Source organism: Ptychodera flava, chromosome 1 (assembly GCF_041260155.1).
Source record: "Ptychodera flava strain L36383 chromosome 1, AS_Pfla_20210202, whole genome shotgun sequence".
Lineage (NCBI taxonomy): Eukaryota > Metazoa > Hemichordata > Enteropneusta > Ptychoderidae > Ptychodera > Ptychodera flava.
Window position 1 is genome coordinate 6,045,565 of NC_091928.1, and position 122,663 is coordinate 6,168,227.

Genomic DNA, 122,663 nt, shown 5'->3' on the forward strand with positions numbered 1-122,663 from the left:
TTAATCTTTACCCTGCTTTTACTTAATGTTTTCAAAGCAGGAGCTGTAAACTCAGTGGCAATACTGTGTACAAATAGTGCTTTATGGAAGCAGCAGTTGCTATAAACGTAATGGTAATTTTTTCGAGAGTGCACGTAGAGGGCGTACATCATTGCAATACAGCCACTATGCTTGTCCCTTGTAAATATCAGCCATTAAACACACTGGGTAGACAGAAATGCGCAGTGTACATAGCTACCATTTTAAAACTAGAGAATTAGAATGTTAAAATAACAGGCATTTAATAGCTCATTATGATAACTATCTAAAGTTTGCGTGAGCGTCCACCACCGTGCGCTGCCAACGCTAAATATGAAGACAGTTGTGGAGCAAGCACACGAGCTTCATTTGCAGATGTACATATCTTCTCTGATGCTTGAAAATACTTCTGAAGAGAACAATAAAAATGGAATAAATTTACATAATCTTGTGAAGTTTGCCTTATGTCCGAGGGAGAGGACTCTTATCACCTCTTTGCCTCAATTTATAGCAGATACAAAGCCTCATCGTTGAAGAAAAAATGCATTGTTAGGGCCTACTGCTCTAGCGAGGACAGTGCATTTGAACGGTGATATCAGTTAATGATAGATTGTTTTTCAGAAACTACAATTGAAGAATGCTGTTCTGGCCACTCATTTCGCCGCTTGTTGCCCTGCATTTAATGCTTTCCTAATTACTTTTATTAAATCACCCCGGAGGTCAGAAAAAGGTAGGAAGTTCCCGGGCCTATAACCTTCTTGAAACTGCAGCCCATCATGCTTCAGAGACGCTTAATGACAAAGGTTTATATATATATATATATATATATATATATATATATAATATATATATATATATATATATATATATATATATATATATATATATATATATATATATATATAGATATAGGGGAAAGTGGGGCAAGTGGGACACTTAAACATTTTTTGCTTAATATTTTATCGATAACTGTTCAAAGTGATTTGAAATATAATTATTATGTACGTGTATTGTCTACTGCTCAAATCTGTGAAATAAGAAAAAAAATAAATTTCACCATATTAATATAACAACGATTTTGATGAAACAGGAAAAACGTCCCATTTACCCCAACATGTTGGGGGTAAGTGGGACAGTTTTATTTGAAGTTTCAAAGGCAGTAAAATGCCTTTTTCTTCATGTGTAATAAGTAAAAAATACACTTATAATAGAAACATGAACTCAAACTCTATTGAAACTTTATTGGCAACAAGACAAAAGTGACATGGATATGCGTAAACGTTTTTCATTTTTTCCCCGTGAAACGACTGGGATTTCATATTTTAGGCCTACTCTATAATGATATCAATATTTGCAATCAAAATTTAACATAGAATTTAATTTTGCAAGCGGCTCAATCTGTCATTTGCCAACATTCCAAAGATATATCAGCATGAAAGTTTGGAGGGTTCAATTGCACTGAATTACTGAATTGAACATAAACAAACTATTTTAATAGGAAGCTATTAATATTCCAAGGAGCTAGCTACAAAATCTGACAAAATCTGCTGTTTGAAATTCTTTTCCACATTTTGACCCGGAATCACTGGTCTATAGGTTTAATCATTTCGAGAAATTACACCCTCACAAAACTATACATAAAACACAAACATAGTATATGTATTGTTACTCATGCAAAGGAGCGTTTGCCATCACCTAATAATTTTAATTTTTTCTGTGTTCACTCGTCACTGCTATCGCTATGATCAGTGCAGCAGAACTGTTCCAGCTTGTATTCCCTGAATACTCCGGTACAAGTTTCATGAAATCATTAGGGACATTTTCTACTACATCGCCACCAGTCTTCATCATCACTAGCATCATCTTTATAACACTCTTGGCAGTGTCCACAATACATTTATTTGTACTGAGTCTAGATTTGATTCTAGACTGGATTTTGTAGAGGTTTGGTCTTTTTAGTCCCCACGGGTGTCCGTGGGGACTTATAGGTTTGGTCATGTCCGTGCGTCCGTCCGTGCGTCCGTGTGTGTGTGCGTGCGTGCGTCTGTGCGTCCGTCCGTTCACGCAGATATCTCATGGACGCCTGGAGCGATTTTGTTCAAACTTGCTTCAAGGATAGTACCCTACCTCATACAGATGCACGTCGATTTGTTTCACAATGCGATCAAATTTGGCCATGTTAGAGGACTTTTTAGTTTTCACCTCCATAGACCCCCATGTATAAGGCAGTCCATAGACTCCCATGTATAAGCACAGGCGACCCATAAAGTATTACTGAGATTTTCACACTAGTTTTCACCTCCATAGACCCCCATGCATAAGGCAGTCCATAGATTCCCATGTATAAGCACAGGCGACCCATAAAGTATTACTGAGATTTTCACACTGTTTTCTCTCTCTCCTTTCTTCATGCTCTTACTGATCAGAGTAAATAAAATAAATGGTTTATTAGTCCCCACGGACACCGTCCGGGGGGACTTATAGGTTTGGTCATGTCCATGCATCCGTCCGTGCGTCCGTCCGTTCACGCAGATATCTCAGAGACGCCTGGAGCGATTTCGTTCAAACTTGGTACAAGGATAGTACCATACCTCATACAGATGCACGTCGATTTGTTTCACAATGCGATCAAATTTGGCCGTGTTAGAGGACTTTTTAGTTTTCACCTCCATAGACTCCCATGTATAAGGCAGTCCATAGACTCCCATGTATAAGGCAGACCATAGACTCCTATGTATAAGGCAGTCCATAGACTCCCATGTATAAGGCAGTCCATAGACTCCCATGTATAAGGCAGTCCATAGACTCCCATGTATAAGGAAGTCCATAGACTCCCATGTATAAGGCAGTCCATAGACTCCCATGTATAAGGCAGTACATAGGCTCCCATGTATAAGGCCAAGATAAATAAAAATTTAGTTTCTCATCGTATTCATATTGCAAAAAGGATGCAGTGACACAGTTTTTAGTCCCCACAGATAAAGTCCAGGGGGCTCATAGATTGGGTCATGTCAGTCCGTGAGTCCATCCGTTCACGCAGATATCTCAGACACTTTGACAAAATGTCATGTGACCTTGGTGACCTTTGACCTCGAATATACATATTTGTCCATAACTCAGTAACCACAAGTGGTAAACCTTTCATATATGGTATGATGGGACACCCTATGACGCCACATATTGTACCTCATTAATTATGTGCATATCTAATTTTGAGCGAGCCAATAGAGCTAGAGGTCTGATTTTTGGTATATATGGATAACTTAGCAATACAATTTTTTTGACAAAATGTCAAGTGATCTCAATGACCTTTGACCTCAAATATACATATTTGTGCATAACTCAGTAACCACAAGTGCTACACTCTTCATATTTGGTATGATGGGACACCTTATGACGCCACATATTGTACCTCGTTAATTATGCGCATATGTAATTTTGAGCGAGCCAAAAGAGCTAGAGGTCTGATTTTTGGTATATAGGGATAACTTAGCAATACAATTATTTTGAAAAAATGTAATGTGACCTCAATGACCTTTGACCTCAAATATACATATTTGTCCATAACTCAGTAACCACAAGTGCTACACCCTTCATATATGGTATGATGGGACACCTTATGACGCCACATATTATTGATATGTGCATATCTAATTTTGAGCGAGCCAATAGAGCTAGAGGTCTGATTTTTGGTATGTAGGGATAACTTAGCAATACAATTTTTTGACAAAATGTCACGTGACCTCGGTGACCTTTGACCCCAAATATACATATTTGTCCATAACTCAGGAACCACAAGTGCTACACCCTTCATATTTGGTATGATGGGACACCTTATGACGCCACATATTGTACCTGATTCATTATGTGCATATCTAATTTTGAACAAGCCAATAGAGGTAAATGTATGATTTTTAGTATATAGGGATAGACTATAGGATAGAAATTTTTTGACAAAATGTCATGTGACCTCGATAACCTTTAACCTAAAATACACGATTATGTCAATAAATAAGTAACCACAAGTGCTATGTCCTTTATATTTAGTAGGATGGGAGACCTTATGACAACACATGCTTTACCTCGTTAATTATGCCCATATATAATTGTGGGCAAGCCAATATATAGAGCTAGAGGTCTGAATTTTGGCATATATGGATTAATTAGCAATACAATGTTTTTTTTCAAAATGTCACGTGACCTTGATGACCTTAGACCTTGAATATGCATATATATGCATAACTCAGTAATCACAAGTTCTTTACGCTTCAATTTTGATAGGATAATAGACCTTAAGATGTCACATCTTGTACCTCATTTATTATGCACATATGTATTTCTTGGCTGGCCAATACAGCTGGAGGTTTGATCTTTTTTCCCGATTTAGAACCATAACTTAGACATGCCTCTTGTTTCAAATTGGGAACAATGACATAGACCTATGTGTCCATAGATCTGAACATATACACTTTAGTGATACTTCTTAATGACCTCATTTCCCTGCCCCCTCAAGACTAATACTCCTATTACAAGTGGGGACTATGTCATTGTCAATGACTTGTTCACTAGTGTTTTTCCCTTTGTCCTGTTGTTGCCTTTACCAGCACATTCAGTCGACTGTGACTTTGTGACGGATAAGTTCACTTTTATTTTTTAGTTTCTCCATTTTAAGTAGTCTTTTCTTTGGCATCTTTTCCTCTGTTCCCTTCTTCTGTTTCTGCTGTTTTTTCTTCTCTCTCCCCTTTTCTGAATTCTTTCTGCCTGATCTCCATTTCCTTTCTTTCTTCCCTTTATCCAGCTCCACAACGAACTTCTACCATGGTTAATTGAGGGAGGCACTGAAAAGGAAATATATAGAAATGATTATTGCTACGTGTTCGTAAAAAATGTTCAAGCTACTTAGGGTCCATACAATAATCTGATAAATTAGAGATATATGAACGAGTAAAATCAGCAACTTATACAACCAACTCATTGTTACAGACTGTCCCACTTTACCCTGCATAGTTGGGGTAAGTGGGACACCACTACTTTTTAGCCCATATAAAGATATTTTACCAATGAAATGAAAAAAGTTCTACAATTTTTTTATATTCATCGCAAATACAATTAATATCCTGGGCATCAGGATATTGATTTCTAAAAATCAAAATACTGACATAGAAATGTAAATATTATCACTATTCATACATGTAAGGTCATTTAAAAATGGCCGACATTAAGTATCGAATACACCACAAAATGCTCCTTTTTTGTCAAAAAGCAATGACAATTGATATTTATTGGTATACATACGACTTCGGTGAGATTAGCTAAGAGTAAAACATTGAAATCTTGATAAATAGCTATAACGATAAACCATGGAGTTGTCACTTCACATAAATAAACAAAATCGATCAATTGTCGGCCATATTGGAAATTGATGACGTCATTAAACAGAAAAACTCATCACATTCTGTGCATTTTGCAATTTTTATGCATCGGTCACTGTGTACAAACTCCATATCAGTGATTCTTTCATTTCCGTATTTTTTTCACAGAAAATGTCTGGAAAATTTTAAAATCGCGCTTATTGAAGTTACTATGTAGTTTTACACGTACTAACAGACAAATTCTGACCGTTACCGTATTCAAATATACATAAAATATTGAATTTTTACCTGTAATCGCAGAGACTTTGTCGACCGGCTGCTTCACAATATGGCGTCTGCTGGTCACTGGAGAACGTGAGGGTACTGTCGCAAAAGGGTAATCACCCTATCGAACACAAATTGTCGTAAACTGAAAAATGTCCCACTTGCCCCAGTGTCCCACTTGCCCCACTTTCCCCTATATGTATGTATGCTGTGCTCTCGCTGTCTCTCGTATAAATGTTCGTAAATTACGAGCAAAAATGAAAATTTACGAAAAAACTAAATGCCCGGTCGGCCATTTACGAACAATTTTGTTATTCTTGAAGCCTGATTTTCGGTCAAGATTATGAATTCCGGGGAAATACTGTCATATCTCGTCTTTCAAAAAACTACTCTGCCCCTATCATAGGCGCATATAGACACATGGTGATATTAAAGCCATGGTGATAGCCAGCTTTGGACTTTGATCTGTGATAACATGAGCATGCGCGAAAAGGTTTCAAGATCCCCGGGTCGTGTCATGCATTACGGTAGTTTCGAGACACCCAAACACTCACATGCTGTCAACTTTCCGAATGGACAGTTGAAGCGGATCGAGAGAAGCGGGCAGTTACAAATGCTTTAGACAGATAGAACCCTCAGCTGCTCAGCTGGGAAAGAAAGTCGGGCATAAAAACGGCAACTGATATGAAAAAAATACGAAACAACGAATCCGCCGAGAAGAGATCAAGAACAGTCAGCCCGAAAGACAGTCGAACTACAGTCCGGACCGTGCATGGTTGAACGTCCATGGTTGAACGATGTAACGCAAAGTGTTTGATCGATTAATTGAATAACATTCATTGGCCGGTTGACCAAAATGAGACAAGGAAGAAATTTTTAGTGTAACAAGCATTCATGAGCAATGATGTACTGCGTTATTCAATGGTTCTTTTGAAAATGCGTATCAAAATATGAGTGTTCATTGTCAAAAAAACCTAAAAACTAGGAATTTTTCATTTTCCTTTGTCTATAATGAAATTATTCATCATTTCTATCCCCTTAAAATAATTTATTGTGTACCAGAAGAGCTTGTTGAAAATTACTAATATTTTTTGAACCGAATTCGTAAATTTACTAACAATTTCGAAAGGCCATGGAGAGCACTGTGTATGTATGTATGTATGTATGTATGTATGTATGTATGTATGTATGTATTTGTGTGTATATATATATATATATATATATATATATATATATATATGTATGTATTTGTGTGTATATATATATATATATATATATATATATATATACAAAACAAATGTAACGAGCATTGGTATACTTATGTGTTAAATAAAAAAGCCAAAATTACGTACGTTTGCTAAATTCAAGACGGAGTTTTGCGAGGAAAAATATCTGTCACTGGACATGTCAAGGTCTGAAAGATCCTATTTTGTTCAGCTACGTTTTGGAATTCTTCCTTTACGAATTGAAACGGGGCGATATCGAAATGAGATTATAGAAAGACGTATATCTGTAGATTGTGTGATTAAATGCAATCGAGGATGAGCTGCATTTTTGTTTCACTGTCCTATGTATAATGATCATCGTCAACACTTGTATCACGAGGTTGAGTTAACAAATCAGGGTTTTTCCTCTTTTGATGATATGCAAAAATTATGTTATCTTATGCTGAATAATGCCAGATTAACGGCAAAATATATCAAGAAAGCGTTTCAGAAAAGACGCAACACTTTATTCAATTAGTTGACGCAGTGTATGCTGCAAATATTTCTTTCCTAAGTTTGTCACGAATGAGATGTTGATTTACATTATTTATTAGTTTTAACTCTAGTTCATTATTGTCTTCGTCCTGAGACCCTCTATAGTCCTTAATTTTGTTTTATAGTGACTTGTAAGCCCGTTGGGCTGGATGACCTCTCATAATGTATGACTTATAATCAGTTCTTTGTATTAGTGATGTCATAAGTCACTATAATAAATATAACTACTACTACTATATACATATATATGTACATACATACATACATGCATATATGATATATATATATATATATATATATAATATATATATATATATATTAATAGTACGTTTACAGGGGGCTTCGCGATCACTGGTTGATTTGAGCACACAGGCGCTCGTTAGCTGGTTAGTCTGCTAAGTAAATCGATTTTCGGATCGATCTATCGATCCCGTGGTCGATATGCTCGCCACTGCAACCTAATGTGGCGGGCATATCGACCACGGGATCGATACATCGATCCTAAAATCGATCTACTAATGGCAGCTAACGAGCGCCTGTGTTTGGGCACCTGTGGTACTGGTAGTACTGCGGTGGTGCCTGTGGTTTTGTCCAGGGTACTTTGGTGGGACCCAACAACCTAGGCAAAATCTCGAGCTACAGTACTGCAGCTATGCCTTGGATAGCTATAAAATGTTTCACGAGCCTGTGCACTGAACCAAACTCCCGTGCCCGTGAACGTCGCGTTCGTGGACCCCTAGCCATCGAGCGTATGACCTTTACACTCCTTTTAGTACTTCCGTTTAGTCATGCGCACAACCTTGCCTCGGAAAGAAAACAGATCAACACCATCGGCGTATACAGGTGCAGGCATGGACAGAAAATACGGAGAGGTGAGCTACTAGTATACTGAGCTAAGCGTTTGTAAGCTCGGCTTTCACAACAACATGACATCTACCTGATATTTACCCTTTGAACGTCGACTGCGTGTGGATGGTTAAATGGTTTAAATGACAACGTCATGTTTTTACCACGTGTCTGCAAGTGTATAGGTCATCCGTAGTAATCTTTAGGCCAGGATAGCACAAGCTTTGTGACAAGGCCGGGGAGCTAAGTCGCAAGACGAAGGATTCAACCCTGGGAGAGGCCGTTCGTCGTGTAACTTAGATCAAAAAGATACATGTATGTACCGTGGCCGTGAGAAAAAATGGGTAACTGGTCGTTTCGGCATCCCGACCAAAATACCAGGTGGCAAAACCTTGAGCTACTGTGCTTCAGCTATGCACTGTACTATATGCAGGGACAACAAAATCTCAAGAAATTACAGTGTGATTTTCCGCATGTTCTGAAAATTTAATGTACCCTTGCACATACCAAAGCGTACTTAGACTCATTCAATTTTCATTAATTTGTGAGTTTTATTGTTAATGCCAAAATTGAGGGATTTCTACCCAAAATATGTTCCCCTTCATTCTCTGTTGCTAACAATACTGAACTTAGACTCTCTGCTTTCTGAAAATACCGGTATACAGAATGAGGGGGTTTTCATGTTACCTTTGATAAGAAATATTGCTTTGAAAAAGGTGTTTACTATAGAACAATTTGATGTAAAAGATAACAATTTGTAATATTTCCAAAATAAGTGAATATGACTTCAAAATGATATGCTCCTACTTTTGCAAAAGTTATTGACCCTGGAGCCTTGCCATTTAGAATGCTCTCATTTATGGATATGCCCAATGTTTACATGTGATGATTGTCCAGGGATGGCTGTAGTGGTAAACAATTGTAAAAGGCGAAAGGAAAGATCTTGTTTATTTCAATTACAACATGGTTTTGACTGTGATCTATTTTAAGATTCCAAGAGCTGTTAATCATGAGGTCAATTGGGAAATCAAAATTTCACTGCCATTCAGTCTACACACTTGAAACAGCATCTGACCTTACAAATCATAGACCGTAACTATGATGTAATAATTAATGTGTAAATTGACAACTGAGTTAAAATTCCGACTTCACACGTTTTTAGATGTTATACAGTGTATTATGGTGCAAGTAAAATATATATGAGTAAAGTTGTAGGGATTCATGCAAGACATCCAAAAATTCTATGACAAATTGGTATTCACATAACATACTACAAGATAGATCAATAAAAAGATGGGCAGACAAGTCAGTTATGTTGCATATTAATTCCCCTGGGTGAAACATCTTTCACCACTATGGCTGTTTCCAGCAAGGTTTACATGGCACACATACTGTAATACCATAAAAGTCAGGATGGTTAAAATCCTCAGTAAAGTGTAAACAGCTCTTCTCTATATTATATTTAATGGGACCCAACCATTTAAAGACTCCAAAGACATTGGAGCATGAATTCTTAAGTCTTTATCTCACAGCGAGACAAACATAATCATGATTTCAACCTACTTGATGTGCAGGGATAAGAATCACTTTGGCACGTGGACCTTGCGGCATATTTTTGTGCCAATTATATATGCATAGCCCAGACCTGAGAGTCTAGGATTGATGAGGTACAATATAAGTATACTCTGAATTCCAGTAGTCAATTATAAAAATGTTTAAGTATATGTTTACATATGATGAATTGTGGTTCAATCATAAATTTAATAAAAAACAGAACAGTTCTCTCAGATTTTGTGTATTTGGTGCCCTCTCCAGGCCTCTACCTGTCAGCTGTAATGAAAGGATAACAGCTGTGTTCCATCTATTAACTTTCACATTTATAATATTCAATAGCCTTATCATTTACTGGAAGACTTCAAAAGGCAAGAAATTTCCTGTAGAAATATTCAGCATATTTTCACATCTTCACCAGTGTTTGCTGCAGACAAAAGTGGAAATAAATCCGCCTTTTTGACTATTGCTCATAATCAGACTCAATAGCTTTCATACCCCATCAGAAGAGATATACCCTATCTTATGGTGCAGTAGTAAAATACAGTGCATAAATATTTGTCATGCTTAAAATTTCAGATACAACGTCCGTATCGAGTTGCAGTTACTTTAGATATCAGCAAAAAACTAAGTGAAACCTGAATATCTATTGCTTTTTTTTTCCCAAGGCACCATGAGTGCAAAAGAGACACTCCTACATCTAAGAAAATTCAAAATGTGAAGGAGAAAGGAATTACAATGTGTAACAGATATCTTTATCACTTCCCACTTCAAAAATAGGTGGTGCATGACATCATTTATACAAAATGTTCATTTATGTAAATGTTATGCAAATCTAAATAAAGATGGTGTAGCACTCACACCTCCATGACCATAAATAACCTTCACGACTGAAAATATATAAAAACAGTGTTTTTCTCAATGTCATGACTTCAACAGAGCAAGCAACAGAAAGTCAACAATCCCTCATGCCCATTTTGTTTGTTGTTATCACTACCATTCATGTTGTACCTGACTGCTGTGAGTACCTTACATTGTATTTTGCAAAACAGAGTGCTATAGAAGCAATTGGATCAAATTCAACACCACTTCTGCAAAGTCAGAATTCCTAAAGAATACAATGAGTGTAACTGAGGTCACTGACACCCTTTCAAATGGTATTACCTCCAGGAACACCCGCGGAACCTCATACCAGAGTTGTGCCGGCAGTTTTACAGGCTAGGATGGGTTACTGGTACCGGTGGCGGAGTCAGCATAAAACATGGGTAAATACTCTCTATCATTATCTGTGTTTCTGATGAAGGCAATATGGCCTGGAGATTTATATTAAGTTCAGATGCATTACAAAACTACTGGTGTAGGCCAGAAACACCTATCAATGAAAATTTTGGTGGTTTTTCCTAGCATCTGTCTTAGCAATATGGAAATTTTTAGAGACATTTTACAAAATGTTCTGTAATTTCTTGAAATCCAGCAAAGAGAAACCCTGTTAAAGTGTCACACTGAAAGACTACTTTTTTAAAAAATATTTGAGAAAAGTATAAGACAAAGTTCAATGTAACTCTGATCAGTTGATTTGTGAAAGTTTGGCAAAGTGATCGCAATATGTGGGGTTAACTTTTGACAAAATTAGAAATCCTAGACCATCATTAAACCCTTTGACCTTAAAAGTCAGTTTTATCGCCTTTGTCAGATATATCCCAGTCAATTTTTTCAAATTTTTGCCAAACTTTTGATGAAAACTGTAGCCAATGAAATGTGGTGTCAATTTGGTCCAAAATAATCAAAAAAATGACAGAAAAATTCATAAAAATTGGTAAAATGTTGCACTAATATTTTGGTGGAAAAAATTATAGACCCAAAGGGTTAACAAAATAGGATCAGGCCCATCTTCTTGACACAGGTGTTTGAATAATACCCATTAATTTCTTTCATGTTTCTTTCAACTTTTACTATTGAAGCAAATGATTACATTTCAATTCACTGTTGATTTCTCATTCGACATTCAGGAATGAAATCTACATTGCTCCATCTGGCGTACAGAAAGAACGAATCAAACCAGAGGATCTCTTCGTCATGGACGCTGAACAGCATTCTGATGTGTCTGCTCCACCACCAAGCAAGAAACTCAAGAAGAGTGCATGTACTCCCTTGTTTATGAATGCATACACCATGCGAGGTTAGATATTTCAATGATTCTTAGTGCAGTCCGACAATTTTTGTATATTGATAAATAGTATCTTTATCCTTGAATGTTATTGGCCTTGTTCTGAATCAGATCTCTATCTATGATTTGACCTTTGAGATAAGGTTGCGTGACCATCTCTCAGAGTGTTAGGTACGGTGAATATCATTGTATGCTACCATTGTATGTGATATGCTAGTCAACCTGTGGAGAACACTCGATGGAAGGTCATGCACCAACATTGTGGGAACAGACTCTTACTAATTTCAAAAATAAAAACATTCAATTTAAGGTCACTTATCAAGATTGTAAAATTCCTGACTCTGAAAAGATGGAAAATAGTCGAGTATTATGAAATTCCTGACTCTTGATTTTCAAAATTGTTAGACAAAAGTTCTGAGAAAATTATAACCCTGTTCTCTTTTGTTATTACCTTATGTCTCTTTAATTTAATTAATAAGTAGGATTTCAATTTATTTCATCACACATGTTATTTTGGTTTGAAATGCTCTGAGTAACGTTTTGGTCAAATTTGAAGCCATGAATCTTCTTGTTTGGAATTTTTTTGTGACTGAAACTTTTTTCAGATTGATGAAGCATTCTCTCATGGACCTTTATTTTGGAAATAATGATTAAGTCATCACCACCAGGAAAAATAAAAAGTTTGTTTCTCATCCTCACGCGCGTCAATTCAGACCCGCAGCGTCAACCTTTTTTTTCTGCTCACAAGGAAATAAAATAAAAAAAATTACACAAAAATACGTGACAATAGTGCATAACAGTGCTGTATAAAAGAGAACCGTAAATAATTTGACACTAACATTCCATTCACAACTGTACCGTACACAGTTGTCACTGTTATATTACGCTGTCAAAACTGCATTGCTGCACTAAAAGTCAAACTGCAGAACTGTTGCTATACAAAAATACTAAAGCAACACTGCTATGCATTTATCTCTGTGTGCATTCCTATGCTGTTGTCATCTTTTTTCCACGTTCTTGTTGATTGAAGAATAAAAAAATTGAGATTAAAAAAAAAACCGTATGGACTGCATCATTTTTGAAATATGTCTAGGATGAGAAACAAACTTTTTTTTTCGTGGCCTTATTGGAGCAAATATGCAGGTTGATGGAAATCAAAGAATTGTCAGTTGCAATATTGTTGCAGTTCATATCTTATTTGACACTGATGTATTTGCACGCAGCAATGCTTAATATTGTATCCACTTGCTGGGTGAACATATCTTGCTTCTCCAACAGTTTTCAATTTCAAGCTTCTCAGTAAAATTAACCAGTGGTGTTTAATTTCATTCTCAGATGCTGGTGCTGTAATACATACACATTCAAAATATGCCAACTTAGTTACAATGTTATATCCTGGTCCTGAGTTCACCATCACAAATCAAGAAATGATAAAAGGCATTCGAAATGACGAAACTGGAACTTATTACAAGTATGTTTTTTTTCTCGAGAAAACAGAGACTTTCTCACAGCCTTTCATGCTAACTTTTCCTGCCACATTAGTGATCATGCTATTAGTGTGGCCGTGGTTTCTCTAACCATGGAGCTAGAAATGGATGCTCTAACCATAGCATGGCTGGTGTGGAGGGACTGTGGTTCTGCTCATCTCAATCAGCATATCATTATGCAGACCCGTTAACACTGTGGTCAATGTCTTCTTCAACCAGCTGTCTTGCTTGCTAAGATAATCCCGACACAACAAATACATGCATTGTTATGGTAATTTCTGTTACATTCAGTGTAAACTGGTAAATTTTGTACCACCAGTATTGTTCGCGTCACCAGCCCCTAGACTGAAAGATCCGTCGCTCAAGGACGCTCCCTACCCAAGGGCGACGGATCTTCCAGTCTAACCAACCCCAGTCCTGCAATCACGGTCCCTCCACAAAAGGGGGACAGTGCTGCAATGAAGGGACTGTGTGTGTCTGCATTGTCTAGGTGGACACAGTTCACAAACAAACTTCATTATAAAATACCTATCTTTGAAAGCCAGGTAATTCATAGTGAATTCTTTTAATTATGCCAGCTCACATATCTGGGCGACTAGTGTTTAGTTATGGAGTTTGAATAACAGGCTGGCCATTTGGATTTAGCAACATTTTGTAGCGGCACCATTTTACAAGTGGTATAGCCACAAACTGATGACGTCAAATCGCCGTAAACAATACACAGTGCCATAATTTCAAGGCGTCTGTGTTTTGTGTAGGCCGATTTGACGTCATCAGTTTGTGGCTACACCTTTTGTAAAATGGTGCCTTTGTAGCCAATGAAAGATGGGAGGGGTGTTGTAAATGGAAAGCATTATTTTCTAATGATTGGTATAATCAACTCCCAGCACCCACCCGGACTTTGGTCCAAGGTTAATTTATTCAGTGATGACTTCAGCAATAAATGAGGAAATAGTGACGTTTGCAAAATAATTATACGTGTGGGAAACTGATTTACGGTACAAAGCTTTTATTTGTAAAACTTGGACAAATATGTTACATCAGTAATTGATTGTAAGTGTGATTTAAAAGTTTAAAAATTTAACTGTACACCCTCTTTCTTAAACGTTTGAATTACTGGTTAATGTATATTAAATCATGTTATTTAGTTTCATATTTTGTGACATATGACGCACTGAAATTAAATCGAAACCAGGAACAGAAATATAAAACTGATTGCAAAGTATATCAGTCAGAAGGATGACATCCGTGTGACAGTGGTGACACAAATGTGAGCAAAGTCATTGTCCCTTTGAACTTGAAGTTGATGATAGTCGATGGAGAAGTGCTATTTTGAGCAGGGACACTCATAACATCAAAGATTGGGATGAGGAACATGACGATGATGATGGTGATAATGATGAGATGGTGAAATGATGATGGTGAAATGATGATGGTGAAATGTTGTTATGGATGATAGTGCTATGATGATTATGGTGGTTTTGAATGTGAGCTGATGATGATGATGATGGGTGGTTTTAATTGTGATGATTATGATGATGATGATGATGATGATGGCAATGGTGACAAAGGTGGCTGTAATGATAATGACATTGATAATGATGATGATGATAACAGTTGTGGTTTGCGTGATTTGGATAACATACATATTGCTTGTTATGTTCATGCACGTGATATTCATGGAGATGATGTTTTCAATTGAATTTTAAATCTATTGAAAGAATTTGCTTTCAGTTGTAACTTATGAAGCAAATCTTTATTTAAATTATAACATTTCTTTCAGAAACACTGATCTGCTTAAAATACCTATCATTGAAAACACAGAAGAGGAAATTGAACTGACGGTAAGAAGATATAGAAAAGTTAACAATTCTCATCTGAGACTATCTCCATTAGCAACTATTTTGTGAAGAAATTTGATGTAACCACAACAAGATCTGATTTCATACAATGATACAATTTGTGGATTATACTGGGTATAGTGTTTGAAAGGTGACATTAAGGCAGTAAATGCGTCAACATTTGCTGAAATTGCATCTAGTCTAAAAGTACCAGGTAATTACTGCTTTTAGAGTTTTGTACAAGTAATTATGCAATCAGATAATAATGAAACATGATAGATGATGAAAGGACTGTACTTTCCATCGTAGAGAGTTCTGTTCTGACTGCTTCCTCCATTTCCAGGATCGCATGAGACAGGCCATGGAAAATTACCCAGGGTCCCCAGCTGTGTTGGTGCGGCGTCATGGTGTCTACGTGTGGGGTCCATCTTGGGAAAAAGCAAAGTCCATGTGAGTGAGTCCCCATTGTTAACAGCAAAGAACAAAAATGCTCAAATAAGTTTAGAATGTCACTTAAACATCAGTTTGATGAAATCAGATGCAAATGCAATTGGATTAAAATCTGATGTTGAAATGGGTTGGTATTTTACATAATCTTGTTGACAGTGTAAAATACTGACCCATCTCTACACTTGATTTGAATGATTGAATTAGATGTAGAAGTATATTGACATTTTGACCATGCATATTCTTTGCTGTTCTTGTCACCTGTACTTTGCAGTGAGTGACATTGCGTCCTCATATCTGATTTGAATGGCATTGTCTGTATGTGAAACTCACTCAACCATTCCCATATTGCAGCTTTGATGGCAACATATATTCTTTACAAAATCTTGTTTTGGTGAAAAAAGTACCGAAAAAGTATTTTTTTTGTTTGTGTGAAAGGCAAATGAATTATTTCACTATGTGATCCATTCAACTGCTACAAGTAGAACTAACGTCACTTTGGGTGAAAACAGCTACATTTCATGTATTGTAGATAGGTACTGCTAATATCAACTCTTGTAACCCTTTCACCACCATGGTTTGGTCCAAACCCATTGTTATCAATGGTGAATGTGGACCTGTTTACAGGAAATTTGGGGGTGAACAGGTTCAGGTTACAGGAGATGGGTTATTTGACAATTCCTCAAAAGAAAGTGGGGTAACCTTGATTTCACTAATGTGAAATTTTTCTGATATGCTGATTGTGAGTTGAAAGCACTTATAACTATGTGTGTAAAGTAGTTGTTTTTGAACTGAAAAATTTAGAAATAGGCAACAGACAAGCTACTGTCTGGTTTACGCTGTAATTTCACATGCATTGCTGACCTTTCAATAATGTATATAATGTACTCAAAGACATTGAATTTTATACAATTTATGAATTTCTTTTTTTCAGGTGTGAATGTCTTGACTATTTATTTGATCTAACTGTGGAGATGGCAAGACTAGGATTGAAACATGAAAGTTCATCAACGGACGTTAATGGACTAGCCAAGAACTAGGGTCTTATACAAGATTACTAGGGTCTCATGCAAGGTTACGGACACAGTTAATGTGATATACTATAGATAGCATCGAAAGATGCTAATTATATTGAATCTTTTTAAAGGCGGAGCCTCCCTTTAAAAGGACGCCAAGCTATGGCGGCGTTCATTGTGTAAGTGGACACCAAACAGGCAACACGCGGGCACTCGCTCCAGAAAAGGCAACTTTTTAGTTTTCCTCGGCCGCAAATACACAGACAGACTGCTAAGCTGTCAGCGTGAAGTTGCTGCCCATTGAACTCTGTGGTGATATTTAAAGGTTAACGCGACTGGAAGACAATTTTTTAGGAATTCAAGCGTTTGTTGTGGGGAATCAATGACCGTTGGCGATTTGAACTGACCGTCAATCAAAAGCTTGCTAAACTCTGTTTGCAGGATTAGCAACATGTGACAAAAGGTTGAGATGAGTTTGTGTAATTAATGTTATAGAAATCAAACATCATACTGGCCATGTGTTTGACTGGGAGGAGAACTCCACTAATGCGAGAACCAGGGATTGAAAAGTGCCGCTTTAAAAGGTGACACAAGATAGCAGTGTCATATGCCAAACGTGACTGCTTGATTTTGACCAGTCAAATATGAGTTTCATTAGTGTGCAATTAAAATACCTCATCAGGGTCTCTTTGAAACAGCTACCTGTCTAGCACCTTACACAGCAATCATCCAAAACAAAAACCATGGTTAATGTTCATTTTTTTCTTTTCGCTCAGTGCATATTTGACATTTAAGCTTCTGTCATGAATATTTTGTCTGACATCGTCCTTGTTTTAAGATTTAGTCGTACAATTTTAGCTACATTTGGTTTTACCAATGTGAGTTTATCGTATAGGCTGAAGTCGATGGCGTCTGTATGTATGTGTGTATGTATGTATGTATGTATGTACAGTATGTCCATCAACATCAAAAACACGCAAACCGCTGCACGTTTCAGCTTTGTATTTGGTGTGTGGATGCATCCTGGGCTATAGATGGGACTTTGTTCAAATGAAGTCTGCATTGCCAAAATTATGCAAATGAGCTTACAAAATGTGAAAATGGTTAAGAATTAATAACTCAAGAACCGCTCTTTTGATTGCTTTGAAAATTTGTGTGCAAGTACCTTAGGTCAACCTTATACAGTTTTATGAATATTGTGAAGATATCCTTAATTTTGTATTTTTGCTGAATTTTTTTGTGATTTTTCTCATTTTCAGTAAAAATTCTTCTTCTCTGAAACCGCCGGCCCAATGGCTCTCAAATTTGGGTTGTCTCTTTGCAAGGGTGTTACTCTTCTAATTTGTTGAAATTATGACAAAATTGGGAAAATTACTATTTTTGTGCAATTTTGTCATTTTTGGTCAAAAAATCTCAGACAGTGGTTTCCTTTTTAAAACCCCTGGACAGACAGCTTTCATATTTCATAAAGACGTACAGAGATGACAATAGTTAGATATGTGGAAATTGTCCTGAAATATAAAAAAATCGTATTTTTAAGACAATATTGTCATTTTTGGTCAAGAAAACTTTATCTCAACATTACTTGTTTGATAGCTTCGTAATTTGGTATAAAGTCCCTTGTTTGATAGCTTTGTAATTTGGTATAAAGTCCCGAAAGATGTTATTAGATAATTTTCTGCTCAAAGTGTTGGGAAACCCCAAAATTTGTATATTTTAGGTACTTTTCTCAGTTTGTGACCTTAAATGACCTATACTAACCCAGGATATGTTGTGAGACAATTTTGAAGGCTGTGAACATAATTTTGTCATATTTGATACCAATTTGTAGGAAAATTTGATCCAAAAACAAAGCTGAGGTATTTTTTTTTTCATTTTGGACCAATCTTTGCAACTTTTCTATGTAAGACATACAAAAACTGACGAGAAATTTGGATCCAGGATAATTCCAGATGTTGTAATCACCGCCCACAGTGGAAGGCATTTCACTATCTGTAACTAACTTAAGTGCTGTTTACATTAGAATGATAACACTCATGGCATTAATTAAAAATCTCCAAGGTTGTAAATGTACTTCCTGTCATTTGGTCTTATGTAATACCAAGGGGTGGAACATTTGATATGCAGGAGGGGGTAGGGTTTAGAAGATCAATAATGTAGCATTACTTTTTTACCATATCCCTTGTGCATTTTTTGCCAACTCCCACCTTTTCTTTTTTTCAACTTCAAGCCTTCTCTGTTTTTTGTTCTTGACATTTGCTTATGTATTTAGGATCTGCTTCTCCCATTGCTATAGAAGTTGATATGCATGTTCCTAAAGATGACCTCCAGTACCTAAGTTGGAGACCTTATTTGCTTTTGTCATTCTTGTTTTCCTGGTTTAAATATTTCTCGAATGGACCAATTCAAACCGAATGTGAGCACATAGTGTCCTTGACGGTATTTTTCTATCTTTGCATGGTATACTGGTACATTTTGTTAAAATGTACAAGGGGTTACACAGAGTGAATGACTGGGAGAAAAAGAAAAGATAAACAGATACCAGTGTTTTTGTTAAGATTTTGAAAGATAGGTTAAATGATGTGGGAACTCAGGTACCATTTCTGTTGTCCTGGAATAAAATTGCATTGATAAAACAGAGGGAACCTTGGTAAAATTTACTGGGAGCTAGCCTTAACAAAACCATGCATGCTTTAATGATGGATGAATACAATACAGTGTCAAGCCATTCCATTGACTAAGTTGCATGAAGAAATGCAAAAACAATGCCATTTTTGATAGTATCATTTTCTCTTTTTTGGGTCGGGAGGAGCCATATTGATAAATGTATTTACAAAATGGGTGTGGAGATGAAATTGCTGTATTTTTCAATCTTTTTACAAACACCCAACACAAAAAAGCTGACTCAGCAGTTTTTCTCTTTGCTTTTCATAGGATATCACTGTGATGTGAAAGTCATTTGTTCAGGAATATTTTAGGAATCTACTCCAAAAGAAACTTCAAAATTTCAATATAAATTCCAATATAACCTTTCGATAACTTGGAGAGCTGATATATCATTAAATAATATGAGATGGGTCAGTTTTATTTACATGCAATAATCTTAAGTATTGTTAGGAAGGCAGTTCTCCTTGTCTTCATATTTCTTGTCTATTCACTGCCACGTACGTAACATACCATTTCACAGAAAATTGCAACTTTGAAATTTTCGTCATTGTGTTCACTATGAAATAGAAGGTTTTACTTTAGTTCATACCTTCCTGCCTTTACCTGCCAAGTTCATATTTCACCATCAGGTCAAGTTCATTAAAACTAGTAGAGCAAAACATGTCCCATATGGTGCATTTTAACAAAGACTTGAAGATTTGAAGGTCCCTGAAGACAGAGATACTGTAAACACGATTTTTACAGACGAAAGCTACTATAACATACCAAGCCAAATGGGTGAAAATACATATGGTTTTGGCTCAATGCCACTTTTTACTGACTTGGCAGATGGGGAAGTGATACTGTCTGGCAGGAAAAGGGTTAAGGAAACTTTCACTTTTATCTTCAGTAACCAGCAATGAATATCAGGGATCAGAGTGAAAAGTGAGGGAAATATGCTGATAATTGAAATTCCAAATAACGTTGCAATTTTCACAAAAACAAGACATTAAAAATACTAAAGTTCTCCTTTTAGGCTCCAAAATGAGTCCATACAAGATACAAAACAGAAAAGCATTGCATATATTTGAGTGACTGAAAAACAACTCTCTAGGTTTAACGTAAGTTGATTTAATCTGTAGCTCAACACTCGATGAAAAATCAACTTTAATTTTTTGAATGCAAATATTCTTTAACTTAATTTGATGTTCTACTTACCTTTTATGAATGGTCTCTTCTAAGAATATTAGAATAAAGAGATTATGAAAATGTTATTTATTTGACTGAAGTCTTAAGTTTTGGTGTTTTGGACATGCTTAAGGTTTATTTTAATACAAACGCCATCTGTTATTTCATCTGCACATGCAAAATGATATTGCCAGCACTCCCTTCAAATGCTTTCCATTGTATATTTAGAAGGAAATAAAATTTATGAAACAAGTACAGCATTAAACTTTCTGTTCCCATCTCCTGTGTAGAAGTCCAATGTTTGTCATGGAAAACGATAGGGCTGTACCATTATTAAGTTGTAACAGGGTGAACCTGTAGATCATACAGTAAATTTGCATTGTTGCCAAGTTGATGAAAAATAATGGCGCTTACGTCTATTTTGCCATCGTAAAACTGTCATCTTACCTTTTTCAGTTCCATATTGCAGTCACAAAATTATACTGATTTAACTGTGCCAAATATATGAGAAGTTCAGACTGACAGAGAAATTGTCAAGCCTCAGACTTTGTCTTTGTCTACATCTGATTCTGTGTATTCAATAAGTGATAACATCACGTAGTCTCTCACAGCTGATTGGCTTTAGAATTTGCTGCACATTATGCATACATATATATCCCAATAATGAGTGGTCCAAGACTCTAGCTAACCGTCGATGTCAGTTCTTTGTGTCTTTCCATATACTTTTCCATTGAGTGCAGTGTCAGATTTCACCAGCACTGTGAATCAGTTGCCTGTCAACAGTCTACAGCAACTATTTTATTGGCCTTTGAAATGTGAAAACCAGTGTTTGTGTTTCTATTCCACTGATTTCCCAAACATCCCTGTGTTATTGCTCAACTTTATAACAGAGTAAGGGACTGGTCAGTTTCTTCGGCCTGGGGGGGAGGGGGGGCGCAGTGGATTATTTTTTGCCGACGTCAAAAGTGACTGACCCCCCCCCTATTCCAATTTCGAAAACAGGGTGACCCCCCCCCCTCCGCGGGACAACGGTAAAACAAAAGGTGGATATAAATTATATATATATATATATATATAATATATATATATATATATATATATATATATATATATATATATAATTATATATAGATATAAATTATATATAGATATAAATTATATATATATATAAAAAATATATATATATATATATATATATATATATATATATATATATTATTTTATATATATTTATTTTCAACAGTCATTCTGTGTTTGAATGAAATTGTTGACATGTCAGTTGTAAGATAGGAATTTCAAAGAGTCAATTTTAAATTTTGACTACAAGTACATTTTGAATGAGCTGTGAATGTATTTCACACTTTCTATGCTAACCAGATGTCCTGAACTTTTGTACAGAAATGGATGTCAATCGTTGATATCTGAGAGGAAAGAGCAGTAAATCCAAAACTTTGATGGGTGACCCCCCTATCACCAAAGTCAAAAACAGGGTGACCCCCCTCCCATAAATCCAGCCATCCTATTAAATCTCCTGAGAAGCCATAGAGAGCTATTTTAGCCAAATCTGATGAGTGCAGTGTCTGAGAGGACCTTTTCTTGTAACATTGAAACCATAAAAGCACAGCTAATAATGACAAAAACTGCCTTTTTTTAACTGTTATTTTAGTCATTAAAAAGCATCTTTTTTAGAGAAAACCTGAGACGCAAAGGAAAATAGTTGCATCAATGAGAACGAAAGATATCTTGTCATTTTTCTATCTCTAAAATAAGTCACTGTATCAAATATATATTGTGAAATATTTGTGCATGAAGCTTTCTCATACTGAATTCTCATAGAGACTACAGAGAAGTATCAGGAATTTGTATCCTTTTCATATGAAATGCAGATTTCATAATGGTACACTTTCACTTAGCAAACATCAAGATATCTCTGACATAAATCTCTAATTTATTAAAGTATGGCGCCCGAAGGGCGCACCGAAAATATGAAACATCCTGATATCTCATATATATATGTCTTGCATATTAAAGTCATGCACCGAAGGGCGTACTGAAAAATGTCTGATATCTTAAAGTAATGAGCTTGAAGAGCACACTGAAAAATATTAAACATACAGATATCTCTGATATATGTATGCCTGATATGTTAAAGTCGGGTGTGCTGAAAAATATCTCTGATTATTAAAGTTACGGGCCCGAAGGGCGCGCCGAAAATGCAACTGAATGATGAAATTTGTGGCTGACACGATGCATTTTAGGCAATGATGAGCCTGTGTCAAAATTCAAAAACACACTGACCCCCCTATTGGGCATTTCAAAAACATGGTGACACCCCCCCCCCCCTATCACCAAAGTCAAAAACAGGGTGACCCCCCCTCTTTGAATCCACCGCGCCCCCCCCCCCAGGCCAAAGAAACTGACCAGTCCCTAAGAATGTTAAAATCCGTGATTGTGATTTCCTTAACTGCATGCTGACCATCATGAAAATACTTATCTCGTTATGAAAATGGTTATCTAGCTATATGCTACTGTTTGCTATGTCCAAATATTGTGTTCTCCTAGAAGAAGTTGGAGTTGCGAATGTGGTACAAAGAACCCCCAGAGAATGGCATACTCGATACCGAACACTCGCCAGTGGTCATTACAACGAATGCATTTTCAACATTTTCATGAAGTTGATGTCATGGAGAAAATTTAGTTTCTGCTAGTCAAGACGACTGAGAAGGTCAAAATTCCGAGGAATCATATAAGCTTTTCCATTCTAAATCTTTTACAGTCAATCACCTTGAAGTGTGATGAAGGTTGTATAAACCACTGACTGAGGGGGATTCCTTTGAACCACGCCCTCTATCGATAGGACGCAACTTTATTTCGTTAATCATTCTGTGACCTTGGTTGACCTCGATTGCTATCTTTGCTCATCGTCCTTGCCAAATGTTACTGTTTCAACTGACATCACTTTACTGTAAATGTGCGTGCTCCAAGAATGTTTGCATTCTTATGTGATTCCCGTCCCGATTTAAAAAAGCAGACGAGCGTAGGAAGAGTTTAGCAACCTTTGAACTGGGTAGTCGGTAATCTTGCCATCTAATCAGGAGCTCGTCCTCCCGGAAGGTTACGCTATCGGACTCTAAATAATATAGGAAGGACGCACAGTTAATACACATCCTCACCTTTATTTGAACATTTACTAATCGAAGTTATATATTACGATAATCTGACGGGAAACTTTGTGGTACATATATCACTATAAAAGCCTTATTCTTCGGATGGCTCTAACAGCAGAGGGAGGGCAAATAAGTCTTACACTTCCCGACTTCCGTCATCACATGATTTTGCACAACAACACGTGATTCTTTGTAATTCTCACGCCAACTTTCGCCACTGCACGGCTCGTGAGTAGGGAACACCCAGGCTGACCGTCACTCAAGTTATTCGTCACAGCGAGCTTAATCAGTAAAGTATGAGGGTCTTACTCTTAGCACTGTTGTTCGTCGGCCTCGCGTCTGGCGAGTTGCAAAGGTGAGTAACTGCACTTGTATCGATGGACGTGTGAGAAGGCCTATACATCGTCAGCATTATTCCGTCTGGCATACACAGTTATATGCGTAATTACAACTTGCCCCACATATGTATTTTTCAAGGTCTCCATCAACTTGATTTTCCTTAACAATGTTACTGAATGAATACTTCACCAATAAGTGACAGCAACACAGAAATGTGTTGTAATTCATACTAGAAGATACACAGTGCTACGATTTTCTACAAATTCTTGAGCGGTCCACATTACATGGGTCATGTGCGGGTCTTCCGAAGGTCTAGTCATTATGCTCTGGACAATAGATTTCAACTGACCGTGGGATGCATGCAAAATCCCATTGTATTAATCATCCTTCTGTTTCCGTTATTCCATGTGAATTTTCAAATCGCGAAGTAAAAATCATAATCGACAGAACTTGAAGGGTCAATAAGATTGTCATGTTGAAGGCCCGTTGGGATGGCCAGGACTTGGAAATCTAGGTAGAATTTATTCTTTTCACTTCACGTAGTCAAACCACCTGTCAGAGAAAAAAAGCCTTTGTGTTCAGTGAACCCTACCCGATCCCATGGCCACTGAAAACAGAATGGTAAATACTGATAATAGATGATAAAAAGTGATTGCCACTTGCAAATTGGTGTTTTCCCCTGAGCTGAAATGCGTGGTTTATAAGCTCTTTTTCTTTCCATGTGGAGGCCACAGAAAATTACTTTGTTTTGACATTCCTGTAAAATGACCATCATCTGAAGGACAACCATTTTGATTAGAAGCTCAGTGTTAAGTCCTCCCCCCTCCCCTTATCTCTCATAATGCAGTACAGTCCTACTTTGTGCCACTCTAATTCTGCCATTCAGGCGCATGGATCTGTTGGAGACTGAACGCTTAACCTGGCAAAAAATGGCCAACCATGTTGACAAGACAGACATATGGTGTACACATATTTTCAGTGTAACAGATGTTGAAATTTTAAAATTCAATGCAGCTACCATCACTGCATTTGCAAATGGCAAAAAACTTCACATATGCAATAAAGTCTGCACTGAAGTGACTTCTAGGGAGTTTGCTTGTCTCGAACAGCCGGTCAGTTTGAAAGGATAATCTAGCAGCTATGTCATCACTGAATTTCATAATTATGTATTGTAGAATATGACACTGAGGCAAAGTTTTGGGTGAGATGGGGTGGGGGTTTAGTTCTATTCAAAGCATTTCTCAAAATTTTAGTAGAGTTGTGTACTACCAATTCACTCCATTCTGATAGTCTAAGTGCTGTGCATGGTCAAAAATCTGATACACTTTGATGATAATCTTGTACTAACATATCCTTGGTATATGAAAAATTATTTCAAATCAACTGCACACTCAATGCATAACTCAGAAATACACATTGAATCCCAAATAAGTGAAAAAGTGAAAGTCGCATGGTGTAAAACGTTTGGAGAAAAAACAGAACCAGGAAATGACTCAGAAAAATAATTGAGCTGTAATAAAAGCTGTCAAATGACTTGTTTACGATGTATTGTTGTGTGGTTAGTTTTGTAGTACCCAGCCAGTACTTTGCAGTCCAGTCCAGTTTCGATTGTTGTATAGTATGTTTTATCTGTGACCATAATCAGGCCATGGCAGTAAAAAGTATATCATAACCAAAACAGCCCATTATACCATAATTACAAATTGTCATTGATAGAAGGCCAGGAAAGGAGGTGGGGGCTTTAACCCTTTCACCACGTTGGTTTGACCCAAACCCATTTTTAGCTCCCATAGCCATATGTATATATGGCAATGGAAGCTATTCTTATAGGCTAGGAAAATGTCTGTATGTCTGTATGTCTGTATGTCTGTATGTCTGTATGTCTGTCCGTCAACATCAAAACTCCAAAACCACTGCACATTTCATCTTGATATTTGGTGTGTACATGGATGATGGTCTGTAGATGAGATTTTGTTCAAATGAAGTTGTCATTGCCAAAAATATGCAAATTAGTGTCAAAAAAGGCGTTTTTGGTAAAAAATCTCCTTCTTCATAACCGCTGGTCAGACAGCTTTGATATTTGGTATACAGGTCCCTAGGGATAACCCAACTTGGATTTGTTCAAATTGTGATGAAATATGCAAATCTGTATTTTTAAGGAATTTTTTTCTCATTTTTGGTCAAAAATTTATTTCATCAAAACCGCTTGTCTGACAGCTTTGATATTTGGTATACAGGTCCCTAGGGATAGCCCAACTTGGATTTGTTCAAATTGTGATGAAATAAGCAAATCTGTATTTTTAAGGAATTTTTTTGTCATTTTTGGTCAAAAATTTATTTCATCAAAACCGCTCGTCTGACAGCTTTGATATTTGGTATACAGGTCCCTAGGGATAACCCAACTTGGATTTGTTCAAATTGTGATGAAATAAGCAAATCTGTATTTTTAAGGAATTTTTTTGTCATTTTTGGTCAAAAATTTATTTCATCAAAACCGCTCGTCTGACAGCTTTGATATTTGGTATACAGTTTCCTACAGATAAACTAAATATGATATACAGAATATATGATGAAATCTGCAATTTTGTATTTTTGGTGCAATTTTTGCCATTTTTGGTCAAAAATGTGTTTCTCAAAAACTACTTGTCTGATGCCTTTGATATTTGGTATACAGGTTCCTGGGGGTTCTCTTAGTGTGATATAGTGAAATTTGATGAAATCTTCAATTTTTGTATTTTTGGGTCAGTTTTTGCCGTTTTTGGTCAAAATATTTGTTTCTCAAAAGTTACTCATGTGATAGCTTTGATATTTGGTATACATTTTTATACATAATTATGATGAAATCATCAATTTTGTATTTTTGCAGCTAATTTTGCCATTTTAGGTCAGGCTATCCTGAAATGAGCTATCAAAGATCTCAACCTTCTTCATCAATACATATGTCACAAAACGTAACACAGCAGAGCTCTGTCGACCATTGGGTCGTTTGTTAGCTCCCATAGCCATATGTATATATGTTTACAAGTTTACATTTTATTGAAAATCTCAATAGCCACTGAGCAGATTAGATGAAAAATTAGCATGTAAGTACTTTGGGCTGACCTGAAATGATTGTGCACATCTTGGGTCAGTATCTTGGACTTGCTATTTTTCATGAATTTTTTTGTAATTTTCTCCCATTTTTGGTCAAAAAATCTTCTCTGAAACCACAAGTCTGATTGATTTGAAACTTGGTATGGAAGTGCATAGGAGTGACCTTTCTCAAATCTGGGCAAATCGTGGTGAAATTTGCATATTTGCATTTTTTGGCTATTTTTTTCATTTTTGATCAAAATTTTTTTTAACTCTGAAACCACACGTCCGATTGAGTTGAAACTTAGTGTAGAGGTTTTTACGGGTGACGTCAGTAAGATTTGATCACATTCTGGTGAAATTTGCATAATTTTATTTTATTGGGGGAATTGTTTCTATTTGTGATAAAAAAATCTTTTAGCTTGATTTTAGCTTGTTTTGATAACTATATGGGAGCGACCAGTGACATTGTCACTATTTTTCTCAATAGGATTTTGGATCCGTTCAAAAGGAATTTGGGTGAAAAGGTTTTAAAACATGTGCATCCCACTTTGTAGATGAGGCAAAACTTTTGCTTGGCAAAAGAGCCCAACAAAAATCAATGGTGGTGGTGGTCAATTTGTCTGATGTCCAGCTGAAAGTGTTCGGACTCTTAGTACTTAATAGTTCTTTGACCCTCTCACCCCCTATCTTTCTGTATAAAGGTTCATTCTGTCCTTTGTAAACAGTTGAGCTGCACCATGGATACCCCATTCATGTTCAATATGATTTTATTCACCATTTCAGGAACAAACTGTACAAGAAATACAGTTTAAATTTCCAGCAAAAGTAGTGACTTTGAAGACGGAGTTCGGATGTGTCGAGATAATCTAATTTGATCTTCACAATAATTCTTTTCATTTTACTCCTTTTTAGAATCAAGCTTTACAAGTTCCGCAGCATCAGACGTCAGCTGGCTGATGTAGGAGTCTCGGTGAAAGATCTTTTTCTGGATGGCGCCCTCAAGTACGTGAAGGGACCTTTCCCAGAGCCATTGAAGAACTACCTTGATGTGAGTACACTGTGTGGCACTGTCAGCATTTCCTTTGGCCCTCTGACCAAATCTGCCAAACAATATTTGAAACTCATCACTGCTGGCACCCTGGTGAATCAAGACGCCTCATTTCCATTGTCTTCTCTCATCTGCTTCAGGCTTAATGTAAAAGTATCATTTGTGCTAAAGCACATAGTTTTTGTTTTAGCTTTTGTTTTTGCATGCAATATACTGATAATAGTTCATTACAAATTATGAATATTCATATTAGTATAATAAGCATAGTGTTTTCATTTTACATCACTTGAAAGTATGATTTGGTAAAATAGAGACCTTGTTCATTTATGCATAATACATGGGCTGCTACCTGCATGTCTCTGATGTCATAGACAGAGTGGCTTAGATGACACTTTTTCAAATCCTTCCTGTGCCAGGAGAAAATCCCTTGGTGGAGGGACTGTGGCGTAAAACAGATTTCCTGTACTAGGCAGGCACCTCCAAAAACTTAGCATATCCACTTGTACATGACTTGTTCATAAAACTGATATTTCAACGATGGTCATCAACTCTCAGACCGTTGGACAGATGACATTTTCTAATCAGTGAAATAGAACAACAGCGGGATGATTTGCATTGTGAATTCATTGGATCAGTACTGCATTGGATATTTGTCCAGTCTCAGTTTCAACTTCAGTGAATCTGACAATAACAAGTCTGTAACCAAACAGGAGAAAGACAATTTAAGCACTTTACAGATGATCAACCTATCATTGCAGGCATCTTAATGAATCTTAAATGATCATGAATTTGATGTACAATCAGTATCACCTAATGAATTATTCATATTGAATATCTTTACATATGTGTGTATGTAGTATAATTTGTCGCTCACAAATTTGTGTTGAACTATATTTATCATTGTTTTATCCACAGGCCCAGTATTACGGTCAAATTGGACTTGGAACTCCACCACAGGATTTCATGGTTGTATTTGATACTGGATCTTCAAATCTTTGGGTACCCTCTAAGAAGTGTCCCCTGACTGACATTGCATGCTGTAAGTAAACATTATGATGCATTCTGGGATTAAAAACAACATTGTGCTCTTTGTGAACAGAAGCCTCTGCAGTAGCCCATTGCAGAATTACACCGTGTTTCACATCAAGGCCGTGATGACCACTGATTAACTCATTTCACCAAAGTGAATTTTGCTGAAGCTTTCTGTTGTGGCTGTGATATCTTCACAAATGTGAGGAATGCAAGTTACAAACAAGTCCCGTACGGGAGTGTAATTTTCATATTTCAAAAATAAACATCTGTATTCAGACCATTGACTAGCATTGAAGAAATCAAATGAATCTTGAAGAAGCCATTTCGACTTCCAAGTTCATCTAAAACGTAGTGTACATTCAAATGCATTCTGGCTGGTAATTGCAACTTTATGTAACTCCGTACCATATGGTCTATCAATGTCACTATGTGTTTTACACTGGGGGTGAAATTTCCATCTATATGGCTACATCAATGACACTCAGATGTAGTTGCTGTGGCAGGTGTTCACCGAGGCTGATGGAAGAGCGCCCTCAATAGTCGTATATATTTTTGTTGTGATCAAAGACTGTAGGAGAGTGTCTCACTTTTAATGTACATACGTTTTGATCCACACACATGTAAAACTGAATGCACCTGTCTGTAGATCAAGACACACTTTACTGACTCAAGCAATTTTACAAATATTCCCAAAGAAACTTCAAGCAAGAAATCTTTTCACTATTACTTTTTCGTATGCACATTTTGACTGTAATAGCCAGAGGTGGTTTTATCTGAAATATCATCACTGCATTGTAAACGTTCAGATGATAATAATGATAAAATTTGTGTTATCATTTAGAAGCATTAGAAACTCAACAACAAGGTTTTATTGTTTGCCATGATATGTGTAATTCACATTGTGTATACACTGAAAGACTGCCCAAGCACGTTTAACCATACACTGTGTTACAGCCTCCATTGGCTGTGCAGTGTGATCCACTCCTTGCTTGATTTTATGCATAGATATGCATGTGTCAGTGATGTGGTGCAGTCTACAATCCAGATCGGCCTTGGGACTAGCCCAGCCTGAAGGCATATAATGTAGGATACAGATTCAAAGCTGTGTGTGAACCAGAAACTGGCAGAGTCAAACTTTTTATCAGAGTGTTTCATATCATTGCATATCACATAAAGGTCTGATATAAATATTGCTGCTCTTTCCCCACAGTACTTCACAACAAGTATGACAGTACAAAGTCCAGTACATACAAGGCCAATGGAACCAAATTTGAAATCCAGTATGGATCTGGTAGCATGTCAGGCTTTCTCAGTGAAGACACCATTGTGGTAAGTCTTGTCAGATAGGAGCCAGCGTGCAGACTTACTCTAGGTTTCAAAAAAATTATCATGATGGACCTTAAAAATTATTATGTTGGGTTTCAAAAATTGGTATAAATACTGATACAAAATCACAGCATTGCTGAAAAAAGTTAGGCTGGTCTACTGTGAAAGAGTTTCACACAGTCCATGTTAGATTTTGAAAATTGATGAAAGATTTTTTGGCCTAACTGTTTAGTAGAATGATACAAAACTCAGAACAGTCTTTAATTCATTAGAATTCACTGGTAGTTTATCCCAAGACAAGCACTGAAGTCTGTGTACAAACTTCTGGAAAAGTTGTAGGGTATGTTTTAATGACACTTAAAATCACTACATATAAGGTCTTATTTGCATCATGGTAACAAATGATTGACTTTTTAAAACTCACACTTTATGTTGTTGAATTTTCAAGATACACAATTTTTTACTATTTTCAGGTTGGAGACAAGACTACCAAGAACCAGACATTTGCTGAAGCTACCAAGGAGCCAGGTCTTGCCTTTGTTGCTGCTAAGTTTGATGGAATTCTGGGAATGGGATATCCAACCATCGCAGTGGACGGAGTGACCCCGGTATTTGATAACATGATGGCACAGAAAGTGGTCGATCAGCCAGTGTTTTCATTCTACCTGGACAGGTGATAGCAATAATGTTAATCACTCACCATGATTTGCCCCATTAATAACAACATGCTGGGTACACTGATACAATGACTTGCCAAACAAAGCTAACTTGGTTTGCCAAAATACTGTAATGCCCTCTAATCTTACGTTATTACACTGTGATTGTTAAAAAACAATAAAACCAGGAAGTGACTCAGAGAAGGCTGATTGGTGCATGACAAATGCATGCCTTGTTTATACATGTTGAAAATATTAATTCAATGATCATAAATCTGCAACTGATCCTGTATATAAGAGTATAATTGATAATAACAGTGATACGTGAAAGTGCTCGTGTATTTATTGCATTTCAATGGCTGCTTCTCCAAATGTCCTCTCAAAGGGTAAAAGTTTTGGGAATTGACATTGTCTTCTTTATGAAGGAAGTAATTTACTGCGTCTCCAAACCTCAAGATTGGTGGGTGCCGATTGAACAGTGATTTGTTCATTTGTTTAAACTTTTATGTGTGAAGTTTCTGTGCATGCCAGTTTGGAAAATCTGCAGCGGCATGTGTGTGGTTAATGTACAGTCCATTGATACAAGGAAAGTTACTGTAAAGTACTCTGATAAATACTTTGGTTAGTCAGAGGATCTGTGCTTTGAGAGAATGGAGTAAAATACTTTATTTATCAATGTTTGTGAACTTTTGCAATTTTTGTTGGTTTCAGAAATGCCAACGACACACAGGGTGGAGAGTTGTTCCTTGGAGGTTCAGATCCTAAGTATTATACTGGAAACTTCACATATGTACCAGTCACTGAACAGGGATACTGGCAGTTCAAAATGGACGGGTGAGTATGCAAAAATATGGCATTGTGGGTAAAGGAAACCGGGTATAGTGTGGCATGATGGGTTGTAAGTTTGAATTTGGGAATGGGGTAAGATACTCGAGAGAGTATGAACAATGTTTTGGGTTTGAGATTTAAAGTAATCGGGAATAGGGTTGAGTTGAAAGGTGGGTAGTAAATGAGAAAGCCAGAATGAGGTAAGAATGCAGGCCTCAGAATATATCCATGGGATAAATGTTATTTTGTTATGCAAATTTGTTTCCCTCTGACTGGACTAACTTTTTGTACATATTTTTCAGTGTTCAGCTGAATGGCAAAGCATCAGCATTCTGCAAAGGAGGATGTAAAGCCATTGCTGACACTGGTACCTCCCTCATTGCTGGACCAACTCAGGAGATCAAGGCACTCAACGAGGCCATCGGTGCCAAACCTCTGGTTGCTGGAGAGGTAAGTGTGTATTCCGTCAGTAGAAGGGCATCGCATTTAAATACATGCTGTGTTTCACAAACCTCCATCATGCTGATTCAATGGTGTGGTTGCAGATGAAGTAAAAACAAAGATTGACTCAAAAATTACCGGGAAAGATCTCTTTACCTTGTGCTTAATGATTGAAATATATGAAGATTGCTGATGTGTGATGGTTGTTACACTAATCCAACAATGTACAAAGAAGCCACCCTATTTGCTGGCCCACAATACATGGTACTTGTATTGGCAAGGATACATTTGTTACATGATACAAGCATCTTAATACTCTACAAATTGCAAGTCTGTATTTTCCCTTGGATTTCCAATTCCTTGCATAAAGTTGCCATTTGGTTAATCTCATTCAGACTTACCTCTTGAAATGATGTATACCATAGTCACTGTACCTAATATTTGTTGTAAAAGACCCTAAACACAAGACTTGAGAATACTGGGCCAAGGTTAAGGTAGCTACATACCTTTTAGACACTTTCAGATTTTTATTTTTTTCTCAATTGAACACGTCCCAAACCCGATAAAGTATACATTTTCTGAAAGCCCTGATATAGAGCTATCCGACCAAGCACAGTACACGGTCATTATTTGCATAAGATCACGTGACAAGCGTTTTGCTGAACCTTCCAAAAACTGGTTTTTCCACCTTAAGCGAACACGCTGCAAGATTTCCGGTTTGAATTTCTTCATTGACAAGCCTTGACAATATCCTTCAAAACCGTGTCTGGGATTTTCTTTATATGCCTTTGTTTTTTTTAATGCGCTCTTAAAGGTGTTAGATGAAGGTGCATTTCAAGGAATTTTAATTATTACGCCATATAATTTGAATGGAGCCTTCGAGAAAAAATCCCAGACACGGTTTTGAAGGATATTGTCAAGGCTTGTCAATGAAGAAATTCAAACCGGAAATCTTGCAGCGTGTTCGCATAAGGCGGGAAAAACCGGTTTTTGGAAGGTTCAGCAAAACGCTTGTCACGTGACTCTTATGCAAATAATGACCGTGTACTGTGCTTGGTCGGATAGCTCTATATCAGGGCTTTCAGAAAATGTATACTTTATTGGGGTTTGGGACGTGTTCAATTGAGAAAAAAATAAAAATCTGAAAGTGGCTAAAAGGTATTTAGCTAGGTTAAGCTGCAGTACAATTCAACATCATCCTAGGGGGATCTTTGTATTTATGAAAAATGAAAGGCATCCTCAAGCAAGTGCTGATTGATACCATACACAAGGTTAGCCCTATGATCTTCAGACGTGATAAGCTGAATTTACCTTGCTGTCAAAATCAACATACACAGATCTGATTCCCAACAATGAAGTATGCAATTAACTTAGAAAAAAATGTTTTTAGCACATCAGATCAATTAAAAAAAATGTGTTTCTGGCAACGTGACTTACCGTAGAAAAACCCGCTGACCCTAGACATTTTCTTTTGCATTTTCAAAAATTTTCAAGTAAATTCTCTAAAAACAAAAAAATTTTCCTGCGTTTTATTGGTCTCCGCTAACAAGAAAAAGAAAATTTCCTCTGACCCACCTACCCTAATTTCCAGAGGCATGTTATGGGAAACGCATATTTTTTTTATTTGGCTTAAATAGTACATGCACAGATAGCTTTGGTATATTCTATGTACATACTGTTTTTTCTCTGTTCACAGTACATCGTGGACTGCAATCAAATTGACTCCCTTCCTCATCTTTCATTTGTATTGAATGGAAAGCCATTTACACTGGAAGGCAAAGATTACATTCTCAAGGTAAGTCACTGAACTACCCGCACATACATGGCACACATACCTGTACAAATCAATCCATTGTGAAGTTCTACCCTACAACTTTTGTATGTGAACTGAAGATAGTTCTCTGTGGTCAAACCCAAAGACAGATTGATCACAAACTTGTTTGATCAGACAACAAATCATGGATTTATTTAATTTTAAACTACCATATTTGGTAGCAGTTGATTACATTCAGTGCTGTTCAACTTTGTCATGGCAATTGTGTCATGTATACCGTAATTGACATGAGCTGTATATCTTTGTCAATTTAGAGAGACTTTCTTTACATCCAGCAACCATTACCCATGCTGAGGAAACAATTCAGCTTTTCAGTCTTATTCACATTGTTACAAATGTACACAACTTCCTTAATTTTGGAAAAGGAAAAGTAAATTGTTCACAATTCTTGGCATCAATTATGATATATGACTCAATGTAGCTAAAAACAGTCATTGTACAGGCTTTTTAGCATTGATATTACAATATTCATGGACAATACACTAAAACACAATGTGGTGAAGTCATGTTTGAAATGTTTAACCCTTTCACCACAATGGTTTGGCCCAAGCCCATTGTTATCAATGGTGAGAGTGGACTTATTGTACTGGTAATTAGGGGTGCACAGGTCAAGGACCTAATAACCTAATATGTGCAAAATACTGGTACACAGATAAAATTAAACAATCACATTTTCTGTTACAGGAAACCCAGGCTGGTGTGTCAGTATGCCTGAGTGGTTTCATGGGAATTGATATTCCACCTCCCCACGGTCCACTCTGGATCCTTGGTGATGTCTTCATCGGAAAATACTACACGGAATTTGACCGTGGTAACAACAGAGTTGGTTTTGCAACAGCCAAGTAAAAAAATACAGTAAAATCGTTTTCATGTCTTGTTGTACTATCTTATTTGCAACTGCAATCGGGCCTTACTTTTCTAGATGTAATATTTTTTTGTGAAATGTCTTTTTTTTTGTACTCCCTTTGAAGATGTAAAATTGCTTTGTAGTAGTGCTAGTCAGAGACTGAGGCAAGTTTTTCAAAATGATGAGAAAATCTGTTCTGCAGAATTTGAATATTCTGAATGTGTGGAGCTTTTGAAAATAAAACACCTGGAAGTCATCCATGTTCACTGCAGTGATAGATCACTCTATACGGTAGTGTTGTCATTAAGAGTCTGCGTCTTGGCACTTTTTGCGTACACTAATCTATAATGCAACACTGTTGATGTCTGAAAAATGCCGAAATTGAATTTGTCTTGTGGTACATTTTTTTCATGAATATCTCATTGGATTGTCAGTGATCTACAAAATTATGGTGGGTAACATTGAAAAGGCATGGCAAGTCCTCTACTTTGATCTTTTTTGCAACATATTACAGTGTTAAGGTCAATTTCAATGTCAACTGTGGTACTGGCATGTCTGTTGGCCATTAACCAAACAGTGTCTTCTGCATTTTGGATCTCCCAAGTTTTTGTACTTTGTAATGGTCGGAAATTAAAATCTGCGCATGTGTGTAAGTTAGGTCACAATTTTCTCCCTCCATAATTCCATTTTGTGTACACATGCCAATCCTTGCCATGTCAGAGAAGGTCATATGACTCCAAAAAATGAAAGTATGTGACAAGTATGCTCAAAAGGAATTGCCAATTGCATTATATGGTGTTTGAACTTGGTGTACAGATTGGTCTTACTAATGTAGTAATAACACCTTTGCCTTGCTATTGCAGTCCCTGTTATATATCTTTAAAATACGCAGCTGACATTTCAGACCCTCTCAATGTTTTGCAAACATAGATTTTCACCTCAATGATTGCACTGTGAGTCTATGTCAGTATTTCAAATGTATCAGTTCCTGTGAGTTTCAACTTCTGTTAATTACAGGTTCATGTTCTTGTTAATTTCCTATAAACAGCTCTTAAGTAAGCAATTTCTTGTATACTTGAGTATGATTTACAATGTTTTTTCATATCACTTTCTTAATAAAGTGTTGTCACAACATGTCATACTTCTCGGATGAATTTAATCTCAATTTTAGCAAGCAGTGGTAAAAGTTTTTCACAATTAAAAGATCAGGCAAAGGTTAAGTTGTCAGCTCTTGCAAATTTCTAATGAAATTCCAATATAGTCTGTAATTAACTATGCAAAGTTTAGTCCTAAATTACCATTTTCACCATTTAATATTCCAAATTTGGCCATATGCAAATTTATTTTCATGCATTGGATAATTTGTGATTCTCCTTACATGGAAAATAGTGCTTGCTCAAACATTCTGGATGGTGACTTTTTGAAACATAGAAACCTTTCATCCACATACAGTTATTTGTAATCAAGATGATGCAGTCTGCAATTTCCAACAAATGAAAAATTGAGCAACTGTACATGATAATTGAAGAATGTATTTTCTCTGGATGTTGCGATTGTTTATCTTCAATGAAATTGTGTCCTTCTCAGAAGCACATCACATGACCATCGAATAAACTTGACAATGTAACCTTGATGATATATAGTGTACTTTATTGTATCTATCTGTGTATTCTTTGCTGTTCTAAATCATTCTGCTCCCAAAGAAGGATAACGACCTTCAGAAAAAGTGTTTTGCCTTCAATGTGGACAAGTTTTAGTAAAATTCTATTTTATATAATGCAATTTGAACTCCTCAAATAACTTAGACGCTGGAAATTTCTGGCTTCATAATGAATTACCATATACCTTTAGTGCTTGAAAATTTTTTGGACATTTGATTTGTTTTCATGGTATGTATGTCAGGAGATGTGATGTTGATGATAGCAATGAATGTTCTCTTACGCAAGGACTTGCATTTTTCCAGTACAATCCAAGCAATTAATGGCCTATATTTGAATTTCACTCACTGTGTAGTTAATGCCTTACATGTAAATGGTGACAATATGTAAAAGTTTCCCCTCACTACAGTCAACATGAGGTATAACAGCAATTGTAACATTGAAATGTAAGTAAATATTAGGAAATGTTTTTCTCTAATTATTATCTTTACACAGTGATCCTTGCCAGCGCAATTACTCTTAGTTATGAAAGAGAAATGTGTAAAGATTTTGATGGAAGGAAGCTTTAAGGTGAAAACTTTCTGTTGAAAGGAATGTATTACATGTACCTTTATATAAGCCCCAGGACTATCAAGAAAACTATTGGACAAGTGAACCAGTCATATCTTGAGTAGTGCGCCACCAACGTATTGCAGGGTTCAAACTTTTGTCCGGGCTTGTTCATCAACTGCAGGACACTAGCACATTCATTCACTGCAATCCACTTTTCTTTCCAATCAAATCCCGCCTCCTCCCGTTTACTGGTTTGCCTCTTTCAGTTTATCAAGGGTGTCTCTTCCAAGGAGATTACCACTTTATTTATTTCATATTTAGGAAAACTCGTTTCAATGTTTTTCATCAGCTCAAGGGTACAAGTATTTCGTGTTCATCATATCTGACATTTCATACTTGTTTTGAGTCCTTTTAATAGAAAATTTGAACCTTAATCATCCTGTAAGACCATGCAGTTGCTACAAATATGACATTTTGATATTTTTTTAATCTACAATTTATTTATTCAGTCGCTTTGATCAGGCTTCATAATTTTGAAAAATCAAAAATTAAGATGATACAAGACAGTGGATTACATTATACGTACACAAGAGAACAATTCATGAACATTCTCTGGTTGATGACAAACTGTGTGATATGCATGATTTGCTTTGTATGTATTCGGTACACTATTGTAATTTCATGAAATCAAACCCCTTCTTTGCATAAAAAAGTAGACCAAATTTCTTGTGCACTGCATATCTCGTACAAATGACAAGCTGTTGAGGGCGTCCTCTCAGTGGTGCTATTTTAACAATCTTGGGCGCGCGCGGGGCCATGGTCACGCAACCGGATGGATGATGAAATCAATGGAATATTTACGAATGACCCTAATATATTAATCCGCTTGAAGAACGGATTAATAAAACCCCCAAATCTGCAAAGTTTATTCCTTTTTTTCGTACATATGTTTTTTTGAATCGTCTACTTTGGCGCATAAGAGTTATATTAGGTGTTATGATGACAATTTCTGTAACATATAAGTACTACTTTTTTTAGCTCATTGATAAATGACCCGCAATACAGAGTGATCATGAAGGTCAGTACAGGTGAATCACTCCTGGTTATGTATACCGCACCGTCCCAATGAGTCAAACGTTATTTTGAACCCATACAAGAATTGATCAACACGTACGGACAACACGATGGCTTCAATATATATGGATATGTATTTCGAAGATGTGTACAGCTCTAGTTTTGTGAAAATTATGTACGGAGATATCATCGCCGCTGCCGAAAATTGGCCTTGGAATTTTCATATTTGTCAGAACGTTTCTCATGGTGACACTCCTGTTCCTATTATTAAGCCTAAGGCTCAGCAAGAGACATTTGGTCAAGGTAAACACGTTGGACATTTCAGTATGAGACTGTTGGACACTCTCTCTGTCTGAATTCTTTGTTATCGCAGAAGCGATCGCAGTCAGCGATGGCGTTCACCAAGTCATTGGTTAACACTGACAGTCACGCGGGGCCTGGCATATGGCCGTTCAGCGGCATCAACGCTACCTGTCATTTTGCATTGGGAAAGATCGCCAAGGCATCGCCACTTCCAACGGCCTTTAGAGGCGAAGAAGTAAGTAACAGGCCGAAATTCTTACGATTAGACAGTACGGGGGAACGAAAAAACGAAATGGACTTCAACGAAGCCAGTTGCGGAAGTTACAAAGCCCCCGCCAAAGATCACAGCATGGCTTCTCATGCCAATGCAGGAGATACACTCCGCTCTATAGACCAACAGCTTTTCTCAGGTTTTAGACTTAGATACCAGCCCTACTCGAAAGATCAGAGTAGGCGTGCCTCAAGAGAGAAAAATCGCATTAGCCTGACTGAATTGTGTGAAGATTTTTTCACGAAGGTCAATCTCAACGGAACGAGTTGTTATACAAAAACCACGAAGTCGCGCAGTATCAAAATCTGTGTCAACGGCTTCCTAGCGAAACAGGTATATTCTGCCTGTTCCAGCAACTGTGAAGCTGTACCGAAATCCACAGCTTCAGCTGATGTAATGCCGGCGCAAGTTTACGTGGATCCGGAAACACCGAGTCAAGATGTGCAGGACAACCCCGTGAGTCAGCCATTGCATTATGCAAGCAATAAACCCACTCACGCAGTCTACCAGGAAATATCAGTGGACAGAAACGTCGATACAGAAAGCAAAGCAGACACCGACGTCAAAATACCAGAAATTGTTAAAGATACAGAGTTTTCAAATTATAATCACATCTCGTGTGAAAATTCAGACCCGAGTACAGGTGAGGGGGTCTGTGATAGTAACCATGGTGATGACAAAGTGTCTGACCCCGTGACAGACTCCAATCCTCAGGTTAGAGACAATCAGATAGGAAATAGTGTCGGTGAGATAAAATGTGTACTCCCAAACCAAGATATTTCAGCTGATGCAAGGGACAGTAACAATGGCCAAATTGAGAGACTGGTTGGAGTGGTTTGTGACAGTTCGGTATACTTTTCATGCCAAAATGAGGGTAGTTCAGCACCGGGCTGTCTGCAATCAAACTCACTGCCTTCTGTAGAAAGCACAGACACGAGCCTTGATGTTACCTGTTGTCTTAGTTTTGAATCAAGTACAGGTGATAGCACCGACTATGTAAATGCGAGTGAACATGTTGCCCAGTCATCATCTGACCAGAGCAGTATTTCAAGACCTGCAGAATGTGACACAACGGAATCACTGCTGTCAGAGGTTGCCAACAGACTGTCAGCTACTAGCCTGTCAAGTATTGGCAGCTTCAGTGGTTACCATGACTCCAGCTGTGATGGAGATGATGAAGAATACCAGAGTGGACCTGTCCAATTCAGACTGGGAAGTGAGGACGATGACTCGGATTCTGATTGGTCTCATGACAGTGACTTTGATGAGCTTGATGGGGAGGCTGCCCAAGAGAATGACAAGTTATGGAAATTGTTTGAAAAGAAAAATCCCTTTTGTGAAATACCTGTGTGTAACTCTTCTCCCAAAACACCAAAGCTTCTCAAAGTATCGTCCTCACCAGACATTCTCAGTGGGACAACATCACCGCACTACAGCACTCCAATAAGCACCTCACCTCCATTAGAATGTAGCTATTCCCCATCACAAACTTCTCGCAGGACTGATAAGCAAAATTATCAAAGGGACTATTGCAAACCTGAGCCAACAAATCCCAGAAAATTAGGGCGATCTACCAGCAATAATTATTCTGCTCCAAATCTGAACACAGTGGAAGAGTGTGAGGAATCTAGCCAGTCTTCAACGCCAAAGAAAAAGGTATGTCAAAGATATAGTGTATGATGTGTTCACAATAATCTTATTAGCTACTATAGACTATAGTCTATAGAAGCTATTGGGATGGGTATCCGTCCGGCGTCCGTCGTCAGTCTGTATGTATGTATGTATGTATGTATGTATGTATGTATGTATGTCCGTTTGTGAGGCGTCCGTCCACTCAAATATCTTGAGAACCGCAGTACTTACTGATTTGATATTTGTTGTGTAGATGAAAAATATGATTTTGAGAAACTATTTTTTTTTAATTTTTTGATATTGTTGAAAATAGGCAAATTAATGCCAAAAAAGGCGTTTTTGGTAAAAAATCTTCTTCTTCATAACCGCTGGTCAGACAGCTTTGTTATTCGGTATACAAGTCCCTAGGGGTAACCCAACTTAGATTTGTTCAAATTGTGATAAAATATGCAAATGTGTATTTTTAAGGAATTTTTTTGTCATTTTTGGTCAAAATTTGATTTACATTGTATGTAATTCTTGTACTATATAAACCCTATCAATTCACCCAGAAAAAAATAATCAATATGATTTTAAATAATTGAATTAATTAGGAAATCATCAAAGCCAAAATAATTTTAGTGTAGAATTATCAGAAAGTTCAACTTTTTTTGACAGTTCATAGTGAAATGCTTACCATCTTGGAGGATTGAAACATGTAAAGGCAACTTTCCTGAATCCCAACTTTGACATATTCTGAACCGTCATATATTGTGCTCTGTATGTTATCTAAAAGAAATTGCTCTAAATAGTCAATAGAGATAGAGAAAGTTCTAATTTCCATTTATGGTTGACTTGGTAAGGATAAAATAAAATTACTTTTTGAGGAAAAAATAGAGTGGTCAATTAAAAGAGTGGTCAAAGTGATAGGGTTTTTATGGTAAAGCTTGGCTGTAAGATTCCTCATGTGCTATTTATAGCAATTATGCAATCTGTGTAAACAGTGCAATGAAAGTTACATGATTCCTTATAATGCTTTTGATGACCTTGAACTTCTTAAGTTTCAAACATTTATCTCTTCAGTGTGCTTTCTCTGAGTATGTACAGTCTCAACTTATTCAACAGAACTTACCTGCAATGTTAATTTGAAAGTTAAAATGTGCTTGGTTAATAGGATGAAAATACTGATAAAGGTAACCAGCTTAAGATTCTTTATAACCTGACAGATATGCTGTTTTTTTATTTTTTTATGACGTAAATCTTGATTTAAGCAAGTCTTGTTTACTTTCATTAGAATGTAATTAACTCTCGTTTATTAGCTACTATAGACTATAGACTAATATAGTCTATAGAAGCTATTGGGATGGGTATCCATCCGGCGTGCACCGTCAGTCTGTATGTATGTATGTATGTATGTATGTATGTATGTATGTATGCAAATTAGCGCCAAAAAAGGCGTTTGTAGTAAAAAATCTTCTTCATAACCACTGTCAGACAGCTTTGTTATTTGGTATACAGGTCCCTAGGGATAACCCAACTTAGATTTGTTAAAATATGCAAATCTGAATTTTTACAGATTTTTTTTTCCATTTTTGGTCAGGCCATCCTGAAATGAGCTATCAAAGATATCCACCTTCTTCATCAATACATGTGTCATGAAAGGTTATTCTCTACATAACACAGCAGAGCTCTGTCAACTGTTGAGTTGCTTGTTTTTTCAAAACCGCTGGTCAGACAGCTTCAATATTTGGTTTACAAGTCCCTAGGATGACCTTAGTGAGATAATTTCATACAGTCAGGAAATACTATAGTAGCTTCAGGGACTTTGGCCCTATGTTTTTTACTTCACATCTGTTGACTTCACACAAATGAAGGACAAGAATGTCTATTTTAATTTATACAATTTTTCATCAAAAATAGGTTATCGTACTCTCACATGATACAATAGTTAAAGTATTCTTGTTAGCATATTTACAACAAATAATTAGATAGTCACCAACCAGGTTTTTATGTGAGTTGATTGATATCTATCCTTTTGAATTCTGCATTTCTCAATATTGGTAAAAATCGCCCATAATTTATTTCATCCTGAATCATACAATTCCAAGTGAGATTACATGTGTATGTTGACTTTAAGTATGCAAAGACTTATGTTGGAAATAGTTCCATACAGGGAAGGTTTTTTCGATGTTTGTTGGTAGCACAGTGCTGCATCTAAGCTGGAGATTTGCATGAAACAAGAAAGGCCTTGAGGTTTTGTTTGATCAGTTGAATATCACCGACACACCTTTTACTAATTACTCTGCTACGTACATCAGCTCAGTCCAAATGCTTGCACTGGAGAGGGACAAATTCACTGCAAAATTCGGTAAAATGGCCAATTTTAGGGCAAAACACTAGCTAGGTAATCTGTTGATTCTGTTCAATTGTTTAATTTGTCCTTGGCAGTGCTAACAATTGAAGTGAATGAGAGCAAGTTCAATGCACATGTTCCCCATTTTCAATAGCAGCCTCTTTTTTACTCTCTCAGTTTCCTATTAAAATCAGTTGGTCCAATTCCAAAACTTGTTGACAGTTCTCTATTGACTGTTCTATATTTGTCATTGTACTGTGGTCTTGCCACAAATATTAACTATAAATCATTTCTAATGGATTTAAATACAACCAACATTAGTTAGAACTGAAGTGGGACAAGTTTTATGATGTTCTTCAAATAGATGTTGACTTGTCAAAATTGACTTTGTGAAGGTAATGTCAAGGTCATTACCAATGTTAGCTAGGGATTAATTTTAATACCTGTTTAGCATTGATGGGTGTGAAAGATGGTTATTCCATGGTTATATTGTTATGGTCCGTATATAGAGGCCCCCTCTTGCCTTCAGGGTACGAATATCTCATCTGACAAGGATTTGCGGTTAGAAGAGGTTTTGACTCCTCAAAAGCTAAAAAAAAAATTTTTTCTCGAAAGTTACCAACCATACAGGTCTGTATCAGCATCAAGTAGGGTAGATTAGCTGTAAATATGAGTGAATGAAAGACAAAATGACTTGAAAAAGATAAAATAGGTGACCAATTTGACTTTTGGTGGTGTGATATTGTCTAAAAGATATGCAGCCATATATGATATCAGTTTGAAAGGCAGATAACTACATGTACTGGTAATAATTTTAACTTATTAACAGGCCTTATCAGAAGAACTTAAAGCTGTCTGGAAGTTACATGTAGCCTTTACCCGAATGAACATGCTCGAACTGGTGGTTTCAAGGGTGTCACCAGATGAGATATTTATACCCTGACTGCACAGAGGGAGTGTTAGGGTAAAGGTTTCTGACAGAGACTTGCAATATTCGTAGTAAAAGTGTGAGTTCAAAATGTAGCCTGTCATACTGTAGTAGCTTCTTGTCAAATTTCTGATACAGGGCCCTATTGCTTTAAATAAGGATTATATAAGTTATTATAAGTGTCATGCAAATAAGGTGTTTGTCATATTATAAGATAATTGGTAACTTTTGAAATTTTATATTATTTTTCCAGGTTCGTTTTGCCGATGAGGAGAGCCTTGTTGTAGTTCACACCATGGTTACGTGGAAATACGCTTACAAAGCCTGTAGAAAAGGACCCTGGGAACAATACGCTCTTGACCGTTGCCGTTTCAGTCGTAAAATTGATGAGGTCGGTAGCATCATCAGTCCGTGCCTTACCCCGGAACATAGACGCCATGTCTATCAGAATTTGAACTCTACATTTTAATTGAAATGACAGTGTTCTTTCAAAGTGCAGAACAGACGACTTTGAGCTTGAAAGCAAACAGCAGAATAGAAACCTAGATTAAGTGGGTGATAATGTGAAACATTTTATCTTGTGCTCACGAACCTCTCCATTACATGTAATAAAGACACGTATAGGTTAATATACAACCAGACTTCATAGGAACACTTTATCAATCCAAGTGTCCTTCTAATTCAATGTCATTATTACACAGATTACAATAGTATCAGCTATTGTGTAAACTGACATATCCTCTATTACAAAGGTGAGGTATGGCTTCAGATCAACTTTATCTTCAGGCTTTCTTTGCTTTGTTTATTCATAAACTTGAACTCCAAATATATAAGTAGTACTGTATACATACATGAACTTTCAAGATCGACATAACTTTTGTTATATTCTCTTGTTTTGCTTCTGGTATATGTTTGATCAGTACTTTCATAAAAGTCAAAATTTTAAAATTTACTAGCTTTGTTAAAAGTCTTGCAAAGAAATTTTAAATTTTGTAAAGCAGCTGAGAATTGAGGAAAGATGCATGAAAAAACACATCAAAATCATCTGCATTTCAAGATTGAATCATGAAACAGACTGCAGTCTGTGTGACATAGCCATATACCCTGGGGTGAGACAGCAGAGAATCTGATCATTGCTGTATTCAAAATGGCATTTATGGCCAGCTGTGTATGAAGTTATGTTTAACCAGGTAGAGAGATCACCTTTCTCCCTCACTTAGAAGAATTCCTATTACATAAATGTTTGGTAAATCATACATTTTACAATGTAGCTCCACTATATTAAGTCTCCCTGAACTCACATTGCTTTTAAATTCGAACATTTCAGCCTGCCATCGACATTTGTAAGTTCAGAAGTTCAGCAACAGATTATAATAAATAAACTAGTACCATCACAAATTTGTAATTTATGTGAAGTAGATTGATAAAACGTAAACAGAGGGACTGGTCAAAACACCTGAAATAGCAGACATGTTCAAGAAAGTGTTTATCATGTTGTTCTTTCACATTGCCAACTCACATTCCTTGTAATTCTATTGTTGAGTAGCCTTGCTTTGTTCTCAGTTTCCAGGTAAACATCTGTCAGCTTACTAGGAAGTGCCCAGCGCATGACAGTGGGTCAATAAACTTTTGTACTTGCCATGTCCAGCTAGCCAGAACATAGTTTGAATAATTTCTGTCATTCCTGAAAATAGCTCTAGCTTTTTCTCAGTCTCTTGCTTGCAATTGAATTCTTACTCCTTATTGTAGGATCAATAAAAAGAATACGGTAATATGTTTATGAGATATACTTTGCAGAAAATGGAAAAAAATGAAAGCGCAAGTATTTGACCGAATAGCACTACCAGTTTGTCATAATTCCCCAGAGTCTAATAACTCTAGGATGTTTGTAGCAGGGGAACACTGGGTGATTTCTCTTACATGTCATCCTCTTGGTCGTCATTTGACTACAAGTTTCTAAGCCTCTTCAAAATGAAAAATGAAAGTGAATGTTTTAAAGTGTAAGATACTACTTCATTCTACCTTGAAAGTGTCTTGGATATCAAAATTAAAGAATCATGGTGACGTGAAGGGATAAACAAATAAACATACATATTGTTTGTGTGTTTGCTGCTGATGTTAGTCAAGCTAATAGATAAGCCATATAAACAGCGTATTTTTACTGGCAGGATTTGACCTTGAATGTTGATTCAATGACCTCTTATGCAAATTTTCTCTTTCATAATTGTGCACCCTAGTCAAGTCAGAGCTCACCATTAGGACAGTATGACCTCTGGTCAATACTAGATTAATGAGTGTATAATCATTGACGTAATATATTTCTTAGTGAAATGTGCCAGATCAGATAAAATATAGCCATAAAGAAATGTTCATATTTCCCCAGTGTTGTAAAATATATGGACAGGATTGGAACTTCGTAATGACGCAGAGATATTCTGACCCAGGATTACAGGCATCCTGAAAACTTGGCAAACGTTACCACACTTTGCAGAACAGGTACAGAATAGAATAAAGAGTGTCCTGACTGAGCATGTTTTGAAAAGGTTAAATCAGCAGAGACGCACATAATAATTTTCCTGGCCTGGAGTAGCTATCTAATTCATAAATTATTATATTATTATCATCATCATCATTATACTATCATTGCTACCTCTCTTTATTGGCTCATTTCAGGGTATTCATCAGTTTTGAAAGCAAAACCAGTGTATTATTTTTCACTTCTGTTAATCTTACAAAGCAAGTCTCTAAACAAGGAAGGAAATTGGCATATCATGTTTCACTTTGAAGCAAACTGTTCATTTCATTTCCTATCACATGGCTAGTGTAAATGAGAAGCCAGGAAATTGAATTTACCGTGGCTTTCAATCTCTGCAGGACTTTCTATATCCATAAATTGTGTTTGGTATCATACTTGCTTTTATTTCAAACAAGACTCTGCTTGCTAGAGATTTCACATGTTTGTGTACTGAATATCAAGAGAAGGCAGGTTCACGATGATGTTTCCTTATTTGGCGTCAATGAACATTTTATGCAGCAAGACGTGCAATTCAAAATGGCTGCCTCACTGACATCGCTCAGTCTAGAAAAATGAAACCCTGTTAAATTCCTCACTAAAGCAGTACCAGCACTAACAATATATTTTTTATCACAGATAAAATGTCTATGTTAAGATTAATTTTACACAATGTAGGAAATATAATTATGAGTGAAGTAATTTTGAGAAAAATTTCAGAAGCAATTTCATGGTATTTAGTGCAAAGTTTTTGTAAACATTAGTCATGAAGCAGCTGAAGGGACGTAATATTCAGACTACAATCCAGGACATGTTTAAGGTCAGAGGTCAAATTAAGGTCAAGGGAGTAGCAATAGCTCTGGTTAACTTTTTCTTTTTGTAAATGATCTGTACAGTGTTTGAATTGTAAAGATATAGGTTTGTACATTTCAGCTGCCTTAATTTTTAAATCCTGTTAAATTTCATGATCTTCAATTTTTAATTGATTTTTAAGAAGATGAAATGTTATATTTATTGATATTTTTCTGTAATTTGAAATGTAAAGTTTTACAATGATTAGTGCCGTTTCAAATTGAAGGGAAAATTTTTGCACTTGTGTGTACTAAGTCTGGTGTATAGTCATTCCTTATTATTATGACTAAGGGGCAGTTGTAATGGTAGCCTCTTGTAATTTCAGAGACAATCAACTGGTCCTAAAGAAAACGCTTTCATAGACGTCATTGACCGCATAATCCCGTTGAAAGAACGAGAATCTCACTGCAGAAATGTGGTCTGCGTGCGCATTTTATTGCAACAGACATATTTGCCTTTCTTAGGAAGGCTAGGTTAATCTTTAACAATAAATGGGCGTCACCGCCCTAAACATTAGATTATTCTACTGGTGTATTTCATGAGAAAGTTATGCATGTCATGTGGTGTGTGGTTTGAATGTGACAAATTCCACTCCTCAATGCTGTTTCCTAATGAAGAGTATTCTTTATTTAGTCTAGTCAGCCTAGATCAGAGTGACCATTTGCCAATATATCTTGTGCAACCAATATTGTGAACCACAATGTTGTTGATCCCTTTGAAGGTAAATGGGGCAACGTATATATTGAAGTCTTGGTATTTCAGACTATGTGTCCATAGTAGTATTATATCAACAAATTGAAAAGTCTTATTTGGCTTATGACTCCAAAAGGGGGAAACACTTCTGGAAAAAATACTCAAAAAAATTTTAAATTGTGTACAGCTGGACTGGTTACAGCAATGACTGTCATAAAATTCTATACCAACGAACGTATGTGTTTGCAGTGGTATCCTAGGAGAAGATTAAGATTATATGTGGTAGTGATGTCTTTCTGTCTGTCTGTCTGTCTGTCTGTGTGTCTGTGTGCTCGATATCTCAAAAACGGCTGATTAGATCAGAACCAAATCTGGTACATAGATTCAGTTTGCAAATGGCAAGAACTGATTAGTTTTTTGGTTGGTGTGGCTTGCTTACTTTTTTCTCATTTGCATAATTAATAACTTTAGAAAAAATGGATAACCATTGAGAAGGACTGCGCAGAATTTGATGAGAATTGCTACAAATGTTGATCACACCAAGATATATCAGCTGTGAGAGGCATTAAGGGGTGACATGAAAGAAAGTTGCCAATTTACATAGTTAATGAACTTCCTAATTAGGGATATATCTGGTTTGACTTGATCAAAATTGACAAAACATGGTATGTATATTGAAAATACTATGATTTAACATTATTGAAAGTCATTAAGCATTTTTACTTCATCAAACTCATATTTGCATATTTAATGACTTTTGAAATTTGGGATATTTGTTTGTATTGACCAGACCAAAATTGATGAGACTTGCTATCTACATTGAAGATACTATGATATAACATTATTGAAAATCATTAAGCATTTTTACTTCAGCCAATTGCTTATTTACATATTTAATGAACTTCACTAATTAGGGATATATATCTGAATTGACTCGACCGAAGTTGATGAATCTTGCTACATATATTGAAGATACCATAAAACAACATTGTTTAAAGTCATTAAACTTTTTTACTTCAGCCAATTCCTAATTTGCATATTTTAATGAACTTTCCTGATTGGGGATATATACTTGGATTTAGAATTAATCTGTGGTGAATATTATTCATTATGTTGATCATATCACTTTCAATGAAGTTGCAAACATGTGGCAAAGGTTCAAATTTACACATAACTGCAACATATAATGAAACACGTGAGCATTTTCAGTTCATATCTGATTGTTTCTACTGCCAAAACCACTATACATTTGCACATCGCTAGGTACACATCCTCCACCGCACAGACCCAACCTACCGGTAGTTTCCTTGTAAACACAATCGTCGTTGATCCTTGACGACAATCCGTTGTTCTACTTGGACCATGCATTCCATTCACATCAAAATCAAACTATATTTTCAACAAAGGATAGTTCCTTCTTACCATTTGAAAGCACCTGGTATTGGGAGAGCAGGTGACGAAAGTAAACTATTCGAAGTCATTTTGTCTGTAAAAGAACCCCATCAACCGTGACTGTGTTGTGTGGTTGAGAAGGGTAGGCGGTTTAACGCATGGCCTATTTTAAACTTTTACATCATTTACTATGGTGGAGTTTTAATGTTGCTTGTCAGACGACTGTTTGGGAAATTTAAAACTATGTTGATGAGTTTATTCAACAGGGGATAAAGAGCACAACGCAGAGTTCTGAAAGTGATGCGAGCAATGAGCAGAAAACAATGCGGGGAAGGGGGGGGGGGTTAAGGCAGTGTTTTGTTGATGGTAAGTGTCAATTTTGTATCAGCTGTGCTCAAGGTTAGAAATTTCATTGTGCCAGCATTTTTGAGCAAATTTGTCGATTTATTGCATTCAATTTAAAAAAAATTCTTGATAGCCATACAGAAGATAGGGCTATATCCTCGTTCAGCTGAGGCAACCCTGAAGATGACTATAAAAAGGTGATGAAATGCATGACCCAGCTTACTTCAGCGTGCGATGATTCATGGTCCACATAACAACAATACCAAAGAAAGAACAATACTCCAGTCTTTAACAACAATAATATGTCACGTGTCCATGATATTTACTTCATGTTGGCTTCCGTCAGTTGACGTGCTGAAATTCAATTGCCGCGTGTGGGTGTGGGTTAGCTGGTATCGACATTTGACGCCGCATTGCAGGGCAACATATTATACCACAAAAATGAATGCAATCAATTTTTCTTATTCTAATTGCAGCAAATGCAGGGAAGAATTTAGGTATAAACTTGCGTTGCAATTAGTGAATGTCGCAATACAAATTGTTTGTCGCATGCAGTATGTGTCGTCATCTTTAAGGGATGGTCATTTCAGTTTTGGAAACTGGGGGAATTTAAAAATAACAGCTTTGGCTAATATATATATTTGTTGCAGTGCTCGATGGCGTTGCACTAAGTCATATGGTTTGGACGTACAACTATACGGCCCTTGGTAGTATAAAATAATATTTGTTTGGTGGCGACATAAGCTTATTTAAAGGCAAGGAAAAGCTAGATCTGTCCGAAGATTGCATGGTACATGAATTTATATAAGTAACATATACATTATTAATTTGTGCTTGAGGTAGTTTTTGTTTATGGCGGTCTGCTTCGGACTGATCTAGCTTTTTCTTGCCTTTCAAAATGTCTCCACCAAATATTATGTCGAATGTCTACTCTCTCTCTCTCTCTCCCTCTCTCTCTCTCTCTCTCTCTCTCTCTCTCTCTCTCTCTCTCTGCATAGCCTTTGATGCACCGTTTACATAAAGTTCGCGGTTTTATGTTGTAAACCAGTTTATGTTATCGGTGAAGTCGCTTGACAAAATCTTATATATGTTCAGTATATCTTACGTGGACCATGGAGATGCAGCGAGTGAACGGAATAGGGTATTGGTAATACACGCATCCAAGTAAGTATGTCTAATTATCAACCTGCTGCAGGTCAATTTACATACATACACTGAATGCATATCATTTAATTTGCCTAATATATGGCTGATTCTCACGTCAAAATGGTTCTGTAAACTTCAAGAGATTAAGCAAAAAGTTAGCACACTTTACTTACAAGAAAAACATCTGTAAAACAAATATATTTTTCTTCTTTTTCTCCCGGCCCCGATGTGTGCTCATGTGATAGCCGTGCAACCGTAATCATGGTGTGCAATGTGCAGTAACACTGTCAACAGATGTAATCTGGCCTGGAGAAATCTTCAAAAAAGTAACTTCAAACATGTACACATGCGTATGCTAAGGGAGCGTTCACTCATTGCACCAAAAATAGTGATGACCCCCCCCTTTCAAGATGATAAAAATTTCATGATCCCCCACCCCATTGCTTGAGTAAAGCTGCAAAACAAATACCTGGGGGATGGTACCCAAGAAAGATCCCCCCTCTGAGCTGTTTGAAAATACATGACCCCCTTCGCAGTTTTCAATTTTAAGATGACCCCCGGGATTTTGCAGGCCAACACCCGGCCGTAATAACTTAACGCTCCCTAAGAGGACACGTTGAAAAACAGGCAGAATGTGGCACGATTTCAGAAACTATTACAGAAGGATATCAGAGGAAAGTACATCATGGTGGTTTGGTGGCTTAGGGTGGGGGTCTAATGGAGTCGTGACGCCGCACTGCGATCGAATATGATATATGTTCTAAAGTATGCGCCCACCCCCTCCCTCGGATTGCAACTTTGTCACAGAACGACTCTGACTGTGAAAACAGGGGTTCCCATTGCTGCTTTGAGATGATACACAGTTGTGAAACTGTCTTACATTAAGCCATACTCTGACTGTCAAAAAGAGGTTGTCTTTATACTCGAGACAAACTGTGTCATACGACACTCAGTTCAATAGCTGCAGGATAACAGATTTAGAATTCGTTTTATAGATTTCACTAATAGACATCCAAATGATACTGTTTCTGGTCAATACATTATACGAAATTATTGAATATTGATTATTTGACAGAAGGCGCTATGTCCTTCTCAATTTCGCTTCTCGTGGGCCCTTTTTGGATGAAATCGCTGCTAGGCCAGTACGCAACTGGAAATTGAAGGCTGTAAAATTTGCTCGAACTTTCCGTGCGGAAATGTTGAAGTATTCCCTTTCGAAATCAATTGCAAGAATAAAAGTGCAGGGCCATGCATACGTTGGTACTACAGAAACAATCACCCAATAACTCCATGTTAACTCTCGGGGGATATCAAATTTTCGATTTTCACAGCAGAAGCAGTGGAAGTTTTAGCTATGAGCTACACAATGAGCCCCAAAAAGTGTATTGTAGACCAAAAGAGTATTGAAAAAAATTGAGTGTCCAAATATCTGCCCCCAAGGCGCATACTGAGTTAACTGTAGAGAAGGGGCTATATACGTGGCTGTGTTGCGAAGTATATAAAGTAATACAGCATGATGCAACCGTTCCGAAATCCGCGAACCTTACCTAAGTCAGTTGCTAAGTTATGTATAATCTCACCAGTCGGCGAGTTTCCCATGTACAAGTCCTATCTAACAAACAGTGAGAACTGACTGAATGATTGGTGTTTTCATAATGATTGTAATTCCTTATCGAAGAGATCGTTATAAATTCAAAAAACAAATGAAACAAATGGCTATCACGCTGTGTTCAACATAAAACGGCAAGAATAATAAAAATTGACTTTAAAAAATCATAAAAACGGTGAATAACATTTACAGATAGTCCAGGGCTTTGTCTCTACACGGCTTCACCATATCATTTGAATACAAAAGCAGTCTATTTATGTTTGATTGCTTGTAAGGCATTAAACTGTGCACACAAGTATGCTTAGATAAACTTCTCACTATCAAGATAGGATACTGATAAACTTGTTTAAAACGGAAACTGAGGGTTTAATCTCCTTGACTGGGAATATTAATTATTCGATGTCTTTATCACAAGTGGCAGGCTTCAACATGTTAAAAATTGCAGCCATTGCTAAATACCGGTGCAGTGTACGCGTGATACATGATAAAATGTATTGTTCGTAAGGTCAAAGGTCAGCTATAGATGTCGTCGTCAGTGTCGTGTTGTACAGTTGCCCCCAGTGAACAGACCTGGGTGAAGGTCACCTCAGTAGTGGCGTGACCATGACGCTTTTAAGGAGGTCAGATTTAGACACACGACTTATATATGATTGAATTTATGTTATCCAAAGTTAGATTAAAGTTAGAAAGTTACTCTGGTGAAATGTGATGAGCGCATGCCTTTTTGCCATGAAAATCTATCTCATTTCTAGTTGGTGATTGGACAATCTCTATATAATGCTATTCCAATGCTATTCAACCTCAGTTAAATACTTGGCCGTGTTAATACACAGTGGCCGTGTTCAATTCCGACATGTATGTAATGTGAAATTTTCAACAAATCATTAAATTTTAGAAAATATTTGAACACTTTTACAGTAGAGGCTCATGGTAAACTTTAGGGGTTGATTTATGTAAGCTGCTCAGACCTCAGAAGGTGATTGGCTGGACAACTGAATCTCGTGACGTTAGAGGGCGAACTTTCAAATCCTAACTTATTCCAAACCAAAGTGCATGTGAACGATATACTATTGGTTGTCCGATCTCAAGTTGTTCAAACATGCCAGGGTTCCTAGAAGAAGCCCGCTACAAGATGATGTAAGAGGGGTCACGCCGTCACTTTGCAATACTCAAGCGAACACGATGAAGTGTCTTCACCGACAACTTGAACTTAGAAGACACTGAGAATTGACCGCTAAGGACAAACAACATGACGGTGACATTGACCTCCACAGTCCGAGTAAGAATCGGAAATGTATAAGTTTGAAAACCTGAACTTGACTGAGAGGCACTTGAAGTCTAAGGTAACGGCGCCAAAGAAAAGGGTATGCTTGACTGTTAATATTTCATCCTTCCCATGTTTTGAGTCGACAGTGAAATCCATTTATTTATCACATTATGTTAAACATAAAACTACTTCAAACATAGAATAACGATGTCTGTATTGCAACTTATTGAAGTTGAAAGCGATTTTTAACTCTTAGCTGCGTAAAAAAACGCGCTGATATCATTCCTTAAAAATTAATTTCATTTTATGTTCACACCACTCAGTTCTTACTACTGCGTATTTCACTTCAATGAGAATACATGCACCTTGACGTTCTTGCTGCATGACACCTGTACATAAAATATAAATAACTTTTGATGCATGAACAGGCCTGTTGAGTCTAAAAGTGATTCGTTCGAAGAGTTGAAATGTCTGGACATCAAAGAAAATTCAGTATACGTTTTTTTCTTTCTTGATGTGGCCTTGCCCACCTGTCCACCCCTAAATAGCGGGTATGGAATATCATCGAATCCCAGGGCAATGAAAGGTTGAACTTTATAAAGATCTTAAATTTGCAGTGCATTGTTGGATATATTTTTATCTTGATTTGCTCTGAGACACCAACAGTTTACTTCGATTTCTTTTGCAACTGTGTTCATTTTACATTTTCAGGTGCGTTTTGCTGATGAAAATGTGTTGGTCACAGTACATCTTATGATCGTCTGGAGCCATGCTTACAGAAACTGCCGAAAGGGACCATGGGAAGAATATGCGCGAGACCGCTGCCGCTTCCGTCGCAAAATTGAGGAGATTGGTGACGTCATTAAACCGTGTCTACGTCCGGAACACAGACGCCAAGTTTACGAGGCTTTGATAAGTGCAACGGCATGAAGTCGAAACATTAGACACTCTCAAATGACATATTTGACGGAGACGAACGCCAATACTCGACCATTGACAAGTCGAAAACCTCAAAAAGTAGTTTTGGTATAAAGGAGATATAACAGTCGAAATTTCGACATTTACATAAACTACCTGACGATCTTCAAAACATTTATTATCATTTAGCATTACCACCTTTTTTTCAGTATACACGCATTTTGTTTGATATAGTTCCATTCCAAAGCTCAATTTGAATTCAATACAGTGATAGGGACATATGTAAGTCTGTAGACCTAAGCTACTAACAGATTCAATTCAAGTTTATCAAACCGTTTCACTTTCGTTTAAAGCTTGTTTAAAACAAGAAGATCCATGAACTTCAAGTTTTTGCAATATTTATATTATTTTACTTCCAAACTAAGATATCACTGATTCCTGTGCACAAACGTATTATTACAGTCTGTTGTTTTGATGTAGCTGACGAAACACCCACTGATTAAAGTTATCATTTCTTCTAAAGTTTCGAATCACCAGTGCTTTGTTCTCACAGTAGTTCCTAGTAAAATGCCCACTACTTATTCCACTTAACTCAGTGCCCTATGTACTGGGCAATTGCGTGTCGAGCGTGCACAGTACGTAGAACGATTTTTAGAAACCTAAATACGGCTTTACCGCAAAAATGATGCAATTCATCTGTATCTGGAAACAGATTAAAAAGTTTAAACCACGACAATTTAAAGATTACTATACGATTATAAAAACGATGAAAATCTTTATATTAAATGACAACAGTTTGCGAACTAAAATGACAGCTGGCAGCAGGATTCCTTTAAACAAAGAAATCAAAAATGCACTTGAGAAGTTAAAAAATGACAACATTCTTTGGACCGTGTTGCTAAAGTTGGCACTGATAAAATGTTCGTGTTTGTTATCTAGTGTTAAAAATACAATAACGGTACCACCTATTTAAACACTGTCTGGTGACAACAACAACAACAACGATATCACGTGACCATATTTACACTAATGTATTGTTTGGCTTTATTGCCTCATGCAAGAGTTTAAGTATGTAAGTGGGTGGATAGAGGCGGTTCGTAAAAGACCGAGTGTTTTTTCTGAGAATTCCGCTAAATTTCACATTTGATATATTTTCTCAATTTCTGGTCGTTTTTTACTGTACATTATTGTTGTAATTTTTATGGCATCCATAACATTGAAATTAGCGGCTTGTCGACGTAACCTGATTATAGTGAGGAATGTTGTTATTATTTTTAAATGCAGAAGTCAACAATAACAACACACCTCACACTCATACAAGGCTGATTCGGCAAATATCAACACGGTTTAGTGAGTTGACTATTGTTGGTAAATAGGACCAATAATGGTGTAATAGTTTCTTTTCCTCTAACTGATCGTATCGTATCTTGATTATTTTTTATGCGGCTTGAGATCAAGGTCAAATAAAATATATTTCCTGTAAGGTGACTGTCCTACTGTAAAGATAACTACATGTAACCTATATTTTTGTTATTTTCCTTTTTCAAGTATTAAAACAATTATGTGACACTCTTCGATTTTCTGTTTCCGAGATTTCACAGCTGATAACACACTTAGAAGAAGGTTAGAGTGATAGGCGTATCATAAAAAATGCAAGTCTTATACTTTTTTCGATGCTAAATAATTTTCCTATTCAACTTCTGTACAATCATCGTAATTGATATCATATTTACTTCAAACATATGTTTCTAAACCTTCTTTCATTTCCACTTTAGGTTCTTGTAAAGTCATTGTACATTCGTGATAGTCCTAATGACTCGAATAACTTTGTATCTATGTTTTCGATAACAGAGGTTCTGCAATGGAGCAATGCCTGTCAAAGTACACGTACCTTAACCCGTTATGTCGCTGATAAATAGGGTCGCTGACTCTGTCACAAAGGATGATGCAACCACCGTACAGTGAACCCTAGGTTGATATTTCTATGCAGCACAAGATATCTATATCTTGCTCAGACTTGGAAATCGTATTTGAAAACGCATCGCAATGATTTCTGGCGCAAATGGACTTATTAAGCCAAATCAATCGAAATATACAATACTTGCAGACATCAACGTGTGTGGTTCATATTGTTTATACTTCTACACCTGCTTATGGTGTGTACGTGTCACAACTTCTCAGACATTGTAGAGCTTGTGATTCCTACGCTGATTTTCAACTGAGACACAACTCATTAATATGAAAACTATAGTGAGACACGGATACACTGTGACACTAAAAAGATTAGTGAAGACTGGGGGACCAATCCTGACGGGTGTAGCATGCTAGCAGGGGTGCGCTTACCCATTCAGGACACCTGGTACCACCACTAACTATCAGTGGTTCAGGATGGTCCTACTTAACTTTGTAATTCACTAATGTCCCATGGACATGGTAATGTACTACCTTGAATGAAAATGATTATTGGACCAGTTTAATGTCATATTTTAATCAGTCATCCGTTAATCTATCGACAGAGTCTGATACAAGGGCATGTTTTGGCCTAAATATTTCAGGGATATTTCGGTTATTGTTGTTGTCGTTGTTGTTGTTGTTTTTCTGAGACCCATTAAAATTGTTCTTCCTAAAATGTTACCCTGATCGTTTTCAAGTTTATAAAACATAACCCTCTCCATGCTTCAAATCGAAAGTTGGACTATTTTCTAAAGATGTTCACTGATATTCAGACAGATTACGGTACCAACTTTTTATTTATTTAATGGATGCTTTATGCGTGGGAAACTTTCAAAATCACAGATATTCAAATTTAGTTTGATCAATATTGCTACCGTGATTCCAAGTTTTGCACGCTCTATCCTGATATTATATTGCTATCCCGATCGCTATCGTTGTTTCAATTACTCTTACTAATAGGTGCATTTAAAAAGGATAATTATCATCATCGCCATCACCACCGGCCAACAACCACCACCACCACCACCACCACCACCACCACCATCATCATCATCATCATCATCATCATCATCATCGCCATAATCATCATCATCATCATCATGAACACATTAAGGTATTAAGATTATTATTTACATGTAAGTACTCGCACAGAGCAGCTATTGCAGTGCTTATAGGATTGTTGTTAAAAGTTTTTAACACTGCAAACAACATTTTGAAAATTGTATTCATTGTATTAATTCATCATAAATTTGGCAAATGTAAAGTGTGACCCTTCCCCAGGCAGGCAGGTTTGTAACAATTGACCCCTCAACTTCAAATGAAAAATCCAAGCCAACACTGGATAGTTTTCTTCTAAATTAATTATTTAATGGCAAATGTTTATCTTAGATACTAGCATAATGTACATAGTAAAAGGTGAAATTCACAATACAATAAAACGGAAGCAGGTGTAAGATTAATCGATAATATATGTACGAGTCAAGGTTATCACAACTACTGATATATAAATACACAACAAAACAGAGCCAATAAGAAACGAAAAATGTTACCATTGCATTCAGAAAAGAGCAGATTGAAATTATGTGTTAGTAAATAACAGAAAGGTAAATTGACACGAAGAGACAACACAGTAACTATAGACTCTCTATCAGCCCTTCATTGGGTATAGTCAGTCGCTCAGCATCGCAAAGCTCTTCAACGCTGTGTACATGATGAGCCTCGTCCGACCGCGTCGTAGAGGGCGGCATACCAGCGATAGTCAGGCAGTACTGCATATTTTCCAAGTTCGGTTTGATTCTTTCATTGACGGTTACATTGGCATGGTTTTGAAATCTGATGCTGGTCATGCTATCTATCTTGGTTTTGTTTTGTGAATAATAATTACCTTTTCAGAGAAAAAGATACAAAAGGGTGAACTAGGAACTGTTAGAGAGTCTACGCAATCACGTTGCCATGGCACTACACTCGCTACCACATCGACAAAGCTTCTCTGATTAAAACTTGGAATATGAAACAGTGATTGTACTATTGAAAGAATTCTCGCAAAAAGTCAAATTACAACTGGTGTTATGGTTGATGATGAAGTGTCCCTATTTTGAAGAGTCAGTCTTATGAAGTGTCCCTACACTTAGACACAAACCACAGCCAGATCTCTCGTTTTTCTATATTGTGCATAATGATACATGGTAATGGTGTCATATGAAAAGGACAATAGCTGTTACTTTAACCATTGTTTCATTATTTTGTTACAGAACATGTTCATTTTCTTTGAGAAAAAACGATAATGGAATGTACGTCACAATCACAGCTCATGAAGGTTTCAAGGAAGAATACTTTGCCGAGCGGTGTTATGATAGAGATGATGAAACTCTTAGATTTTAGATGATTCCTCGTTATCGTTACTGACAATCCATCAAGAATTAGTGCGTGTATTGTAAACTGAATTGAGAAATGACGGCCCAGTACATGTGATACTGACCAATCCACGCACACATAGCCTTTACACAAGAGTAAATGTTAATTAAATCAGAAAACCGTATAAAAATTCAAAAACTTCAAAGGCAGGAAAATGCACAAAAAGCTGATAGAGAATATATATGTAAGAAGTAAAAAGTGTACGACTGGCTGAAAAAGTAGCTAGAAAACTCTACGAAAATATAGTAGTTGTACTTCTGTTTGTAATAATATCAAAAAGAATATGACAACCCTGAATAAACCATGACATGGTCACGGTAACATACATCTCAAAACACAAACTTTGCTCAAACTTTACTTGAAGAAACTTCAATCCACCCTCTTTCCTAATCAAATTGAGGGATTCAATGAAAGCCAAGGTAAAATATAAACGATATCACACGTTATGCAAAGTCTCGACCAATGTTGAATGATTTTCTTTCAAAGTTTGGGAAAATGCAAAATTTGTAGCAGAAGCCCCGTCTGAGGGGTTAAAGACAGCGTAATTTCTCATTTCTCTCTGATTATATTTTAATGCTTTCCATATATGTCTCGTTTATCTTATCTTACTTTCATTCTAATAACACTGATTATTTTAATAAGTATATCTTAATATTATACATAGGGGATTTTCATAACGTTTACATCAGGTGAAAATAAAATAGCAATGAAACTGTTGATAATCATTAGAGTTCAACGTGTGATAAAAGACTAATTGATTCTTCTGCTACGACTTTAACCCTCTGAAATCAATTTACTGCTGATCAAGGTTTTAATTATCGAAGGGTTTAGGATAAACTCAAACCTGACTCTAAATTAAACATATTTGCTTTTTCATCCGGCATTACCAGAAAGAAGATTGTGGTCATATGGTTTTCTGGCTCTGAACGCTGAGGGCGTGGTTGCGGCCATGCCTGCTGATCATTCCGGCTTGACTTGCTTTACGTCACAACCACCTGTTGGCGCACAACAGAAGAAATTAGTATATTTACGACTGTGGCGAGTATGAGGGAGTGTTTTTAGCTACCAGGGAGGTTAGTTGAAGATTTTAAAATTTCGAGATTATATGAAAAAAGAGGTAGGGAGTATCTCAAATTGTCGCATAAATTCATCACGGTCAAACGAAAATGATCAATTACTTTATACTTCAAAATGTGAATTGTTAATGCAAACTGTATCAAAACTAAGACAACACAGAAAATGATAGGTTAGAAAACTAAACAAATTACAAAATAAAGCATCACTTACATGAGGAGTGTCTTCGTGATATGTACAAAATGCAATTCGTATGCAGAATATGGACGTTATCATGTTGCAGACGATTACAACCACTGTTGTGAAAATCAGAAGTCCGTCCATAGCAACGGCGCCACCCTGCAAATGTCAAAAAGTAGCGTTTTAGACTCATATTTGTCGCTTGTTTCTCTTTCAGTGTTTGCGTTATTCCTGTACGCGGAATCGACTGAACACAAACCATTGTTTGTTAGCTATCTTCAGATAGCTTAGATGAATGACTATAAACAACCAAAGTCTAAGATGGTCGCTACAACTTGCCCGGTTTAGAACCAGACATTTTTCCTGAAAACAGGACCTAAGGTGCTATTTCAACTGCGCATTCTTTTTTTTTGCCAAATTTAAATTATTTGAGACAGATGTGTTGGTCTGGAATAAGAGCGGCCTATAGTATTATTAATAAGTACTTACTTCACTAAACTTTCACAAACAAACTTTCAAAAAGAGTGGCTTTGTCGCCTTGGCCCTCGCTCGTTTTGCTCAAGTGCTCTCTGTATTGTACTCGCAGTTGGTAAATTTGTTTTCTTGGCGGTAAAATTGTCTAGCCTTCAATAATATTTTAGTCGTGTGAAGGTCGGCTTGTTAAAGCTCCACAAGCTGTCTCTTTTGGCTATTTTTCAGAACTTTTATTTTGTGGTTTCCCTGCACTTTCTGCATTGAATACCTAAACTGTAATTTAATGCCAAGTATTTAACATATCAATACAACCTATGTGAGTATAATTTACCTTGTTATTGTTGAAAATTGTATTCAAGTCCGGACTAGAATTCATTTGTAAACAATAAACAATGAACAATACACACATGCAAGCTGTGTTGACAAAAACAATACTGATTTCAGCATGACAAACGGATTATGGTCTGACAGGGTAGTTGATATACAGAAACAGAATACTGAAAAGCTTGCCACAAGTTACAGCTTATGTCCCTTTAAGGAAGAGACGCTCTTCCTTTCCAAGAGATATCACCTCCACCATTGAAATACAACTAACAACTGCCATGGGCTCTTAGTCGAGGTACATGTACAGGTGCTATGAACTTAATAAAATGAGTGGGAAATCGAGGATTAGTGTTATCACTTACGCTTGACGCATTGTCACAGTCATTGCCCGGTAGGTCACCCGGCGTGCACTGCGAATTCCTGGTGAGTGCTCCAGCGGCAGAGTAGATCACCAGAAAGCCAACTACAAGTGCGTTAACTATCGATATAGAAGCCGTGAATATAAGCTGAGAGAGAGAGAGAGAGAGAGAGAGAGAGAGAGAGAGAGAGAGAGAGAGAGAGAGAGAGAGAGAGAGAGAGAGAGAGAGAGAGCAACAGGTGTACGTGTAAGAAATGATCTGTGACTAAATGAAGGGCTGAAATAGATATTGTAATACAGTTTAATACCAAAATGTTATGTCATTACAGATTTGTGAATTCGCGAGGAAATATTTATTTTAGACTGATGTGGCCAAGTTATGAAATCAGTTTGGTTGAATCTCTGTATGGCTAGTACTTAGACATGTACTTTTGGATTTTTATTCATTGACTTGCAAATAAAACAAGTGAAACAAAAGTTACTGTGGGTTAAATACTCTAGACAAGCCTTTCTAATTTATGGAGACGAGTTGCCACACATGGAAAACCATGTGCATTCTAGGCCTGAAATGACTATGTAACCTCTAGTCTATTTTCAGCCAGTTCTCAATTTTAAGTTTTTACATATCAATTGCTTGCAGCAACTCGGCTTTTACCATGCAGATGCCAAATCACTTGAAATAAGCTTCGTGTTTTGCCTGGTACAGTGTCAAACAATTGACCCGAACATTCTAGAACGACTACACCGATTGGCTTAATCAAACCAAAATAATCCCAATAGACCAATCAGCAGCGAGATAAAGCTTATGGTGGAAATACTTATACTTGATTTATGGCTAAACAAGCCATTGCCCTGAGTAAACACTTTCTCTTTTCTACCGTTTGGATACGTTGACGAATAATCATCCTAAACTGCTGAATTAAAAAACCGGTCCTTCTTTATGTCCTTGTCGCGAACAATCGCATCGATACATTTTTGTAATATTTGAGCTTCCAGACGCATTCATTTCACTTATTATATCAACTGAACGTAGGCATATTTTGTGTCGAGTCTGTCTGTCTGCAAATGGCGTCGTTCTTGTCGTTTTATCTGAACGAGATTCCTCGGTTACTAAGCATGCAATCATAGTGGTGAGCAGTCATGGATCTGGAATTCATCCGCTCTTTACTGTTTTGTTAGTATCAAGCGGATTTCACAGGAATCTTCAATGGCCTTGTGTCGGTATATCGACCTCAAAGCAGATTACTGCATTGCTGAGATACACATCAATAAATAGCCGAATACGTATATAACCAACGGATATTGATCAAAGTTATAAATCTCATTTTTTTCAGACTGTTTGATTTTAACAATTATGCATATTCATTATTTTGTCTGAATCAGCGCGGTATGGTCACACATTATTTAGAATAATATATTGATTAATTCCCAGCTATCTTTGTGTAAAAATAACATAATAGACACGACAAGAGACCGCAACAGAACTCTATAATGAGTGGAGATCTTTAACGTAAATGTCATTTATCTATGTTTATCGAGTGACCTAGCTCAGCCCGTAAATAGTGAGTCTGGGACTGGTCTTCATGTCAGACTAAATGCTGACATTTTCAAAGTATCCCGCTGGGTAGTATATGTTCAGTATATCTATGCATGAAGGTTCGACGATCGGTAATACTGTGAATTTATAAATGCAACAATTTGTGACTTATGTAAATATACGTATGGTATACAGAATGTAGATCAAATTGCCTAGTGTTTTACCACTACATTCCGATTAAAACCTACTAAGTATGCTCGAAAGAACAATTTTATTCTCTTGCAATTTTGCAAGGTTAAGGTAAAATCATCGGCGGATACTCACCATGTAGTTTTCCTTCCTGAAAGCCGAAAAGGTACAGATTATACCCACGAAGATCGTCTGCAGAGAAAGGAACACATTCATCATTTAAGGTAAACACTCCAATATCTCTCCTTATCAGATGAAACTTACACAACAAAGAAAGTGACATTCCGTGCCAACGATTTGAAACCGCAATCGTTAACGTTAGGGAGTGTACTGAGCGGGTGCGGATGTTCTTCAAAACACCTTATACGAAATTCAAAGCCTGATTTCGGTGACTATCATTGCCTTCAACTTCATAATCCTGAACTTGAAGACAGATATTTCTTGAGGCACATGTCTTGTAGAGTTCAGAAGCGCTGATATAAATGTAAAATGCATGTTAAATTTATCATTAGTACTTACTAACTAGTGTGTTTGTTTTGTTTATTTATCATTTGCGAGTTAATGTTATTTCGTTAAACTATCGTTTGTCGTGTTTCCACCAAGAAATTGTTATTGTTTCGCCGATCTAATCATAGACAGTACAGAGGAAGATCCGCTCTACTGTGTATCATCTAATCTGAATATGTGTTACGTCACCTGTTACCACGTGACGTTTGACTGTTTCTTCAAAGCCAGTTTAAGGCGTATACTGCAACTCATTGCGTCGGAATAAAGATATCAATTCTGATAAGCTATCAGACTGAGGCGATGACAAATTCAACTGAGTAAGTATAGCAATATCGATAAAGAACTTCCACGCCCTATGTCTTTCAAGTTGGTAAATATTTGCATAGAGCCTAAACATACATGAATATCGGCTTTATTTACTGTGTGAGTTGTCAAACGTGGCCGTGCTCAAAAATGAGTAGAATTAGAATTATTTTAAGATATTTTAAATCGAGTAAATACTCCATTTTTCAGAGTAACAAATAAATCTCCTGAAATCTAGATCAGGATCACGTGATTTTGATCAAAGGTAGATGACTTACACTTTTTTACAGATATCTCATATAAAGTTTATAAAAATACGTTTCATTTTTGTGTTAGAAATTTTTAAGACTTGCAACGTCACGGACTTTAATCTGCTGATGAATCCGATATCAACACTATTGCGCCTGGTAGAGCATGCCTCTGCCACTGCCACACAAATTGTAAACGAAGTGAGCAGGTTGACAGGTCAGTCAACTCGCTCCTGCAGATTCGGTGAATGTATCGGTACCCGGATGTAGGTGCCCTTATATGGCCACAGATCAACCACCAAGTCACATTTCTACACTTGCATTCCTTACATCACCCACGTGGAATGTCTCTTTTAATCTCGCGAAATAGCTTACTTCCGTGTTTCAGGCTAGTTTGAAATATGAAGAAAAATAATTATTCTACGTGTATTCAGCTATTTTTCAAATCATAATCTATGAAATTTAATGATAACCTTGACTTACACCTAGTCTAATTCGAATGCTTGTCATCATTTTTATTTCAAAAACGGGCGAGTCTACACTTCTCCTATCAGGTTCACCTGTCTTGTCAACTTGATAAAAATAGTTAATTATATCATATCAGTTTATTGATGGCAAAATTACAGCTCTGATTGGTCAATAGATGAAAACAATTGTACTTTATTCACGGTTGAACGCGAGCTCTCAACTAGAGAAGAATTCTTTTTAGGAGGCGTTGCACGCCGGAATTTCTATCTTTTGTTACGATGTAATAGCAATAAACCAGCTGGCGATAGTCGATAGTGTATGGGACAGAGGATTGTATCACAATGGTCTTCAGCTGATTTTAAATAAGTGAATTTGAGAGGGATTAAACATGAAATGTAGGAATATACCAGAAAAGATGAGTTCCGTGAAATAAAATAATTTTTTCCATGGCCAGCGCGATATCAGTAACACACGCATCACGACCACTGCGAGTTCGCTGACACGAACCATATACCCTCGAGAGTAGTTTTTTTTTTCTCGAGGGTCTGTGCACGAACTTAAACATGAATATTTGTTGATGTGTGAGTTCATGGCTGTGGTTGGCAGTTTATGGAAAATTATTAACTTTTGCATGTAACACCGCTGTGATAATAACTTTCGCATCACGATTGCTTGTCGTAAAATGTTACGTAAGTGAGTTATATATACTGACGCTCTGCAATAATTGTGTCTTGGTGTTGACTCTAACTGCATACCGTTATGCAAATTCATCGCTACACTACTAAAATCTCTGCTTGTCGTGTTCATTCTGCATGTTCTGGCGAGTTCATAAACTTCAAGGCGTTATCTGGCAATTCATGAAACATACCTATCGCACGACCTTGACCGCAGAAGTTCGATATAACCATAAACACCAACGGTTTTGCTCTCGATGTGAAGCAAAATGTTCAGAATATACATACATAAGTACTGTTCCTGCGCTTCTTTCACTGGCATCAGATATGTACGATATGTGGACCCATAGAATGCCATGAAATGCATTATATTCCGAACAGGCTTCCCCGCCTCTACGAGGGAAATGTTAATGCAAGGGTCTGGGCTTTCCTAATTTTATCACATCTGAATAGCTTATCGTGGTGAGCTAATGCTCTTGCGCTAAGCAAAAATAACAAAGTGACAGTACACAAATTGCGGCCACTTGAAAGAAGTGTAATAGGGAATGAACCAAGCAGGTAGTGTAAACCGCTAATCGGAATTTTGAGAGAAGAGTGATGCTATTGAGAAACTATATACTTTTACCAAATAAAAGGAGTATCGACGAACGTACGATTTTAGCTGTGATAATAATCGCGGCGGCTTCATGAAAAATATATCTTGCATTAAAGATCGCTATAAACTGCCTCTGCCTTTATGTGCGTCATTTATTATCGGTACACCTGACACCAAGACTTACCAGAAATCCACCGACGTACGGTGCCCATAGAAACTCCATTTTCGAGCCCAATGCACTTCCGCCAGCCCCGAAGCCAATCAGTAAAAAACCCATAACAATCTCGGTTATTCCCAGTCCTATTAGCAGTCTCTTTGCAAACTGTCTCTTTCCCCGATTTCTGGAGCCATCTCTGTACTCCGGCGTTGGCTCGTGGCTTTGTCGAGACGATCCAGCTCTCAATGTCGGTGCGTTGGACGGTGAATAAGCGTAGTCGAAATCCCTCTCGGCCATTTTGAAAATGGCGTCAACGTCTTATATCGTTCGCTTTGGATTGTCTTCCTCTGATATAGCACGACTGAAAAGGAAAAATATCACTTGTTTGTGCATCAAAATAAAAATATCTGGATTGTTTCAAGAAGATGTCTTTAAGAAAATATTTACCTGAGTGACAAAAATGTGTTCAGTTCACTTGGCGCTAAAATCATTCAAACCTTGGCGAGTACATTTCAAAGTATGGCGGACTAGATTTTATGAAGGTATACTTTCCTCGTGAAATGGACTTTGATCCCCTATCTCTATGACTATTATACGCTGTTTGCAATTGGTTCCACCCGATACAAACAACAAGTGGCATTTCATTTTTACGTGTCGGGTTAAAATAGAAGATCAAAAAACCTTTCTTCAACATTATTCCATGGGAATTGACGTCAAATTGTACCTTAAATCTTACCTTGAAAATGTATAAAAACTATTTCTTACGACGAAATACAGCACGGCGCACGACTTCTAAATAAATACTATTCGTACATAGTCACACAATTTTGTGTAATGACTCTGACATCGTAAAACAATATTATTGGAAGGGGGAAACTATGACGTCATATTTACCTGTGTGATACCATTGTTTGCCAGGGGTGTTCTGTTAGCTACAAATGCAAGGACACAACTGGTTTTCGTTCTTTCTGCCTTTCGTAATCGTCCAGACGTTACGGCGGGTAAATCAACGGCGAAGTGTCAGCCGTAGAGGCAGCAATGCTACTAAGGTTGTTCTGTAAATGATTCGAATCTTCCAACATGGGATTCCAACCCCTTGCTGACAACATAATCAGCGTCCAGGCGCGCCCGATTGCACGTATTCCTTTTTGTGCCGACTAAAATGATCCTTGAAGCCATGTGAAGTTTTACAAGCGTTTATTGTGGGAGGGTTATGATGACGTTAATCATACACGACATCACAACATTATGCACCAGAAATCACATTACGTAATTGTACTCGCGATAAGGGGTCGTTGACAGTCGATGAGCGACGAGGAGATGCCCAGATACCATTTTGAAAAAAATTCTGCAGCATTGAAAAGCGGCATGTTGTGTAGATATGGCGAAACAATGAAGTTCGAGTCAATCACTATGTGGAACGTCGATTTTGACATCAAAGTCAACCTGAACAAGGCAGACGACTCCCACTTCAGAAAATGCAAAGGAGAGTCGACACACGTGATGTTAGTTTGGGAACTGAATTTACAGAAGAGAGACAATGCAGGATGTATTGTACATCGGCTTACAGTATATGTCTGTTAGTCTGTCTGTCTGTAAGTCTGTCTGTCTGTCTGTCTCTCTGTCTGTCTATATGTATATGTCTGTCTGTCTGTCTGTCTGTCTGTCTGTCTGTCTGTCTATATGTATATGTCTGTCTGTCTGTCTGTCTGTCTGTACATGTATGTGTGTGAGAGAGGGAATGTGTGTGTATGCGGTATACCTCCACTGTCATTCATGCAGCAAGGACAGACAACTGACCGATATTGAAAACTGTGGCCAGAGATATTTTACACGCAAATAAACTCTTCTCATGTATTTTAATAATACCAAGATTTTGCGGATCTACGGAAGTGTCCGGCGGACTGTACCATTATTTTTAGGGGTGGCCGACTGTTGTAAGGGGCTGAATATAGCCCTTGAATATAGGCTTGTCACAAGAAACACAATTTTGAGAAGATGCCAATAGCCCATGCTCTTTCAGATGTCGTCTACACCCTTGGTCGGACTGCAATGACTTGCGCTTGCCGATAAAATGCAGCCATATTTAAACCCGATGGTGTGAAAGACATATTCACCTCCATGATTCACTCAATGCAAAGGTTACCCACTTACTATGTCTTTGTCAGGAATATTTACAAAAACTATCGGCATGTTACAGATTCTGGGACAAGTTTGTCGCTTTTGACACCCCACTTCGCACATTCTAACGAACACTTTTTTTAAAAAGCTGTCGGCATGTTGCGGGTACTTCGACAAGTTTGCCGTTTTGGATACCGTGTTATAGTCATGACAATCACCCGCCCTTTTGTCCCTCCCACAAAGCGCGCCAATGTATTCAGCCCTCACAATAGTCGGCCACCCCTAAAAAATAATGGTACAGTCCATCGGACACTTCCGTGGCAGCATACTTGAACATGTTCGATTTTGCGGAAAATTAAAAGCTGTTTGCAACTCCTACTCGCTCGCTGACCAGAGAAAGTTCTCTTGTCGCTTGCTAACATTGCAATTTCACCGTGACGAAATTCCTTATTGGCTGCCCCTGTCATCTAGGAAGTTTTAACTGCATAGAGCAAATGTTGCCCTGCAATGGAAATGCAGGAAACGATTTCGGTTGAGTGATGGGTTTAACATAACCTATATAAAGCGTAAAACAAGTTCGCTGCCCCCTCAACGTTTTGCAAATTAGTCTCTGTCTGTTTCTCTGCCGCTGTCTTTATCTTGCTGTCTGAATCTCTGTCTGATTGTCTCCCTAATATTTCACAAGTCTTCTAGAATTAATATTGGTTCTATTAATGAACACAAGTACACACATGCATGCGTCTTTCTGATCATTTCGCTTACACTGTGAATGTGTGTGATTTGCTTTGCCCACTCTGGTGTTCGATTGCTGATTTTCCTTCGTTTTAGAAGGCTCGATATGGCTGAACTGATCAAAGGTCGTTCAATATCAGTAATAAATTGTTTTCCGCATAATGTTCGGGGAATTCCAAAATTTACGTGCTAAAGCATTGCGTCAATTCAAAATGGCCAGCTCGTCTGAAAAGGGTGCGAGTGGTGGTTGGAAAGAAACAGCGGATTATGAAAATCTGCAGGAACAAGTTGCCCTTGATCGATTACGGTCTCAGTTCGTCAATGAAATTGTACCCTCCCGCTTACTACCTTATTTGGAAAAGTGTCTGACACCAGAGGACAGAGAACACATTCGTTCTGAAGAACAAAACAATGGCACTGTTGCAGGCGCCTTGTTGTTACTTGACCTATTGGTCGAAAAGGAGGGTTGGTATATGGTTTTGATTGAAGCTTTGAAGAACGAGAACGTTAACCTCGACTATTTGGCTGCAGCGCTGGAGAGTGGTGAGTATACACACAAATTGGCTGGCTTGGTGTGTCATTACAGACCGTAGAAACACATGTTATCACAACAAACCTTTGGTTGCTGAGGGCCAGTGAGTCGCTCTAAAAATAGTCTGTTTTACGAGGCCATAGACCGTTTGAGGCGACTTTATTATTATAACTGTATTTAAATAATATGGTAATCTGATTACATATAGTAATTGTAATTTCCACCAGAGACCTCCAAAAACTCAAGAGTACAAGCAAAGAAGCAAAAACACTATAGCGAAACATCAAATAAACAGATGTCAAGAATGACAATGACGAAGACAATAACATGCCAATCCAGACCAAAACCTTGATTACAGCATTTCATGAAAAGATAATTATGTAATTCTGATTTAAACGTCAACAAAGCTTCCAAGTTTCGTGTACATCGGGGAATGGAATTCCAAATTTTCGTAGCTCGATCATGATAAAGTAAGTGATCTTTGACCCATAGCTGTCATAGCAGGTGGGTAAAGGGGTCCGTTTTTAGGGTCTATGGTAAAGGTTACCATTACCAGTACTACCGTAAAATGTTGTCTGAAATATATAGTTAGTCAATGTATATTTTTAACATGCCAAAGTCATTCATTATCCACACGGAAAATTCTAGGTTGGTACCTTTGGCAAGTGTGACCCTAGGATGACCTTTCCTTTAACTCTGGTCCGATACCATAACGCCACTTCTTAAGAGTATAGCTATTATACATGGTATATGGTCGACTGCACAGGGTGCGCCATACACTACATGCATGCACTAGAGACTCGGCAATGACAATAGCGAAGTGCACACTGGGAACTCGGTTGCAAGGATAGTAATGAAACTGTCAGAAACTAATTATATTGAGAGACATTTTTTTAACGTCACTCTCATCATGTGACATTCTTAAACATTATCACGTTTTGACGGTCCTTTATCACATGTTGATACCAAATTTCCGGGCCCCAAATAATGTTCAATATCTTTGTGGTTTGCGGAGCGGAGGGGGGCTCAGAAATAAATGGACAGTTCCAATTGGATTAGGGCAACAAATGTGTGTGATATAAAGTAAACGCCTAATACCAAAGGAAAAAACCAAAAAAACAAAGGCAAAAACATTTCGAGTTCAATATTTTCGGCCAAAGTTTATGAAAATCACACCTCAATGACTTTGATCTGGCATCTTTCCTCTACGGCTATCATGATTATAATGATGTTCATTATGATTTTTATTTCTTCTTTTCAATTCTGATTAGGACTTAGTGATAAGTACATTTCAACTTTCTCTCCCATATTGATAGAGAGTGTACGTCGGGAGAGAGGAGCACAGGGTCAAATAATGATAGCATCCTTGTAGCGTTTCTTAAGACATCTACATACCGTCGTTTGAGATAACAACACAATAGTTATGCTCGTTGAATTTTATTGGTCAACAACAACATGACTAATATCAACATAAACAACAATACAAACGACGACGACAACAACAACAAGAAGAAGCTCCAAGCTCTGATTCACAGTAATCACATTGGGCGCTCACAAACCAAACGGCCCTTTTCAGCGCCACCAAATATTCCATTAAACGGGGATAGATATTCGAACTCTAAAATTTCTATATTTCTTTTCTGATCTACCACTTGTGGGGGCCTCATTTTGAAGCTCCTGGAGAAAGAAAAACTTTCGCTGTCCTAGTTTTTCGAAAATCGAAAATTTAATTTTCCCTTATAGAGTTAGCACAGGGATGGAGGCCATTTTGAATTTCAAATATCGCAAAACGTTGATTTGTTTCTCTGGTTCTAAACTTTGCACGGTGACCCCTGACTTTAATGTTCTTTTGGGAAGAGAATGGTTGAAAGTGTTAGTTAGGAAAGTCTGAGCAAAAATTTAGGTCTTTCACTTTCGAGGCGCATACTACCTTCAAAGATTACATCGAAGGCGTTCGTATAGTCGCGACGCATTCATGGGACCTGACGTCATGTTGAACGACTTTTTTCCTTTGGCCTGCTACAAAATGGTATGCTTACCCTGCCTGCTTCCTGACAAATGTCAAAATAGACAGCTAGACGCGACATCGTTTCTTGAGACTTTCACTATCTGACATTTTTGGCAAATTGCGATAGCTGACAGTGTTCAAAGTGAAACAAGTACTCCCAACTGTGTTACTACTTGACTAAATGCACAGTCCAAAAGTGCGCGCGCTTCTTTTTGCATTTTCCCGCAAGATGTGCATGTTTAATTATTCGTTCAAACCGCAAAAGAGCTTATTTAGCGCACTGTAAAAAAGTAACATTGTTTCAGTTAACCCAGCGTAAAATAAAACATAGCAACAATATCAACAATAGCGAAGGGTCAGTGTAAGTGCAGAGACGCTTGACGTTAGTAAACCATCAACTCAAAGCACGAGTGCTGGGAATCGTCCTGGAAATGTTAGTGATTTATCAGCATCTCTGTGTATTCGAAAATTTGCATTTTCCCCAAAATTTCCGGGGGCAACTGCTCCTCCTGCCCAACACCCTCAGGCTACGGCTATGATTGATAAACGGGGCTGTCCACCATCTATCCGTCATTTCATGTATCTGACCCCTGCACTTATACAGAATGTGTTAGGACTGTCGTACATGTTATTTTTATCAATCTGACAAAAGATCAATGGAATGACTGACTAGTTTTGACTACTAGGAAGGTAACAAGTGAAAGCTCCGTCTTTACCCATGCCACTGGGTGCATCATTTTAATCCCTAAGGAAAAAATGTAATCATGTTTGCGGTGAAATTCTTTGAAACCAGTCACCCCATCTTGCATTTTCTAAATCTACATGGCTGATGAAAGATCATACCGATTTTTAATGGATGTTTCAACCCTGATCTATGTAGAGCTTGAAAGTTGCAGACGTGGGAACGATGAGCAACACGAGGGACATACCTATAAGGACGCTTGGCGATCACCATCACCGATTGACTTATCGGAAGCGCTAGGATTAGTAGGTATTCGAATTTCAATAGACTCTGTAAGAACCTTCTTTTAGTATATCACACATGTAATTATGATGGCGACCCTTCGCTTCAATCGTGTGCATTTTCGTTGCCTAATGCTCGAAGACGTAAAGCTGCGCTATCTTTAACGGAGTAGCATGTAACAAACATGCTGAACAAACAATTTTGCTCTTAGTTTCTCACATTGCCATTGCATCTATTAAACGCTCTGGCCAAGCACATTTTATTATTCCTTGTTTCTCCGTTGTTTTGATATGAAGTCTCTCTATTGTTGTTCTCACGCATTTTCATTGTATACATTCTTATCACTGTTATCATTTAACAGATTGACTTTGTGAGTGCTTCTACTCGAGAAACTCTCAGAGAGAGAGAGAGAGAGAGAGAGAGAGAGAGAGAGAGAGAGAGAGAGAGAGACAGAGTGTGTATGTGTTCTAGTTTCATTTACGAGTATTTTCTCAAACACGCTATCAATTTTACGTTTAACCACAGCCCTTACACACTCAGTCCCTCCACACACAGTGGTTCACCAAATGATGCTCAACTTGAAAGGCTTCGTAACGGGAGCAAATGCTGTAGTGTGCTATGGCTGTAAGGACCTCCGATGTGTCTGATAACATCAAACAAAATCTGAAATTTCTCTTATTTTGCTAGATCTATATTTACCTTTAGGAATTATTGAACTGTCGCGCATATAGTGTTGAACTATCGGACAGATGATTTATTTAAAATAATTGACTTCTACATTTATCTTCGTCGTCATTGCAAGAAGCAAATGTTTAATACTTTTATTTAAAAAAAACCCCAGATTTATTTCAGTGCTGGTGCAATTTCGTGATAACGATCAGCCCATTTTGCATTTTCTAAATCAATATATCTGACGACAATTCCTATTGAGGATGACTTAATTGGATGATCTATTCCTTATCTATCTACAGAGCTGGAAAGTTGCAGACGTGAAAATGATGAAGATCAGAGTGAACGGATAATTGCGGATTCACATTCCAGTGCGATACAAGTATTGCCGATGCACATATCGGGATCATCAGAACCAAGACTACCTATATATGAATCAGGTTTGTATAAAACTTATTTGTTAGTACAATACATAATGATGTAGCTATTGACGTTTTGTGGCAGTCATGCATATTGTCAATACAAAGCTTTTCAAGACGTTTACTTGAACATGCTATCAATTTTAGGTTTAACCACAGCCCTTATACACACTCAGTCCCTCAACACACAGTGGTTCACCAAATAATAATGTTCAATTTGAAAGGCTTCGTAACGGGAGCAAATGCTGTAAGGTGCTATGGCTGTAAGGACCTCTGTCTGATAACATCAAACAAAATCTGAAATTTCTCTTATTTTGCTAGATCTATATTTACCTTTAGGAATTATTGAACTGTCGCACAGGTAGTGTTGAACTATCGGACAGATGATTTATTTGAAAGAGTTGATTTCTACATTTATCTTCGTCGTCATTGCAAGAAGCAAGCGTTTAATACTTTTATTTAAAAAACCAGATTTATTTCAGTGCTGCAGTGCAATTCCATGATAACGATCAGACCATCTTGCATTTTCTAAATTAATACATCTGATGACAATTCCTACTGAGGATGACTTAAATGGATGATCTATTCCTTTTCTATATACAGAGCTGGAAAGTTGCAGAGTTGAAAACGATGAAGATCACTTTGAACAGATAATTGGGAGTGCGATACAAGTAATGCCGATGCACATATCGGCATCATCAGAACTAAGACTACCTACATATGAATCAGGTATGTATAAAACTCACTTGTTAGTACAATACATAATGATGTAGCTATTGACGATTGCACATTGTCAATGCAAAGTTTTCCAAGAGGTTTACTTAAAATTGCAACGTCTCAAGCTGAATCGCAGTTTTCGGTGTGTTACATAAACCAGCCATACAGGGCAAATAATTTTGTTTTGGATGTCTCACGTTACCATTGTACCGATTCGATAGGATTAGGTAATAAACCGTTAATGAATCTTCGCATTTCTATTGGAAAAGCTACATTACATATATTTAAAATCAAGATGTAAGCGAAATTGGGACAATTCTTGTTTCATAGTTCTTTGTTTTTGAAATGACGCATTAAGAAATGGATCACACTTGCACCTTCTGTATTTTCGTTCTTACGACATTTCATTCCATTTCATAAATTTCATTGTTATTATCATTAGGTTGGGCATATCCAATCCCTCAAGCGTATATGGATGATAACAGTAAGGAATTTTTATCTTCTGTAACTGCTTTTTAAAGTTTCCGAAAGTATTTTCAAGGTGTCAAGAGAAACACAGGCAAGAAACGCGGCACGCTGTTTGATGTTATGGTCGTCTCGATAAAGTATGGCCTTTTCATATTAAAATGAACTTCACCGGTGTCATACTTCTGGGAGACTTCGTGCGTAATTCATAATTATATGAGATTATGCGAAAAGTAGGACGAGATGACATCGTGCTGCCTGTGGTACTTACTTTGTGTTCTCAGGGCAGAAACACCGCTTCACGCCAATCAAAACATATCACAGCAGATTCATAAACATTTCCTTCCATTATGAGCTTGTAGTAGACGATATTACTGATCGTAAACCATTGAGTAAAATCTGACAGTGTCTTTAAAACACTTTCAAATTTGGTTAAAACAAACTTATTATATATTCATAAAAATGTGAGAGGAATTTTTAAAACTCACCTCCCCGAAGCTCAAACCTTTATCGTTTTCGCCAGCACGCCAATGCATCGCAGCACTACACGACAACGACAACACGAACTTTGTTGAACATACTTTCCGTCAAAAATTGGCAAAAATGCGGAATCTACCGAAGGTTCCATGTTCGTCACTCTTCGGAAAGTGGAGTCTAGAGCTTCCTGAGGCAAGGCGTAGATGAAGGAATTACGCAACTGCTTCACACCCTGAACAACACCCGTTTCTAGTCTGTGTTTGTCTGTGTCTAAAATAACCAGGGATTACAAAGTGGAGAGAGAGAGAGAGAGAGAGAGAGAGAGAGAGAGAGAGAGAGAGAGAGAGAGGCAGACAGATGGATTTGCCTTCACCTTTGAACGCATGATGGAAGACTGCATAAATCACCGATTTTACAGTTGAACGTCATACAATCGATGTCACAACCTTGAATGAGTAGATATTACGGGTTCGATCGTACGAACGAAAGTTATGAAAAGTTGAAAGTGGAGTACTATAGGCGATTTGCCCTCTTTCTTCGTTTGCAGAAGTACTTGCAAAAAACTAGTAGGCTGCATGAACTCAACGTGCAATACCATGGATCTAAGGAGCTTTTTTTTAATAATAATGACTTTTTCTTTTAACTTTACATGTAACAGTCAGACCATCGATAATCCAAAAAGAGAGTGCAGGTACCGAAACTGTTTTTTCAGGTAAAATTTAACAGTCATATCGAATCACAAAATTATACCGATTTTAATTGATGAATCATATATATATATATATATATATATATATATATATATATATATATAATATGTATATCTATCTACGGCACATTATTTCAAATCTTATTATTGATATTCGCTCTTTTCGCTACTATTCTTATTGAATTTGAAGTAAAGACCAAATTAATTGCTTAATGCTTCAACGTTTATTATCATCGTATTAAATGAAGACGTGTTGCTATTTTTGCGTTGGTGCACTGCTATTTGCAGTATTATTCAGAAGTTATAATCGGAACTAATATGCAATATTTTAAATTTTTTATTTAATATGCAAATTTTCACGCCAGAGGTCTTATATCCACAACCAAATACCCGAGTGCACCGTTTATGACCTTATTATCATATGACAAAGTTAAATACAAGTGGACAATGTCGTTATTGTGACGCTAAGTAAGGACGAGGGTTCAGGAGCTTAGCCTCAACACAGCTCTAAAAGCAAGGTCGCAGAACGCGGGCGTAATACTATAACGAAACGCATCGATTACTCATCAAATGTGAAGAATATTACTTGAAAGCCACCAAAAAGGAACTTAAAATATTACATGTTGTTTCTCCATGATAAAAATCGTTTTATTTTTTCAACCGTGAAATTTTCGTCTAATATTGAAATAAAGCATACGATTGACATTTATATGTGAACCCAAAAATTTTGAATGAAAACTGTGTAAGAGAGGCATGTAATTAAAACACACCTTACCATTCTTCGTTTTTTACCTTTAGGCATCACATTTAAATCAATTAATTAACTAATGATGACTTCATGAAATAAATTTTGCCATACATACATACATACATACATACATACATACATACATACATACATACATACATACATACATACATACATACATACATACATACATACATACATACATACATACATACATACATACATACATACATACATACATACATACATACATACATACATACATACATACATACATACATACATGCATACATTTTCTACTGAAGCAGCTTGAGAAGTATACGCATACTATTAGAACAACACGAATTTTGTGTAATCGAGTGACTGGCTTATTTTGTGTTTACAGCGTGTTATTTATAGTTTTTCTCTTTTTATTGTGTTTGAAAGATGAAGAAGACGATCTTGTTAAGCCTTGGCGACCGAATGTATTTGAGCCCAAGCCTCCTGAAGAACAATGCAATGAAACAATTTGTGGTAAGATGTTATAGGATGCTATACATTATACCAGCTTGTCTGGGATTCATTACAGTTCTTCGTAATACATTTGTTACGATGTATAGCAAATGTATTACAAAGAACTGCAATGATACCCAGACAAGTTAGTCATTATTTGAAATAATTTTTTCTAAAAATTTTTAAACCACTAATGGCATTATAGGCCGAAGAAACTCAAATACGGAAACATCGGTCTATGGGCAAAAGGCACTTATTAAAAAGTCCTTTCGTCTCTCAAAACTCTCAACTCTTCGCCTGATAAGAATATTTAAATATCAATGGTACGATCAATATTTAAATGATTCTTTTTAACTTTGTCTGATTAAGTAAACATTGAGAATAGAGACTATTCAGCTGTCGAAAACTTGGGAAATATGGAGACACATGGACTGGAGAAAGATGGAGATATATCAAGGAAAAATGTTTTCCAAGTTATTGCGTCGAACGAGGTTAGTTCACACACTTTCGTCGAACGATTTCACATTTTGATTACAATCCAAGCAAAGTTTCATACGTAAGCGGGGACCACGCTCTTGATCTTAGGTTACATATCATGAAACTCTTTTGTCATTGTTTAGTGTATCACAAAAAGATAGATGAATAAACGCTGAAAGGTTTAATCATGACTTTTTTCACCATAGCAACATATTTTTTTCACAAATAACAATTAATACTGTAACAGTCCGCTGATGGTGCTTTAGTACCAACAACAGTGCTACTTGCACATAATTGAAAGGGGAAATACCGTTTTAGGAAGTCTTGTTGACTTAGACTTAAGGTAAAATGCGCCCAGGGGACAGATAATCAAACTCTTAAACTTTTAAAATTCTTTTCTATATGTACCGCTTGTGGCAGCTCATTTTAAAGATCTTTGAGCAAGGAAAGATTCACCGTCTTAGTTTCTCAAAAATAAAAAAAACTTGTTTTTCCACATAGAGGTAACACAGGTATGGCGGTCATTTTGAATTTCAAATATCGGTAAATCTTGGGTAATTTGTTTCTCTAGTTCCAAAATGTGCACAGTGACCCCATTTTTTATTCTTGATTTGGTAAGAGAATGGGTGAAAATTTCATTGAGGAAAGTTTGAGCAAAATTTTAGTCTTTCACTCATACTACCTTAAAGCCCTTTACAGTCTGAATACTCATTAGAGCTAAGTACCATATCTTTGACAATGAAGATGGCTCCAAATAATATCCGTCTTCATGAGTTCCATTTCTGTTGCAGCTGCTGAGACTTTTAAAATGTCTATGCAACTTACGATGTTAGTCACTATTCGATATTTAATGAGGCAATAACAGTTAATTTTCAATTGAACTTCATGGGTATTAAAAAGGTATTATCCATAGTTTAGCAGAAAATATAATTTAAATATAATTTAAAGTTTCTGTAGTCTGCAGTCTGCAGTCTTCAAAACTAGCATTGATAGGCCTTCTTTCCTTTCTTTATAGTGATCTGATACAAAACATTTTCAACGTGTTTGGTTACAAACGAAATGACCATAGCACCTCTATTTCGAGATTCAAATAATTGTGCTTACAGACATCGTAAATTTGATATTTATATCATAAATTATTGACGTAACATTTTCCTGAAATATATTATACTTTTTATTTCCCGTATACGGAACATTATACCCAGGAAAACAGCTCATACCCGCTACTTGATGGCTTTGAACTTGAAGTACCGCCAAAATCAATAGAGAAGAATATCGAGTTGGTTATCACTTCCAGGGAAGACATCGTGAAGCCGCCTCTAAACGACTATGAGTTTTATCAATCTGATGTGATCGCATGCGACTTCCGACCTATGACGTCAGTGAGACTGAAGAGGAAATGTCTTACAGCAGAGCCCTATGAAAGAGTATTAGCGATTTTACAAAGTGACAACGATGGTGTTTCATGGAAGGAGATGCTAACATATGTGGTAGGTCGTGCCTACATAGATGTTATTGTTTACCCTGAAGCAAACAATGTGATGACACAGAGTTAAGACCAGTCATATATTCCGAAAAAGTGTTCTGCATACACTCAAAAACTGCAGCGTACAGCGCTACTTACATATGCACTCTTTATCTGCATTTACACTGCCATACATTAAATACTGCAATTTTGGAAAATAGTATACAACGATAAATGTCACCACTTAAAATGCCTGTTCTGTAAAAATATGATTTAAGAATTTTCAGTCGATGACATTATTCCAGAAATTTTCAGCTTGACACGACCCTCACCACACTTGATCTCGATGTTTTCACTTAATCACTTAAAATCTATTTTTTCGTCTTTGTTTCACAGGAAAACGGCCATGTTGTTGTGGATGTTGACTGTTTATCACTATTCATCGCCGTATCGAAACCCTACAAGGATGAATTTGTTGTGGGCCAGAATGGTGGTACATTGATATCCAAAACCAACAGCAGCATCACATTAGTAATCCCAAAAGGCGCTGTAGAAGAAGACACTTTGATAGTAATGGAGGTATGCCTTTAACATTCCATCATATTTTACAAAACATCTATATATAAGCACAATAAATTTTGCTTTTAGAACATTTAGTATTGCTTTCATTTAAACAAGACAATGACCTACAGGCAGTCTGGACTTACAAGTATACGTCCGGTGTTTCGAAACTGCGTCGGAAAGATAGTTTGGCGTTGATTTGTCAACACATGTCAGACCACGTTCTCTGACATCGTAGAATTTTGCTTGTACGATTGTAGTTTATTCTTAGATAACGTCGACTATTATACAATGTTAAGGGGGCGACAAACAGTTGAGACAAGAGCTCGGCTGGGATATTTATTTTAGGAGATGTTGGGGAAATCTGTCTATTAATGTTCACTATCTTCTGTAATTGACCGGATTGTTACAGCTTTCTTTCGTGGAAAAAATTTGGGAGAGCTCTTCTTCAAGTAAGCAAACAGATACAATATAATCATGGGTGCCAAAAATTAATAATATATATTGACAAACTGCTTACAAACAAAATTTGCAATTGCAAACAGTATGAAAGCACAAAATAAGCGGAACTATAAAGTAAGGGTTCTGTTAGATACTGTTTTCGATTGTATATGGCACCATTTCTTGTTGATAAAAGATAATGAAATTTATTGGAATGAATGTAGGTTGCACTCCTCTTTATGAAATACGGATGATCGTTCAATGAAAAAGTCAATGACTTAAACGTTATATTACAAGACCTGTAACTTAATGATTAACCCAATAGTTATGTCCGCTATTAATAAAATACTTTCTCCATCAAAGAGTTACACGGTACGTTATTCTTCTGTGATCTTATGTGATACTCTTACTGCTACAAGTTGCAAGTTGATCCATTGCATGCTAGTCTGATATTTCGCTTCCTACCTACAGGTGCACGATGTGAAATCCACGTTGATGAAGGAAATCTGCGAGATAGATGATTTATTTCTAAATGCATCATGTTCCTCATTGGTTTACATCAATCAATTTGCCGAACGACGAAAATTGAGTTTTAAACATCCTGTTGTCCTGACCTTCCCGGTGCCACCTGATGTAAATGTTTCAGCTGTTGACAGTGACCTTCGTATTGTAAAAGACGAGCATGGAGATGGAAAATGGTGTGATGTCACTGATGACGTAAATTACCATGTGACCGATGGCAAAATCAACATATCAGTCGACAGCTTCAGTGGGTAGGTACTGTACTGTACTTTTACTCATTCGATTGGTTGAGATGCTGCTACAGTTTCTTTTTACAAGTTATTCAGTTATAACGTCGACGGTGATCTTGCAGTCTAATTAAAATACATTTTGCAGTTCATGTGTGCTGCACTTAGTGGCAAGTCTTTATAGAAGTTGCTAGAAGCCTCCAGCACAGCACATTTCCCATACATGTTGGCCTCTTGTATTACGTAAACATTATACTACTGAATATTAACTTGTTAAATTTTGTGGTTTGTAAGAGCATTATTGATTGTTGTCGTTTCTAGTTGTGATGACTATTTCATTACATAATATCTCACACTTGCTTTCTTGCTATGGAATACATCTGAAATCAGATATTCATCAGTGAAGTGCAGAAAGAGAAAAGATGGAAACGCATTTATCGAGAAAGTCACGAAGTTCCTGAAGTCTAGCAAGCATTCAGTACGGATCCTCTTTCTGCAGGACAAAAATAACCCCTACGCTTTTTTGTGCGACCTGATCGATGAAACATTTCTTTCATTTGATGAGCTCAAGAACAGTAACGCGAAGTACAGATCTTATGTCGGACACGGCACACCATATACAGCTAGCATTTCCATCATGAACGGCGATACAGTGTACAGCAAGTTAGGTTCATCAGCCTCTAAGAAATTACGCCTGGCGACAGATTTCAATAAACACACTTACCGCCCGAATGAAGACAATCACTGGACCATCTTGCTTGAACGAATAGCCAAAGGAACCGATGAAAGAATTACTGGATCCATTTGTTTCTACAAAGAAAAAAGAAAAGAACTAATCCCGCTGGAAGAGCTTCTATTTTGTATTGAAAAGGTGAGAAGGCATTATCGTCCAAAATTTAAGTTTTTGTAATGTTACTGAATGACCTAACGTGACTGACGCAACTTTGGCATGCAGTCCTCAAGATGCATGTCGTCAGTAGGTTTAGTTAACTTATATTTAGGATGAGAACATCTCAATATACCAAATTAATTAATTAATTAATGATAGGATGCGATGATGAGAAAGCAAACCTGATACATGAATAACCTTAATCTTTGAATTTATATCTTATAATGCAAACCCCATGATCTTCGTCTATAATCCCCATGCCATTAACTTGCCTGACAGGTGGTGTATGTATTTCATTTCAGGATGAAAGTCAGACGCCTGGGAACGAAGGTAGGTGTTTCTGACGAGAATGTGTTCTGATATCATACAAACAACTAAGATATTAGTAGATAATAAATTAAAAGTAAAACATCCATCCATCCATCAATCTGGAAATTACCTCACCTCCTTCTTGGAACATGTCTTGCGCGAGAAAAAAAACACTAACAAACTAGACGAAACACAGCCTTTAGGTAACCTTTCTGCATTAAGGAAATTTAAAAAGAAAGATGGATTAAACCCCTTACATATTTTTTTTTATCTCTTTTTTGTCGCAGATGACGAGGACGAACGAGATAATATCAAAGCAGAAGACAAGCGTCAACTTAAAGGTGTGTTGTCAGATTAAAAACAAAATAAGTTCAAAAATACTTTATAGCCACAATAAACCGATCTCAAAATATCCCCAGTCTTCCAAGAATTTTCTTCGAATAGGACCCATTAAAGTCTGAAAAAGTGTATAACACTGTCATAAGTGTCGAAAGTGGCATGTAAATTCAAACGTTTGAACATCATTTTAGATTTCCCACCATTTAAAAAAAATAATTATGTGACAAAGAAAATAAAGATAACAACAACAAAATGTTTGCCATCGTGTGTTGTACATTCAAGTAAACGGCATCGTGCTTGTTTCTTTTATGATCACAATTTGTATGTGTAGGAAATACTGCATTTTTTGAACTTTTCCTGTGGGTCGCCATTTTATGAGTGTTTATTATTTAACTTGTTAAAGCACGTAAGCAAGGTCTAAATCAGCGAGCAGTGATACTTCTATACATGTCCTTCAGTTGGCACATTTACATGAACCAACTTTGGTTTGAAAATAAAAATCATTAAAATAATGCATAAAGTTCGTAGCTATTGGGGCTTTAGGTATCCTCGTTTCACCTTCAGCGAATGAACTTGCATCACCAATGCGCCTCATAGGTATAATGAATAGAATAAATTAAGATAGACCCAGTTAGTAATCGGTATCAAAGACGACCTCACTCCGTAATCCGGATTTAAATTTGGAAATATGAGTGAAAAGTGGACATAAACAGGCAACCAGAGGAAACATTGGTCTTTAGTACACTTAAAATATTTTAATGTTAGAAGTCACGTTCACTTTTTTCGCTTTTTGCAGTGTTGCATCCAGGCACACAGTGTTAATGTTTTTTCTACGATGGTCGCTTGAGATATTTAAATGTGGCAATTGCTTATTCTTTTTGCAGTTCAATTAAATTTAAAGTTTTATCAGTCACTTTTATCTTTACGAAGGCTTTGATATCGCTGCTTAAAATAATTCGTTTTTAGACGTTTCTTACCCATGGCTCCTGCTTTTTATTAAAGATTGGTATCACTAATCTAGCCTAAAAATTAAAGGGACATGATCGCCGGAACTGTACACAAATGTAGTATGGGACCCATACGACCAAAGTTAACACTGTGTCCGTGACTGCGATTGATGGAAGTTAAAACGCGTTTGTCATCATGTACATCGTAAAATATAAATGTTGCAGCTAATGTTTACATGATGCATCAAGATATCGTAAATGGAAATATATTGTCGCATAGTTGCAGTTCCCAAGATCTCCCTTGCTTTATGTCACACGAACTTTCCACTGAGGTAATCTGAAGCTTGTAAAAGGGTACTCTTTGTAGGCAAGAAAATCTGCACGATCACTACAAACGATAGCGTGAAAGTATACAAATTAAAAAGTTTATGTTTTTATCCGATAAACACCAGTCTATAATCTTTCATCTCTACATTATCGAACGTATTGAAATACGAATTGAAATAATTTTTGCATGGTTACTTTTCATACATTTTCTTCGGCAGACTTAAGAAGTCTCTCAATACTCTACTTGGAACTGTCAAATCAACTCGGCGCAGACGACGAAAAGAAAATTAGGGACTTACTTATTGGCCAACAAATCCCTATACGTCAAGCCGAAAAGTTGGAAGATCCTGTCGATATATTCACGTATCTTGAGAGGAATGGTTACATATCAGAGAACGACCTTGAATTTCTGAGGAAAATATTGAAAGGAATAGGAAGAGTGGCTTTGCTTTCTGTAGTTGACAAAGCTCAAGAACAGTTAGCACAGTGGCAAGAGTGAACCGATAAAGTTGTGATGACTCCGAGGAGCACTTTATTGTTAGAATTTGGCCTCAAGATCTTTTAAACTTTAAACAAGGATTCGAATCTTCAAAATTGTCCTACTTAAGATCTACCTACATGTTCTGGTTGACCCCTTTTCAATTCTTTATCATACATTTAAATGAAATTACAGTCGTTGAACTTCGTACAACGATGCGAACTTCACAATAATCCTTTGTTTTCGTTTTCCTTGATTTGTCAAGTATGCAAATCAGAAATTAGCTGTAGTTAAATGCTTCACAACTTTCAATATTGTTATATCATAGTGTCTTAAGCGTACATAGCAAGTTTTGTAAACTTTGATCAATTCTATTCAGATATAGATCACTGATTAGGAAAGTTCGTTAAATATGCAAAATAGTAATTAGCTGATCTCAATATGCTGAAGAACTTTTATTATTGTTATATCATAGTATTTTCATTATAAATAGCAAGTTTCGTCAACTTTGATGAAGTCAATATAGATATATTTGTCCCGATAAGGAAAGTTCGTCAAATATAAAGTAATATCAGCTGATTTCAAAATGCCGAATAACTTTCGTGAAAATTAAGAAAGTTCGTTACATATGCAAATTAGTAATTAACTTTTGTAAAATTGCTAAATATCTGTACAAAATGTTATCTCATAGTATCGCCAATGTACATAGCAAATTAAGTCAAATGCGATCCAGTCTATTCAGATATATATCCCTTATTAGGAAAAATCATTTTACATGCAAATTAGCAATTTACTTACATGTCACCCTTTAGTATCTTTCACCGCTGATATATCCAAGTGTGATCGACATGTTAAGCGATTCTCATCAAATTTTGAGCACACTAGCCGTTGTTAATGTATATCCATTTTTCTTTAATCATTATTTATGCAAATAAGCATAAAAATATGTAAGCAACACCCTCCAAATACTAATCAATTCTTGCAATATGCAAACTGAATCTATTTACCGCATTTGATTCTGATCCGATAAATTGTTCTTGAGATATCAGCCAACAGACAGACAGACAGACAGACAGACATCACTGCGACATTAGCTCACGTGTGTGAACACGTGAGCTGAAAATCTTATCTCACTTATAAGTCATCGCGAATATTAGACTTTAAAGGCCCTAGCCCTTGGAAGAATTGTACATTTTGTTCAAACCAGCGTCTTGCAGTGTGAAAAAGAATACTGGTATTTGAAAGGAGTTTTATTTATTAATGAGTGACTAATAATGTGAATTGCAGGTATTGTCAGATGAAGAAATTTTTAACCTACAATGGAGAATTAGCTACGTTGTTTGAGATGTTACTTATCATACACCCTCTAAAATCATTGAAATGTGGTCTCAATAAAAGCTATTTCTGATCATCCTGCAAACTTCTGTTTTCATATATTAAACCAACAATGAATCAAACGTTAAACTGAAAAGGTGTTGTTATTCGCTTTTTCAGATATTCTTTTTTCTAAAAGTGATGATTTATTATGCCTCGGAGTCTTTTCTTTAGTAGTTTGCCATATTAATAATGTGTTTTTCATCATAATTATCATACTTTTTAATAGGAAAAGACGAGTGGATATTTATATGTAATGAAGGCGTATATTAGTTAATTTGTTGTGTAAGAGTTTCTATATGTTATCGTGCCAATTACCAAAATGATGTTCACAAACACATCCGTATTCGTCATATTCTTGCCCGATTAAAATTATTTGCACGTAACCCGACGGCAGGGGTTTGTACTATATCATCATGGGTAACGACCGCAGACATTCATTTCAGTCACTGCATTTAACATTACCATAAAATGACATGTATACTGTTAGTAACAAAGTGAATGTCTTTATCGTGTTTCTTTATGGTTCATGCTCCGTCCCCTACCCCCTACCCCCGCGGTTGAGCATCTGCGACTCCATCGCCTGTCCCCTCCCTCGTGTAGGTTGATTGTCTAATTTGCGTCCCCGGGCCCCTAAGCCATGTTGGCAGGAAAACATCCCTAGCTCCCTTGGCCCGTGTAGGACGTACGTTCAGATTGCTGGCAGGGACATTAACCACTACCATCAAGCCTCGTATAGACATTATTCACACCCCACCAATTTATCTCCTTTCTTCAATTCATGGAGGCACTTCAGTCGCGTCGACGGCACGACAGTTCTTCTGTTCTAGTGTCAGATAAATCGTGCCCCAACCATTTTGCTCATTTTCTTCCCTAAGGGGCGACCAGACGTTTCTTCCCGTCCCTCGAAGAAAGTTGCAAGCCAGACCTTATTTCCCTACATATATTTTGTATGTTGTATTCGAAAGTATTTTACTTAATGTATCAATAAATTATTTGAAGTTTCACTGCTTCGAGTATTGCGGTTTTTGTAAATGCGGTGTTTCTATCGGGCACGAACTCACAACATACGTCATCCAGTCACCTATAGCGGAGAAGCAAATGACAGAATCGCACGGTCAAATCCTCATTTTCAAAAAAAGGTGGTTTAGTAGCCGAGCTAAGTTGCAACATTTTCTGACTGCGACCGTCCACACGATGTAGAGTTCATGAAGCACTCATACTCGTACACTCACTATCACACATCGCACACAGAATTTATCGAAGCAATGGATGCCAATGTGTACTTGCGTTGAAACTGAACTAAGGCAACCTTGTGCATGTTAAAGAAAGAGAAATTCCACAATCAATACAGAATTTTGCTTATTGACATTATGCGCTTAAAAATGACTTGATTGCCAGGTAAGAGGGTCATACAGCCTAACTCTAAGCACGCATTTTCCTTAGAGGTTTGGGCGGCCGCTATTGTCTTACTGGAGTTCAACTTTCTTCTTAACCTTCTTCTTCCATGACATTCTTGTCCATCCAGAGTTCAAAAACCGCTTCACATAAACTTCTGAAACTTGAAGTGCAAATAGGGTGATATGACTACTCGTGCAGCTGACCCGTTGAACTTCAACTGGTCATAAGACCAGGCGGCAATTTTGGATATTATGAAAATCATTATGGGCTTTCTTTAAAATGACAAAGCAAATCTACTTCAAATGACTTGTGTAGAATTTTGGCATATTAATCCTTTATTTGCTAATACAATAGGGTGTGGTCATGTGAGCTAGGGTGCCATATTTGATTTATGACAAATATGGTAAAAACAGCTAACTTAAAATCTTTGAAATCTTCTTCTCCAGACAAGGATGGCCTATGACCTACTTTCGCACATCTTATTAAAAAAAAAAGGCAAAAGGTTCGACTTTCTTGATTTTGATAGCGTAGCAGCATCATTTTCTCCATTATTTCGGATGATCTTAAGTGAATTTTCACGTACTTTCTTGTCTTTCAACAACTGCAAGGGCTAGGAGTTTTTTTTTCTTTTTTATATAGACCAGATATGTAACAACGTCTACAAATGTTAAAAATCTAAAAATTTACAACTACAAATGCTAGAGTTTTGGTTTTTGCGGGATGGTGACAAGAACGTGAGCTATTTTAGCAACATCAAGCCATTTTAACAAAAATATGTGCAAGTATACTCGGCCCCCTGACGCTGCTTGCAGCTTTAATTAGAAAATTATTACCGTTTACCACCATGAGAATTGAGAATCACAACAGTGTACAAGGAACATTGTGACCTATCGTTCAATGTTTATAATACTACAACAGTTAGCTGTTTAACTGTTGATATGCTTGATCTAATTCGCATTTATCTCTTATCTAGAAAAAGTCGGTCGTCTGGTTAAGACACGTTTATTCATGTTGTGACCGTTTAGTTATTATGACCTGGTTGGGTTGGCAGATGGGTCATATGTCACTTGAAACTGCAAAGGGGTCATGCTTTTATCAAATAACACAGTTTGGGGAAGGAATTGGGGTTGATCGATTACAAAAATTCAACATTTCAAAAAGCCTTGTTTCAATGTGTAAAACATTCCAGGATATAACAGTGATTATCATACACCTGCGTCTGTAACCTTTTACAGCCACACATGTAATGTCGGCAAAGGTCGGCATTGGTCATAGAAAATCATGCCTCATCTGGAAATACGTCAAATGTGTTGTTGTACATACAGTCACGGTTGGATATTAGTTTGGTCTTTTCAACAATGTTATGAGTGATGATGCAATTTTTATTATATTCATATAATGAATAAATCAAACACAACTTAACAGCAACTTATTTTTAAACAACTTATTTTAAAACAACTTAAACTGAAGTGTAAGAAATAGTTGCGAATTATATGGTAGCGGATAACTGACGAATCGGGGACTAAAACAGAACAACTTGGCATATTTTACGAGGTGAGTAGGGTAATTTGTCGTAGTGCATTGAAATGTGTTTATTCATCACTTTGCAAATATATTTTGCTTGATACGCCGCTATGTCACTTTTGAATCGAGGACAACGGTCGTTGAACTTGATGAATAGCATACATCATTCTGCACTTTCATGGGGAAATCCGTGATTTAAGCTTATGCTCAAACGGCGCATTTGAGTACGTGCGTGGACGTCCATGGTGAACAATGGCGGTGTACGGAACGCTGACACAAACTTCTGCTCTTCAATTGAAATATGTTAAGCGCAAACTTTAATATGCCGTGTATAAACATTAATATGTTGCGGATAAACCTATACATTTTCAGCACAAACCTCAGTGTGTTGTGTATAAAACCTACGTTGTGGTAAATTCAGAGCAAACCTTAGCGCAATCCTTAGTGTGTTGTGTATAAAACGGAAGTTGTGGTTAAAGTTTAATATATTCAGCGCAAACGTTAATATGTTATGTATAAAAAACATGTTGTTGATAACCTTTACTATATTAAGCACAAAAGTTCATATGTCGTGTAGACAATATTTATATATTGTAGAATAACTTTAATGCATTAAGTACAAATAATAATATGTTGTGTATAAAACGTATGTTGTGGATGAATATTGATATATTTATTCAGCGCAAACCTATATGTTGTGCGTAATACGTGTATATCTGTTATATATAAACTTTGATATATAATTAGAAAATTTTAATATGTTATACCAAACTTAAATGTATATTTTTAAGACTTGAATGTCTGATGATGAGACTTTCATGTACTATTTTCACACCATTTAGAAATAATTTAATGTTTTTGAGCATGCCCAGTTTTCTCATGAAATTGGCCATCTTGCTTACAGAGGGCAATATATTTATGGAAATGAAACATGTCACTGACTTATCTGCTAAGTCTGATGTTCTTTTTGCTCTAAACGTAGAGTCATAAAAGAAGCATTTCATACAGAAGAAATAGTGTGCATGTTAAGCATTCCAGAATTGGAATATGTAGGCGTGTACAAAGGTATATGATGAATTTTAGGAAGTGTAAAAATGTGAAATAGGCTCCCTACCTTACTATCCAAAGTTTTTATGCAATAGTATTAATTTCGTTTCGGATATGTGAAGAGAAACCTTAATGCTTAATATCTGTACTTTTTTTGTGTTGGAAAGCTTATGGCGAGACTGGCCATGTGTCAAAAGTAAAGAGGCTGGTCCTTTGTCGCTTACGTTTCGAAATCCGAATGTGGTTTCTCATCAGTCGCAAAATATCTTCTTTCCTTAGTTTATGCTTGTGATAATTGTTTCTGTGATTTCACTGTTCCTTAAGTAAAGAAACCATTACATAAATGTTTGGATCGCGCTGAGACTGTGAATCTATTTAGCAATCTGGTTTGTTGTTTGTTTTTGTTCATTTACTCCGGTAAATTTTAGTTTTTGTCAATCATGTCTTTTAAATTCTTTTGTTCTTTTATGAAATTACTTGTGATTCTTGGGAAAAAATCCTGAGTATTATGTTTTTTTCCCAGCTCTGCCTAGTATTTCAAAATACTTCCCTTGAGATCTTTAGTTTCAATTTAGGGGCTATAACACAGTCACTCCACAAACTGTGGCTGCACGTTGTGCCGAACACAAGCTTGTTTGTATTTTTAGCTCACATTTGGTTTACCAATGTAAGGTTATCGTATAAGCTGAATCAGTTTATTTGCATCCGATTTGCATGTCTGTCTGTCTGTCTGTCTGTCTGTCTGTCTGTCTGTCTGTCTGTCTGTCTGTCTGTCTGTCTGTCTGTCTGTCTGTCTGTCTGTCTGTCTGTCTGTCTGTCTGTCTGTCTGTCTGTCTGTCTGTATGTATGTATGTATGAATGTATGTATGTATGTATGTATGTATGTATGTATGTATGTATGTATGTATGTATGTATGTATGTATGTATGTATGTATGTATGTACGTACGTACTGTGGCTGCATGTTGTGCCGAACACAAGCTTGTTTGTATTTTTAGCTCACATTTGGTTACCAATGTGAGGTTATCGTATAAGCTGAATCAGTTCATTTGCATCCCATTTGCATGTCTGTCTGTCTGTCTGTCTGTCTGTCTGTCTGTCTGTCTGTCTGTCTGTATGTCTGTATGTATGTATGTATGTATGTATGTATGTATGTATGTATGTATGTATGTATGTATGTATGTATGTATGTATGTATGTATGTATGTATGTATGTATGTATGTATGTATGTATGTATGTCCGTCCACATCAAAAACACCTAAACCGCAGCACCTACTGTTTTAGTATTTGGTGTACAGGTGCACCTAGGGATGGAGATGTGAATTTGTTCAAATGAACTTGTCAGTGTCAAAAATATGCAAATGAGGGGAAAAAGAAATAACATTGGAAATTGCTTAAACTCTGTAACCGTTGGTTAGATTGGGTTGAAACTTGGTGTGCAGGTTCCTTTAGGTATTCTAAATTAGGTCTTTAAAATTTGGATGAAATTTGCATGTTTCTATTTTTGGGGTAATTTTTTCAGTTTTTAGTCAAAAAATGTTTTTCTCTGAAACCACTCATCTGATTGCTTTGAAAGTTGGTATACATGTTCCTCAGGATGACCTCAGTCAAGTTTATACAAATTGAATTGAAATTTTTATATTTGTAATTTTGGGGCAATTTTCCGAATTTTTGGTCAAAAATTATTTTTATTCAAAAAAAAGTACTGATCTGATATTTGGTATCCAGGTTTCTCAGGTTGATCAAATTAGTTTTATGAATATTGTGAAGATATCTCGAATTTTGTATTTTTGCTGAAATTTTTGGTTATTTTTCTCATTTTAAGTAAAATTTATTCTTTTCTGAAACCGCTTGCCCAATGGCTCTCAAATTTGGATTGGATGTTTACAAGGGTGTTACCCTTTTTATTGTTGAAATTACGACAAAATTGGAAATATTACTGTTTTGAGGCAATTTTATCATTTTGGTCAAAAAATCTTAAAAACTATTTTCTTTTTAAAGCCCCTGGACAGACAGCTTTTATATTTGGTGTACAGATGTCCAGGGATGACAATAGTTAGATATGTGGAAATTGTCCTGAAATATACAAATTTGTATTTTTAAGACAATTTTGTCATTTTTGGTCAAGAAAACTTGTTCTCAAAATTACTTGTCTGATAGCTTTGTAATTTGGTACAAAAGTCCCGAGGGATGTTATTAGATAAATTTTCTGCTCAAAGTGTTGGGAAACCCCCAAATTTTTATATTTTAGGTAATTTTCTCAGTTTGTGACCTTAAATGACCTACACCAACCAGGATATGTTGTGAGAGAGTTTCGAAGGCTGTGAACATAATTTTGTCATATTTAATATCAATTTGTAGTAAAATTTGATCAAGAAAACAAACTTGAGGTAAATTTTTTCATTGCGAACCAATTTTTTCAACTTCTGCATGTAAGACACACAAGAACTGATGAGATATCAGGATCCATGATAATTCCAGATGATCTTGACATCTGCTTATGCATAAAGAGAGTTTGAATACATAGAGCTCATTCAAAATACTGTACTCAAACTTTAGAATTGACACTTTTAAGTTCCTATCTTACAACTGACATGACACCAATTTTATTAAAACACAGAATATATATATATATATATATATATATATATATATATATATATATATATATATATATATATATATATATATATAATTATTCAATTTATATTTCACCTTTTGTTTTACCTTTGTTTCACTCAGGGGGATCACCCTGTTTTCGAAAGTTGGAATGTGGGGTCACCCTGTTTTCTAAAGTTGGAATGGGGGATTCAGCCACTTTTTGACGTCGGTTAAAAATAATCCACCCCCAGGCCAAAGAAACTCACCAGTTTCTAATACAACGGTTGTATTTACGAGCAATTAGAAATGATCAGACACTCACAACACCAGTAAATCAGCGACGCTCAACCGACAGAGTATATGAGATTCATTGAAGACGGCATGGAGGTCGCAAGAGATCTCTTTCTACCTCCATGCCATGTTCAGTGAATCTCATATACACTATCGGCTGAGTGTCGTGATTGACTGGTGAATTGGAATGTCTGATCATTTCTAATTCTAATCGTAAACACATCCAAGCACCATGCTCTGTGTACCGCCATTCTCCTTGCGTCGAATGCCCCGAGGAAAGCCCAAGACCAAGAATTGCTGTCTTGTTACCCAAATTTGCCTTCATCCATCATATTGCAATGGTTTATTGCACCAAGAGTTCCGAATTAAAATTTTGTCTTTATTCTCTTAACTCTGTAGACCGCGAAATTTAGGTTGCACAGCTGACTGCAGTGACCTGCAGTGAACGAGCACTGTGTGGTCGACGCCTAGTGCATGTCCTTTCTTCTACGAGCAGCCCAGATCAGTGGTGATCTCTCCTGATAGCAATGCAACGATCATAGCTTACTAGATCAAAATAAACCGGAAAGTTCAAATGCACTTGAATGGCACAAGTGCCATCACTATGCGTGTATTAGCTTTCGTCTTGCCAGGGTCTAGCCGCGTACAATACCGGGCAGAGTTCAATCATGCTTTCTGAGCACAAGCATCACTAGGTATTACACTTAATCCAAGACGAGTCTGTATGTAAAAGATCCCCATCGAGTCTGTGTATAAAACCACAGAGAAACATAGACAGAGTGGCAACCCTTGCATGCCTTTTGTTCCATGGTCGTCTCGGTAGACTATTGGTTTTTCATATTAAAATGAGCTTCAAAGGTGTTAAACGTTTTAGAGGCTTTGTTTGTGGTTGATAATTACACAAGATTATGCGCAAAATACGAGATGGCATCGTACTGCCAGCCGCGTAGCAACCATAGTTACTTTGTGAGCTCTCAGGCAAGAAACACTGCTTCACGCCAATCAAAACATAACACGCCAGCAGTTTCATAAACATGTCCTTCCTTGACGCAGTGTAAAAGACAGTATGACTGACCGTAAACCATTGAGTTAAACCAGACAGTATCGATAAAGACTTTCAAACTTGGTTCAAACACACTCATAATATATTCATACAAATATGAGAGTAATTTTTAAAACGGTAAAACTCACTTTCCTGAAGCTCAAAACACTCCCGTTTTCGCCAGCACGTCAATTCCGCTCAGCACCACACGACAACAACAACACAAACTTTGCCGAACATACTTTCGCTTAACAATTGGCGAAAATCCGAAAATTACCAAAGGATGCATGGGCGGCACTCTTCAGAAAAGAGAGGCGAGAGCAACCTGAGGCGAGGCGAACATGGATGGGTTACGTAAATGCTTCACGCCTTAAGCAATACCCGTTGCCACTCTGTCCATGTTCCTCTGTGATAAAACTTCCCAGCTAGCTGTATGTAGAATTTTCCCATCGAGTCTGTGTATAAAACTTCCCAGCGTGCTGTGTCTTCAGAACGAGTTCTTCAGAACGAGTTTGTATGTAAAATTTTCCCATCGAGTCTTTTGTATAAAACTTTTCAGCTATAGCTCTCTTCAGAAGGAGTCTCTATGTGTAAAACTTTCCCACCGAGTCTGTGTATAAAACTTCCCAGCTATAGCTCTGCCCTCAGAACGAGACTGTATGTAAAATTTTGCTGTGTGTAGTTGTATAATCAGAACGAGGCCGACATATATAAACTTTTTGCAGCTGTGCTGAGCTGAGTAAGTTTCTTACATATAGAATCTCGTTCTGATACAGCGATACTTCATCAGAACGAGGCTGTATATATAAGATTTTGCAGCGCTGTCAGATACTGTAAACGTCAGCAGCTGCCTCGAAAACGAGGCTTAATGTAAAATCTTCGAGCTGTATCAAAGTCCGATGTATGTATGTATGTATGTATGTATGTATGTATGTATGTATGTATGTATGTATGTATGTATGTATGTATGTATGTATGTATGTGCGTATGTATGTATGTGCGTGTATGTATGTATGTATGTATGTATGTATGTATGTATGTATGTATGTATGTATGTATGTATGTATGTATGTATGTATGTATGTATGTATGTATGTATGTATGTATGTATGTATGTATGTATGTATGTATGTATGTATGTATGTATGTATGTATGTATGTATGTATGTATGTATGTATGTATGTATGTATGTATGTATGTATGTATGTGTGTATGTGTGTATGTATGTATTCTACATGTATGAATGAATACGCTATATGCGTGCGCGTATTTTTTCTATATGTATGTGTATGTATGCATAAGCAAACATATGTGTGGGGCAATGCATCTGTATGTATGTGTATACACACGCACACATATATATGTATATATTTATATATATATATATATATACGTATGTATGTATGTATGTATTGTTACGGCGAATTGCCCGTTCGATCAAGATTTTCTATGTAGGATAAGCAGACAGTCTGGGACGGAGCCAAGTAATGGGGAAAACAACAACAATTTAATGCTCACCAATCAATCGAACTGTACAGTCTCACTCGGAGAGATGCAGTGGATGCAGGGCTGTTGTCCGATTTGGCTAAAATGACTGTTTGAGGTAACTTTCGACCTGTTCTTTCCTCTACTGCTCATACGTGTACAGTATCGCCATGCTCGAGCCTACAGCAGACACAGGATTACCCATAATTCCAGAGTTCATGCCTACACTGGTGGAGCACTGTAGCGCCATCTATGGCAAAGTCTGAAAGTTCGCTTTTCTTTTTAATTGAAAATGAAGCAATCAGCAAATGATTTCTACGATTTGCATCACACTGCCCCCTCCTTAAAAAAAATTATCTGTCCTCAGATAACATTACAATGAACAACTACAGAAAAGATATAGAACAAGTAACAAGCATCAACTGCAAAAACTCCTTCGGGGTCCTACAATCACAGGTTACAAAATTACATGCATGTCCGTCACAGTTCCTCAATGAGACGTTTTGGGCGTTTCCGTGGTCTCCTACTTCTCTGCATGTCTGTCTCAGTGCTGACGATGCCCCCATCTAGTTCTGAAGCCTGAGCAGTTGTAACATCCACTGCGAGGGACAAGTCAATGCCTGAATCCACTGGGGTACTGTCTGTGTTATTTGCCTGCCCATCTTGCACAATCTCGGGATCATGGTAACTACCAGCAGCTCCCCCAGCTGGTGATTCATCCCTATCATCATCAAGCTCTCTCTCCCGCTTTGGCTGCAGCCAGTCAGCCTTCCACTCTCCATTATATTTCCACAGTCGGTCCCTGTGGACGATCTTGGGTTTTGTGCGAGGTCCCTTTTGGATCCTGTACACAAGATCATTAATGCAGTCGACAACACCATATGGACCTTCCCACGGCTTCGACAATTTTGGTGATACACCTTTCTTCCGTTGTGGATTATACAACCAGACACCTTCACCTGGCTGAAGCCTTGGTTGTCCTGCCCTGGTATCATAGCGCCGCTTCATGTTGTTGCTACTCCTCCCAATGTTCTCTCTGGCAAAAGAGTGAACATTGTGCATTCTGTCTTGTAGCTGTCCAACATACATGCCATGAGAAGTGATTTCTTCTTCTGGACGACCGTAGACAAGGTCAACTGGCAGTTTCATTTCCCTTCCTAGCATTACCATTGATGGGGTGAAGCCAGTAGTCTCATGGACTGCAGTCCTGTAGCTCATCAGGAGGAGAGGCAAGTGTTCATCCCAGGTTTCCTGGTTGTCCTCGACAAAGATGGCTAACTGATTCTCGATAGTCCTATTATAACGCTCAACCATCCCATCCGATTGAGGGTGCAGTGGGGTGGTCCTTGTCTTCTGTATACCAAGAAGCTCACACATTTCCTGGAACACAGCTGCCTCGAAATTCCGACCTTGATCAGAGTGTAATTCCAGAGGGACACCGAAACGACTTACAAACTCATCAACCACCTTCCTAGCTACCGTGACTGCTTCTTGATTTGGCACTGCAAAGGCTTCTGGCCACTTGCTGAAATAGTCCATAGCAATGATAATGTAGCGGTTCCCTCTTTGTGTCTCCGGCAGGGGACCAAGAACATCAATGGCCAACCTTTCCATCGGGGCACCCACATTGTATATGCCTAGTGGTGCATGCTTCTTATGGTATGGTCCTTTCCTTCTGGCACACAGCTCACACTTCTTACACCAGAGCTCAACAGATTGCCGGCACCCTACCCAATAGAATCTATCTCTCACACGAGACAACATTTTCTTTGCTGACCAGTGCCCTCCAGTAGGGGTATCGTGCAGCTGCTTCAGGACTTCTGACTGACAGGCCTTGGGTAGTATCAGTTGTCGCTGGGTGATGCCACCCTTTGGCTTTTCCCATCTGCGGTAGAGTACACCTCCATGTAGTTCAAGGGAATCCCACTGGGACCAATATGCTTTAGTTACTGGGCCATACGGGGAAACAACACTCCAACGGGGGCGATCTCTTGATTCACCAATCCACAACAGTACGGGTCTAATATCAGGATCCCGTAGTTGGGCTGCACGGAGGTCTGATACCTTCCCGTCATCAGACATAGCTGCTTCGTGTATAGAGTCAACTTTCCTAGCTTTAAGGGACCAATGTCCACACTGCTGTTCGCGTTCATCCTGCCTATTGCAGTGTTTGCACGAGTCTCCGCATGGCCTGCGTGAAAGGCTGTCAGCATTAAGATGGCTCCGTCCAGCACGATGACGGATGACAAAGTCATACTCCTGGAGCTTTTGGAGCCATCTGGCTGTCTGTCCCTCTGGGCTGCGAAACTTCATTAACCATTGCAGTGCTGAATGGTCTGTTCTAATAGTGAACTTTCTGCCGTATAAGTAGTGGTGGAACTGGTCAACTGCCCTAACCACAGCCAGTAGTTCTCTGCGAGTAACGCAATATCGGCGCTCAGGGCCACTCAGCACACTACTGTAATATGATAGCACATGTTCCTCTCCATCTTTCTGCTGCTGTGAGAGAACTGCACCTATCGCCCCTTCACTTGCATCTGCGTCAACAATTAGAGGTCCGTCCGGCTGAGGGAATCCAAGAACTGGAGCAGACGTCAACTTCTGCTTCAAGGCATTAAACGCAGCCTCACAATCAACAGTCCAAGAAAATCTGCGACCTTTCTGTGTGAGTTGATGCAGTGGTCTAGCTATTTCAGCGAATGATGCCACAAACCTTCTGTAATACGAGCAAAAACCAAGGAATGCGCGGACTTCCCTAACATTGGATGGAGTAGGCCACCTGGACACTGCTTCTGTCTTTTTTATGTCAGTCGCTACTCCAGCCTCGCTGACAACATGTCCAAGGAAGGCAACTTGGCGTCTGAATAACTCACACTTCCCTGGGCTGAGCTTTAGTCTAGCTGTACGCAAGCGATTCATGACTTGCCTCAAGTGGCTCAGTTCTTCGTCAAAGCTCTTCCCATGCACAATTATGTCATCGAGATAGACCAGCACCACGGTCCATGGCAGACCCCTCAGAACTTGTTCCATCAGCCTTTCAAAGGTGGCGGGTGCATTACATAATCCGAAGGGCATCACAACAAACTGCCACAAACCACTCCCAGCGGTGAAACTGGTCTTCTCTCGGTCTTCTTCTGCCACTTCGACCTGCCAGTACCCACTCTTGAGGTCCAGTGTTGAAAACCATGAAGAGCCCGCCAGAGAATCAAGGGTTGTGTCAATTCTGGGCAATGGGTAAGAGTCTTTCCGGGTCACCTCGTTCAACTTCCTGTAGTCTACACAGAATCTTGTTGATCCATCTTTCTTTTCACAAGCACAATAGGCGCTGCCCATGGGCTTTTTGATGGCTCTATAATTCCGTCTGTGTACATCTTGTTAATCTCCGTCAAGGCCTCGTCTTGTTTTGCGGGTGGTAGTCTCCTTGGTCTTTGTCTGATGGGTGCGGCGCTACCTGTATGTATTGTGTGCTTCACAATACCTGTTCTGCCCAAGTCCTTGTTGCCCCTGGAGAACACATCCTGAAATTCTATTAGGAACTTCCTTAAAGAATCACACTGTTCCTTGGAAAGTCCATCACAGCTGCGGAGATAAAGATCCTGCAAATAGTCTGGTATTTCAGACCGGTCTTTGTTAATTGCGGGGTCCTCTACAGGCGTACTCTCCATGTCTGGCTTCTTAACACTGCAGACAGACTCAACAGACCCAAGTGTATTGCCCTTTCTCAATCTTCTCCTTTGCCGAGTTACATTCATCAGCCGAACTGGAATGCAATTGCCACTAACATCAACCAGAGTCTTCCCGACGACAACACCGTTGCAGCTAAAGTTCCTTCCTGGTTCTACCAATCCCCAGCCACTGTTCTGCCTCGGTCCAGTTATTCGGCCTGGTATAACAGCCTCACTCAGAGGTGGAATTGTAACACTTCTATCAATCACCACTCTGCAGCAAGTGAGCTCCTGAGTTGTCGCTGCCCTAACTGACGTATCAAAGGGTACAACTTCTTCACCAATCCGCAGGCATTTATTTACCAGGTCTGGTGTACTATTGTGCTGAGCAAAGAAATCTGCACCAAGGAGAACATCGTCAGAAATGTCGGCTACCCAGACATTATGCTGTACAATGGTTTGGCCAAGTTGGATAGATAACAGTCCCCGTCCCTTGACAGGTGATGACTCGCCAAAGGCTGATTGTATGTACGAGTTCTCCACAAGTGTGATATTTTGTGGCAGCTGTCCTTTCTGTTGCATCAGTACATCAGTTTTGACAATAGTCGCATCAGACCCTGTGTCTAGAACAACTTTGCAGGGAATGTCTTCAACAAGTCCATGCACAGTGGGTGTGAAGTTCCGTCCTGACATGCGGCCTGTATGGATAACATTGTCAGGGGCACTGTTGTTACCAATAGCACCAGCTGAGTTCTGCCCCATGAACCCAGCTGCTACTCGTTTCCCGAAACATGCGTTGCTACCGTTGAATTAGCCTTTCCTCCAGGACAATCTCTAGCAAAGTGGCCAACTTGGTCACAATTCCAACATTTCTTGTCCCGTGATGGCTGGGCCCTTCGGCGCACTGGTCCATCGGGTCTAGCATCCAATTTGTCTATTATCTTTTGGAACATCTGGCCAAGTTGCCCGATGATCTCGCCTGTGTCACCATGATCCCCTGCTGCATTGGAATCACCTTGACTGTGCGTAGAGGTTCTCCGTATGAGGTCATCACTTCGAATATTGCGTCCCCTTGTCTTGCTTGCGATTGAAAAGGACTCCAACTCCAATGCTAACTCTAAAGCTCTCCTTAAAGTATTTGGTTTAGCTTGCTTCAGACGCAGTCGCATGTCATCATCATTCATAGCATCAATAAACTGATCACATGCCAGGTCATCCTGTAATTCGCTGGACATGGTTGGATATGCCAACCTCACCAATCGCTCAATGTCACCTGCTAACTCAGGTAGACGCTCATCCTTACGTCTCACTCTGTTTTTAAAACAGACACGGGAGAGGTCAGTCTGGTGTGCAGTACCATACCTTGCAGATAATGCTGCTACCAAGGCCTGATAATCTTGACGCTTTTGTCCTGGCAGATTACTTAAGACGGTCAGAGCAGGTCCTTTCAAACTAGACGCCAAGAACAGTGCCTGCTGCTGTTCATTCCAACCATTCATCTGTGCCACCAACTCAAACTGGGCTTGATATGCTTCCCATGTAGTTGAACCATCAAATACAGTTGGCCTCTGAAGTGGCTTGCTGGTGTTACTGAAGGAGCTGCCAAGTGCTGACTCGGGCTGGTAACTAGGAGTACTTCCTGGCTTTGGGGTGGAAATGTTCAAGGGAATTGGTTTTGAAGTGAACTTGAGACCACCACTAGAGGGCGGTACCACTAAAGGGGTAGGTTCATGCTGCAAGACACTTTCAAATTTCCCTTGGGCTGCCGGATTCCATGCATGCTGATGCCCCTTAGCATAACAAGTTTCCTCCATTTTCCTATGTTTCTCTGCAAACTCCCGTCTAAGTTGTAATTGTGCATTATCCAACTGCTCTATCCTGTCTCTTACCCCTTCTACCATTGCTGTCACTGCATGTACATTTCCCTCCATTTGATCAACTCTCACATTCATAGCCTCATTTTGCTGTCTTACTTCACCCACACTTCTACCCATTTCATTCTGTAATGTTAAAACTGTCTGGATGTGACCCATTATATCTTCCTGCATTCTGTCAATTTTATCACTAGTCTGGCGTTGACTTGCTTGTTGGGCAGTAGTAATATCATTTCCCATTTTCTCCACCATTTGTTTCTGATCGGAGTAAATTTTTAACAGGGTCTGCGCCATCGGAGCTTCGGGCGATTTAGGCGTAGATGTGTGGGCTGGCCTGATAGCTCCTACGTCAACTGGTTGTGTGTTTATACCCTCTGTCAATGTAACTTCCGGATTCAACAGTTGGGTGAGGTCACGTGTTTCCCCCATGCCTGAATCAACAATGGGCTGCTCAGCGCCACTGGCCTCTGCTTTGAATGCAATTTCCTGACTGTCCTCCATTATGTAAGTTATCCAAGATTTCAAGAAAATCCCACTTCTGACACCAATGTTACGGCGAATTGCCCGTTCGATCAAGATTTTCTATGTAGGATAAGCAGACAGTCTGGGACGGAGCCAAGTAATGGGGAAAACAACAACAATTTAATGCTCACCAATCAATCGAACTGTACAGTCTCACTCGGAGAGATGCAGTGGATGCAGGGCTGTTGTCCGATTTGGCTAAAATGACTGTTTGAGGTAACTTTCGGCCTGTTCTTTCCTCTACTGCTCATACGTGTACAGTATCGCCATGCTCGAGCCTACAGCAGACACAGGATTACCCATAATTCCAGAGTTTATGCCTACACTGGTGGAGCACTGTAGCGCCATCTATGGCAAAGTCTGAAAGTTCGCTTTTCTTTTTAATTGAAAATGAAGCAATCGGCCAATGATTTCTACGATTTGCATCACAATATATATATATATATATATATAATTCCTCTCTATATATACATTTTTCATCCTTTCTATCTCTAAAAAAGCTTGATTGTGTAAATTAACTTTTTTACATTTGGCGCCTGGTATACTTAGCGTGTTGGTGGTGTATTAACCTTGTTTACGTTCGTGTTTGCTTTTGATGATTCGACGAACTTGATAAAGAGGAGTCAAGCTTTTTCCTCTTGTTTGTGTTATAGCATGGAATTTACCAATCAAACTCTGTTGGATGATGGCTAAACCCTAACACGTAGACTCTCCCATGCAAAATGTGAATGTGAATAGCGATAGCACAAAAGTGCTGATGATGTAGCATTATGGGAGATGACGTCGCAGAAACAGCGCCACCGCACAACAACTACATAGTACTTGCGTAGTCTGGTTCCCTGACCCATTTCCCCGGTAGAGGGCGTGGGGAAATATAGTGTCAGGTACCCGGGTAACCATCTTGAACAGAATTTTGTTCAAGATGGCGGAGGTTAGTCACCTGACAGAACATGCTACAACAAATATGGCTGCTACCATGAAAACGCCGGTCAAAATTCGACTGGATCAGAATTATGTTCGAACACTGGTATCCGAACCAAAAACATTGGCACACGAGACAGGAAACATAAACTGAAATGATTAATCGGAAGTACGGGAAATAGAGGTGATTTGAAGGCTGGCTGTGATATCGCAGCAGTACTTGTGGCGTGTATCCAGTCGAACGCGCTAGGGTAATTGAGGTCATCGCCGACTGTAGCGTGACCCCAATGACCAGAGCACGTTCGATACACGCCACAGTTACTGCTGCGATATCACAGCTGATTGAAAGCAAACCTTGTTGGAACTGTGAACGACGATTGATTTCGATGGATAGAATGGTGTCAGAATTTCTTGAAAAATGCCAGGCATCATGTCGACGTTCTAAAAGTATCAAGAGGTGTAAAATCACAGTGGCTAAATCATGGAGCTAAAAGTCTTTCTTTCTACCTCCACGGCTTTGTGGTACAAACAAGAAGTTGGTGTCAAGTGAGCCTGAAAGTGCGAAACCCAAGAAACATGAGAACAAGTTACAAGTGTTACTTTAGAAGAGGGCGCTCTGAAGAAGCAACAGGTCTCTGCACAGGTCTCCGCTTGCCTCAGAAAAATTCACTAAAAGTTACTAAAATACAACGTAGACCAGTCATGAGATGTGAAGATTGTAACAGGAAGAAGAAAGTGACGCTATGTCAAGGAGATTTAATGCTCTGTGCAACGTGCAACACGAAAAGGTTTGGAAATCTTAGCCAAGAACCACGACGAGTCACTGCTAAAATGGCGGAGAGCGCACCAAACAAAGACTCGGACAATGACGACGAAGACTCTGATCACTTTCAAAGGCTTCTACAACCAATCTTATCACAGCTATCCCAAATAAGAAATGATGTAGCAGAGGTAAAGGAGCAACAGACACAATTAAACAACGCCATGAACTTCTTTAACACCAAATACGAAGAAATGACGACACGAATTGACGTAGTAACAAAGATCAACAGGCAACTACTACAAGACAACGAAAACCTCGGAAAGAGAGTATATACACTTGAAAACGAATTATCCAGCCTCAATGAGTACAATAGAAGAATTAAACTTGGAAGTAAGCTGCGTGCCCGAACAAGAAAATGAGGATGTCACCGCCAAAGTAATGACTATATTTAAGAAAATAAATTCTGAAATCAAAGAAAGTGACATCGACGTTGCCCACCGCATTGGTGCTCCCATGGATCAACGGAATTCGACTGTCGGAGATGTACAGCGTACGCGCCGAACAAGGTCAATCATCGTGCGATTCACCACAAGAAAAGCAAGAAACTCAATATACGATAATAGAAAGAAGCTAAAGAACATGAATGCGAGGGATTTTGGTTTCCCAGCTCTTCCAAGCTTTTCATCAATGAAAATCTGCCGCCTACTGCTCGCCAATTGCTATACAAGGTAAATACTCTGAGAAAACAGGCAAATTTATTATCAGTTTCTGTGGACATATAACGGAAAAATCTACGTGAAAGGACAGCCAGTCACAGTCGTTAATCATAAACGAGAATCTGATCTTCCTCGTATTGTGTGATGTCCCATCAAAGCAAAGATGTAATAACTGTAAGCTTTCAATATCACTAGAAGTACAGGAATTATTATTTTATGTAAGTAAGTGGCTGACAATATGAATGTAAACGTGTTTCTTTAAATACCAAATACCATTGCTGAAAACTGTCACGATTTGTTTAATGTAAGCAACTCAACTCTATCACCTACCAGTTTTGACGATGCTTACAATTCAGTATTTAATCGCTCTTTCTGCATAACCCATGTAAATATCAGATCTCTGAACAGAAATGTTGACGGTCTAAAACATGTGTTTGAAGATGATATTCAGTCCAAATTTTCTATAATAGGTGTCACTGAAGTATGGGATGTAAATAACTTAGACAGCTGCAACTTGCAAGGGTACAATCTTGAAATGAAGTCCCGTGATACTGGTCGAGGTGGTGGAGTGGCAGCATACATTCACTCCTCATTAGCATATAAAATACTGAATACAAAGATAGCTCATTCAGAGTCTCTTTTGCTGGAGGTGTCAATGAACAAGAGCAAAGTGTTAGTTGGTATTATCTATAGAAAGCCAAACTCTGACTTGTGTGAATTTCAAAATAGCTTGCTTGACACTTTGTACCAACACAATATCGATAGGACTGATTGTATTCTAATGGGAGATTTCAACATTGATGCAAATACTAGAAGTACTTCAGCAAAAGTAGATTCTTATTTCACTTCTATAGAATGTATTGGCTTACAACAGCTGATTTCAACCCCAACCAGAGTGACAAGTTCATCAGAGACTTTGATTGATCATATTTATAGCAATATTAATCGTTTTCCAATTAAGGTTGGAACATTACTTACCGATATTTCTGATCATTTCCCTGTATTTGCTCTTTTTGAAAACTTCAAAATCAAACCAAGTTTTAAAAATAAGATTACATATAGAAATTACAATTCTTACAATGCCCTCAACTTAAGTGAGGATCTTAGAAATTCAAATTTGGATTGTGTTTTTTTAGTGCAGTGATGTAAATTTAGCATACGAAAAGTTTCATTCCATTTTCAGTGAAATAAGTGACAGACATGCACCACTTATTACCAAAACAGTTAGCAATAATAAAATTCGAAAACGACATGGATTACAAAACCAATCAAAAAGTCTATCAATACCAAGCATAAAATGTATTGTAAGGTAATCAAATCAAATTTTACCTCTTCTGTTGTTAGCAAGTATAAAAAATATAGAAATACATTGTTAGCTGTTCTCAGGAACGCTAAAAATATATACTGCAGTAATACTTTTACTGAATACAAAAATGATAGCAATAAGATATGGAAAACTATCAACAGTGTACTTGGAAGTCAGAGTAAAAATGCAGTTAGATCTCTGCCAGAGAGTCTGTGCACATCCATAAATGGTGAAGAACACATGGTTTCAGGAGAAAATAATATTATTAAAGCGTTGAATAACTATTTTGTCAAAATAGGACCTGATCTAGCCAATAACATCACTAAAACAAGTAGCAGTTATACAGATTATCTTCAAGAACCCAGTTCAATGTCCTTTTTCATGACGCCTACAACCGAATCAGAGGTTAAAGCAACGATTAACACACTTGATCCAAGAAAAAGCTTGTGGTCATGATGGAATGCCAGCCAGACTTTTAATTGATGCATCAACTGTGATAGCCAAACCACTTTCTTATATTTTTAACCAGTCTTTTCTATCAGGTACTTTCCCTAACTTACTAAAAACAGCAAAAGTGATACCGGTCTTTAAAAAAGGGTCCACCGAAAATCCAAGTAATTACCGGCCTATTTCAGTTTTGCCTCTACTAAGTAAAGTGCTGGAAAAAATAGTCAACGCTCGCTTGATAAATTTTCTTGAAAAAAATAATGTTTTTTATGAACATCAGTATGCATTCCGCAAGAAATATAGCACAAAACTTTCTCTAATTAATCTCATAAATTATATAATCAAGCAAATGGATGAGGGCAGAGTAACTCTTGGCATTTTTCTCGACTTCTCCAAAGCCTTTGACACTATTAATCACGATATACTTCTTGAAAAATTAGCATACTATGGAATACGAGGAATTCCACTTCAGTGGTTTACAAACTATTTACAGCAAAGGTACCAATACGTGTCTGTCAATAATAACACTTCACCAAGTCTTAGAATCGAATGTGGAGTACCACAGGGGTCAGTTTTGGGCCCTACATTGTTTTTACTATTTATCAATGATATAGCCAGCTCATCCAACTTCTTCAATTTTCGTTTGTTCGCTGATGACACAAATATTTTCCACACATTCCCTGAAAACTACTTTAATATAAATCTACATGATGTCGAGTTGCAATTCAAAAAAGTTACAGATTGGTGTAATGTTAATAAACTTACCGTAAATCGTGCTAAGACTAAGTATATTTTCTTTAGAAGTAATAAGAGAAAAATAACTCAGCTAGGTTCAATCCATATCAATGGTGAGATTATCGAAGAAGTGGAAGCCACATCATTTGTGGGAGTTGATATTGACAGGCATCTGACATGGTCAAAACAGATTGAACAGGTAAAATCTACAGTCAGGAAAAAAGTAGGCATTCTATTCAAACTAAGAAAGTACCTTCCCAAACACATTCTTGTATTAATCTACAAAGCTTTCATTCAACCTCATATAACCTATGGGCTAGAGGTCTGGGGATCCACATACCAGTCTCATTTGACATGTATTCACCTAGCACAGAAAAAGGCAGTTAGAGCAATGACCTTTAGTCATTTCACAGCACATTCATCTGATTTATTTCTACAGTTACACATACTTGATATTTTCAAACTTCACAAATTACAAGTTTGTTCTTTTATGTACGAGTTAATTAACAATACCTTGCCTCATCATTTTTCAAATTACTGTTCCATTCCATCACACTGCTATAGTACTCGACATAAAGAGACAGGAAACCTTTTTGTACCAACTATCAACACAACTATGGGCAAACATGCAATATCTTACACAGGAAGTATTTTATGGAACACCCTACCACATGATATTAGATCAAAACCATCTCTTAGCTCCTTCCGACAATCCCTCAAAATAATGTTGACATACCCATAAAAAAGATGCGTCCATAGACATGACGAAGAATTATTTCATGTTGCACAAGAATTGATGTACTATCGCCCTCAAATATGTTTTATTAGATTAATCATAATTGTATTCATTGAGGAAATGGACTTTGACTAGCAGTTTTGCTATTTTTCCATTTCCTATTTACCCTGTAACTTATATATGAATTATATTGAAAAAACAGTTTATGTATATCTACATTGATAAAGGGTAAATAAATCATCATCACTTTCATCCAATCACAGCTTGTTTTATTTTAACCCAATAGCGTCCATGTTTACATTAGCCGGTACCTGACCCTATATTTCCCCACGCCCTCTACCGGGGAAATGGGTCAGGGAACCAGACTAAGTACTTGCGCATCAGTGTGTGTGGACGTCCGTGGTGAACAATGGCGGCGCTCTCAGTATCGTGTGATTGCTGCCACTAAGTCAGAGTGTGCAATATGGTATGCTGAATGAGTATCTAGAATGAGTATCTAAAGAAGGTTCCCCAAGTATTAAATATATGCTGCATAGCTGTTAAAGCTAAAGATTTTCAATCATTTGTTTTTAAAATAGTGTCCCATCCTTTTAAAGGTTGAACAATCGTTTGACACCTGCATTAAAGGTGTCCCTACTATTGTCGATTTCAATACTGAATATGTCAACATAGTGGTTAGGCTGAAGCCAATCCTAATGCCGGGTAGGGCTTTTGAATTTCAAGTTTGTACCACAAGTCCTCATAAACAATCAAACAGAGATTCATTGATAATGATGACAATGACGATGACGATGGCGATTCCTGATGTTGGTGGTGTTGATGATGTTGATGTTGTTGTTGTTGTTGTTGTTGGTGGTGGTGGTTGGGATACTATGTTGTTATGGTTGTTGTAGCTGTTGCCGTCGTTGTTTCTCATTTTGTTTAAGTATAATCGAAGGAAGAATACATCGTGAACCATAATAATATCAACAAGTTTTTGTTCTGTAGTTTTTACCCGTTTTAAAGTCATTGGCATGAAAGATAATTTAGCCTTTATTTGGTCCAAAATGAAAATTATTATTATTTAAGTATTGACGTATGATTTGCTGAGGAAGCCAATAACAATTACATGGGCAAGCGTTATGTTTCGAGTGTACTGAAAGAGCATATTTACTGCTGAACATCCAGCTTAACCTTCACGGGGCTTATTTTACCTAAAAAACGCCGACATAATATGTAACGAGCTTAGTTATCTACAGCCGTATAGTGACGAATATGAATAAACAGGAATATCGACCGTATAGTGATAATCACTGGGCCATTCTTCTCACACGGATGTCTTCTGGCTATTATCCACAGGTGAACATGGGAAACAAATACAGTAGTGGTCGTAAAGTCAAAGCCGGTGCTATACGTCGAGTCAAAGACATCAGTAAGTGCTTACAATTTGTATATTACCGAAACGTCTGTTATTCTATTTTTCCAAGAATCGTTTTGCTCAGCATTATCAATACAATACTCCAGTCATTCAAAAACTCCATTTGCATTTTGCATTTGACTTTGTCGAGTAGAGCTCGTTCTTCCTTTATCATAAAGCTATTGTTACGAGAGAAATAAGTGGTGAAGTCGGCGATTTTCTTTAAAACAAGTCATCGTTGATGACAGTCCCTACTTGGTAATGGGTATTTGATGACAAATCGTCTTCAAAAATGGAGTCTGTGGTTAAAGATACTAGGATATAGATGGGGTTTAATGGCCGAGAATCAGTTCCATGGTGCTGAAAACGTAAAAGCAATCTCCAAAGGTCATTAAATGAGTCAATTAATAATTATGACAGATTATCACCTGCACCATATTTCGAAAAAGTTGATGCAGTGCTTTTGGACATTCGCCCTGAAAACAAAAAACCATTGTGTGTATACAAATTAGTAATTAATTTAAATCATACCGCTAAGAGCAATTGAATTATCTTGCAACACTGTGAGATCAATATCTGTTCCAAGTTTAATCAAATTTGATGAAGTATTTCTGGACATATCATTCTAATTAGGAAAGTTCATTTATGACACAAATACGTTTCACAAAACAAATTGATGTGCACATGTATGACATTGGTCAATGTCCTTGTACCAACTTTGAAAGATATTGATTCAAATATGTCGTGGCTCAGGACATGAGAAGATCGTAACAAAATGGCCACCAGGTAGCCATATTGCATCTGATTGTCAAACCAATTTACAAGCGTATGTATGACATAGGTAAATGTCCTTGTACCAACTTTGACTAAAATCGGTTGACATGTGTCCGAGTTACGGCTACGGACATTTAAAAAATATAACAAAATGGACACCAGGCAAACACATTGGATTGTGAACTGAAACCGATTGACGTACATATATGACATTGGTCAATGTCCTCGTACCAAAATATGAATAAAATCGGTAGACACGTGTCTGAGGTATGGCTGAGGACATGAACAAATCGTAACAAAATAGCCGCCAAGCGGCCATATTAGATCGTATCGTGAAACAAACCGATGTGCATATGTATTGCACAAGTCATTGTCCTTGTACAAACTTAGAATAAAATCGGTTGAGACTTGCCTGAGTTATGGATATGGACAAGGAAAAATCGTAACAAAATGGCACCCGTGAAAGTTGAAAGTTTTAGACTTGACTTATTGAATTCCAGGTTATTGGGGAGAATGACCTTAAACACATAACCCTCGGAACGTTCTAGACTTAATTGGCTAATATATGAATTAATTAATAATTTAATTATTTTGTTTGTTTAATTTATAAATTAATCAACTAATTGTCGTTTAATTAATTGAATAATTGACGATCTCATTATGAACTTAATAAATAAATAAATAGATTTTCTACTGCAGCAACTTCGAAACTATACGCGTACTATTAGGAATTCGACGTAATTGTGTGAGTAGCATATTCGTGTATATACCGAATTTTAATTCTAGCTTTTCTCGTTTTCTTGTGTTCGAAAGGTGAAGACGACTATCCTGTTCAGCCAACGGGTCGGAATGTATTGGAGCCCCAGCCTCCTAAAGCAGAATTGAATGAAATAGTCAGTGGTAAGATGCTAGAGGATGCTATACGTTGATACCAAATTAATACTAAATATGACTTCAGCACATATATGTTGCATAACTGATAATGTTTTTGCCTGTCTGGAGTTATGAAGATAAATTTAGATAGCTTAATTTCTTATCGATAAGATAAGGACCAAAGTAACGGGCATAGAGTGGTTTGCCAGGAGCCGGACAAAGAACAAGAACCTTATGACCAGGTTCTATCTTTCGTTTTGAAGTGTTTTTATCGTTAGCTTCATTAAAGAGGCACTCCACTTGGTAACATTTTTAAAACACATTTTTTTAATGCCAACGGTCGATATTTGACATGGCGACTGCGCGCGGATCGCGAGATATCGATAAAAACATGTCCTCAAAAAGTTAAAGTTTGAATTCCGGTGGCCCACCTGAATTCAGCTTCCGAACATAGAACGTTCGGCACTGGGGCCATTGAACTAAGCTATGGATTACGAGTCTACGCTGACGCTGCTGTACGCCACAGCAGTACCACTCTCGTCGATGAGCGGTCATGTCCCATGGGAGAAAGCCGAATCCTACTGACTCGGCAAAAAAACCCCGAAAAACAAAGTTTGCTGATTCCACCAGAATTCGCATAGGTGACTAGCACAGATAGGTGCTGTTGATACATAGTATGCATAGTGGCCGCCGCGTGGTATGCGCGCATACCACACGCGGCGGCCGCTATGTATCGAACCACGCGTAACTGTGTGGCAGACGACAAAATGTAGTCATCAGAGGCAACTAATATTTTACACGTAAAAACTGATATCTATGTGGTATTGTTTAAAAATTTAATACAACTGATTGAGAATAATGAAAACGACAAAAACTAAGGAGAAGTTTTAAAAAAGAATTACCAGAGGTAAAGGCATTGATAATGATGTATACAAAGTCATCGCAGTAGGAGGTAAATTAATTGCGTCATTCGAACGTTTTTGGACTCCTTAGAATATCGTCAATCAGCACAACAACACACTTTCGGGGGATTTCGGGTCATAACCAGAAACGATCGTAAAACTTCGGGATGTGAAAAATACGCTCGGGAAATGACATGTTTTTATCGATATCTCGCGATCCGCGCGGAGTCGTCACGTCAAATATCGACCGTTGGCATTAAAAAAGTGTTTTAAAAATGTTACCAAGTGGGAGTGCCTCTTTAAGTGCTGCGATGACTCAAGGTTTTCCTTGGCTAATTCACATGCCTTTCAAAGTTTTGTAAGAAATTCTCATCGTCGCCTGATAGGAATTTCTCTTTAAAGAGCTTGAGTGGCCCACGGACTCTATCTTGATCTTGAAATCTGGATCTTGAAATGGGCTTTCTAACAGTAGAAACCTCAAAACGGTAGGTCTTCAAAATTGAAAGCGCTCGAAAGCATCTAGACTTTCTGGGTGGTAAGCGGAGGAGCTATATTGTGTAATGCCCAGTTGATCCATGATTTGTTGAAAAATTCCGGACATAAAGTTGGACCTTGGTGGGACTGGGCAGATTAAGGAAAGCCAAATAAAGTGAAAAATATGACTAAAGCTCTCACTATAATTTGTACTTTTATGTTTCTCAGTGGTATGGCTTCGGGGATCGAGTTGATGTACACATTATTGTCAAAATGAATTCATTTCCTGATCTAGTCTGAGGTAGGGGCCCAACACAGTCTATTAGTATCCAACTAAATGGTTCTTGAAATGCAGAATTGGCTGTAAAGGGGCCTTTCGAATGGTCTGATTTGGTTTCCCTACCATTTGATATGTGTGACAATTCCTGAGATTTGACCAACAAAATTGACTGTGAATTTTATGATAGGTCTTCCTGACTCCTAAATGAACAGCATGATAGGACTTTGAACCACTATTTGACGTTTTAAAGCTCAATCATCATCAATCAAGACATCTGGAGGTCTCCGTTTGTGCTTGAGAATACCAGACATTGTATAATAATAAACAGGACTCTCCAAAGTTTCAGCTTACTCAATACCATGTCAAACAGACATGAAATGTCCGGGTTAAACACAACAACACAACAACAATCCTGAATAGCTTAAACCATCCTTCTCCTTGACCATTCTTGGTCTTTTACCTCTAGGCATCACATTTGTTTTTCTATAAGGTAGCATTTAATTTTGGTTACTCATCAGTTAGTTACTCATGTTTTTACTTTTTATTAATGAATTAATTATTGATTTATTAATTTTCTATTTGATTTTATAAATCGATCAACTAAATATATTTTAACTAATTGAATATTTGACGACTCAATTATGAAATATGTAAATATTAGAACAAAACCAATATTTTACGTTTTTGAGCGACTAGCTTATTCATGTCTATACAGGATGTTAATTATAGTTTTTCTTGTGTTCGAAAGATGAAGACGACAATCTTGTTCAGCCATCACGTCCGAGAGTATATGAGTCCCAGCGTCCTGAAGAACAATTAAATGAAACAATAACTGGTAAGATGTTGTAGGTTGCTCTACGTTAACACCAAATGTATTACGAGGAACTATAATGATTCCCAGAGAAGCTGGTTATTATTTTGAATTATTATTTTTTCTGAAAAATTTAAACTACTAATGGCATTGAGTTTTACTGGAACTTCCGTCTATTGGCAGAAGGCACTTATTAAAACACAATTTCGCCTTTAAAGAACTCTCAATTCTTCGCCTTATAAGAACGTGCTAACACCAATATTTTAATGATTCTTTTTTACTTGTTCGAATGAAGTAAACATTGAGAATATAGACTATTCAGATGTCGAAAACTTGGGAAACTGGAGATACAAGAACTGGAGAACGATCGAGACACAACAATGAAAAAAGTTTTCCAAGTTATTGCGTCGAACGAGGTAGGTTTACACACTTTCGTTGAACGATTTCACATTTTGGTTACGATCTAAGCAAAGTTTCCTACGTAAGCGGGGGCCACGCTCTCGATCTAAGGTGACATATCATAAAACTCTTTTGTCATTGTTTAGTGCAGCATAAAAAGGTAGAGGAATAAACGCTTAAAGGATTAGTCATGAATAATGTTCACCATAACAACATCGTTTTTCTAACAAGTAATAATTAATACTGTAGCAGACCCATTGACTTTGTCCCTGGTACTGTAAAACCACAGAGCTACTCGCACATAATTGATAGGGAAACCCCGTTTTAGGAAGTCATATTGACTTAAACTTAAGGAAGAATACGCCGCAGAGACAGATAACCAAACTCCAAAACTCTTAAAATACTTTTCTTTGTCTAGCGCTTTCGGGAACTCATGTTAAAGGTTGTGGAGTAAGAATAAGATTTCAGCGTCTTTTTTCTCGAAAATAAAAAAAAACCTCTATTTTTCCACATAGAGTTAACACAGGGATCGGCGGTCATTTTGAATTTTAAATATCAGTAAATAGTAAGTGAAATGTTTCTCCGGTACCAAACTTTGAATTATTATTTTTGATTTTGTGAGAGAATGGCTGAAAGTTTCTTCAAGGAAAGTTTGAGCAAAAGTTGAAGTGTTTCACTCAACTTACCTCAAAGCCCTTTGCAGTCTGCACATCATGACAGCAAAGTTCTTTGCAATATATTTGACAATGAAGATGGCTTCAAATAATCTCCGTCTTCATGAGTTCCATTTTCGTTGCAACTGCTTAGACTTTTAAAATGTCGATGCAACCTACGACATGAGTCACTGTTGACTATTTAATGAGACAATAACCGTCAATTTTCAATGGAAGTTCATAGCTATTAAAATTCTTTAAGCAAATGTTTTATTTCTGCGATGAAATCAACAAGTTACAATATTTTGCTCTTTGCGAGATCTCGAGAGAGTCAGATAGTCGCATGCCATGTGCGTCAATGAGATCTTTTTAAAAAGTGTGGATTATCCAAGGTTTAGCAGAAAATATCATTTAAAGTTCTACAGCCTTCAAAACTTAGCACTGATTTGACTTGTTTGGTTATAAACGAAATGACCATAACACCTCTATTTTGAGATTCAAATTTATATGCTATAGATATCATAAATTTGATATTTATATGATTAATTATTAACGTCACATTTTCCTGAAATATATTATACGTTTTATTTCCCGCATTCTGAACATACCCAGGAAAACAGCTCATACCCGCTGCTCGATGGCTTTGAACTTGAGGTACCACCAAAATCAATAGAGAAGAATATCGAGTTGGTTATCACTTCCAGGGAAGATATCGTAAAACCACCCCTAAACAACTATGAGTTTTATCAATCTGATGTGATCGAATGCGACTTTCGACCTATGACGTCAGTGAGACTAAAGAGGAAATGTCTTACAGCAGGGCCATATGAAAGAGTATTAGCGATTTTACAAAGTGACGACGATGGTGTTTCATGGAAGGAGAAGCTCACACACGTGGTATGTCGTGCCCACATGTTGTTGATGTTATTTGCCCTGAAAACTTTGACGACACAGAGTTTAGACCACGAAATATATTCGAATAAGAGTTCAATACACTCAGAAACTGCATATTTGAAGGGCCATGCAGCGTACAGCACTAGTAATATATACTTTCATACATTAGGCTAAAATACTTTAATTGTGGAAAATAGTGAGCAATGATGAATTCACCCCTTGAAATGCCTAGTCCATAGAATATGATTAAAATTTTTCTTCGGTGAAATCGTTACAGATATTTTCAGCTTGATACGACCTCAAATCACTTATTTCTCCTGGTTTCACAGGAAAACGACCATGTTGTTGTGGATGTTGACCGTTTATCACTATTCATCGCCGTATCGAAACCCTACAAGGAGGAATTTGTTGTGGAAGAGAATGGTGGCACATTGGTATCCAAACCAAACAGCAACATAACATTAGAAATCCCGAATGGCGCTGTCGAAGAAGACATTTTCATAGTAATGGAGGTACATCTTTAATATTCATCATATTTTTCAAGGCATCTATGTATAAGCACAATATTTATCAAAACTGGTAAATTTTGTTTATCGAACATTTAATATTGCTTTCATTTAAACAAGGCAATGATCTCCATGCAATCTGGACTTACAAGTATACGTACGGGGTGTCGAAATTGTGTCGGAAAGATAGCTGGCGTTGATTTGTCAACACTGTCCGACTACCTTTCCTGACATCTCAGAATTTTCCTTGTACAGTTGACTATATAATGCTAGGGGGCGGTAAACTGTTGAAAGCTTAGCTTGCATCTTAAGTTACCAGATGCTGGTGAAATCTGACTTTTAACGTTCACTATCTTCTGTAATTGACCGGATTGTTACAGCTTTCTCTAGTGGATAGATTTTGGGAAAGCTCTCCTTCAAGTAAACGAAGATACGCAATTGTAATGATGTAATCATGGGTGCCAAAATTTAAGAACACGTGCTACAAAACTGCATACAAACTTTAAGAGTTGCACACAGTATGCAAGCACAAAAGAAGCGGAACTATAAAGTAACGATTCTGTTCGGTGCTGTTTTCGATCATATATGGCACCATTTTTTGTCAATAAAAGAGAAGGAAATTGTTTGAAATGAATGAAGGTTACACTCCAATGGATGAAATACATGATCGTTCTGTGGAAAAGTCAATGAGTTATATGTTTTATTACCTGTAACTTTATGATTAACTCAGTAATTATGTCTGCTATCAACATAATACTTTCTCCAGCTTCTGTGATCTTATGTGATACTCTTACTGCTACAAGTTGCAAGTTGATCCATTGCATGCTAGTCTGACATTTCGACTCCTGTCTACAGGTGCACGACGTCAAATCCACCTTGATGAAGGAAATCTGCGAGATAGACGATTTATTTCTAAATGCATCGTGTTCTTCATTGGTTTATATCTATCACTCTGCCGAAGGACGAAAGTTGAGTTTTAAACAACCTGTTGTTCTGACCTTTCCAATCCCTCCTGATATAGAGGATGTTTCAAGTATTGACAGTCACCTTCGTATTGTAAAAGACGAGCATGGAGACGGAAAATGGTGTGATGTCACTGATGACGTAAATTACCAGGTGACCGATGGCAAAATCATCATATCAGTCGACAGCTTCAGTGGGTAGGTACTGTACTGCCTTATAGGGGACTTTTAGTCATTTGATTCGTTGAGATGCTGCTACAGTTTTGCACAAGTTACCAGCTACAACGTCGACCGGTGATCCGTCATATCTACCTACTTGCAGTCTAACTAAAATATGTCTGTCGTTCATGTGTGCTGCATTTGGTGGCCAGTCTTTGTGGATGCTCGAAGCTTCCAGCATATAGCACATTTCACATTTGTTGTTCCCTTGTATTGATAAACTTGTTAAATTTGTGGTTTCTTAGAGCATAATGGATAGTTCTAGTTCTAGTTTTGTTTACTATTTCATGACATAATATCTCACATTTGTTTTCTTACTATAAACACACATCTCAAATCAGATATTCAGCAGTCTACTGCAGACAAAGAAAAGGTGGTCTCACATTCATCGAGGCAGTCACGAAGTTCCTGAAGTCTGGCAGGCATTCAGTACGGATCCTCTTTCTGCAGGACAAAAATAACCCCTATTGCTTTTTGTGCGACCTGATCGATGAAAGGTCTTTTTCGATTGATGAGCTCATCAACACCGACTCGAAGTACAGATCTTATGTCGGATACAGCATACCATATACAGCTAGCATTTCCATCATGAACGGCGATACAGTGTACAGCAAGTTAGGTTCCTCAGCCTCGGAGAAATTACGCCTGGCGACAGACTTTAATAAACACACTTACCGCCCAGATGAAGACAACCACTGGACCATCTTACTTGAACGGAAAGCCAAAGAAGCCTATGAATCAATAATTGGATCCATGTGTTTCTACAAAGAAAAAAAAGAAAAACTAATCCCGTTGGAAGAGCTTGTATTTTGTATTGAGGTGGTAAGAAGGCATTATCGTCCAAAATTTAAGTTTCGGTTCTGTTACTGATGATCTAACCTGAATGACGAAACTTTGTCTTTAAGTCTTCAAAATGCATGTCTTAAGGAGGATTAGTTGCTTTATATTTAGACTGAGAAAAATATCAATGTACGAGAGCTTATGACAGTAGTTCTGACATATTTGCTTTAGTATTTATGAGAACAATATCACTACGCAACATTTATATGTATTTTGTACGCTTTCATCGCCTGGATCAAATAGCGGTTGGTAGGATAGGCAAAGTCGTGTCAACCAGCGGAGAAGGAAACCTAACAAAAGAAAAAACATGCCCTTTATCTTTGAATATCTTAGCTCTATTACTTCAATCACATTGAAATGCTTGACAGATGGTTTATGTAATGTTTTTCAGGAAGAAAATCAGCCCCTCGGGAAGGAAGGTAAGCTTATATTTTCCCTTACGTAAAGTGTCCCAGCATCATAAAAACAAAAGGTATTTGCGGATAACAAACCAAAGTAAAGAAATCATCAATTCATCTGGAACTTACTTCGCGTCGTTTTTGGAACGTGTCTGGCGCAAGAATAAAAAACACTAACAAGACTAGATGAAACAGTTTCCGGGTAATCGTTTTTGCAATAAGGAAATTGTAAATGGAGGGGAGATAAGGAATGAGCTCGTTACATTTTTTATCTCTTTTTATCGCAGATGACGAAGACGAACGAGATAATATCAAAGCAGAAGGAAAGCGTCAACCTAAAGGTATGTGTTGTCAGATTAAAAACAAAATACTTGAAAAGAAACATCATAAATTTAAATATGGTCTCCTATTCATATTCAGCAAATGAACTTACCCATGTATATACCTTATACCAATAATGCACAGCATAAATTAAGAGAGACAAAGTCAGTAATTGATATCAAAGACGACGTCCTTACGCAATCCACATTTAAACTTGGAAATGTGAGCGAAAAGTGGATATATACAGGCAACGTGAGACGTTTGTCTTTTTTAATACACTTAAATTATGTTTGTGGTAGAAATCACATTCACTCTTCTCTTGTTGCAGTGTTGCATCCAAGTACTCACTGTTGTTGTTTTATTCTAGGATGGGTACTTGAGATATTCAAATGTGGTAATTGCTTATACTTCTGCAATGGGATGGAAATCAAAGTTTTATCGATAATTATTATCTTAGGAAGGCTTTTGATATCGACGCTTAAAGTAATTTTTGATCCTTCGTGCCTATGGCTCTTGCTTTTAATCGTAAATTGATATCACTAACCTAACGTGCAAAATTAAAGGGTGGGAGTCGCCGGAACTTTGCTTAAATGTAATATGGGACCCGCACGACCAATGCTAACACTGTATCTAAGATACTTTGGCGATTGTTAACATTTGAAATGTGTTGGCCATAATTTACATCGTAATGTTTACGTGTCGCATGAAATATCATTCATTAAATATATTGTAGCATAGTTGCAGTTTGCAATACCTTTCGAGTTATCGCACTGGTTAAAGCTTATTTGATATTTGGTATAGTTTGGACACTGATTGCGGTATCATCACAATTCTTTTGAGGTGATCAGAAGCTTCTCAAATTTAACTCTGTAGGCACGAAAATCCGCACAATCACTACAAATCGATAGCGCGAAAGCTAATGTTTTTATCAGACAAACGTGATAAAACATCAGCTTTAAGGAAAACAATCCGATCTGACTTGTTATGTGTCCCTGATTTCCAGTACTGCAGATACGGGTCCTTCAACGCTGTAAGCTAAGAGTGATTTCCGAGGCCGGATACAATATTGCCCGCATTTGTTGGTCGTCTTTTTGATAATTACACTTACTACCGACGATTGCTCACTTTGTTTCAATATCTGAAGTCCCAGTATCCCATTATATCAATAATTAAGAAATGTATTATTATCAGACGAATTGAAATAAAGTTCGCGTGATCACTTTTCTTACATTTTCTTTGGTAGCCTTAAGCAATCTCTCAAAACTCTACCTGAAACTGTCGGATCAACTCGGCGCGGACGACGAAAAGAAAATTAGGGACCTACTTACTGGCAGACAAATCCCGATACGTCATGCCGAGAAGTTGAAAGATCCTGTCGATATATTCATGTATCTTGAGAGAAATGGTTACATATCAGAGAACGACCTCGAATTCTTGATGAAAATATTGAAGGAAATAGGAAGAGTGCCATTGGCTTCCGACGTCGGTTCAACTGAAGAGCAGTAGGCACAGTATAGCAAGAGTGAACTGATCAAGTTGTGATGGCTCCGGGCCGAGAAGCACAGCATCTAATGAAATGGGCTGTACCGTCATAATGTGAAGGGGCGACAGTTTATCTTTTGTTGTTTGCATTTGGCCCTTAGATGTTTGTAAGGTATAACAAGAGTTCGAATCGTCCAAATTGTCCAACTTGAGTTCTACCTATTTGTTCTTGTAGACCCATTTTTCGCTTCTTTATCCTACATTAAATTACATTCGTTCGTGTAATTATGCGAACTTCAGAATAATTCATTGTTTTCATCAATCACAATTGGGATAATTTACTTTTTAACTCTTTCCTAAAAATGTAAATTCTGACGTCAAGGTTTCTCTCACGGTGTTGAAACTCTAGTTTTACTTTCATATGTTTCGAGTTAATCAACAGACTGACTGATTGACAAACTGATCCTGGCGAAAATGCTGAAGTATGCAAATTACTAGGGTTGGCGCTGTCTTATTTAATCTCATCAAATCAAACTTTAAATAAGTAGATTGCACAGGGACTGTAGAGCTATATTAAAAATGTTATCCCAAGTTGTTGCGTATATTACACTTTGAATGGCCCGGCCCTGGAAAGAACTTGACATTTAGTTTAAACCAGCGTCTTGCTGTGTGGAAAGAATCGTGGCATTTAGTTGGAAACGGGCAAGCCAAAAATCTAGGAAGGAATTGTATTTCTTAATGAGTGACCGCTGATGTCAATTGCGGGTATTATCAGATGAAGAAATGTTTTATCCTTCAGCCAATTGTAATAGTTTTAGGTTGTTCAATACTTGGATCAACCAATCTACATTTGTTGTTGCAATGAGACCGTTCTAAATATTGAAATGCCGCATTTGCTAAACTTTAGACCATCTGCATCAGCGACGTCGATATGTTCAGGAATGAGTTTCTCTTTAATTTTTTCAACATCATTGGGAGCTTTCTGTAGAGGACGGATGTTCAGTTTGATTGTTTCTCCGGAAGTTGTAGCCCTGACAACGAGCTTAGCAGTCACAGGGCAACTTCAAAGAGAATAAGGTACACTAAAGCAATATTTGATCTGCAATAAGGACATCACAAAATAAAGTTGAATGTGGGCTTGATAAGAGTCATTTGATCTATCCCCAGAGGGCACCTTGCGTCCCACGAAGCAGACTGCAGTACTTGCCGTTTTTGCTTACGAATGAATAAGTATGTTGTAATCTGTACATATATTTTAAACCGTCTGTAGACGTACTTTCATAAGTCAGTATACCTGCAACAAGTTGAAATCACATTGCTTGAGAGCTTTCAATAGAGGTGTCAGAAGTACATCTGTAGAGGAGTCAGAAGTATATCAATAGAGGTGTCAGAAGTACATCTGTAGGGTGATTTAATTAAAATTTCGTTTTGATAATAAACTCGGCGTTTTGATAAAAATGTACTGTTTACAAAAATATCTAATTCACAGCTCGTTAACTCTTTGCATGACACATTATGACGATATTGACCTTCTGAAGAAAGTATGTTTGTATAAAATAGCTACTATTTTTAGATTGGAATTTGATAGAGGACATCACACTACAGAGCACGAGTTCAAGATTCAAGAGCACCTTTTAAAATTCAACTCTCAACACTGTTTTTATATTTATTGCATTTCAGCTTAGTCACTATATAAGCTATGGTGTTGCATAGTAAAACCTGCCAATTGACCAATCTGTACACCTATTCAACAGCCTAAGGTAGATGACTGCAAATGACTAGCGCATAGTTAGCTAATTACATTAACTTTAACACTGCAGGAAAAATCATTATGTCATAAATTAATGAAATTTCAAAAATCTTAAACTTTAAAATGTGTTTAAAAGTGTCACCATGCTAGATTTCAAGGTAAAGTGACAAAATTACTTGAATCTGTACATGAGAACCTATGAAAAATGCTGATGTAACAGTTTCACCAGGGCTTGATAAATATCGCATCATGCATCTCTATATTTTCTACATCCAAACTAAAAGAAAATTATAATGACCCATTCTTAACCAGTTGTGTACTGTACCTTTATGGCAATGTCAATGTAATTGCATAAGAAACCGCAAGGGTGTCAAGAATGAATTCATTTTGAGATATAAGATTGCACAGAAGTTGAAACTTAAAGTGAGTATTTTGCAGAGCTATGAAAAACTTACCACAGAAATGTAATGTTTCTCCTCGAATTTCTTTACTTTATTTGTGATTGTAAACTTAGAAGAATATTTAACAACGCACATTTTATAAGGATATTAAAAAACAACCAAGGGTAATATGTTTTTCTACAAAATGTATTTTAAAAAGTGAAAGATGGCTATTTTGCTTATGTTAATTTTTACTACTCACTGTTATCCAAAACATATACATAAAAGGTGAAGTGTGTTGTTGTTTTTAGCATGGTCTCTCTTTTTGTTGATAATGTAAAGGAATAGGCCGATCTGGAATTATTACATGTGTATTGCCTTATTCCGTGTCGCACGTGAAAATTAGTTGATGCATGTTCAAGACAATAAATTAACTGAAATGCCTGTGACAGACCCTGATCAGTCGCCATTGCAAAGAACTTTAAATTTTCCGCCAAAGTTTGATATTGTTCAAAATACATTTGAAGAGTTAAGTATCGGTTTTTATATGATTTGGCCCATGACGGCACGAGTCGCAACGCAGCCCGACTCACAAATGATATTGAGCTAAGCCTTCTTTTCAAGAAAATTATTGGCTTTTTAAAACTTTTGCGTAGTCTCTCTGTACTATCATAATGTCAACATTAGGCGTATCTGTAGTTGTTATATGTATTGCTGTATTCCACGTTGCACGTGGAAAATTTGTTGATGCATGTTCAAGACAACAAACCCACAGATATATTTTCAAGAAATGCCTCTGACAGAGCTTGATTAGTCCCCGTCGCACAATTTGTTTCCAAATTGAGAACTTCAGTCACAGAGCTTGTATTGTTTAGATAACAGAGCCGTATCAACACAGGCTTGTAGCAGGGATTCCCCTCCAATTTATACGGCTATATGATTTCTCTCTTTACTCACAGCCGGGTAAAGGTTTTGAAGCATGGGAGTGCAGAAATAACCACATATATTTTCTGAGAGCAACACTGGTATCTTCTGTTACATTTTTGACTTTGTAAATGCTAGGTTTGGAGTACGCAAAATTGTTACAGTTATTGAAAGCTTTATCAAAATCTGTAACTTTCCTTATTTCCTCTTATTGTAGTAAGATAAAGTTTCTTGTTCAAAAATGATGTCAACTGAATGTCAAATACCTTTATTGAAGCTGTCAACACAGACAGTATACAGTACTGTATTTGTTATTTCCATCGGTATGCTAGACACTGACCGTTATCGTAGACAATAAAATTGCATGTTTTCTACTCATTGCGGTGTGATGGCTTCGTTAATGCTTTGTATTCAACATATCTTAGGGAAAACTCAATTGAACTTTCTTTCGAGATCAAAAATAACAAAAACATATCAAAATTTACCGTGCCCCTTAGATATATCTACTCATTTGCATAGCAATACTATTTACAGGCCTGTGTCACAGCTATATAAATGTCCGTATTATTTGTGTAAGGGGCTGCACATGGTCTGTACCAGGGATGGTTGTTATGCTGTATAGCACTGACAAGGATAATACCATAACTGTTAAAAAGAAACTGGAATAAATTATAGCTGACGTAAAAATACTGATGTACTGTTTCCGTTTGTAACGATATTGTATATAGGACATTGAAAGCAGTCATTTACTTTCATGAGTTTGGGAAACTTCTCATATTATTTAATCACACCTTATGGTTATA

The 122,663-nt window shown here is 37.4% G+C and overlaps 5 protein-coding genes and 2 long non-coding RNA genes across 10 annotated transcripts; 5 read left to right on the forward strand and 2 right to left on the reverse strand.

Annotated features, from left to right (window-relative positions):
• Positions 1-1,236: 1,236 nt before the first annotated feature.
• LOC139125350 (uncharacterized) lies at positions 1,237-6,077 on the reverse strand. Its single transcript, XR_011550218.1, has 2 exons — positions 5,679-6,077; positions 1,237-4,856 (listed from the first exon to the last, which is right to left on the reverse strand). It is a non-coding gene; the product is annotated as an uncharacterized lncRNA (long non-coding RNA).
• Positions 6,078-8,153: 2,076 nt separating this feature from the next.
• LOC139126203 (methylthioribulose-1-phosphate dehydratase-like) lies at positions 8,154-20,855 on the forward strand. Its single transcript, XM_070692275.1, has 7 exons — positions 8,154-8,286; positions 10,982-11,076; positions 11,821-11,990; positions 13,314-13,449; positions 15,249-15,309; positions 15,650-15,756; positions 16,688-20,855. The coding sequence occupies exons 1-7, from the start codon at positions 8,203-8,205 to the stop codon at positions 16,791-16,793; spliced, it is 759 nt and encodes a 252-aa protein (XP_070548376.1). The 5' UTR covers positions 8,154-8,202; the 3' UTR covers positions 16,794-20,855.
• Positions 20,856-23,664: 2,809 nt separating this feature from the next.
• On the forward strand, positions 23,665-36,829 carry LOC139125523 (lysosomal aspartic protease-like). 2 transcript variants are annotated; one of them, XM_070691623.1, is made up of 9 exons: positions 23,665-24,125; positions 28,097-28,232; positions 29,148-29,271; positions 30,475-30,593; positions 31,064-31,263; positions 31,958-32,080; positions 32,377-32,524; positions 34,212-34,310; positions 35,034-36,829. In XM_070691623.1, the coding sequence occupies exons 1-9, from the start codon at positions 24,067-24,069 to the stop codon at positions 35,193-35,195; spliced, it is 1,170 nt and encodes a 389-aa protein (XP_070547724.1). In that variant the 5' UTR covers positions 23,665-24,066; the 3' UTR covers positions 35,196-36,829. The 2 variants fall into 2 exon arrangements, 1 of the variants encoding a protein (XP_070547724.1); XR_011550292.1 differs by having other exon boundaries at positions 23,937-24,125; positions 32,377-33,003; positions 33,686-34,310.
• A 1,644-nt stretch (positions 36,830-38,473) lies between these two features.
• Positions 38,474-47,826, forward strand: LOC139125420 (uncharacterized). The gene is made up of 2 exons (XM_070691532.1): positions 38,474-40,710; positions 44,200-47,826. The coding sequence occupies exons 1-2, from the start codon at positions 38,872-38,874 to the stop codon at positions 44,413-44,415; spliced, it is 2,055 nt and encodes a 684-aa protein (XP_070547633.1). The 5' UTR covers positions 38,474-38,871; the 3' UTR covers positions 44,416-47,826.
• A 5,590-nt stretch (positions 47,827-53,416) lies between these two features.
• LOC139125629 (uncharacterized) lies at positions 53,417-55,202 on the forward strand. The gene is made up of 2 exons (XR_011550323.1): positions 53,417-53,859; positions 54,474-55,202. It is a non-coding gene; the product is annotated as an uncharacterized lncRNA (long non-coding RNA).
• Positions 55,203-58,700: 3,498 nt separating this feature from the next.
• Positions 58,701-67,295, reverse strand: LOC139125689 (uncharacterized). Of its 3 annotated transcripts, none has more exons than XM_070691947.1 (6): positions 67,031-67,295; positions 66,164-66,497; positions 63,320-63,376; positions 61,463-61,606; positions 60,336-60,461; positions 58,701-60,043 (listed from the first exon to the last, which is right to left on the reverse strand). In XM_070691947.1, exons 2-6 carry the CDS (start codon positions 66,431-66,433, stop codon positions 60,029-60,031), a joined length of 612 nt encoding a protein of 203 aa, XP_070548048.1. In that variant the 5' UTR covers positions 66,434-66,497; positions 67,031-67,295; the 3' UTR covers positions 58,701-60,028. The 3 variants fall into 3 exon arrangements, with proteins under 3 accessions (XP_070548048.1, XP_070547923.1, XP_070547988.1); XM_070691822.1 differs by lacking the exon at positions 67,031-67,295 and adding an exon at positions 66,873-67,016; XM_070691887.1 differs by lacking the exon at positions 67,031-67,295 and adding an exon at positions 66,584-66,771.
• A 1,906-nt stretch (positions 67,296-69,201) lies between these two features.
• LOC139114045 (uncharacterized) lies at positions 69,202-86,552 on the forward strand. Its single transcript, XM_070675567.1, has 14 exons — positions 69,202-69,532; positions 73,465-73,602; positions 74,185-74,310; positions 74,741-74,782; positions 75,899-75,952; positions 77,124-77,210; positions 77,559-77,680; positions 78,872-79,156; positions 79,528-79,710; positions 80,605-80,906; positions 81,273-81,753; positions 82,074-82,101; positions 82,368-82,421; positions 83,912-86,552. Exons 1-14 carry the CDS (start codon positions 69,202-69,204, stop codon positions 84,190-84,192), a joined length of 2,514 nt encoding a protein of 837 aa, XP_070531668.1. The 3' UTR covers positions 84,193-86,552.
• The last annotated feature ends 36,111 nt before the right edge of the window (positions 86,553-122,663 follow it).

Coding starts and splice junctions, on each gene's coding strand:
- LOC139126203 (XM_070692275.1), top strand. CDS start 8,203: ATGCGCACAACCTTGCCTCGGAAAGAAAACAGATCAACACCATCGGCG. Junction 11,077..11,820: donor GGAGTCAGCATAAAACATGG/GTAAATACTCTC, acceptor TTCGACATTCAG/GAATGAAATCTACATTGCTC. Junction 13,450..15,248: donor GAAACTGGAACTTATTACAA/GTATGTTTTTTT, acceptor CATTTCTTTCAG/AAACACTGATCTGCTTAAAA.
- LOC139125523 (XM_070691623.1), top strand. CDS start 24,067: ATGAGGGTCTTACTCTTAGCACTGTTGTTCGTCGGCCTCGCGTCTGGC. Junction 24,126..28,096: donor GCGTCTGGCGAGTTGCAAAG/GTGAGTAACTGC, acceptor ACTCCTTTTTAG/AATCAAGCTTTACAAGTTCC. Junction 29,272..30,474: donor CCTGACTGACATTGCATGCT/GTAAGTAAACAT, acceptor CTTTCCCCACAG/TACTTCACAACAAGTATGAC.
- LOC139125420 (XM_070691532.1), top strand. CDS start 38,872: ATGGCGTTCACCAAGTCATTGGTTAACACTGACAGTCACGCGGGGCCT. Junction 40,711..44,199: donor CTTCAACGCCAAAGAAAAAG/GTATGTCAAAGA, acceptor TTATTTTTCCAG/GTTCGTTTTGCCGATGAGGA.
- LOC139125689 (XM_070691947.1), bottom strand. CDS start 66,433: ATGGCCGAGAGGGATTTCGACTACGCTTATTCACCGTCCAACGCACCG. Junction 61,607..63,319: donor TCAGGAAGGAAAACTACATG/GTGAGTATCCGC, acceptor TCTCTCTCTCAG/CTTATATTCACGGCTTCTAT. Junction 60,462..61,462: donor ACTGTGACAATGCGTCAAGC/GTAAGTGATAAC, acceptor TGACATTTGCAG/GGTGGCGCCGTTGCTATGGA.
- LOC139114045 (XM_070675567.1), top strand. CDS start 69,202: ATGGCCAGCTCGTCTGAAAAGGGTGCGAGTGGTGGTTGGAAAGAAACA. Junction 69,533..73,464: donor GGCTGCAGCGCTGGAGAGTG/GTGAGTATACAC, acceptor ATCTATCTACAG/AGCTGGAAAGTTGCAGACGT. Junction 74,311..74,740: donor ACTACCTACATATGAATCAG/GTATGTATAAAA, acceptor TATTATCATTAG/GTTGGGCATATCCAATCCCT.